A 117762-nucleotide genomic window follows, 5' to 3' on the forward strand; every position below is an offset into this window, starting at 1 on the left:
AAGATTAAGGCATTGGTCCACAATTTAACAGTATTTACAAAAATTTTAAATATTTTTTCTAAAAAAAAAAAATCACGGGTATTTTGAAAATTTTGTTGGGATGTAACAAAAAATCTTAACAGATAGAAGACATTGAAAAAAAATTAAAAATTTGATACACTAAATTGGGGGGTTTTAAACTTTATGAAGGACATTGCAAAATGAGAGACAATTCAGGAGGTTATAACTGAAGTTTCCCCAATTTTTTTAATAAAGATTGATCTGGAGATTTGTTGGGACTGACATATCAATATTGTGTAATAATTGTGAGATAAAAAACATGATTTATGAGCTTCTAGCATTACTATTTGTCTAAAGATCTTATGTTTATAGCATTAAAATATGCTGAAAGAATGCATTTCCAACGGGTCAAGTAGAGATGTGTGGAATCAAGATTTGATTTGAAGGATAAGAAATTAGAGAACCTAGCATAATATCAAAAGCACTTTATATAATATAAAAGAGTAAAGAACCTTTGTTCTAGGGGTGCATAATTGAAGCTAAAATTAATGAGAAAGAAAACCCCAACTACACAAATTAATTAAATTCATGATCTAGCAATTCTATATTGCCAAGGCTGTCCTAAGAGAGTAAAGAGGGTACGTTGAAGGTGGATATTATTATTATTATAACTAGGGAAGTAGATTCAAATCTTAAAAAGAGCCTTGCTCAGTGTTTACAAAGTCCCAAATGCTAATTGGGAAGTTATCAGTCCATAGTATCTCTTGATTGACCTGAAGAGCCAGTTTTGCAATATTATGAGCCACGCCATTACCCTCTCAAGGAAAATAACATGTTACATGTTTGTTTCATTAAGCAAGATATCGCATACATTATATATTTATGCCCAGCCTCAAAAATTTGAATGGAAGAATGACATGTATTCCCTCTTGATATTGTCATAGCTGATAGTTGTATGATTTGGTTTTTTTTTTTTTCGTTTCAAAAATATTATATATATATATATATATATATATATATATATATATATATATATATATATATATATTCTTGAACCATACAAATCACCACTAGGGCTGTGCAATTTCACTGAGCGCCACCTATTGACCAAGCGCCACCCGTGACCGCATAGATGACAGATGGGAGGCAGCAAGGTTTTCCCTATTCTGACGTTGTCGGTGCGGTAGGCAAAAGTAAATTTTGTGAAGTCGGTTTTCGACCGACACTGACCCGACATTACCGTGTTTACCGTTTTTCAAAACGACGTTGTTTTGATATGTCAAAATGATGCCGTTTTGAATATTATACCTTATTGATAATTATTCATTACTCAAAATGGCGCCATTTTTATATACTCAAAACAACGATGTTTTGAGTAGCATATATATCAAAAGAAAAAAAAAAATTAAAGAAAAAAACACGTTTTGAGTAGCATATATATGCATTGTTTCCCACTTTCCCTACGCCTCTCAGCCACTCTCTGTCCCTCTCACCCTCACTCTCACTCGCACTCGCACAACCCATTGAAGGTCGCACTCGGGGTCCACAGAAACAACTGCTTTCTCTCAACCTATTACTACCTATGGCACGGTCGTTTGCTACCAACGAAAACGAGTATGTTACGAGAATGAAGTTTATGCGGAACATTTATTAATATTATGATATATTAAAATATACGGTAGAATATTTTATTGTATTTATTTTTATTTGATATTGTCTCTATTTTATTTCATGTAAGAGTCATGATGACGCAGCCATAGTTTATATTCTAATAAGAGCTAATGACTCAACCCCAGAAAATATTGCAATAGTTTGTCTATTTAAAGGTCATTATGTTATGAATAAAGCAAATAAGAAATTATTACAAAAAAAAAAAAAAGTTTGAAGATATTATGAGAAGTTTAATATTTAACTCTAATAGTTGTTTTGGGAGGTTTAGAGTCCCTCGAATTACCCTAAATTTAGGAGGCCCAGGATTGTTACGAGCGATAGGTTTTGATAGGGTTTGATTGTTACGGGCTTTGATACCAAGTTGGTTGAATTTTTGAGTTTTTGCTTATAGGTTCCTCGAATTACCCTAAATCAGAAGTAAAAACTCAAAACAAAAACAAACAAAACAAAAAATCCATATAAGCAGCAGCAGAGGAGCACGACATCGTAGACATTGATAGAAAGACACGCTTTGGCTGATGGAGATGATCATATCTAAATTTGAAAGAAATATATCTAGATCTAGATCCACAAACTAGATCTAAAACACACCCGCCAAAAACGGAGACTCGAATAGACCATAGAGAAAATACCGAGTACTGCCACCAGAAAAGGGGATGAGAGAAGATCGAGATCTAGATCTTCCTTTCTCTATGATTTCTTCTTTGATGTTGCCTAGAAGAAGAGAGAGAAAGAGAGTTCTAGAGAGAGGGCAGAGCCTCTCTCAAGTCTTACATGTTTCTTGAGCATGTGAGAAACACTTTTTTTTTTTTTTTTAACTAATGCTATGAAAAAAGCATATGAGAAACATATACAATTATAAAAACATGTGTTAGCTTCTCACATGTTAAGGATCACATAATACTTTAAGAGAATGAATTAAAAATAAATAAAATAAAAAAATAAAAAATTGAGGAAAGTCTACATACCCCCTCCCCCCCTCAAATTACCACTCAATTCACAATGTCTCCCCCCCAAACTTTCAATTGCGACAATGCCCCTCAAAACTAGCGAAAATTGTCATTGTGCCTCCTAATGACAAAAATACTCTTAATAAAATTTAAATTTAAATTTAGAAACAAAAAAAAACTTAAACTAAAACTTTAAAAAAAGTATAAAAAATAAAGAGAGAGAAAAAGGGATGGAAGTTTTTAAAAAAAAAAAAAAAAAAAAATTGATTTTGTTAAAGATTTTTTTTTTTTTTTTTTTCGAATTTATAGGAGTAAAAAGTCTTATGACAAAAATGTAGGTCGTTTTTATCTTTTTGCTAGCCCTATGGGGACATTGTCTATTTTTTGGTAGTTTGGAAGCACATTGTCTCAATTGAGAATTTTGGGGGAATATTATCAATTTGATAGTAATTTGAAGAATGAACACGGACTTTTCCAAAAAATTTCCTACAACTAATTTGTCCAAAAGTAAATGTAAGATCTCATGCCCTAGGCCTAGGAAAGTCCATAAACAAGACCAAAGTAATGGGCTTAGACTGTGCAAGTTTAATTGGTTGGTCTAAATTAGCTTAGAAAAAGGAAACAACGGCCCATTTGAAGAATGTTGGGTTTACAAATAAATTTTACAAAAAAAACTTTTATAACATGATATGACACAATATGGTTGGAAATTAGATAAATTTAACTTTTGAGAAACTCAATCATATTGTAAAATTTTTTTTGTAAAATTTTTTTGTAAGCCTAACATTTTCTAGGGCCCATTAATGAGATAATTACAAATTTTTAGTGGTTTGAATGGTTTGATACTATGGGCATGAGTACTTCTTTGTAGTGACTTTATTAAATGAAATTTTTAAGGAAAATCTTCAAAATTAAACCCTAGCTTCTTAAACATGAACAAGTTTATTCCATTATTCTAGGTATCATTAATGTTGTTGTACTCTTCTATCTAGGGTTGCTCTTTGCTGAAGCAATTTTATGCTACAAGGGTCTCTTTTCTCTTCGAGATCTTCAATGGACATGGCTTGTCTTCCATCAGGGAAGGTTTCGGTGGGTTTTTTTGGCGGTGAGTCTAGGAAGGGAGTTAAAGGGCGATCTGGTTCTGTGGAAGAAGGGGCAGGGGCTCCCTGTAGGAATACCCAAGTTTGGATGGTGGACGACATAGTGAACAATAAAACAGAGCGAACGAGGATACCTAAAAGTAATAATCGTATCATATCGATGTGGATGCAGACATTGTCAATAACCACATACGCATTTGTGTTTATAGGTCCAAATTTGTGTTTGTGTGTCATGTTCAGATAATCAATCATAATCTGAGCCATGTAATTAAAGAGTTCAAGTCTTTCAATCTAGCTAATTTTGTTTGGACAAATTTCCCCCAACTTACTTCCAAGTGACAAGTGTCATCTCTCAAATATTTTATTTAATATTTTTAACTGTCATTTCTACTATACTAGAAACATAAATATTAATTTTTTAGAAACCCAAAAATGTTGAATGACACTTGTTACTTATTGAAATAGATTGGAGAAAATTTCTTCCAAACTGGTTTAGAAAAAATTTGTATCCATTTTGTTTTAGACAAATTTACGAGCCGTGTCAAAAATTATTACCTATAAATGTTAAACATAAGTATAAAACTTGATCATTTAATAAAACAGATTAAATATTTAAGCTATAATCCACTAATTTTATATAAAATTCAAGCGTGACTGTAAAACATTATTATTATTATTTTTTTTTTTACCTTAATTTTTTTGTTTTTTTTTTGCCTCAATTTTTTTTTTCTTGTGATTTGGGGGACCAGGGCCACCCCGGTCCGTCATTGCTTGAGTGTATGGCCCTCCTATTATGTTGTCTCTTCAATGAGTCTTTTTTTTTTTTTTTGTTTTTTTTAACGAGTGTAGTCTAGATCAGTCGATACACTGCTCAAGGTCTACGACCAATGTCCATCAACGGGCCCACTTAAAAGACTTGGGCATCCTTAAATTACAGGGCATCTACCCCACGCCCAACAAGCCACGCGCATTGCTGGGTGTAGCCTGTAGATACACTGCTCAAGGCCTACGACTAATGTCCATCAACGGGCCCACTTAAAAGACTTGGGCATCCTTAAATTACAGGGCATCTACCCCACGCCCAACAAGCCACGCGCATTGCTGGGTGTAGCCTGTAGATACACTGCTCAAGGCCTACGACTAATGTCCATCAACGGGCCCACTTAAAAGACTTGGGCATCCTTAAATTACAGGGCATCTACCCCACGCCCAACAAGCCACGCGCATAGCACGCGACCTACATAACAAGAAGACTTCAGTCTTGGAGTTTTTAACAAGTCAATGATAATTATGTTTTTTTTTAATATTCGTTTTTTTAAAATTAAAATTTTTGCTTTTTAAAAAATTAAATTTTTTGTTTTTTGTTTTTTTGTTTTATTTTTTTCGAATTTATAGGAGTATTTTTGTCATATTAAGAAATTTATAAGGGCATTTTTTTTATTTTTTTGCTAACCTTTGATGGACATTGACAATGTTTTAATAATTTAGGGAACATTGTCACAATTAAAATTTTAGGGGGACGTTATCAATTAGATGATAATTTGAGAGGATACGTGGACTTTCCTCTATTTTAAAATTCACATCATTCAATTCTCCAAACCCCAAATTAAATATTCACGCCCAACAGAACAAATAGAGTTTAATCTTTCTTTTACAAAAACACTCATGCCGCAAAGTTAGTGATGAAAAAATGGTTACGGTTAATGGTTATTGGCTAAAATCGTTAATCATAACCGTCTAGGCGATTAATAATATAAGTGTATATGTCTATTGTTCTATAATATTATATCTACAATCTAATGAAGCTAGCTATGATTTGATTTGGCAAGATTTTATGGGAAAGGAATTGACACAACAAAGGCCACTTACTACAACAAAGTGCTTGCTCCAAATTAGACCACGACGTGCCTCAGAAAGTTAATGCTAAGTCCAAATTTTTCGAAGGTCTCCTACTCAAATGAGAAATATTGTAAATTTTCCTTTTATTCATCTTCTCTCGTGCTTCATTCCTAAGCCACTACATTTAGTGAAGACATGGTGGCCATCATGAGATCGGGGACGGGATTGGTGACATATTTCATTAATAATCAACCTTGAGATCAATGTTGTTTTAAGGGTCGGAGAATGTTAGAAATCTTATATTTTATTTCCTTAATTAGTATTAGTATTAGTATATTCTATTTTATTTCCATAATAGGCTATTTGTTTAATAGGCTAAACCCTAGATTTTCTTACCTAAGTGCGTCATGCTTTATCCTATGAAGTCAATGTGGATGTCGTATGGCAATTCATGGAAGAATACACATAATTTGCCCCAAGGCAATTGGAGGTTGATCCCTTTCAAACTGATTAATTGGAGGTTCGATTCCTTCAAAGCAATCAATTTATCCCTTTTTCATTTTATTTTTTAATTTTTAATCAATAAAAAACCTTGATTTCCTATCAACTTGTTGATCGAGATGCTTTGTCTTTATGTTTTAATAAAAGTGCCAATTTTTTTTTTTTTTTTTTTATAAAAAAAAAAAGGGCATGCCTTGTTACTTGACCATTACGTTCAAAAGAGCTCTCTTTGATTGTCTCACATCTCACTGATGGGAACATTTTGATTAGAGAAATGATAAAGGCACAAATTTTTAGTACAATTTTGGTCCAGCTTTTCTCTTATGTGGTTATTTAAAAAAAAAAACAAAATAAAAAATAAAATTCTTAAGCAATAACATTCTATGTGGTCCTTTTTAAAAAAAAAATGGTCTTTTTCTTCATAATAATCACCATTTTTTTATATAAAAAAAAAAAAAGACCATTTTTATGAAGAAAAATACCTATTTTTTATTTTTTATTTTTTAAAATACCAAATAAAAAAAGGACCACATATGATATTATTGCTTCAGAATTTTTATTTTTTTTAAATAAAAAATAAGAGAAAAGTTTGGTCAAAGTTATGCCAAAAAGTTGTGTATTTATCATGTCTCTTTTTATTATGTCAAGAAAAATAATTAACATTATGGTCTTTCAAAAACCGACTCCTCTATGATTCACGCAAACCTAATCCTATGGTCTTTCAAAAATCAAACTAATAAATCATCAATTGATGGTACAGCTCAAAACCTACCTAATTGGAAATTCAAATCCCTAAAACTACGCTAGTTTCTTAAAATCAATATCATTTCTTTCACCTCTCACTCACATGCCACTTAAGCCAATCTAAAATTTAAAATTTAAAAGTGTTGATGCAGAAAATCAACCGGTGACTATTCATGTTTAGTCGTCGATTTGAGATCTTTGCAAGATAACCAAAGTCGGAGTGACGCGCCGAGAAGGGGAGAGGGCAATGATGATGACACCTCTAATGTTTAAGGCCATAAAATACACCTTATATAGATGTTGTCTTGGTCTTATTGGATGTCTTGGTAAGGCAAAAATATTAGTAATTTATTTGGTTGATTGATGATCCCTTGATCACGTTGGGAGTAACATTCTCTATTCACCGTCTTTATCAATATCCTTACCTTTGGTGAAATAACCTAATTTTAGGTTCCTCCCTTGTAACCTTTTCCCGTATTTGTTTAGAAAAAAAAAAAGACCTAATTTTAGGTGACTCCTGTTGGGTGGACGCTCATTTCCTTCTTTAGGAGAGTGATTTGTGGTTCACAGTCATGGGAATTTTGTTGCCTCAAGTCAAGTACCTATTGGGCTTGCCAACCCTATGTGGCCCAAAAATTCGGCTTGGGTTGTATGGATATTGGGCTGCTTGTTTATCTAGCCTGTGGGGAATATAAGCCTCCATTTCAGTAGTCCTCCCTTCTCTTGAGTTATTTATGTAGGCAATCAAAATTAAGTTAAAAGACAAAATTGTGGGCTTTCATTTGGAATAGGATCCTCTCTAGTCCAAAAATATTCAGTTTATGGTTAGGATTTCTTCTTAGAAATTATAAAAGCCACAAATGAGACACCTGTCCCACAAACAAAAAATAATAATAAAATATTATTTAATATTAAAAAATATATAAAATAAAATAATCGAAGGGCCAAACAAAACCCTTTTTTTTTTTTTTTTTTTTATTAGATTTGGCCCTTGGGGGTGGCCAGACCACCCCCACTAGGCCTAGGGGTGGCTTTAGCCACCCTAGACTGGCTGTCTGGGGTGGTTGAAGCCACCGGACCATCCCCAAGGGCTAAACAAATTTTTTTTAAAAAAAAAAAAAAAAAAAATTATAGATTTGGCCCTTGCGGGTGGTTCAGCCACCCCCAATGGGGTGGCCAACCACCCTTTTTTATTATTATTTTATTTTATATTTTTTTAAATATAAAATATTATTTATTATTATTATTATTTTATTAGTGGGACATATGTACCATTTGTGGCTCTAAGATTTCTAAAAAGAAATCCTAACCATGAATTGGATATTTTCCAATCCAAAATGGACCAGAGACGATCCTATTCCCTTTCATTACAATTAAATAGAATAGCCTCCATTCTAATAAGCATTAGGGTACATTTGATATTCACCGTCTTTAAGTTTTCTAATCATTCCTACTTGGTGTTTTAACCAAAGTTTAACACCTATAAGGAATTTTTCTACTTAAGCGTCTCTAGCAATAAAACATAATTGCACTCTTTTATTTTATGTTATTTTTTTAGGGTTAAATATATTTGACCCTATGTGGTTTAACAACTTTATTTTTTGCCTTTTAGGTTTTAGTTTTTATCACAGGTGGTACCTTGGTTATTAATAAAGACAAAGATGGTACCTCCATCTAACTTCCGTCCATAATTTGATGAAAATCCACGTCAGCGCCCCTAAAAACTCGACACGTATTCATATACCTAATTAAAAATAAAAAATTAATTAATTAATTAAAAACATTAAAAAAAAAAGGAAATTTTTTATTGGAAAAGGGGTGGCCGGCTACCTTGGCTGTTTTTCGGGTGGTCGAAAAAATTGGCTCAACCCATTATACACCCAAAATACCCGAAATTGCTATTCGTATTTCTTAATTTGGTGACAATACATATACTTTCATTGAAATTGTATCAAAATTACTAAAATACCCAAAAAAATAATAATAATAATAATTTAAAAAAATTTTAAGATTTTTTTTTTTTTTTTTTTTTTTTTACAAAAAAAAAACACTTGAAAGAAATTCTTTGGTGGCTGGCCACCCAAGGCAGAACCAAAGGGTGGTCGCACCAGTCCCGGATCCCCTCGTGGTGGAGAAATAATTTGTCTAAATAAATATGTAGTTGTTAACTCTGTAAAATTGTATCCCACTCTAAATCCTTTCCATCACAAATGGCATAGAGAACTGCAATTTAATTTTGTCTCTCCAAGATGCAACCATAACCAAAAGTAATTCATTTTATGCATACAAAACTGCTTCATTTGTCTCGTTACTTTCGTATGTGAAGTTTAGATTAAAAGGCGTATATAATTCTATAGAAATCCAATGACACCTATGGTTGCTAGGTGGCCGGCTGCCCGCCCATAAAATGTTTTGTATGTAATTTTTTTTTAATTAGGTTTGTATTAAAAAAAAAACTAAGTTAATGGGTTTTTGTGGAAACTGTAACACCCCACCCCACCCTCGCAAAAGTACGTTTAATTGCGGATGATCATTACGGCTTTAAAACATGTTGTTGTCATTAAGGGGGTAAGTATACATATAAGCACATCTCTATCTCTATACCAAGGCGATGTGGGACGCCACAGAAACCCCATTCTATTCATCAAGGAATTATTATTCTTTTTAATTTTTTAGAGAAATATGTATTTTTCTTTGTAAGAAAATAGCTATTTTCATATATGGGAATAGTTATTCTTAATAATGGTGTACAACCAAACAAAATAATAGTTATTTTATATGAACACTCAATTCCAGACGTTTATTCCATGTACCAATCATGCCCTAAATGACTATGTCAATCCACAAAAAAATAAATAATTAAATAAATACAACACAAACCATTTACGTACTATTTTTTTTTTCTTCTTTAAATTCTTAGATAAATCTCCACTCCTAGAATCATCCAAAAGAAAAAAAGGAAAATTTGGTGCCTTGACATATGCACTTTTGAATATGTGATTGGTAGCGAAAGCTACCACCTTTAGGGTAAAACTTGTAAAAAAAAAATGAAATTCCTAGTCAGCATCTAATTATAATAACAAATAGGTTACAATATACATGGCTACCATACACCATGAATCAAGAGCACTAGAGGTATACGACAAGGATCTTGGTTTGGCCCTCCTCCAATATGAGAGAAAAAGAGAGAGCTTTGAGTAGAAAGCAAGCAAAACAAAAGGCCCCAAAAAAACCCTGCTTTCGTTTTTTCAAGCACCAAGCAAGCATATATGCCGAGTGCATGCAAAAATATATAATTAGGCAAAAGATGATAATCTGCACAGGAGGTGAACAACTTCCCATAAAACACACCTTCTCTTGCACCTTTTTCCATCTTTTTTTGTGTTACTATTCGATTATATCTCTCTAAGCAAAGTGACTGTATGCCAAAGTTGAGCTGCTAAAGAATAAATCTTTATGGCCACTTGTCCCCCATGCCCTTGCTTTTCTTGCTACTTCTAGGGCTCCATCTCCTACACTGCCTAGCTTGGCCTCTCTCTCTCTCTCTCTCTCTCTCTCTCTCTCTGTATATATATATATAAATACACAACCCCTTTGTGCTGCCTTGGGGCCTTTGAGTGCTTGTTGTGGGATCATAGGAAGTCATGGAAAGAAGCTGCAGATCAGGCTACAACATGATGAGAGTTTGCTTTTTACTACTTCTCTATATAACTATTGCAGCCTGCATTTTCTTCACTCATTGTGGTAAGCCTCTTATGTGTGCATGGTTACTTAGAGTAAAGAGATATATAGAATTATTCCCACTACATATTTCAACATCTTTTTTACAATTTATTTAATTATAGAATTCACTCGTCCTACTACAAAACTACTTTAGACTACTCAAAATTTAGGCAATTTTACTTGCTGGGAAAAGAGTATCTCATCAGCTGAATAATTCAAGACACAATTTCCACGTCATCAGAAACTATATGATTTTTTCGATGTGTGAAGTAAAGGTTACAAACAACCTTTCCTTTGCTTAAGTAGGAAGGAAGTATAGAAAACCATATGTTTAATCCAGCAGAGCCATGACAGAATAGGTAGCTGCAGAATTGAAACAACTTCTGTTGTTGTAGATAATATATGGATTATGCCTCTTCCCCCTCTCTCTTAGCCCTTTTCCCTTTGTATTCATCAGAATAAAATAAATAAATAAATAAATAAATAAGGATATGGGTTATGCAGCTACTGTATACTTGTAAATATATATTTTAAATTGTGCATTACAAGTTTATGATAATTGTAAAAATGAAGCACATATATGATCACATTTGTCACATGATCAGTTGACAAAACTCTCAATTTTTTCTAAGCAGAAGCAAGAAGATCAGTGCAACAATCCAGACTTCCAAGACATCCCAGAAGTACTTCAATCATCAAAACCACAAAGAAGTTGAAAGTTAGAAGAAAGTTGGGCATTCTTGACCCATTGCTGAATTCTTTAAGCACCCAAACCTACAGTTTGAGTTCACCATTTTCTTTGCCACCATTTGAGTCCCTAGGTCCAATGCCCATGCCTGAAAATGCTCCTCCTTCTCCATATTGCCTTTATCCACCCAATACCCCACAACCTCCTTCTACAGCCATTCCAGGCCCTGTAGGATACACACCCTCATCACCATTCTATCTCCCACCAGCTCTTCCAATCTCACCTCCAAGCCCAACCACCACCATTCCAGGCCCACCTACAACTCTTCCTGGCCCACCAGAAGTTGTACCTAGTCCCTTTGTATACATTCCAACCCCACCCGGGTCCACGTTCAGCCCACCTTACTATGAGCCCAGCCCGCCAAGCTACGTCCCAAGCCCGCCTTCGTATGTTCCATCTCCTAGTACTGGGTTTGTTCCAAGCCCACCTTCGTATGTTCCGTCTCCTACTATTTTTGTTCCGAGCCCACCAGTGTTTGAACCGCCAGTGGTGTTTCCGCCACCGACCGGGCCGCCACCTCCAAACAAGGCCCCGAACACAGCCCTTTGGTGTGTGGCTAAGCCATCAGTGCCTGACCCAATCATTCAGGAAGCAATGGACTATGCTTGTTGGTCTGGAGCTGATTGCGCTTCAATTCAGCCCGATGGGTCCTGCTTTCACCCCAACACTTTGTTTGCACACGCTTCATTCGCTTTCAATAGCTACTGGCAGAGGACCAGAGTGGCCGGTGGCACGTGCGAGTTCGGTGGGACAGCCATGCTCGTCACAGTTGATCCAAGTGAGTTTACTTCAAAGTCTTATCATTTCTAAAAAAAAAAAAAAAAAAAGTTCAATTCATTTTATTAATTAGAGCGTGTTTGGTATTCCGATTTCAGAAACTAAAAATATTATTTTAAATTAAATCTGTTGTTTTTAAAAAAATTACGATAAAAATTAGCGTTTTCAAAGTACAGCTAAAAAAATATTTTTTAAAACGCACAATTTTCCTTTAAAATTGTCCAATGGTTAATGTATTTTATCTCATACTGTATTTCATAAAACTAATCCTACTTATTTCTGTGGACAGGCTATGATGGATGCCACTTTGACTACTACTAATACTTTTCAAGATAGAAGAGATGGCAGGAAGACAGATCTGTCCTTCTTTTTTTTTTCTTTTTTTTTTTTCAATTTTCTGTCTGTACCAATTTTTGTTCACAATAATTAGTATGTTATGCATATTACAAACTCAAAGGGAACTCAACATAAATTTTGTAACTACTCCCCAAGTTATAAGATATTGATAGATGGGTATCATTTGAATTCATGGTTTTGAAATGTGGGTCTCCCTCTTATTCTACACCTTTGTATACATGATGGATGCTGATTGTCATGTGTGGCAACATCGGAGACATATGAATAACTTATATAGATTCATCCATTACTTATTTTTATTTAGGGTTAAATACTAAATACTCCTAGAGTTTTGTTTCTTTATTTTTTCTCTCTTAGGGTTTGATTTTTATCACAGGAGGTAGGCCTGTAAATGAGCTGAAAATCCGAGCTTTGGCAAATTCGGACCGGCTCATTTAGACAAGCAGCGAAACGAGCCGATCTCAAGCTCGAGTTGAGCTTGAAACCCCAGGCTCAAGATCGACTCGTTGACGATTTTGACACACTCGAAATCGTACTCGGGATTGCAAAAGGGAATTTTCGGGCAGAGTCGAGCCCTCGATTAGCTCGACTCAGCTCGAGCTTGAGTTAGAGACATAAGTTTTAAAAGAGTGAAATCGAGCCCGAGCCCGAGCTCGGTTAGAAAGCCTTTCGAGCCTCAAATGGGTAGCTCGGCCCGATTAAAGCTCGTTAACATTAATAGTTAATAATAGTATTCTAACACATTTACAATTCAACAATGTTTCAAGTTTATTCCAAATGCCAATTACAAATAAAGTAAGATTCACTAGATCAAGTTATATCCAAGACAAATGTAAAAGGACAAATATTACCAATGTAAAATTCAGGACAAATATAACTTACAAATTAGAATTGCAGAAATTATAAACACCTAAAATTACATGCTTAGACAAGTATATTAGGGCCTTACAAATCAAGCAACTTCAAATTGAAGAAAACAAATTAATTTACAAATAAAAGAATTACAAATCAAATTGAAGAAATTATAAATGATTGAAATGAGTCAAATGACCAAAAGCCAAAATTCATCTAAAGAGACTACTCTTCATCCTGGCCACCAACTATTCACACCAGTCCACTGTCCACACTGCATTCAATGAAGAAAAGAAATGTGTTAAATGTTTTTAACTCCCTTGCAAGATGTCAAGTGAGTTTTATCACTTAAGATTGAGTAATTAGCAAGTATTCAAAAATCAGATGAGTAAATGCACATAAAATTAAACATTACAAAATGAGGATATCAGGAAATAGGATATGTGTAATGTGTTCCACTTGCCAGTTGACACTGACCAGTCTGATCGTAACCCACACCCATACTGCAATCCATGTAAAAAAAAAAAAGGTGTTAGCCATTTGTAACTCTCTTGCAAAATAATTAGAGAGCTTCAGAAATAAAACAAAATTGGTAAGGACTTTCTATAGCCAAACAGCCTAAACTCACATATAACAAAGATCAACATGTACATCAAATTATAGTAATTAGTAAAACATGCAGAGAAGTGAAGTGTGATGTACATGAAAGCAATAGATGGTATAATAGAATAATAGAATAATAGATTATGTACTCAAATTGTCAAATGTGCAAAACTCAAAATAATAGAATCATGTTAATCAACCAAAACTACTAATTATATACAACATATAAAGTATAAAGAAAAACAGTTGGGTAAAAAAAAAACAAATAATCTCAACAGATAGCAGCAGCATAAAACAAATTAGAAATTGAGTCACAAGCCACAAACATATAGCAGTAGCATAAACTAGTGTATCACAACTAATCTCAACAGATAGCAACCACACAAGCATAAGCATAATTGCATAAATCAGTGTATGATGTGTATCACAAGTAATCTCAAATCAGTAGCATAAAGAAATAAATATGATATTTATAAGCACCGTTTTTAGAGATTTTCAGGTATATAAAATGCAGAAACTTAAAAATACCAAACTAGTAACTAGCATATGAAAATATGTGGTAGCTTTTAATGAAGTTTCTTAAAAGCGGAGACAAGGACCCAAGGAATGAATATGTATTGCAAACACAAACAAACCAAAAATATTGTTAGCAAATTTTTACTCCCTTGCATTTAGTTAGTCAAAGACGCAAAAAGTCTTTGACATTAATAAACGAGTCAAAGGAGGTTCAAATAATCAAATTTTTGCTGCAAAATGAAAACAATTAAATGAACAAGGAAGAAAGTTATTACCTCAACAAGCTCAAATGATCAAGAGAGTTTCCAACAAAAGTACAATATAGCACTTAAACATTTTAAAATAAAACATAGTTATCAAAATACAGACTTAATAAGCAAAGGGAGACTAAATCCAAAAATGAAGTATTCAAATTACAGACTTAAACAAGGAAATGACTGAAATAGATTGTAATACTAATACACTCCCTGTCTGAAATTCTGCATCACATCACATTCAGGTAGTTGTAGTTGTAGTTGTAGTTGTAGGCAACTCCACTACAACCAATTTCTACAAAAACAAACACAAATTTAATATGGCTAGTTCATACATAAATAAAATTTAGTAAAACACTAAATAGTCTAAATACAATTTAACATAGCAAGTTTTTTTAAAAACCTCAAGGCTCAAGCAATTTCCAAAAGTCAATTGGGATTGTAGCTTGCAAATTCGATAGACCTTCCTTCCTGAAATTAAGAAATTAGCAACATTAGTTTACCAAATTTTCAAACAGCCAAAACATAATAAATGGAATAAATAAAAAATACTTGCCAAAATTGAAATAGTTAGGAACTAGGGTTCAGGAGAAAAACATAACTTAAATGCAAAAGAAACTAAGAAAGGCTCTTTAGATTCTTAGAACTTTTTCTCTTGTTAACAAGAAGCCAGAGCAAACAAGTTCAAACAACTTATTCAACTGAACAACCCGAGTAACTTGCATACATCATAGGTCCATACTCGAGTATAAAAGGGGGATGGGGGGAATTTGGGAATGAATAAAAAAATAAACCTATGATGACAGAAAGCCCAGTACTCAATTGCCATTTCTATCACAGTCAGATCAAGAGACATCATGTTTGTCTCTGCCGTCGGTATGAGCTAGGGCTTGGAGAAGATAACTTGCCAGAAGACAACAACCAAAATGTCACACAACAATTGAATGAACAGAATTACAAAAATAAACAATTGAAAGAACACAAAACAAATGGGGATTTGGTGTCGAGAATGGACGGTATAGGAGAAAAATTAGTATCCGCTTCTAGTTCGAGATGGCAGCGAGTCACACGATATCTGAAGAGAGTTTCTCTTACAAAACTAGTACGACTACTTAGAACGCCATTGGATGAATATCAGATGATCCATCAACGGCTCGATTGAGAATCTGAAAGGAACGGGTTGTTGGGAGGGGGTTGAGAAGGATTGAATGCGTGCATTCAACTCCCCAATGATGATGGGAGATGCATTGAATGCTCACAGCAGGCTGCATTCAATGGATCATCTCTCTTTCGCCATCACCCTAGTAAACCTAATCTAGCCCTCAAACCAATCTGTCAAACGAGTCTCTGGTAGTGGTAACTGAAAAGACTGGAATGAAAAGAGAGATAAAGAGCGACAAGGGTGAGTGAGAGTGACAAGGGTAAGGAGTTCGTGGTTTGACTGGTTTCTGGTTTGGTTTACAAACATTTGGTTCCAATCCCAGAATCCCAGCCGTTAGATTTGTGAAAATATCAAAAAATTTAATAAATGAACTGCTGGATTTGGAGAGAGAATTAGTTAAATCGATTTGGGTGTGCCACGTGTCGAAACTTTTAGTTTACCAAAACATTATTCACATGCGGCCGTTTGTAATTGAATATGGTGTGCTTATTTAATAAAGTTTGTGGATTCTATAAATTTTTTCAAGATTTAATTTCACTTGTTAGATCAAATCACTCAGGGCATGCTTACGGAGCTTGCGATACACCATATAATTACCACGCGATTTAATTGATTACAGCTGTCTTCCATTAAACCTATCCAACGACCAATATTTCATCAATAAATTTGGAGGGCTGAGATGGCTCGTGGTCATACCGAGACGACTGTTACACTGTCAGTCTCGATGACCGTGCATTCATGTGAGCTTACAGCCATTGATGAATTCCTCTGAGTGCAAGATTGATTTTAAGTCGTTCGATCATCTCAACCGGGGGAAGCTTACGAAAATTAGGATACACCAAATAAATCCTACGCGAGAAAATGGTCAACAACTGGCGTCCACTACATGCATCCAACTGCTTAGATGAAATAAAAAAAAATTGGACGGCTGTCGTCCATTGCGTGCAAACCAAGAGTCTTGACGCGTTGTCAGACTCATAGACAGTGCGTGCGTGCATCTGTGCATGCGTGCGTGGGGTAGATTTCAGAGACTGAGTGTATTGTCCGCGTGTGTGTGTTGGTGAAACCGGTTCCATACGTTATCCAATAAATAATCTTGACCATTTATTTTGATCTTTATTTTATCATTCAATCAAGGACGTTGGATTAGTGGGCTCACAGTGTCATGTGCAACACCATATAACTCTTACGTTCGTAATGAATTACAGCTGTATTCCATTTACTAAATCCAACGGCTCGGATTCAATCTAATTAAATCGGACGGCTATGATTAAATGTCTAAAATTTCAAAAATTCAAATAATCAGAATAATCTAGTATAGGTAATTTCAAGTGAGCTCGCCTCTTTAGTTATCCAATAAATGATCTAAACCGTTAAAATTAAATACAAATTTGTATCAATTAAATCTCAACCGTTTAATTAACTAAAGTACTAAAGAAAGTTGAAACCGTGTGTGCATAGTAGTGTAGTACTACATAGTTATTATTATGAATATGATAATAATTATTATATATTATTATTATATAATAATATATAATAATAAGTATTATTATTTTAATAATAATTAATTAATTACTATTATTAATATTATTAATACTAAACGGTTGAGATTATTATTATTATTTTTTTTTTTAACTAATTAATTGGACATTGGACATTAAACCTATAAATAATAACATAGTCTAGACTCTATACAATGTTAGTTATACACTTATACTATACCCTTAAATCTTAATTAATTAATTGTACACACATTGAAGATTTGAACCTATGAATATGATTATTATTATTATTATTATTATTATTATTATTATCAATAATAACATAGTCTATACTCTATACAATGTTAGTTATATACTTATATTATACCCTTTATCTTAATTAATTAATTGTACACACATTAATTGAACCTATTATTATTATTAATAATAACATAGTCTATACTCTATACAATGTTAGTTATATACTTATATTATACCCTTGATCTTAATTAATTAATTGTACACACATTAATTGAACCTATTATTATTATTATTATTTTTAACTAATTAATTAGACATTGGACATTAAACCTATCAATAATAACATAGTCTATACTCTATACAATGTTAGTTATATATCTTTTTTTTTTTTTTTTTTTTTTTTTTGAAGTGAGATTTCATTAAAAAATCAACTGTTTTTGTCCTTCCTTACAATCTCATCCATGCAAACAGGAAAATCACTACTCCAACTACAAGAAACTAAAGTATGCAAAGCCATCTTGGCCAACAAATGTGCTGCTCCATTTGCAGTTCTTCGTACATGCCTCACTTGCCAATTGCCACCCTGCATAGGCTGCATTAGCGAAAGCTTGATATCATTTATGATCGGTCCGTATGTCCCTCTACATGGCTCAGTTTGGTTTATTGCAACCACCAACTCTAATGCATCTCCCTCCAAAAGACCATGTCGGAATCCTAAGGAGAGCCCAAACTCAGTGGTTGTACGTGCCACTAGTGCTTTCGCCAACGAAGGATCAGTAATAGAGGTTTTGGGTTCGTAGTGCATTGCAATAGGCTCACCAGAAGAATCCCGGATAATGACCCCTATCCCGATAATGTCTTGCTCTTTAGCAACAACCACATCCCAATTAATCTTTACCAGCCCTTGAGGGGGTTTCCGCCAGATGTCTGTTTGCCCCGAAATATTCCTGGCCCTAGGGTTTGCATGTCGGTGAGCGGCATCATCAAAAGCCACCACCTGCTCTTTTGCAATATGCACCATTGTTTTCGGGGCTTGAAAAACTCCCTAAAAAATGAACTTATTCCGCCACAACCATATTCCTCTAGCAACTGTGACCATGAGATGTCTTTCTTCTTCCCCCAGCCCGTGGCCAATCTTAAACAAGAGTTCCGTGAAGTCTCCATCCAAACATGCACTTTTCTGAAGTTTTCCATGGCATTCTGCCCATACGTCCTGGGCAGATGGGCATGACCAAATAATATGGCCTATCGTTTCCGGTTCTGCTAGGCATAGAGGATTCGGGACCACCCTCCTCTGAAAAAGCTTTTCCTTTGTTGGTAGAATATCATTACATGCTTTCCAGAGAAAGAATTTTACCAATCAGGAACCTTTAAGTGCCCAAATTTTCTTCCATAACTCATGAGTGAAATGGTTGTCCGAACTACTAGCTTCTCCTGCCTCCATTTCTCCATAGCTAGATGATAAGCACTCCGAACAGTGAAGGTGCCATTTTTTGTATGCTCCCAGTGAGTAAGTCCGCTCCTCTATAGGGGCAAACCCCCAAATTTAAAATCATTCGGGCCTCCTCCTCCGTGAAAATTTCTTTTACAAGAGTTGAGTTCCACCAGTTAGTATCAATATCTATAAGCTTCGAAACTCTAGCTTGACTGTCCAAGATGTTAACCGGTGACCTTGCTGGGTGGGATCTAGGACTTGGCAGCCATGGATCCTCCCAAATTTTGATCCTTGTTCCATCACCTACTCTCCAAACCAGACCTTCTTATAACAGTTTTTTCAAACTCCAAATACTACGCCAGGCATATGAGGGATTTCTGCCAATTCCCGCTTCTAGGAAAGTGCCATTAGGAAAATATTTCTCCCTCATGACTTTTGCCACTAGTTTCTCTGGATTCTGAATCAAACACCACCCTTGCTTTGCTAACATTGCTAAGTTAAAAAGTTCTAGATCTCGGAACCTCAAACCTCCTTTGTCTTTTGCTCTCCCCATCTTTTTCCAACTCATCCACGCCATACGCCCTTGATTTTCTTTGTGACCCCACCAAAACCTGGCCATCATCGAAGTGATGTCATGACATAGTTTCTTAGGGAGAAGGAAAACACTCATGGTGTAAGTAGGTATCGCTTGGATAATCGCTTTCAACATAACTTCTTTCTTGGCTTTGGTCAAAAAATTTTCTGTCCATCCGTTTATTCTCTCCCAGATTTTCCCTTGGATACCTGTAAAAGTACTCACCCTAGAGTGGCCAACGAGGGGAGGAAGACCAAGATACTTCTCATAGCTGGTGGAAGAACTTACCCCTGCTGTAGAGAGTATGAATTCCTGTTTCTGGCTTTGTGTTCCGGCTAAAGAATATGGAAGTCTTTTCCCGATTCAGTTTTTGTCCCGAAGCCTTCTCGTAAAAGCCTAGAATCTCTTGTATATGAGTCCATTCATCCACATTTGCCTTGCAGAATAACAAGCTGTCATCTGCAAAGAAAAAGTAGTTGATTCTTATTCCACCCCAGACTATCGGGAGGCCGGTAATCTTATGTTCCTGTTCCACCTTTTCCAACATATGACTGAGGCCTTCTGCACACAAGATAAATAAATACGGGGATAATGAATCACCCTGTCTGATTCCCCTGGATGGTACAATTCTCCTATGAGGTTGTCCATTGATCAAAATGGAATAGGAGACTGATTTTACACAACGCATTAACAAGTTGACCCATCGATTGCCAAAGCCCATCTTCCTCATTATTGCCTCCAAAAAATCCCATTACACTCTATCGTAGGCTTTGCTTATATCCAGTTTCAAAGCCATATACCCATGTCGGCCTTGCATCTATGCATCCATCGTATGTAACGCCTCAAAGGTCACCAAAACATTGTCAGAGATAAGCCTTCCAGGTACAAAAGCACTCTGCGTAGGGGAGATAATATGCACTAACACCTGCTTCAATCTGTTAGCTAAAACTATAGCAATTAATTTATAAATTACATTGCAGGGACTTATAGGCTGGTAATCAGTGATCCTAGTCGGATTTTTCTTTTTTGGAATAAGAACAATGTTTGTCACATTAATAGAATCGTCAAAACAATCAAGATTCAAAAAATCCAACACTACTCTACATACCTCCACCTGTACCATCGTCCATGATGCTTGGTAAAAACACGCAGAAAACCCATCCGGACCAGGGGATTTAAGGGGGTGCATTTGTCCAAAGGTTGTCTCCACCTCTGCTTCGGTAAAGTGTTTCAACAAAGCAACATTCATTTCATCGGTCACCCGTGCATCCATTCCCTCCAAACATTTCTCGACCCCTTCTACCTCACCCGCCGTAAACAAGTTTTGGTAAAACTTGATAAATGCAGTGCCAAGATCATTCTATTTCGATACTCTCCCCTCTTCATCTGTGATTTTTTTGATTGTATTAATTTTCCGTTGGTGGGACACCCAAGCGTGGAAAAAAGAAGTGTTCTGATCTCCTTTTCTAAACCAGTTTTGCTTCCCCCTTTGCTTCCACTTCATATCCTCCTGCTCCAAAATATACTCTACGTCTCCCTAAAGTCTTTTGATAGCTTCAGCATTGTCAGGTCCTTCATTCCTCTGTAATAATTCCAACTCCTTTGTCTTCTCTTTGAGAACCTTTTCAATTTGGCCAAACTTTCCCTTGCTCCACTGTTTCAGTCGTGTTTGGCACATTGCTAATTTTTCCTAGGCTACCTCAGCTGCCGTTGACCCACCAGCTTCAGCATTCCACGCCCCTTGCACAACAGTGTTGTAGTCATCATCAAGAAGCCAACTTGCTTCAAACTTGAAACTTCTCGGCAAAAATTGACATGCTTCCTTCTCGTTGCAGGCCATGACCATGAGAAATAGTATACTTATACTATACCCTTAGATCTTAATTAATTAATTGTACACACATTAATTGAACCTATGAATATGATTATTATTATTATTATTATTATTATTATTAACTAATTAATTGGACATTGGACATTAAACCTATCAATAATAACATAGTTTATACTCTATAAAATGTTAGTTATATACTTATACTATACCCTTAGATCTTAATTAATTAATTGTACACACATTAATTGAACCTATGAATATGATTATTATTATTATTATTATTAACTAATTAATTGGATATTGGACATTAAACCTATAAATAATAACATAGTCTACACTCTATATAATGTTAGTTATCTACTTATACTATACCCTTAATCTTAATTAATTAATTGTACACACATTAATTAAACCTATGAATATGATTATTATTATTATTATTTTTAACTAATTAATTGGACATTGGACATTAAATCTTTAAATAATAACATAGTCTATACTCTATACAATGTTAGTTATATACTTATATTATACCCTTGATCTTAATTAATTAATTGTATACACATTAATTAAACCTATGAATATGATTATTATTATTATTATTAACTAATTAATTGGACATTGGATATTAAACCTATAAATAATAACATAGTCTATCCTCTATACAATGTTAGTTATATACTTATACTATACCCTTAAATCTTAATTAATTAATTGTACACACATTGAACCTATGAATATGATTATTATTATTATTATTATTATTTTTTTAACTTATGAATTAGACATTGGATATTAAACCTATAAATAATAACATAGTCCATATAATGTTAGTTACACTATAGCCTTAGATCTTAATTAGTTAATTGTATACACATTGAAGTTATGATTATTATTGATTAATAACATGATTAATTTTTTTTTTAGTTACATTGTCGTGTGGGTTGGGTCGGGTCGGATGATAAAACTGGTCGAGCTCATGATCCCTTAACGAGCTCGGGCGATTATAGAGTTAAACGATTCGAGCTCACGATCCCTAAACGAGCTCGGGCGAGCCTGTCGATCTCGACTTAAACGAGTCGAACTCACGAGCCCCCATCGAGCTTAATTGAGCGAGTTGAGTATGTGTCACTAGCTAATCGAGTGAATTTCAATAGTAACGAGCAAGCTTGTACAGTGTCGAGCTCGAGTTCGGGTCGAACTTAGTCGAGCGGGTAGTGAGCGATCTGTCGAGTGTGTCGGCTCATTTACAGGCCTAACATGAGGTCCCTGTAGTTTTGATAATAGACCAAATTAGTTCTTTTGTCATTTGATCGTTAGTGGACTTAACGGAAGTCCACGTGAATCAATCAAATGTTGACACGTGACACTTACTTAATTTAAAAAAAAAAAAATTGGGGGTGGCCGAGCCTAAGGGGTGGTTTTGGCCACCCCCAATTTTTTTCCTTTTTATTTTTAAAAAAAATTAATTAGGTGTCATGTGTCAACATTTAATTGGTCCACGTGGACTTCCATTAAGTCAACTAACGGAAGAACTAATTTGGTCTATTATCAAAATCACAGGGACCTCCTGTGATAAAAATCAAACCCTAGGAAAAAAAAAAAAAAAAAAAAAAGAAACGAAACCCCAGGGAAGTATTTGATATTTAACCATTTTATTTATTTGGGAAGAAAGTTGTAGCACAAGGATGGTGATGCAAATGGTGGCCTCTAACCAACGAGGACCACTGTGACGAGTGAAAAGAAGCCCACTCGTTTTCTTACCAGCAAAAATGAGTGGTACCAACACCAAAAATAAACCGGCGAAAGAAAATGCCAAAGCTTTGTGCAACATAAAAACTCAACTTCTGTGCAACAGAAAATAAAACTTGCATAAAGGTTTTGTGATTGTAAAAATAATCCAAAACAAAGAAAAATAAATTACAAGGAAAAAGAAACAAAAGAACTAACCCAGAATCTAACAACTTTAGAAGAGGGAGCACATCCCGTGAATCAAGGGCCAAAACATGCATAATCAACATTTTTAACTTCTCAGATTTACTACACAATAAATCTAGATTTTTTAGATTTGTCCATTTAACATTTTTTGACACGTTTGTATAAAAGGAGGAAAATAGGAGAAGATGATTCAAACTAGTGACCTCCGCTTCATGAGGCATGATCTCCAACCAATTAAGTTACCCTTTGAGGACAGGTCTAGCATCCTATGAGGATAGGTCTAGCATCCTATTTATAGTTTACAATATGAATTTGTAGTTTTAAAATAAGAATACATCACTTTTTTTGCAACTTTGTTGATGGTAATAATAGTAGCGGTATATGGATTATGCGAATCGTCATGTTTATTTTTGGAATGACCTTACATGCAAACACGTGAATAATGCTAAAAGTCACTCTTGTGTCACTCAAAAAATGATGTTACTTCTAAAATTACCATTGGCATTGTAATTGATTTTTATTGAATTTTGATTAAATAATAATTTTAAAAGTTACATCATTCTTATAGTGATACAAAAGGAACACAATAGTGACTTATATAATTACTCAAAACACAGCCAAATTAAATATGTTTTTTTTAATAACGAGAAGATATAATAGCTGGTTTTTTACTTTTAAAGAGAAAAAAAGAAATAGCTGATTTTTTATTTGAATGGGAAGAGATGCCCACTTTTGATGTATATTTTATTACAATTTCACCATCCAAAGTATTATTTCTTTATTGACTTAAAAAGAAAAAGTATTATTTCTTTATTGACTTAAAAAGAAAAAGTATTATTTCTTTATTTACAACCTTCCGATATCATTATCAGACCAGTCCAAAACCAAAGATGGCGGATCCTACGTTGGACCCACGCGTACACGTGCAGGGTGTATCATTTGCGCAGCCTCAAAAATCAAATAACGATAAGCCCGCTTCAGCCAGGTCCGGATGCGGACACTTCCTTCCCTCCATATTTAATTGGCAGCTTTCTTCTTTCTTTTCCTCACCACCAACCAACCAACAAAGAAACCAAAACCCTAACGTTGACCAGCAATGGAGGAGGACGGGTTCGCCGCCACCAAGCTCTTCAACCGTGGCTACTCCTACACCTACGATGACGTCATCTTCCTCCCTCACTACATCGACTTCTCCACTGACGACGTCTCCCTCTCCACACGCCTCACGCGCCGGGTTCCTCTCCTCTCCCCAGTCCTCTCTTCCCCTATGGACACCGTCACCGAGGGCGCCATGGCCGCCGCCATGGCGTCCCTTGGTGGCCTCGGTATCGTCCACTCCAACCTCTCCGCTGCCGACCAGGCGTCCGTCGTCCGCTCCGTCAAGTCCCGCCGCGTCCCCATCCTCTCCGGCCCTACCTTCCGCGCCCCCTCCGACCGTATCCACTCGCTCGACGACTTCGACTCCTGCCCCTACGTGCTCGTCACCCAGAGCGGCTCTGCGTCCTCCCAGCTCCTCGGCTACGTCTCCAGATCCGACTGGCTCCAGCTCGACGACCACAAGAAGGACGCCCCGATCGACGGCTTCATGAACGGCTCGAACGACTTGGTGGTGCCGTGGGACTCTAGTCTGACCCAGATGGACTCCTACTTTCAGGAGAAGAAAGAGAGCGACCTTGCGGTGCTGGTGAAGGAGGAGGAAGCGGTGGACGTGGTGACTAGGGAGGATGTGGAGCGGGTGAAGGCGTGCCCGAGGTTGGGGGCGGGGACGGTGGGGCCTGACGGAGCGTGGAAAGTCGGGGCGGCGATGGGGACGAGGGAGAGCGACAAGGAGAGGCTGGAACATTTGGTGAAGGCCGGCGTGGATGTCGTGGTGTTGGACAGCTCTCAAGGGAACTCCATATATCAGATTGAGATGATAAAGTATATCAAAAAGGTTTATCCGGACCTCGATGTGGTGGGTGGGAATGTGGTCACGGTGGCGCAGGCCCAGAATTTGATTCAGGCTGGTGTTGACGGATTGCGGGTCGGGATGGGGTCCGGCTCCATTTGTACTACGCAGGAGGTTTGCGCGGTCGGGCGTGGGCAGGTATACCACTTTTCAGCTTTTCTAATTGTGGGGTTATTTAGATTGTGCGTTTTGTTTGGTTTACTTAAATGGCATGATAGCAGATTGATGCTTGGTGTTAATGTGATTGATCGAGCTTTGAATTAGCTCAAGTTGTGTTTTAGAATATCATGATGCTGTTGTGGCTGAGAAATTGCTTGGATTAGATGCTGAGATGAAACTTACTACTAGTTGAAGCCTTGAAGATAAAAGGCAACCATTTGAAATCGAGATAGACTCACTCAAAGAATTCTTTTCAGGTTGAATATGTTGTGTTTGTTTTAGCAAGGATACTGACCTGTGGCAATTTCTGAAAGGCAGTCCAATACAGTAATAACCTGCATAGTGACTTTTAATGCATGAGTGGGTGTGCATATGCATAAATGGATTGCTTCCAAAGCATTTCTATGTCAATTGAGCTGCACTAAGTGGCTGTGGCAGCAATGAAAATAGCTTTTCTAGTAGTCCTTTACTTAGTAATGTAATTACTAGCAACAGCCCCTCCTTTTTGGGGTACCTTTCTCTGTTTTGCCACTAGATCCTCTAAGCTATTATATAGAATACTAGAAACAAATGTTGGGTTTCCTTCTGGTATTCACAAACTTATATACAAGTAAACTGGCAAAATTAGCTATTGTGTTGTTGTAGTCAGTATTTTACCACTAATTAATACCACTGAAAAAGCTTAACACCATAGCTTAGCCATTTTATCTTTTTACGATACTTGCTTCAGCATTTACTCAATAATTGTATTTTCTGTCTTACTACTGCTTTTCAGGCGACTGCTGTTTATAAGGTTGCCTGTATTGCTTCACAAAATGATGTGCCTGTCATTGCTGATGGTGGCATTTCAAATTCTGGACACATTGTCAAGGCTTTGGTCCTGGGAGCATCTACTGTAATGATGGGAGGCTTCTTAGCTGGTAGCACTGAGACTCCTGGGGCTTATGAGTATCAGGTATGACTTTTCTATGACATGTCCCTATATGTTACTTTTCAATTCTTGGATTGCCATTAAGCAGTCACCCTTTTTTTTCCCCTGCAAATTGTGTATCACTGGGAATATTTGGACATTATAGGTTAGGATTGTCCCTAAGAAAGTACGTGTTCTAATCATTTGCTATTTGTTTAGTTATATCATATTAATAACTAAAAAGGAAAAGTATATTAAGCAGTCACCCTTTTTTTTCCCCTGAATTGTGTATCACTGGGACTATTTGGACATTATAGGTTAGGATTATCCCTAAGAAAGTACGTATTATTTTTTTTGATAAGGAAAAAGAAAAAAAAAATAATCATTTGCTATTTGTTTAGTTATATCATATTAATAACTAAAAAAGAAAAGTATACTTTTTGTCCTCCAACATACGTTTCTTTTTTCAACCTTATTACATCAATTGCAACAATTTTATCCTTCAATTTTATCTGTGCTTCCAGATTGCTCACATAGTTATTGATGTGAGTATTGCTGGCGTGGTAACTATATGTCAATTAAAAATCATTAAATTCTTTTCATTTTATTTCCAATTAAAGATAAATTTCCATTTTCAGGAGAAAAAAATTGTCTTTCTCTCTCTTTACATGTACACCTTCCCAGCCCAGCTGAACCTAGCAAAGGCCAGTAATCTTTTTTTTAGGAGGAGAAGACCATGAAAATGAAAATGCGATAATCCCATGCACCTTCACTGTCACCTTCCAAATGAAATTTCTGCGCTAAATCCAAAATGAGAATTTAGCAAACTGCCTTATTTTCTTTCATTAAAAAAAGAAAAAAAATGAACAGCCCCACCCACCCAAATATAGAGTACAACAACTCCCTCCTACTAAGTTCATTCTCCACTCTGCTCTCTTTGACAGCGATGTCAGTTCTATCTGATCAAACATGAGTAATCTTATCATTAAACTTGTCACATAACATAAGCATGACTTCAGACCCAAACACATGGGTATGATCCGACCAGATCCGTATTTCTCCCTCCTCATGCCTAAATGTCTTCACAGGGTTTCTTATTAACCTCCTTTGATATGCGAGATCTAGATTTGAGGTCTACCGGTGGGGTGCAATCGCCCCAATTTGGCACCATCACCATATAATGGTGCCAAGATGGCTGGGTTCATAGTCATATCAAGCCAACTATGCCTGAGAATTGTAAGGTATTATCAAAAAACTCTTTGGTTAGTTGAATAATGAATGTGGTGAGGATTCCATCAAAACCAGGTAAGAAGGAAGGGAGTGGGTTGATGTTATTGTTCAATAGGTTGGGAAGAGGATGGAGGGAGCTAGAAAGAGGACATAATAGTTTTCTGTTAACAACAAAGTTTTATCTTTAATTAAATGCAAACAAAATAAATTTAAGAATTTTTCTGTGTGGATATGGCATGTTGTACATGGTTGCATATCATTGATTTGGTACATATTGCTCTATTAGCTTTAATTTGAATGGAATGATCAAACTGAAATATTGTTAAACTTTGAATAGCAACATTGCTGCAATTGGAATATAGGGACCAAATAGAAACATTAACAAAAGTTGGAGGACAAAAAGTGGACTTTAGCCTAATAATAATTAAGCCACTTCCTTCTTCTGCTCCAAGATAAATTGAGGTTTAGATCAGACTTTGGTATTCTAGCAGCTCATATCATACCCTTTATTATCTACAATTATCTTACTAAAGCAACACGGGCATTTTAATTGGTCAAAGAGGCTATAGAAATTGCTTAGTAGCTGGTGAAGAATCTTCCCAGAAGATATGTGCATTGGAATTTCTTATAGCTATTTCATAGCTGGATTATCTAGGGGTGCTTAAACTTCTAATCCATCTTTTTTACTAACGTAATACCCTATTAAATGAGCACTAAAAGGGTTGCGGCCATGCAAGAGTAAGCTTACAATCTGTCATTGTGTTGGTTACTAATCTACATTGATTGTCATCTATAATGAAGCTTACATAATTAGAGTTTACTTCTATTCTTCGCGTTTATCTATGGGCTTTTCTAAATTACCATTCTTGGAAGAAGGCTGGACTTTGGATGGATGTGTTTTAAAGCTAAGTCACTAGAGTATTTTGTGCGTGAGTACCATCTATTGTTTGATAAGTAATTGAGATATCGTTAGAAAGCACAAAAAACGCAACTAAGGTACACAAAAAGTATACAAGAGATGCACCTAGCTAGAAAGAGACAAAAAGGTTATAAAAAAAAAAATCATAAAAACTAAGCAAATTAAGATACTCTAAGACAACTGTCCAGTAGTAAGGAGTTTTGAAAAAGGACTTTAGTTTTACCATCGTCCTCTTGTGGTCTTCAAAACTTCTATGATTTCCTTCCCTTCAAAAACATCATAAAAGGCAAGGCAGAACCATTTTTCACACTACTGCACTTTAAGGATTGACACAAACCCCTCTCCAACAAGTGAGAAGGCCTGCCACTTGTCTAGGCATAACCCAAGCTAATCCAATATGACTGCACTAACAGTTTCACAATCACAATGGAGTAGAAGGTGATTCACAGACTCCCTACTCTTCTTACACATAGAACACCAATAAACCACAATGACATGACACTTCCTTAGGTTATGCATGGTGAAGATTTTCCACCAGCAACATGTTGTTCACTATTCCTTGATCTTTGCAACTTATTATTTTATTGCTTCATGAATCCCCCCCCCCCCCTCCCTCTCTCTCTCTCTCACAAAGGCCGCTTAAGTCAATATTTCAGTGGTAATGAATATTTAATTTTGCTATACCAGAATGGTCGCCGGGTCAAAAAGTATCGAGGTATGGGCTCCCTAGAAGCTATGACTAAAGGGAGTGATGCAAGATATTTGGGTGATACAGCTAAGTTAAAAATTGCTCAGGGGGTTGTTGGAGCAGTTTCAGATAAAGGTTCTGTTCTAAAGTTTGTACCTTACACATTGCAAGCAGTCAAGCAAGGGTTTCAAGATCTTGGTGCTTCATCTATGCAGACTGCTCACGACCTCTTAAGACAAGGGGTATTAAGGCTAGAGGTATGGCTTGGCATTTTGTATTTGTATTTTTTTTCTATGGCCGTGAGCATGATCTGGTATTCTTCTATTGCATTATACATCAAGAAGTATTTTGAGGTAGTCTTATTATCAATTGTTCTGGTTAGAACTTTTTCTTCTGTTAAAAGCAATTATAATCATCCTAATTAGTCTCTCGCGGGTGACTTTCACGCAAATATGAAGGCTAAAGTTATATCTTCAGAAAGAAAAACTACAGCTGCGTATCATTCCAAAATCCTACTACATAATGCAACTTGAATATCATATATAATCATAAAAGAGGGTTTGCTATCGTGCAAATCTACCAAGAAACTTTGATCTTAATTTGTGTTATTGGATAATTCCTTGTTCCTTCAATATTAAACTCTTTTCCTTGTCAAATCAGTTGAAATGGGTTTTTGAGATGACTATTTGCACTTACTCTTCTGTTAAAATTTAAAGTTATATCTCTCATTTCACAGTGATTGGCAAGATTAATTTGTGGACAAAACTTGCATCTTTTTTCCTTTTCATGTCTTGTTCAAGAAACCTTGGGCAGCTTTTATATATTAAAAAGAATCAAGGGGGAAAATGAAAGAATTCTTGGCAAGGGTCTCAGTAAGCCAGATCAAAGTGCTTAAGTTGACTGGAACGTGCAGAAACTTGGTAGGTAATGTACAAAAAATTCTTTTGTAGTCTGTGATTTGAAGAATGATGGGTAACTGCAGCCAAGGCTCCAATTGTCTGGTCTTCTTCTCTTCTGAAGTATTAGGGGTATTCTTAGACCAATATATCACCCACATTTTCTTGTCCGAGTGGAATCTTTGACGTAAACGGAGGGGTTTGGCAGGTCTGCAGTGGTACTCTTTCCATACCTATGGGCAAGTCCTTGTAAAAAAAAAAAAAAAAAAATTTACTAGAATCCCGAAAATTGAAGTCTTTTTTTTCCTACATTGGTTCTAAGAATAAAATACAATTAATGACAACTTCCCTTCGGCATTGGCTTGTTTTAGCAATTCTGCCGGTGTGATGATGACTTGAGAACCTATATGTTTTTGATGTTTGATTTCATGGCCTGACTTTGGTCTTTTATTTGGTTTGTGCAGGTCCGAACAGGAGCAGCTCAAATTGAAGGCAGTGTCCATGGCCTCGTTTCCTATGAGAAGAAACCATTTTGATATTAAAATCCCTACTACCGATGTTCCGATTTTTCCTGCAGTTTCAGGTTTGTTATTCATGGGGCCCAAAGATGAACTTTCGCCGTCTCAGATGGCTGCAAAAGTCGGTCCTCACCAACGAAGAGCTCTTTGAAGTATGGGTTGTCAAAGATGACAGGGTCGATGGTCTGAGGTCCCTCTAGGCCATAACGCTCCGTTTCACCGCTCAAGAGACCCTTTTCAGTTGTTTTTTTGTGCAATCTACGACAATATTTCAGAGGTACCCAGATGAATGTTTTCGTGTTTTTTTTTTTTTTTTTTTTTTTTTAGTTTTTGGTTTCGACGAATCTGAATCTGTATGTGGAGGCCATTTGTTGGCCGCCCTGCGGAGAGACAGAGCATGATGAGAGCGGTTGTTCTCAGTGATGAGGCCCAACTTTTATCTTGGGTGCAGGTAACAACGTTGGCGATTTACTTCAGTATGATTGAGTTAAATGGTTTTTTAACTTGTGTCTTGCATCTAATTAAAAAAAGAACAAAGTTTTCCTCCAATTTCGTCCAACCTAATCTCTAAAGTTGACACGTCTTTAAACATGTACTTCTCGCATTTTTTTTTAGTACCCTAATGTTCACAAACCACCGTCAACTTCTTCCTTCATCTAAAATTTATTCTCTCCCTCACATCTCCACCTCTCCCTCCCCAACCTTTATTTTCTCTCTCTCTCTCTCGTCTACACATCTCCTTACCCTCCCGCACCGAGTTGAAGCTGTCTTTCCAACCCAAGAAATCACTGCCACGAGCTACATTTTACTGTTTAAAATATCATTTCTTTATATATAGCTTATTACAAAGAAGAAACAATACTAAACATGAACTCTAACTACTCTAAGCCATTTAACACGTTCTCTTGAGGAGTCTTGGGCTGATAAGAATTTAGAGCAAAGTAGTTCTTCTTGACCTCTGTTTACTTGAGTTGGAACAGATGAGAACATAGGAGTTCGTGTGGAACTCCTCAGCTCCCCCAAAGGTTTACAAGAGCCTCTGCCATACTCACCCGTTATATATCATGAAAGAAAACACAGCAAAATAAAAGGAAATTCTTAGATGATGGTTTCCAATGACGCTTTCTTTGATTTATAAACCAATTGTTAATTTGCTTTTGAAATTAATTACTATTATTCTCAGATCGATGTAATAGGATCCAAGGACATGTCCCAAACTCTATTTTTCTTTTTTCATCTTTTTTCTTTGGCTCTTTTGCCAAGAAACTTGGTGGCAATTTCCTTATACTTTGTCCTAGTTTGAAGGAAAACTTTGTCCTTAAAAAAAATATGTGCATATTGAATGAAAAAAAAAAAAACAAACAAACAAACAATGATATTTCTACAGGGCGTTACAGTGTTGCTAAAGGTATTATTTCTTGTAGTGCAATGATATAAACAAAAACAAAAAATCGAAACTTATAAAAAAATAAAAAATAAAAAAAAAAAATCAAAATTTATATTAAAAAAATTAATAATTCGAACTTATCAATGACTTTTCATGTTGTCATTTATAAGTTTCATATCAACGTTTTATATTAGCGATGATATGCCGTCTCAATTTCTTAGATATTAGTGACGACTTTTGTCATTGTTAATAAGAATTATCAATGACGACTACATGGGTCATGGGTCATTGCTAATGTGTATTATCGACGAGATAATCGCGACAACAAAAGTTAATTGTTTATAATCATTAGCGACGACCTAAAGACTTTTAGCAACAACTTTTAGTTATCGCTAAAGACCCTTTTTTTTTTTTTTTTTTTTGGGTGGTAGTGAGGTCAAGTGAGTTTGGTTTATTATCATCCTTTTCTTAGTTAAATTAAAATATTTCAATATCATTTTGCTTTCTATATTAGTTAAAAGATTGTCATATATGTATCTATAACCTGTAACCTTGTAGCTTTGACTATGATTTTCTCTGAACTTTTACTCTATGATGTAAGAGCTTTATACCATGATCATTTATCAATTAATGCGACTTAAATGATTTCCCCTTAAAACTTAAAAATTAAAAAAAAAATTAAAAAAAAAAGAAAAAGAATTAGATATTATTCTTTCAAAATTTTGAATTTACTTTCTTTTATTTGAATTCATAAACTATGAAAATTTCACCGAAACTTTGAGAGAATTTACAAAGAATTATTATTCTTGTGTCATCCTCTAAGTTTCAGGTTAAGTTCTTGGATAATTTTTTTTTTAATAATTATGTTTGGATAGTTTCTCTTGCTTTGTCTAGCCATCTTACTGCCCATTAACTTAAAGAAAAGTAGTCTAAGAGATTACTTTCAGAAGAGGAGAAAAAGTCAGTTAATCGAAAACTGTCAAGTGTGTGGTCTCGGGTAAATATACGTGATATACAAAAGGTCAGATCTAGAAATATGTTATTCATTTCCTCTTCAAATTAAAGTATTGTAGTTTTTTCTTTTATGCTAATGATTATTAATAGCCTTGTAGAGTAGAAGAAGAACACTAATAAACTTGGAACCCAACAAAACTTATTTTGGTTTTGAAAGTAATCTCCTAAGGTCGACCTGTTGTGGATATAATTTACTGGATTAAAAAGTATTTTATCATTTGCCAAAGTAAATAAGGGAATTAGAAAATAAGAAAAGAGTAAAAATTTATAATGGATAATCAATGACTTATTTGTGGAAATGATAATAGGATTAAAACCAGAAAGAATAACAAAATAAGCAACATAAGGCAGCTGAAAATTTATCATTCATCCGTCCAATTAAAAATAATAATAATAATAATAACGAATCAGTTTTGGCTAGAATGCTAACTATTAATGGAACACCAATAAAACATATAGCAAAATGAATAAGTTACACCCAGCGTTTCATTTTCCTGTCGAAGATGCCTGATCCGTAAGTTGAAATGAACATGTCAACAAGAAGGGGGAACTGCATCAATGCGAACAAAGTGACTGGAACACTAGCCAAACAAATAACAGGAATGGCAAACCACGATTGTCCACGTAACATAAGTAGAAGAGCGGCACAGAAGGCTATCATCATGGATACAATAGAAAAGAAAAGAGTGGAAAGTCCTATTATCATTTTTGTAGGTAAGGATTTGAGGAAATCTTCCTCTGCATAGCGCGTTGTTAGGATACCCAAGAACATTAATACTGAAGTTGCAGAGGAAAAGAGTGATAGGGAATCAGATACTATAAAGAGCATAAACACATTTTCATTTAAGAAGATTGGGAAGCCTGTGTTTTGGTCGTTACCGCCTGGAACAGTAAAGGCTGCAGCAAACATAATGGTGGCAATGAGAGCACCTACCACTGTACAAGAAGTTGCTGTATCTTTCATCCATTGCTCTCCCTCTTTCATCAGATTCTTGTGATTCTTTGTAAACAATTCTCGGGGCTTCAATTTATCCTTGTTTAAAGCTTCTGTAACCTTCGGAAAAACAATGCTCTCCACCTCCTGCATTTGTTAGTCAAACTCTTAGAAAAAAGGGCTACCAAAAGAAACATAAAATCACATATCAGTGAAAGAGTGATGTTGCATGCCTCACTTCAAAAACAATTTTATTTGATGAAGATACTTCCATCCATTTTAATGTAGCAATTCCAATTACTGTTTACATCCCCAGAACATCTCAAATTATGTAGTTGTCGTTGACTTTTTTTGAACCTAGCTTTTTCCCACAAGCAAACCCTACCCCTAGCAATATCATAATCAAATTAAGGTTCAAAAAATTTATGCTATCCAAACAGCTAAACAAATAAACCTTACATTTTAATGTTATTTAGTATTCTGCTATATAACTATCATACAACTAGGATGATATGGGAGTAAAAATCAACAATTGATTTTTTTTTATTTTTTTTTTTTCTTTCAATTGTTGATCCAATGGCTAATCTTCATTGCCACATCATCAAATTGTATACCACTCGTATAGCAGTCTACTATATAGCATTACTCATTTTTCTAATTGAGACGTGAGAAGATTTCAATTTCTCATCTTGTGGTTCACAATGTAAAACTTTTTCGAGTAATTCTATTTAGTAGATTCTTATACAAATGTCATAAAACTGGATGATGTAGCAGTAAAAATAAGCCATTTGATTAGTAATTTTTTTTAAAAAAAAAAATTTACAAATGTTGATCCAATGACTGATTTTTATTGCCACGTCATCCAGTTCGATAACAATTGTACAAAAGTCTACTAAATACATTACTCAACTTTTCCACCAAATGCATTTGCAATATATATATATATATATATATTGTGAGTAGTGCTATTTAGTAGACTGTTATATATTACTACCATACAACTTAATCATGTGACTGTGAAAATCAACCATTAAATTAACACTTGCAAAAATAAATCTAAGGACTGACTTTCACTGCTACCACGTCATCTTAGTTGTATAGTAGTCTACTAAGGGCTTGTTTGGAACGTTAGAGGGGTACAAAAGTGCTTTAAACACTTAAAAAGTCCATTTAAAGAAAAAAGTATTCACTTGGTAAAAAAATTAAAAGCGCTTTTAAGGGTCTAAAAAGCCTAAAAATTGCCAAAACACACTTTTGGTAAACGCTTAAAAATAAAGCTTTTGTCAAAAAGCACTTTTTGACTTAAAAGTTTTATTTCTCAAACGCAATCACCAACAAGTTCTAAATAACATTACTCAATATATATATATATATACACGCTTCCCCCATTTTCTCTCTCCACTTTTAACTACTCTCCGTTCTCCCTTATCAGCCAATGCTTTAAAGGGCTCATACAAGATGTTTCAAAGTAAAATGTTCCCTACAGTGAATCATTGTATCACATTGAGTGAATATAATATTGAGGACAATAGTTTACTATCTTTTTAATTGAAAAATAAATATTTAAAAAAAGTAGAGAGTAAAATAAATAATTTGTTGAATTTTGTATTGAAAGTATAATAGTTAAAACAATCATTACGACTAGAGATGTTCTAAATATCTAGTATTTGGAATATTATAGCTAGCTAGCAAGGAATGCTGGCATAGCAAAGAAATATAAAGCAAAAGAGATGACCTTAAACCATTGTAGCTCTCGTTGCATCTGCAATGCTGCACCTGGGATACGATTAAGCTGGGTGGAATCTGCTGACATCCCCGCCATATGTAATATATTGAAGTAGGAGTCATCATTAGCATATACCATCGCGTTCTTCACCTGAAGCCTGTATATAAGGCTAAAGATTTTAGCTTGACGATGTAAAACTGCACTCTGAAATATGTTTCTGCCGTTCCAATCGCTGCTCCACACCAGATCTGGATTTCCTCTAACAATCTCATAAACAAACTCAAAAATCCCTTCCTTGATTGCTCGGAAGATGGCTGAATAAACGCCACTAACTCTCCTTCTCTCTTCGTCGTTTGAAATTGATATCTCTTCGCACATGTTGCGCAGGAGTTCATGCGACTGGACATGGGCCAACTTCATTTCATATAAATGCATCACACCTTTGCAAATATTTAGTCCAAATACGAAAAAAAAAAAACAAAACAAAACGAAAAGTTCAAAAAAATTAATTGAAAAATGAGATTAATTAATTGAGTAGATGCAATATATATATATATATATATATATACCAAAGAGGTTAAGGAGAGTTGACGACACTATTTGTTGCAATACAGCTAGCACTGCAAAGTAAAAACGACACTCAACAACATTAGAAAATTATTGCTAAAAATAGAGTAAATTATTTATAATTAATAAGAGAAATACTTCTTTGCATCTTGACGTTCATCTCGTGTACATCTATATTGAATTAGCATGTTCCATCCAACCTAAATTAAAAAGAAAAAAAATACTAATAGTAGATGGAGCATGCCAACTCAACGAAAATGTAAACGAGATAGACGTCAGAATGCCAAAAAAAACACATTTCTCAATTAATAAACTATATGTTTTACAGTTTGTGAATATTCTCATCACTAAATCTACAAGCTAGTCAACATAATAATGTACAATATGATTAGGTTCCTTCTCTATAAGAGCACCACTGGACAAATCTTATTGTTGTTGCTGGCACAAACAAATAATGAAGCATTTGGTAGGCAGAATGGAATAGCTATTTATATTCTCTAGTTCGGTGAAAACATATATGCTTTTACAGGAATTAAACAAAATTACTAAATACCCACATTTTTTTTATTAAAAGAAAAAAGAAAAAAAAACAAAAACAAAGGCTCTATTTGTTTAAGAAGGTGAAACTTTGTTGGCCATCGATGGTGAACTCCGGCAGCCAGAGGGAGGATTCCAGCAAATTCCAACGAAATTTGGTGGCCGATTCAAAAAATATATATATATATATATATTGTTGGTTTTTTTAAAAAAAATATATTGTCTCTTCTTAAAGTATTAGCTATTCCTCTTATTATTTTTTTAGAGGAATGACTATTCCTTAATTTAAAGAATAGTCGATCATTCTCATGGAAGTAGCTATTTTGAGATTAAAAATCTTACCAAACTATAAAATAGCTATTCTATTTGGTGGATTTAATCCTCATAACAAACATACCTTAAAAGTCTTTACTAGATTACTGTTTTCTATGTTAAGAGGGTGTCATGGGTTTTATTATTTTATCATAAGAGAAGAAAAAAAAAATGAAGTTGCCAGAATTATGATCCAGAGTTACAAGCCAAACCTTAGGGAGAGAAATTTTGGGTAAAAACATACCTGATCCCATAGTTTTTACTTGATTGCTTTGTCGTTTTTCTACTTGTTGAATGTTCAAACGAATTTCTTTGGTGGCACGAGCTGATTCAATGTGTATATCTTTCAACAGAAAATGTTAATGAAGTAAGAATTGGATAGTAAAAGAATCATTAGCAAATCTCGCATGAGCAATTCCTAGGCTATGTTGCAATGTTACCAAATACTAAAAACGTGGCATGCAAATACGACCAAGACATTCTTTTGGCAGGGGACGCGAAATGTTACTTTTTAAACATGGGAAGCCAAAACAGAAAAAGAGTATACTTCGGAGAGTTAAGTATATATGTGCATAATCGTAGAACATTGTAATGAAAAGAGAAAAGAGATCTAGTGATACTTACAAGAGTAGATCCATCGTTTCCAAAACACAAGCCGACTTCCACTCGGAAATGCGTAAGGCATAGAAGCCAAGGCATACAAAGGGGAGACATCCTCTTTGTCTAAAGCAAGAGCCAAAGGCCGATAACGCTGGATTAAATGTAGAGCAATATCTGTTGTATTGCACCAGCGTACATACGGACAAAAAAAACAATCAAACATGTGCAGAGAGGAAATTATCTTGCTAAGATTTCATATCGTCGGAAATAACGGCCATTAATTAATGGATAACACTTTTTTTTTAAGCAAAAAAGTAGGCCAAATCATAGTAGCAGTTACTCGCTAGGAGCCGAACAATAGGGACTTAAACTGTAGGAACCGCAAGCGCTTTCTCAAGTCCGACTAAGTCATAGCATGACCTAGCCCCATGAGGGCATCAGTAAGACCGAAGACGGTTAATACTAATAGGATTGAGGATTCTCATTTTAGGAGTCTAACCACTTTGAAAATTTTCTTAAGGCCATGAATCACCATCGACTATAATTAATAGATTGTACTTAAAAGGGAGAACTTCACTTAACCCTCCTGAATTGTCGCATCTTTTGCAATTACTCTCTTAAACTTCAAAAACCCTCAATTTAATCTATTAATCTTTCATTTTTTTTTGTCAATTTTACCCTTTCGTTAGGATTTTCTATTAAATCCTATCAAAATTCCCCTTAAAAAAAATTAAAAAATTAAAAATTAAAAAAAAAAATCAAAGATTCAAGTATGAGTATTTTAATTTTAAAATTTTATTAAATCGTGACTGGCCTAAATCCTTGCAATTTTTTTTTTTCCCTTTTTGTCTTAGAAAATAAAAAAATTATTTTGAAAATTTATACCCCTCCGATAGGATTTAACGAAAAATCTGAAGTTGTACGTTAATTAGTTTCTTACCTAACATCCGAGTATATATAGCCTGCGTGCAAAGCGTAGCTCCGCTGATGCCTTTCTCAGGCATTAGATCCTCCAACGGCGTGAGAGAATAGAGATATCGAGCCAAATCTTTATACCCGAATTCAACGGCCATAACAACAGGAAGGATTCCTCTGAAGTTCCCAATGCTCACCAAGTGTTTGTTCTTTCTGAGCATAAACTCTGCCATCCGGCGGTTTCCTGCACTTGTTGTCTCGACCAGAGCCGTGCATCCGTCTTTGTCTCGTATTTCCAAGTTTTCTTCCGACATTCGCTCCACCATCTCCTCCACTATATGCACATGCCCTGCAGAGACTGCAATGTGAAGCGCTGTCTTCCCCATAAATGTGATCTTTTCACTCAATGCATTGGGGTGGAGCTTGAGGAACTCCTTTGCACTCTTCCAATCTCCACTTTGCACAGCCTTGATTAAGGCTATATAATCAACATTCCCTGCCATCTTTTTCTTCGTGAAAATTCGACCAAATCAAATGAGATTGAGGATGATGTTTCCATCTCTTCATTTTAGTCGAAATGGAATTTCCTGACACTTTTAAACCCTCCTTCATAAAATTAAAACCTAGGCTAAATTCTTTAATAAGAATCAAAACTTAGAAAGTAAAATCCATCAACCAAAAATCTTCCCAATAAATATCAACATTTTTTTCTTAAAATTCTTCGAAACTATGTGAAAAAGAGACTTACCTGCCCAAGTAAGTGGAGATTAGGGCCGGCTCAATGTATTTGGAGGCTTTAGGCGAAATTTTGAAATTGGACCTTATTTTTTTTAATATTTAAATATTAATTAAATAATATTTATTTTTATAATATTATTATATTTTTATAATATTATTATTATTTTCATTCTCATTGTTGATTCATGACTTTTAAGTTTAACTTTTAACTAGTTGCCCAAAAAAATTGATGTGGCATATTTGTTTCTTTGGGTTAATTGGTCTTATTTTACAATGGACTTATTATATTGTGGCCTTATTTTAGAGGCATTAAATTTTTATGGGAAAAAATTTTGGGCCTTATTTAAAAAAAAAAAAAAAAAAAATTAGGCCTTAAGTTAAAAAAAAATTAAAATAAAATAAAATTAGGCCTTATTAAAAAAAAATTTGGGCCTTATTAAAAAAAATTTTGAGCCTTACTAACTGGGGGCCCTAGGCGACCGTCTCAGTGGCCTAGCCATTGAGCTGGCCCTGGTGGAGACAGTCTAAAATTTGTGGGGAAAATACATTTTACCCCCCTTAAACTATTCACCAATTTGCACTTTGACCTCCAATGTTTAAAAAGTGACATTTGACCCCCCTCCCAAACTTCCAAATTGTTGCAATTCGACCATTCTGAATTTTTTTTCCCAAAATGCCCTCATCCCAAGTTAAAAATAAATAAATAAATTAAATTAAATTAAAAAATTAAAATTAAAATTAAGGGGTGGCTGGCCACCCTTTAATTTTTTTAATTTTTTTAAAACTTGCAATGGGGGAATTTTGAGAAAGAAAAAGTCAGAATGATCGAATTGAAACAATTTGGAAGTTTAGGGGGGTCAAGTGTCACTTTTTAAATATTGAAGGTCAAAGTGTAAATGGGTGGATAATTCAGGGGGTAAAATATATTTTTCCTAAAATTTATTTAGACGGGTGAAAAGTTTCTTATAGACAATGATTTTGGGAATTGGGGATTAGGTGAGAACTTTCTTTTTTTTTTTTTAAGGATTTTCTTGGGAGCTATAGCTAGCAGCTACATTTTTTGATAGCCATTTACATTTCTTTATTGACTGGCTTGTAGTGGTCTTGCAGTTTTTAATCTCCTTAATCCATTTAAAATTAATGTTCAAGCACATGCATTATTCAAAGAGAGAAAGAGAGAGAGACCTGTATCAGTATTTTTGGGCACGTTATACTTTTCAGCCAAAGTATTCCAAGCGATTTTCGCGGAATTAATCTCCTTAATCTCACAAACTGTGTCCGGTCCGCAGGAATTCTGAATGAGCTGTACAGCCATTAAATTCTTGTTGCTCCAGTCCTTAAAAGCAGCTTCATCATCTTCTTGCTTAGGAGGTTCAATGGTGGATTCAATAATGTTCCAAAGATCTTGAGCCATGAGATAGGATTTTATCCCAACACACCAATCTCCATAATTATCTTTCTCAAGAACAGTTGATGCAGCCTTTATTTCCATGTTTAATCTGTCATTATATCCAAAAGGGGTTAGGAGCATAGTACAATAGAATAGAAGCTAGATCGGTTATGCATGGTAATAGTAAGAATTCCCTCATGGACCTCTTTTTTTATTTTTTACTGGAGATGTACTACAGTTTTACCTACAGCACATAAGTGTATATATATATATATATATATATATAGAGAGAGAGAGAGAGAGAGAGAGAGCATCAAACAACATATTCTGCTATTAAAAAAGAGTAAAGTTTGAGAGCATCACTTTTTCTTAAAAAAGTGACGTAAGATAGTAAAAAAGTAATTTTCCATTTAACATTACTCTTTTACATTACCATGTTGCCATCCCACATCACTTTTTCTCGATGAATTCCGGAAAAAGTAACACTCCCAAGCATTACTCATTAAAAACAATGTGTTTTCTTATCTGCTAAAGACACGTCACTTTTAAAAATTGTTTTATAAGAAATTTTCCACAAGACCAATTTGTAAGAACTTTCTGTCCTTAAAATATGTTCTAGCAAAAAAAAAAAAAAAAATGAAAATCTTTTAGATGAGAAATGGTAGACTTTCAATTATTTTACAACTCTCGACACATGTTAGCATGTGTTTAGAGAGCATTAAAGGGTGTTAAATGCTGACATATATATGTCAAAAAGTTGTTTGTACGAAGCATTACTCTTTTTAGATATGTCGAGTCGTATCTCAAAGAGCAACGATATTTAGTACTATTATACAACTGTCATACAACTGGGATGATATGACAATGTAAATCAGCATTTGGATCAACAAAGGCTTGTAAAAAAAATTAAAGAGGTAATTTTCGGTACCATGCTGTCTACTAAATAAAAATGTTATCCAATCAAGAGAGAACTTTTTTTTTTTTTTTTTTTTTTTAAAGCAAATAAGGATAGGGTACATGACTAAAAAACCGAAAAGGGGTAAGGCTCTCCAACAACAAACCCAAAACAGCAATACAATGCAGAAAATACGAACAAATAGGAAATGGGCCAAAAATTGGCCCGGTCCTCTGGATCTTGGTCAACAGACCAAGAAATGGCATCATCAAAGTGATGTTTTAAGCAAGCCAAAGATCTGACTAGCTTTGAAGCAACAACACCCTCCAAAAGGAAGCTGTTGAAGGAGAGGCACCGAATTCCCATCTGGATCTGCTGTAGGGGGAGAACTGATCTCCGGTTGATGAAGCAATCTCCACAAAAATATCAAACAAGAGTAGCTCGAAGAGATAAATACCCAGAAAAACACAACAAACATAAATACAAGACACAAAGCAAAGCAAAGAACAAGAAAGAAAGCAAAAACCCCTCAGCATCAGCGGCAATGGAACAAAATACCACCAAACACCGGTAGGGGTGGAGGTATGCGGGCGAAGGGCAGAGCGGAGGAGCCACGCTCCGGAGCGTGTGTACCATGCGTCCGCGAGTAAGATCTACTCTCGGGCGCGTGTGGCTCACGCTCCGGCGAGTGTTGGCCGAACGGAGGTGCAGATGGTTGCGTTGGGAAGCTGAGAGGCTGTAGAGCATGGTGGGGAGGCACGTGTGATGGAGGAGCGACCTGATGTTGAAAGATCGGGTTTTAAAAAAACCAAATCTAGAAACACCAGTTTGGGGGCTGCGGAGGCTTATGGATGGCAGGTGGAGGCTGGGCTCGGCCGATCTGTGGCGGAGATGGAACTGTGATGAACGGTGATGGTGGAGTGATGGGAGCTGCTGTGAAGGTGAAAAAAAGACTGGAAACAAAAGACAGAACAAAAGGGGAAAACAAGAGAAAAAGAGAAGAAAATGAAGGAGAACAAGGGTGGAAGGGAGGAGGAAGGGAGAAAATTCCATCCCTCCTCCCTCAGGCAGCCACACAAGGTGGAAGGTGAACCTCACAAGGAGGTGGAAAGCTTCTTTTAGAGAGAAGGAGGAGCTTCTCTCTAAAAGAAGGAGAATATTATGTTTTAACTTTTTGTGTGTTTTAAGAGAGAACTTCTTTGAGTATACATAAATAAATGTTTGAAGATGATGATTAAAAGTATATCATTACTCACTGTCTTTGGATGGAAGAGCTCTCCTTACTCTTCTTGTCTTCACTCTTCACCCAATGGAGGAACAAGGCTTGGCAGAACCACAAAACTTCTTATATATTTCCTTCTTCCTCTTTAAACTCAGATTCAAAGGCGAAAAGAAAATAAATACAGAAAAAGGGAAAATAAAGGGGAGGTATTATGCTTGCCTCTCGGAGCAAGAATCACTTTCTCTTTTTTTCTTTTACTTTTACAACCTCAAACAACTTAAGGTTGACAGTTATTATGCAAACAAAAAATTTGATCAAAAACTAAAAACAAAAGACAAATAATGACTTACAATTACAAGGTTGGACAAGCTGTCTTCCAAAACTGCAGGTTGTAAGTAGATGAACTTGTTAAAGAAGAAAAGCTATATTCCTTCACTCTCTTTCTTCCTCTTATCATTCTCCAAAAACAGTGACACTTGATACTTTTCTTTGTTGAATATTGACCGTTCATCTCCATTTATCCATGAGTTTTTTTTTCTTTTTCTTTTTTTTCTTGAACTATCTATGAATTTACTTTTTATTTAAGCTAGCATTATTTATTTATTTATTTTTTCTATTTTAGCTATGTGGAAGCAGAGCCGAAGTATTGGGGGGTGAAGTGCATGGCTGGAGGTAGGAGTTCTGCGAATTGTATGTAAACCAAGAGGGAGAGTATGAAAAATAAAGGCTTACTTCACAAAAGCTCGTGTTTTGAAAGTACTTCTAAAGTTTAAAAATTCTCAATTAAAACTATCGAACTTTTAATTTCTTTTAATTTATCCCTTTCATTAGAATTTTTTGTTAAATATTATGAAAATACTCTTTTTTATTAAATAAAAAATTGGTAAGATTAAGCGTTTATTTTTTATAACGAAACATCTTTACAATTTTTTTACTGTTTTAAAAAATTAAAAATAAATAAAAATAAAAATAAAAAAAGCATGAGTATTTTAAGAATTTTGACAAAATTTAACAAAAAAAACTTAACGGAAGAGAGTAACCGAAAGAAATTAAGAGTTCAATACCTTAGTTGAGAGTTTTTAGGAGAATTTTGTAAAGTTTTCCCTAAGAGAAAAGACGTCGCAATACTTTTTCTTTCCTTTTCTTTTATCCCACACTATCCGCTACGTCAGATTCCAAAGAGAAATCAGGGGATCAAAAAGTAACATGATTCAAACAATATATACTCAAATAATGTTAGATCAGCATGATTGCATATTTAATTTTTTGAAATCAAAATCTCAATGCTGCCCGAAAGAGCCCCATTAAGGAAAAAAGTAGGCCCTTCTGTGTCCTCAATACTATGTTCTTCATGAACATTCTTTTCATATGCTGGCAATGTTTTTAGGCTCCAATTGTTGCATATGCTCGAACATAACGAATTACGTCCCCAACAAGTATTCTAACATGAACTTTTACAATACATTAAGAACAATGGGTTCTTCAATTATTGCATTTACGGCATTGATCATCTCATCTGAAGTGAATCCATCATCCTTCCTGTAAAATGTGTGAAGCACTCTGATCATATTCCAAAACAAATCCTTGCAAGCTCTTGGAACCACACTGCCCTTTTCCTGCAAAACTAGTTTCAGCAGTTCTCTCCTCTTGCTAGCAATAAAACTCTTCATCTCCTTAATCACCTCTTCCTCAGTATTGATGCCATCACCATGAATTATGCACAATGACACAGCATTCAGTTTCCCTTCATCAGACTCCCTCTGCAACATAGTTAAAAGAGATTACTAACTCTAAAACAAACCATATCGAAAGAGATATTACTAACATTTTTCCTTTTTTTTATTCTCTTTCTCTTTTATGTGGAGTATACGCGTGTGAGTATAGAAAGGTTAAGGTGTGAGTGATTAATATAACATAATTAGGCCTAAACCCCAAAAGTATAAGTTTTTTGATTGAGTGATATTCAAATATGTAATATTATGGTCTTACTTGAAGGCTCCCCAATGTGTCAATCTCTCTCAAAGTGGTATGAGAGTCAATGGTGGTATAAGGTATGGTGGACAAATAGTTGTCCCTTTGCCGTTGAAGCGGAGATGGTGCACATATACAGATGGTAGGTATCTTTCATAATTGGAGCAAGGACAAAGTTGCATGGTACAGATAAAGCTCACATGGCCCACACAAGTGATCCTGAAGATGACCCATAAGACTGATAAAACCTTTGTTTGAAGAAGAATGTAGTGATATAGTGATAGACTCACACATGCGGGTAATTAGAAGGGAGATGATGTGCATGCTTGGATGGTAGGTCCCTTTAGTTGTTGGAACAAAGGTGCATTGCATGGATAAAGCTCACATAGCCCTCACAAGTGATCCTAGAAACGACTACCATAAGATTAATAATCGTTCGAGGTCGAGTGTAGTGATGCAGTGATGAAATCACACGTCAGATGAAGATTGTTGAGTATACGTGTGTAAATGTAAAAAAGTTAAGTTGCACATTGGATAGATGTCACAATGAAAGTGGTTAATATAGCATACTTGGGTCTATTATGAACACTGCTGAATGGGTCAATCTCCCTAACATTTTACATGGTGAAGGAGAGGTTCTTGTACCTTAAAGCTGTGTATATCATTCAGAAGACGCCCGCAAGTGCTCATAAGCTCAAATAGATGATGGATTTCTGGAGCTCGAACAACCTCTTCCGAAAGCTTAGGTCCAATAAAATAAAGGGCTGGGAGGACAATAGGTCCTAAGGCAAATGTTATGTACCCATTTGTCATATACTCGTCCATTGTTGGCACTGACTTGTCCCTCAACCACTCAGCTTCCTTCAACATAGACTTGAGTAAATTCAACCACTGCATTGAAAGCATGAAACACATCATATCTGTTCGAATGAATAAATAAATCCAAAACGAGAAACCTCTTCAAGAATTTTCTTTTTTTCTTTTTTCAGATGCCATCTAAACTCACATTTCAGGAAAGTCTCCGTAAGAGATGAAAATGAACCAATTCCAACACTATTCCTCATACATAACCTCTATTTCTAAGGCTAATAATTAAATCAGTCTTCAGAACTCTTTAGGTTACTTTAAAGTGACAACTTGAAGTTAAGTAATTGTACCAGTTAGAGCCTTAGGGGAGATCAGTAACACTATTAGAAAAGAGAATAGCAATAATAATATGAAAAAAGAGAACAGTTCATCTCACAATGTCAATTACGTCACTTATCACGCTACGCCCTTGCCATGTTAATGCTTTGTCTCCAATCTCACAGATTGTACTGTGAAGTGCTGAAAATATAATTTCAACTTTCTCAGAACAACAATCAGTGCTGACATTTACATCCCACCTGTGGTCAGTTCCCATAGCACCATCAGTTTCATAATGGAAAGACAAATGACAGAGTGATGAGGGATTCAACAAAAGCAGAAAAGGAATGAGAAAATAGGGAAACATACTTCTCAACCAGGTGTATGAGGTTTACCAATTCCTCTTCAGAACCTCCAACGTCAAAGAAATCATCAACCACTGTTGTGAGCACCCCACTTTTGGCCCATGATATTCGGGCATCAGAAAGTTCAGCGGGAGCAAGAGTTGCCACAGCAGAGAAGTAACAGTAGGCCAGCTTCTGCCTAGCAAACTTTAGCTTGTCTAATCTGTTCTCTGTAACCCACCTGCTTACATGAAAATGAAAATATACAAACACAAGATAATATTCAGCTTCCTTTCATAAATTAAACCAAAAAGCTACCTCAATGACTCACAATCACATTAATTTTTCTTGATATCGTGTTTAAGTAGCAACCACTAGCAACAGGAGCCTGGTAAAACCAGTGATTCCAGCCTAAAATGATTTTTAAGAGGAAAAAAAAACCACTGAAAGTTGCTTCCAGTACAGTATGCAAAAGAAAGGCTAAAGTTGCTTCTAGGTTATTATGCCAACTTATCATGTTGCATGTGCCAACATTGAGCCTGCTATAATTGAAAATTCCAAGAAATGCCAGTAACAAAATCATGGCAGTTGAAAGTAGATAAAGATATGCACCTTGCAAGATGACCGAGTTCTTCGCGATGGATTGATTGGCAAATGTTGAAGTCTTCCACTGCCAGTTTCAAGAAATCTTCGTTGCCAATATTTAAAGAACTGACATAAGAAGAGTAAAAAGGATAAAGCAGTAGTTCAAACTAATAATGGCCAATTCCTTGCCACAGCTAAAATCTTCATAGAGAGAAAAGAATATGCAAAAAAAAAAAAAAAAAAAAAACCACCGTAGTTTTACCAATACGAAGTTTTTAAAATCCTTGTATTATTTTTGTTGTAATGCTCAATGGCTCTCCTGTTTGATAACCGTTCCAGATTTGCATGGTAGGGAAACTTTAGAGCATTGTCCACCTGAAATGATCAAAGGTCGCAGTTTTCTGGGAGTTGCCTTGGATTATTAAAATGAACACCACTTTTCGTGGTAACTAAAAACGAACATCACTAAATCAGTGAAAGGTGTTTTATGGCAGGAGAACCTCTTGGACAAGATATTTGTTCAGTCGATCTGTGTGAATCGATCCATTTGATAATTCTTGTCTCAGGAAATGTCTTGTCAAGAAATTTTGTTTCTCCATAATTGATTCATCAGGATGTATGATGATTTCTGAAGCCCTAAATAATTCCAAGACAGCACCAGTGTCATTCAAATATCCTCCAAGGGTGCTGGAGAAATGATCCTCCAGTGAAAAGTGGGTAAATGGATCTACAGAACAAGATAAGGAGTTAGTTAAACCTTTCCTGACCAATCAAAATCCTGTAGGCCATCTCTCCTAAATCACCAAGTACCTGAAGAAACATCATATCCATTAACGCGTAACATCCGAAAGGCCATTGCACAGGTGGCAGTATCTAAAAATACTTCTTCCTTTCCCTGAAGCCAGTATCTGTTTGATGGCGAATGTCATGGTTCCAATAAATGTTAACTATATGCAATCCACAAATTCAAACCAATGTCTGTATTACAAAATTAATTACAGAGAGTAGGATGAATGAATTATTCTTCAAAGTTACTAGCTAACACACCATATTTGGTGCATTCATCAGAAAAGGACACTACCTGTACGTTTCATCCAATACACTTTTAATCTCCTCTCTGAAATGACGATCAATTCCCAACCTTTCAAGACTATCAATCATAAAAAGACGCACATATATATCTAGTGGATAAACCGTAGGAACTGGAAGAAAAAAAACAAAAAAAAAACCATTTGGGAATAACCAATTTAACTGTCAGAGAATTCAGAAACGTAACTCAAACTACATAGCAAACTATAGACAACTTTGGAGGGAGGAACCTGCATTTCCAAACTTCTCTAGGAGTGAACAGAGGTACTCAAGGCAACCAGAATTCTTATGGTGAGTAAAAGCAGCTGCTGTGGTGGCCGGCGAATTAAACAGTGATCCATTCTCTCTTTGATATTTCATGACCATTTCCCAGTTCTGTGACTTCCCCAGTCCCTCTGAAACATATGCTAAGTAGGTCCTCCTTCCTTCTGAGTTGCTTCCATAGCCTCTAGAATTAGATATGGGATGGTTCAGTCAGAGAAAATTAGGGAAATCATTCAGAAACTAAAACATTCGTTTCTCTTTCTACTGCTATTCTACAGCATTAAGAAGAGTGTATTTCATATATGAACGGTCTTATTGTTCCACCCTTGATTCAAAGTAAAATATAACTGTTTCAACAAACCAAGCGAACTAGGCCAACCAAGTTTGAGCAAGGTGACTCAATTTTTTGTGGCCAGTACTCAATTTTATGGCCCCAATAGCTTTACATCCCAAGTCTGAGAGGAAAGAACTTACAACATGCCCATTTTTGTCAGGGTCATATACAAACACAAGCATAAAAAAGTAGAAAATAAAAAAATAAAGTTGAACAAAAACAAAAACTGAATAATAACTGTACCTTTTAAGCTCCAACTCTCCCTTGTGAACCAAAGCTTGTAAATTCGTTGCTCCTAGAGGGATATTCAAATCCAAATTTTTGGCATACTCGATCATAGCAGGAAATATTATCTCGAATCCAATAGGAGATAGTTGCTTCTCATCGGTAGCTGCAGCTATATTTGACTCGATAAAGAAGAGGCCTGCAAAAAGAGGAATATCCAGCTATTGGAAATAATGGAGGAGACTTAACAAGAAGAACATCAGAAATACCATTATTCATTTGTTCTTCACCAACACCCCATTGCTTTAGCGCAACGATACATGTTAAGGTAGATAAGAGGGCGTCTTTAACTAAGAAGGGATCACGATTAGGAAGACCCCACGAGCCATCACAAAGTTGATTATCCAATAACCAATTTACACACTGAGGGAAAAAAGGGGCCTGCAGGGAATTTGGAGAAGGGACCATCGCTACCCAGGCAGTGTCATATGAGGAAAGAGAAAGTTCGACCTTGTTGAACATTTTCTTAATTCTTTGTTTAGTCTCCTCAAAGCACTGTATGAATAAAAAAGTAACATTTTTATAAATAAAGTTAACCGAAAATGCCAGAATACAAAGGAAATGATTTTAACTGAATGCAGGACCATCATACCAATGCTGAACTCTTGGCTTTTGTTTCTACATTTGAACCAGGAACCACAGAAGCTGCTTGAGAACACAATATCCCACCAGAAACTGAAAATGGCATATAAAACGATAGAAAGACAATTGAACTCAGTCAAACTACATCTGTAATATATGTAGTAAGAGAATTCTATAGTGAATCAAATTTTCTACATCTTAAAGTCCCACTATTTTGAGGTCGGTTGCAATCACTATTTTTCTATTTGATTTTCTTATGGAGAAATTTGTTGGAGCAATTTCCTCCAATTCAGTCTATTAATTGACATTTGTCTTTAAAGCATGTGATTCTCACGTGCATTTTAATAGAATTAACATATCACATATCCCATGCATTTTAATAATGCATGTGAGAACAGATGTTAATTTCATCTAATCCAGTTTAGAGGAATTGTCATTCTATTATTGAGGGCAATATTTTCTAATAAAATAATAGGTCATCCATCAAATAGTTTCATCTTAGTCAATGTTCTCTACATCCAACCTCTAGTCTTTGTAGCTCCTTCCAGTTAATCATATTTTTTCCTATATCTGATATAGGTGCAGGTATCAGACCATCTTATATGACTCTTTGTCCACCTCCAAAATTGATGCCAACTTTCTGATCATTTCTTATCCTATCTTCCTTTTATGATTATCATCCATCTTGATATCTTAATGTCAACAAACACCCATCTTGATGGGATGAATCAAGAATACAGAAGTTTTAGGAGGATTGATATCTTGGAGAGTCTTTTAGCGAACCCATAATATAGCATGTTGAGACACACAACCCAAAAGCTTAAGCCTATGGGTCACACTTTTTACATCTTTCCAATGTGGGACTCTATCCTTTTTTACACTCACACATTATACTCAACAAGAAGGATATATGATGCAAGGTGACCAATACAATGAGATAGGAAATCCATGACATAAAAAAACTCTTGCTAATTATACGAAATCAAATTACCAAATTAAGACCATTTTCTCAGTTTTTTCTTCAGGTTTTCATTAATTTACTCTTGATTTACATTCTTACTCCATCTATTTAAACTGATTTTCCCAAAACTGCCTTTTCTACAGCATTTCCAAAGTAAAAGAAACAGATTTTGCCCATCGAGGTCCACCAAATATAGAGGTAACACTTCTTTTGCCTACATCTATATTCCTTCCATGTCTAGATCAACATGGAACACAGATTTCCTTTTACTAATAACAATTTTCATTTTTTCTTTCTAAAAAAAAAAAAAAACTCCTCCAACTTGAAACTCATGCAAGGCCTCAAAGGACTGGCATGTCACATTTTTTTTGTTCTACAAGTTGCTGGAAATTTCCCGAGGAATAATCCCACACCGCCTATGCGGCCTATAGACAAGAACTTGGGCATGTTTATAGAACAAATTTTATGAGATCATAGGCTCATGAATTTCTTCACAAACAACTTATAAGCTAAAACGAAAAAAAGTAGGCCAACTATTTAATATTGGACTTCGCCACTGCAAACCGCTTCCTAGAGCTTGCTACGTACACTTGATTACCTTATTAAATTTAAAAGCCAAAGCAAATTCTAAAATTGGAAGAAATCAATGACAATGATTTAAACAGATAACAACGATTCAACATAAAAACAAGTCCAAGAAATATCGAATGAACTTTAAAGCCAAGAACCCACAAAAAATTCATTTAGATAGCAATTATTCAACATAAAAACAAGAAACCCAGTTGAAGAAAGTTTTGCAAGGTCCTAAGAACAAGGAACCAACAAAAGTCCAGAGACACAGACACAGACACAGACAGAAATGGAACCTGCAGTAGAGGAAGTGAAACACCAAGGTCTGTTGGAAAGGGAGAAAGACATGGTTGTGCCAAAACCAGGAAAAAGTTTGGTACTACTACTTCCAATACTTTCTGTCAAAAAGCCAGGGACAGGGAGTGAGAGAGAGTTTGAAAATGGGAGTGGCACTTCAGATTTTATATAAGTTTTTTTTTTTGTCCTTTTTTTAAAAAAACCAAAAAAAAAAAAAAAAAAAAAAAGGAGGAAAAGACAAGGAGTATTCAGAGTAGGGTAGTGAAGCACGCCCGGTGTACAGCAACAGTGATGCACGCCAGGCCAAAAACAAATTTTTATTATTATTTTATTTTTTTAATTTTAATTTTTTTAAAAAACAAATTTTGCCAGACGTGCATCACTGTTGATTCACGCTGGGCGTGCAGTATATCACTATCCTTCAGAGTAACTCTACTTAGGCATGTTTAGATGTTCTTTGGATAAGCTTAAAAATGTGTTTTAACTTTTAAAAAGTTCATTTAAAGAAAAAAGTAATCGTTTAGTAAAAAAAATTAAAAACGCTTTTAAGGGTATAAAAAGCATACAAATGGTCAAAACGCACTTAACAAAAGCTTAAAAATAAAGCATTTTTTAACTTAAAAGTCATATTTGTCAAACACAATCTCGAACCATGCTCTTAAACATAACTATAGTAAAATTGACTATTTTACTTGAAAATGTTCATAGTAGCATTTATTTATTATGAATCGTATCGAAGAAGCCTAGATGAAAATAACTACAATTTTTTGATAGAGTCCGAGTAAGATTTATATCTAAAATTTTTATTGCAAAATTCAAATTCATACCTTAAATTTTAAAAAATTTCTTAGCTTTTATAAATAACTAAACAATTAAATTTATTTTTCACGTTTTTGCGGTATAATTGTTTTATTCATGTTGGGCCACATGCCATGTATGAAAGCTACCTCAAAAAGTTGCACAGTTAACGCCAAAGAATGCGACAAAAAAAGGCATAAATACAGAGAGTTTTTACAGTCAAATGTGAGAAGACGAGGAATAATTTGTACGAGTGTGTATTCCTTAACCACCATCGATAAAACTCAAATTATTAATCTTTAATTCATCAATTTTTTTTAAAAAAAAAAATCTTTTGCATATGTTAAATTACTATTTTTTAAAAAAACTTAAATTGATAGGAATAAGTAAATTTAATTATTTAATCAATACTTTAACACTCCCTCACGTGTGGGATCGAACTTCCTTTTAATAGATTAGGTCCAACACGTAAAATATTTAATTGAAATGGGGGATGACGGAGTCAAGGTTCGATCTCAAAACTTTTGATTCTAATACCATGTTGAAATATATATAAAATATAAAATACTAAAATATGAAAGAGAAAGAAAAGAGTGCGGAAGCGGAGAGAGACGTATGGGCTATATCTTGTATACTCACTGTATCAAATAATATTACATAACTCTCTATTTATAGAAAGACAATGAGTAGTGATCAAGAAACCTTAAAGTAGACCTAAGCTAATTAAGGAAAAAAATAAACATTACAAATAAATATAATAACGGAGAATAATATTCTAACATAAAGTGAAATAACTTATTAAACCTAATTTAGAAAATATAAAATATACCAACAGCATCTACAAGGTTTTCTTGAAAATATTCCGTTTCTACTTGCCTTACAAATACCGAATCATAACTTGGAGTTGGCAGGCTGATGTCTTTCTGTCTTATTCAAAATATAAATAGTAGTTTTTGATTCATTTTGTCCTTTTTTTTTTTTGGTCTTTTTTTAATGAGAAACTTCATTTAATGAACTCTCTAAACTTTTATTATTTTTGTAATTACCCTCTCGACGCTTAAAAACTCTTAATTTAGCATATTAATCTTCAAATTTTTTGCAATGTCATCCTTCCATTAAGTTTTTTCGTAAAATCCTAACAAAGAGATGTCAAAATTATCAAAATACTCTCCATTGTTTTTTGAAAAGAAAAAAACAGAATTTTGCAAAAATTCAAGCGTGGGTAAAGATTTTTTGGGAATTTGTAGAACTACCCACACTTCAATCTTCATATTTTTTTATATTAAAAAAAAAAAAAAAAAAAAGGAATAATTTGGGATTTTTGACCGAACTTAACAGAAAAACCTAACAAATAAATGACATTACAAAAAATTAAAAGTTCGATACATTAAATTTAGAGTTTTTAAATATTGGGAGGTAATTACAAAAGATAATAGAAGTTTGAGATGATTAAGTGAAATTTTTCTTATTTTTTAGTAACTTTTAGATAGTCTATAAGTATTGATGTACTCGGATTAGGGACAATTGGTTGAATGAGAAATTGTTTTCCAGTAATTTTTGTGAGTTGTGCTTACTCTTGTGGTGATTTATAGATTAATTGTATTATCTCATAACATAACACAAGTTTGCATCCAATTGTTAAGTTTTTATTATTTGGTTGAAAGCTAAAGCCGGCATTCATCCAAAGATTCCAAATAACTCAACGTCTCAACCCACTAATCAAATACCATCCAATGACAACAAAAAAAAAACACACCAATAGCTCCAAGCTAATCCCAACCTCCCGCTTCAAATCCAAACATTTGGTCGTCCATTAGTGGCGGAGTGAGGATTTTGGGTTTCATAAAAGAAAGATAAAAAAATATAGATATATAACCAACAAAATAATTAAACAATTCAATAAAATTGAAATTATATATTTCATAATGTTAGAGCATATGTGGGTTTGTCCCATATTGCTCAAGTGTGGAGAGGGTTTGTCTATTGGCTTATATAAATAAGCCTCCTCTTAGGTATACAAAACAAAACTCAATAAAAACAAGATGTAGCCTATATGGCTTTGATGTGTGGATGTTGACTATATGTCAAACCACCTTAATTTACATGTCTTTCTCTTTTTCCTTTCTTTATTATTATTTTTGAATTTTTATTATTTCTGTATTATGTGTTTGTATATGGTATTAGAGCTAATATACTAACAACAATTGTTAGATTCTAGATTTCATTTTTTCTATGTTTCTTATCTTTGTTTCGGATTGTTTTCACAATCAAAAAACTCATTTATTTGTACTATTTCATTTTGCTTGCACATATGCATAAACTATTGCAAAGAGGCATTTTCTTTGCCGGATTACGTTGGGTGTTGCTACCACTCGTTTTCGTGTGTCAGAAAACAAGTAGGCTTATTTCCATTCGTCACAGTGGTCCTCGTTAGTCAGAGGCCACCATTTGCATCACCATCGTTGCACTGCTAGTCTCTTCCCAACCTTCCTCAGACCATATTCTGGAAATCTAATACCATAATCAGTTCTTCAAGGTACATATTGAAAGATTTGTGGAAGATCTGTCACCATCAGCCACTACACGCGCCTCTCAGAGACATTGCCAGATTTTTTACTCCCTTCCATGCGCCGATGATAACTCTCAACACGCCCATGCGTCTCCACATAGTGCTTATCACCTCGGAAATATCGCTAATCTATATATCAGGGACCGACTAGTCTAGATCCACCGAGCTCGGCCTCATCAGCCCAACAAGCTGCAAGCACCAGCCATTGTCGCTGCCACCAGCTGCCATTCTCTTGCGATTTTTCCGGCTAACAAAAAGACAAAAACAAAAGGCAAAGAAAAAGAGTAGAGAAAAGATGAAACCAAGAAAAAAAAAAAAAAAAAAAAAAGATCCCGAAGAGGCATGTTTGCCCCAAGTGACCCATTTAGTTGGCCCATTCCGGCCAAAAGTTGTCAATGTTCAAGTTCCAGTCAAAGTAATTGATGCCAGCCAAAAGTTGTTGAAGTTTAAATTCCAACCATAGAAGCCAATGCTGGCCAAAAGTAACCAAAGTCAAAATTCTAGCCAAAAGTTGCCTGTGTTAACATCTCGGCCATAGTAGTCGAAGTTTAAATTCAAGAGCAGCTGATGTTTTCAAATCCAGCGCCATCAATTATAACCACTAGATGTTCAAGATCAACGATTGTTAACGGACCATTCATCTTGCAGGGGTATGTTATGTGGGTTTATCCCACATTGCTTTAAGTGTAGAGAGGGTTTGTCTATTGGCTTATATAAATAAGCCTTATCTTATGTTCAAAACTCAATAAAAACAAGATGTAACCTATAAGTCTTTAATGTGTGGATGTAGGCTACATGCTGAACCATCTTAATCTATGTGTCTTTTTCTCTTTTCTTTCTTTATTATTATTTTCGTATTATGTGTTTCTCTACATACAAGATTAAAGGATCTACTTGTAGATTCACTAAATTTATCTCAACACAAGCTTATGTAGGATTCAGCTATTGCTCAATAGCATAATTAATTTTCATAATCTCGTGGAAGTACTACAATTATATATTGAATAATGCTACATTTACTCACTCATTTACAAAATTTTTCCACTCTCATAAATGAGTTTTAAAACTACTATTGAATTTGAGATAAATCTTTATGAAATTTTGATCCTTAAAAGCCACCTTAAAAAATTGTATATAATCCTTCCAAAAAAAAAAAAAAATTGTATATAAAAAAATAATAATAAATGTAGCATTTCAGCGCTCCTCTTATATATTTTTCCTTAGATAATCTTTCGAATACAAGCTTTTTTGCGTAATCATTGTTGTCTCTTCATTTCATGTCACACTTTGTGGCATATTGCAACGCACCTAATCCTTAGGTACTAGTGCATTGTGATTAGACTGGACAACAATTATATGATTTTGAAACTTGCATTTGGATATTTATAATTTCAAAGAAGTTAGTAGATTTTTAAATTATGAAATTTATGTACTTTTTCTTACGTTAGAACACTTGAAAAAAATGTTAAAAATGTAACATGCTATAGTTAAAAATTGTGACATGTAACATGTAACGTGTCACAATTTTAATAGATGATATTTTTCAAACGTTTTGACTTGTTTTTTTTTTTTTTTTTTTTTACCTTGCAGCTATACTACAAGGAGACACCTTGCAATGGCTAAAGCAATGAGAAAAATTAGAAAAAGGTATATATTTGTTTAAAACATATAGAGTCATAGACGTACCTTACAAATTTGTTTGTATACTTTTTCAAAGGTTGTGATTGGCTACTAGCTCTAATACCAATTACAAAAGAATACTCAAATAATACACTTCAAATTCCCCACACTATATTATTTTTGAAACAAACACTTGATCCCCACAAAAAAATTGTTTTACTTTTTATGTAAATAAAATTTATTTACTTTACCTTCGAATAAAGTAAAGTACATTATTGCTCGGTTGTAGGGAAGGAAAAGGAAAGAATGAGATTTAAATTAGTAACCCCATTTTATGGGGCGTGGCCTCCAGTCAATTGGGCTACCATTTAAGAACATTTTTTTTTTTTTTTAACAAAAATTCGTCAACCAAACTTCTCACATATCTTATCCAATCATTTCATCTGGTTGATAAGATTGTGTATTCTATGTTTTCTAGGATAAGACTTTGATTGTCTTCTATATAATTAAGTGCTTCTATGTCATATATGATATATCAAATAATACCACAAATCAACATTTTTTCTTGTGGCCATATCTAGGGTTTTTTTTTTTTTTTTTAATTAAAAAAAAAAAAAACACTTGAACTTCCACACATTTGAAGAAGACTTCTTAAAGTTTAAAAAATATCAATTTCACCATTCGAACTTATAATTTGATGCAATCTACCTCCTTTAAAAAAAAAAAAAAAAAAAAAAAAAAAAAACTTGAACTTCCACACATTTTAAGAAGACTTCTTAAAGTTTAAAAAATTTCAATTTCACCATTCGAACTTCTAATTTGATGCAATCTACCTCCTTCTGTTAGGGTTTGACGTTAAATAGACGTTAAAAATGGATGAAATGTCAACCCTGAAACTTTTTGAGGATATCTTGGTATTTTTCATAGCATCAAATTAGAAGTTCGAAGAAAAATTCAGAATTTTTGAACTTTGAGAGTAAAAAAATTGAAACAAACCCAGTTGGATCTGGGTTTACGGGTAAGATCAAGTGGGTCTCCCATTCGGACCCTAAATTTGCACCAAAACGTTAACTGGATAGTTGATATGGGTATATATATATATATATATATATATATCCATGGAAAAAGGGTAAGGTAGTCCTCAAAAATTCGTTTTCTTTTATGCTCAAAGTCATGCAGCTGATTCCCGCGCGCCTGATAAAAGCATTATCTTTTTCTTCACTACCAAGCACCGCCACTCTTCAAGAAATTGCTTCTTCTCAGCCCAAAGGTGCGTTGTGTGTGTGTGTGGGGTTGGTCATTTTTCCATGATTGCTTTGCCTCTGTGTGTATTTAAACGTTTGGGTTTCTGGGTCTGTCTAAATTTGCACTTTAAATGGATGTAAAGCCACAACTTTGATTATTAAACATGTTTCTGCAATGTTGGGATCAAATGGGTTATTGGAAAATGGAAAATGTTGATGAAGTTATCCTTTTTCGTCCATTATATAATTGGTTACAAAAGTCCTTCTGTATAATAACAACCAGTTCTCTGTTTTTTTTTTTTTTATATGAGCCCGACGATTTGACTGAAGCCTGTATAGCATAAAAATTTTAAGATGAAAATTAAAGGAAGGAGGGAGGCTGAGAGTCAAGGCAAGTTGCTTTCGAGTAAAAGTTGACAATTTTGCCACATATAATCAAATATCAAACAACAACAGATATGGATTGAGGACACTCTTTGAAAAATGATTCTTGCAACTAGTTATGCACTATGGATAATGAATATATCAATTTTTGATTAATTTATTTTAAATTATAATGTTACAGCGGTTGTGGTGTTTTATCCATTTTTCTAATGGTGTCTTTGACGATGATGGGTTTGTACCGTTGGAGCTTCAGATGCTATCTTAAAGATGATTAAACAGTTCAATTCCCATGATACAGTGAAACTTGTGCTCTTTTTGTTTTATTTTTCTCTCTTTTTTTGGGGTTCCTTTTTGGGTTCTCATAATGTTTTAAATTTAAGCTATGTTCTTTTTGAGAGACTTTGTGGGTGAGCATTCTTGGCCTTTTAACACAAACGTCTTGTTGGTGGCATGATTTCTGTTTCCCTGTGTTGTCTATGGTCTAAGCACTAAAATGAGGTGATTCCTAACCCTTTTGTTACAGTGTCATTGCATTCTTTTTGATGTGTCTAACTTGAGCATAGCAAAGGGTTACATGGGAAACTCTAACTTGGAATTGTTAGTATCATTTAGGTATAAAATCTTCTTATAATGGTTTGATTTGGTAGGTGTTGCAAAGGTGGTATTAAAGAAGGGGAAGACACAACTCTTTAAGAATGGTAGTCCAATGGTGTATAGTGGAGCAGTTGATAGAATAATTGGTAGACCACCACCCCGGACTGGAGATATTGTACTGGTAGCTGATGGGACAGAGAAACCAATTGGGTGGGGATTGTATAATTCAGTCTCCATGTTCTCTGTTCGGCTTATGCAGCTTGAAGAGGAAGCAACAAGGTATTTTCTTAGAAAGGGGTTTCCAGTTCAGTTATATTTCCTTCACAAGGATGTTAAGCTGTTAATCTATATGATATAGAGATCCTTCATTTGCATTCAACATGGAGAACTTGCTTGAAGCAAGAATTGATGCGGCTAGACAATTACGTGTGAGTTTGGGGCTTCCCTCAGCCAATACAAATGCATATCGTCTTGTAAATAGTGAAGGAGACAGGTATGAACTTTATTTAAATATTTATCGGTGTCCTTTATTTGTTGAATAACATCTTCCATACTTGTAATATTTTATTGTTTGTTTTGAGTCTGAGATAAGGGTTGTTTACATTTTTTCCCCCTATGCTATTCATTAATTCATACATGCACGCATGAATGCTAACATTTAGCAAATTATAGTCCTAATTTCCTTTCAACAAAACAAGGCTTTGGGTTTGGCTTCTCCAGAAGGTGAATGCATTGGTTAGTTGACTTATAGATGTATTGAGATTTGAAAAGAATTTATATACTTAAACCCAAATGCAAACGCATACGCATACACTCCTACCTACACATACAATTTATAGAGTTTATTGTTAAATCAGTATAATGTCTATGTGCATGGCTCTAATGGAATTATCAGATCTGTGTCCAAAATATGTCCTGCATCTAGAGCGGAATAGTCCTCCAACATTTTATAAGGAAGGAAAGGAAAAAGAAAAAAGTTGAAGATAGTGAGAAAAAAGAAATGTAGCATATTCTATGGAGCTATAGGTTTTTGGTGCAGTTGTATTTTTAGGACTGATCCTTTATTTTCGTTCCTCCTATATCACATAGAATTGTCTATGGACGTGCTAGTACACTTACTGAATGTCAGTGCTTTATCTCAGATTGTCCGGATTAATTGTTGACGTTTTTGGAGATTTAGCTGTAATAGCATCATCAGCTGCTTGGGTTGAGAAGTACAAACAAGAAATTGAGGGCTCCATCAGTAGAATTGATGAAATTAATCATATAAAATGGAGACCATCTGTCGAAATTTTGAAGGAAGAAGGAATCAATTTGTCAGATTTGAAGGAGATGTATCCATCTGCTTGTCCTGGAACAACAAAGGTAGAAAATCCTTTGAAACATTATATATTTCTCATTTCAAATTGTTCTCTTTTGCAAGCTCCTCAATCCATGGCGATCAAGAAGAAACTGATAAAAGATGAGATTGAAGGTCCATGGTACACCCCACACCCTGCATTCCCCCCAAATCACACTCCCTCCCGGGTCACCAAGGAAATTTTAGATTGTTTCTTAGAAGACATCAGCATGATAATATTATTTCATGATGTGCATAGAACTCCAAAGGATAACAAACCCCTCCCCCCCCCCCCCCCCCCCCCCCCCCCCTCCCAAAAAAAAAAAAAAACCAAGCCTCCACCTTTTCCCCAGAATCCCATCCTTCTTGTTTTTATCAACTGTTGAGATTGCAACCAGTCACCTACTATTGACGTGTGCCTTTTGAATTGTAAAGGTTGTTTGAAACCTTGCTGCACATGTTTCTGGAGAGAAAACTACCAATTTGTTGGAGCATGATCCTTGCAAATCTTGGCCAATTAAAATATTTTGTGGATACTACAATTTATTTATTATTATTTCTTTTTTGTAATTGGTTTCGAAATCTGAAATAACTAACTTAACTTAGAAACTAGCTCAACCCATTGTTCCATTTGTTTCTACCCTTAGAAATCCAAGATTTTGTTTGTGTATAGTCATGATTTTGTTGGCATTTATGCTTGGGTCATTTTTTTTTCTGAAGACCATCTGTTTGAAGAATTTTTCTTTCAGGGTATCTTAAGATTTTTGAAATGAAACAAAGGAATAATAATTCTTCTATACCTGAATAAGAAATGCTCCTAAGCCAATCTACAGCTGGCTTCACGTTCGGGCAAGTTGTATATTATTAACACCTGTTTCCCCAATCTAAGTTGGCATAGAACCTTGGAATTGGCTTCTGGCTGCATCTGCTTGTCTTGTGCCTTTTATGCTTTATAAAATCTGTTGAATGTCAGCATCTTTTGCCAACTTGTAATTTTGTTATGTAGGTTATGGAAAATGGGATTTTTTATGCAATTTCACTGGATGGCCAGAAGACAGGATTTTATGCTGATCAGCGTGAAAACCGTCAGTTCATATCAACTATGTCAAACAGTAAAAAAGTTCTTGATATTTGCTGCTACAGTGGTGGTTTTACTTTAAATGCAGCACGAGGGGGTGCTGCGAGTGTCACTGGTATAATTTTATTGCTGACTTAGTCATTTTTCTTTGTCAATTCTTGCTAGATATTGTTATTATGGGGTTTCTCTCACCATCTCATGCAAAAATGTCCCTAAATTTAGATTTGGACTTCTTGAAGGCATAATTTGACTAATTAGCTGAGATTTTTTTTTTTATTTGAATTTGATCCTTTTTTATTTTGGCCAAAATCTTTTGTAATTGAACTTCATAAATTTTTGGCATTATGCAATAAAATTTGACAAATTGAGAGCAAAAATTAATTAAAAATGCAAAGGTCTAAATGTAAAAGAGCCATTAGAGGTTGTGCATATGCATTTTTGAGAAGTTAAAAGAGCCATTAGAGGTTGTGAAATGTTCTTGCAAACAACTTTTTGGAAATTTTCATACTTGATGTTGTCGCATCTTTGCTATTGTTACACATGTAATACATGATTTTGCCCATCATATTGTAGGGGCTTTTTGTACAAGTTGTAAGTATTCGTAGCATTTATTTTAGAAGGAAAACTCATGACACGAGACTTTCATTATTGTTTAACCTTCTCTGTATTTATTCTTGAGAGCACATCTAGACCAGGATAGTTTATGTTGTTCTGGATTCTATTTCAGGTAGACATCTTAAGATCGCATGCATCTTTAAAGCTAAAGAAGTTTACTAAATATATCTGTACTCTCTTAGGTATTGATACATCGTTGCCAGCTCTGGAGCTAGCTAAAGAAAATATTGTTCTTAACAACATGGATCCAGAAAGAATATCATTTCTCAAAGAAGATGCAATAGAATTTATGAAGGCTGCTCTTTCTAGAAATGAATCATGGGACTTAGTCATTCTTGATCCTCCGAAACTAGCACCACGAAGAAAGGTATTGTGACATGCATTTTAAGTGTTTTTACAATACAAAATAAAGTGTGGATTTACTAATTTCAGAAACAGAACCAAGATTTTAACCTGATTTGGGTTTGTTGGATGTAAGGGACTCACTTTATTAGGTTGTTTGTGGGCTTGAAAGATTGGGAACAACTTGAGGTTTTAGTTGTGGTAGGACATCCTTAACCCATTTGGGTTGAGACTAAATATGTACACCCCAAAAAGTTAGTCTCACATTGAGAAGATGAGTTACACACATGGAGTGGGTGGATTATAAAGACGTTTATGGATGCTAAGTCCCACATTGGTTCCTTACTAGGTGAGACTGGACTTTATAATTTTGTGGTAGGATACTGTTAATGTGGGATAGGAGGGTGGTGAAAAAATTTGAGTGTGTGTGTGTGTGTGTTGGGGAGGGGGGCATATTATGTGCCATATTCTTTTAGAAATGTCAATGACAACTTTGAGTGGGCATTCGCCGATGTTTATAATTCTAATGCCAACAATGACAGGGGGGTGCTTTGGGGTGAACTGGCTTTGGTTGCTTAGGGGTTGTTTGTTAAACAACACCCCCCTCCCCCCCTTGCCAAACACTATTCATTTCATTCCCAAAAAAAAATAACATTAAAACCTTCTCACTTTTATATCACATCATTCACTTCTTATATCACATCATTTACTTTTTACTACTATTCAAATAAAAAAATCACTACAAAACAAAATTTTTCCACTTTTCACTTTTCTATACCAATCATTATTTTCTTTTTTATTGTGAATAGTGCCGTGGAAAAGCCATGTTGTTTGCCAAACACTACCTTAGTTGTTGGAATGTTCCATTGTTTATCGGGGGTGATTTTAACATCATCTGATTCCCAAGCAAGAGATCTAGCAACTCTCGTTCGCCCCCAGCTATGTTTGAGTTCTCTGAGTTAATTTTTTAGCAAAGCCATATGGACATCCCTCTTGTTGGTGGTAGTTTCATGTGGTTTGGTAACTGTGATTCTTCGTTGTGGTCAAGAATTGACAGGTTTCTTCTCTCTCCTGACTGGGAGGCCCACTTTTTTTATGTCTCTCAGTGTAGGCTCCCTAGAGTATTATTGGATCATCTTCCTTTATTGCTTGATTGCGTTGATTTTGTTACAAGCAGATGTTATTTTAAGTTTGAGAGTATGTGGCTTAATTTGTGGAGAGGGTGAATCAATGGTGGTTGTCTTATAGCTATCAAGGATCCCCTAGTTTTGTCTTGTCTTGAAAGCTAAAAGCCTTGAAACTTGATTTGAAAAATGGAATGAGGAGGTGTTTGGCATTGTCGAGAAGAAGAAAAATGATTTTTTGGTTGAACTGCATGACCTTGATTCTATTGTAGAAGATAGTCCTTTAAGATGAGGAAAATGCAAGAAAGGTATAGGTTACTAGTGAATTGGAAAGGACTACTCTTTTGGAAGAAATTAGTTAGAGATAGAAATCTAGGGCCCTTTTGTTGGGGAAGGGAGACAAGAATACAAAACTTTTCCATCACATGCAAATTCAAATAGAAAAAAACAACACCGTGGATTCCCCAGTGGTTAACGACACCGTCTCTTCGGATTCTACTAAAATAAGTGAGCATATTCTGCAGTTTTACACTCGTCTTTATTTAGAATAATTCAATTGGTGGCCTAAACCGGATGGTCTCACTTTAACACTATTGATGCGGAGGAGGCCACTTGGTTGGAAATAGCCTTTGAGGAGAGTGACATCTTTGCGGTGGTGAAAGCTCGAAACAGCGACAAGGCCCCAGGCCCTAATAGTTTCTCTTTGGCTTTCTTCCAGTCTTGTTAGGAGATTCCTAAAGAAGATGTCATGAACGTCTTGCATGAGTTCTATGATCGGGGTAACTTTGAAAGGAGCCTCAATTTCTCATTTATTACTCTTATTTCCTAGAAAGCTGGGGTGGTGGATATCAAATATTTTTCACCCAATTAGTCTTGTGAGCAATGTTTACAAAATTATCTCTAAAGTCCTAGCTAACTCGTTAACAGTAGTGTTGGAGAAGGTCATCTCCAGGTGTCAGAATGTTTTTATAGGGGAAGATAGATTTTAGGGTTAGTCATTATTGCTAATGAATGTCTCGATAGCAAAATTAGATCAGGGATCCTTGGTGTGCTTTGCAAATTGGGTCTAGAAAAGGCTTACGATCATGTTAATTGAGACTTCCTATTGTACTTGTTGAGGAGATGTTCTGGGGAGAGATGGCGAGATTGGATAGCTCATTGCATCTCTATAGTGTGCTTCTTTCTTTAAAAGTTCCCGTAGCCTGAGTCAAGGGATCCTTTATCCCCGTTGATGTTTGTTGTCATCATGGAGACAGTGAGTAGAATTTTGTCCACCATTGTTGATAGGCAGCTCTTATCAGGCTTTTTAGTGGGATCAAGGAGTAATGATGTGGTCAATTTGTCTCATCTCCTTTTTGGGATGACACTTCGATTTTTTGTGAGGCTCATTCCAAGCATCTCCGTAATTAACCTGGCCAAATAAAAGTTAGTCCCCGTTGGTGTCGTGGATGATGTTGGAGGCTTGGCCAGTATCCTTGGTTGGAGGGTGTCTTCTCTACCCGTGAAGTATTTGTGACTTCCTTTAGGGACTCCGTTTAAGGCAAAATCTATCTAGAATGGTATTATTGAAAAGATGGAACGGCGTTTGGCAAGTTAGAGGAGGCTTTATCTGTCGAAGGGTGGTAGGATCATATTGATTAAAAGTACTCTCTCCAATCTGCCTACTTATTTTATGTCCCTTTTCCTAATCCCATTTGGAATTGCTAATCGAATCAATAAAATTCAAAGGGATTTCTTGTGGGGACGAGTCAGTGATGAGTTTACATTCCATCTAATCAATTGGTCTAAAATTTGTATTCCACTGTCTTCAGGAGGTTTGGGAGTTAGGAACCTGATCTTGTCCAATTGAGCCCTGTTGAGGAAATGGCTTTGGTGTTGCGCCACAGAAAGGGAGACATTGTGGAGAGTGGTGGTTGAAGCTAAGTACGAGAGCTTGTGGTGAGGGTGGTGCTCCAATGCAGTGCATGGGTGGTGTTGTGGAGAAACATTAGGAGGTGTTGGGACGATTTGAGGTGGGAGACGGGTCTAGGATCCGGTTTTGGTATGATGTGTGGGTTGGAAATAGGACTTTGAAGGAAGCCTTTCCGGCGTTGCTTACTATTGCTAGCTTTAAGGAGGCCTCAGTTGTAGATCACGTGCAGTTTTTGAATGATACCAGTCAGTGGAACACTTCATCATAGTCGTGCATGATTGGGAGATGTAGTCACCTCATTTTTCATCCTCTTGTACTCTAGTGGGTTGAAAGGAGGCGAGGATAGGATTTGTTGGTCGCCCTCCAAAAGGCAGATATTCGAGGTTAGATCTTTTTATCATGTGCTTTGTCCCCTCGCTAGCTATCTTTTCTGTAGGAAGAGCACTTGGATAAGTAAGGCATCTTCGAGGGTGGTTTTCTTTGTTTGGACAGCAGCATTAGGGAGAATTTTAACCTTTGATAATCTAAGAAAAAGGCAAGTTATAGTAATTGACTAGTGCATGTGTAAGAAGAGTGGGGAATCCTTTGATCATCTTCTGCTCCATTCTAAACTAGCTAAAGACGTGCACTTTGATTTTCATCTTTTTGGGATAGAGGGGGTAGTGCCCCCTAATGGGTGGTGGATTTATTGGCCAGTTTGGTAGTCTCCGCAATTTAGAAGCCTAGAGGATAGCTCTCCTTTGTGTAATATGGTGCATCTAGAGAAAATGTGACTCCTAAAACTTTGAAGATTTTGTGAGAACATTGGTATAGTTAAAAGATATTATGTTCAAAACCTTTTATGGGTGGATGATTGCTACAAGGATTTCTGGGTTTTCTAATTTTCTGAAATTGTTGGATTTGTGTTCTTTCTCCCCCCCTAAGTGGGTGTCCTTTCTTGTATACTCTCAATGTACCTGAGCAGCTGAGTTGAGCTGTGTCCATTTGCACTTTCTAATAAGATTGATGTACTTAATAAAAAAATATCTTACTTGTTTGGTTTGATGCTTTGTAATCGCATGCAAAACCTTTTGACCTTGTTTACAAACTGCAGTTTGCTTCTCTATGCATATGTCAGCTTTTTCTCTATTTCTTGTGAATTTCTATGCTGCTTATCGGGTCATTATTCAATTTAGGTTTTACAAAGTGCATTAGGCATGTACAGAACTTTAAACTCATTAGCAATGCGATTAACAAGGAGAGGTGGACTTCTCATGACATGTTCGTGTTCAGGAGCTATGACCCAAAGTGGGATGTTCTTGTCTACTCTTCAGGCAAGTAATTCTTTCTCTACTGTGTTGTTACCTGATTGAAAATGTTGATGTGTTATTAACTTTTCAGTTTCTTCTTTACTTATCAAAAAAAAACTTTTCAGTATCATCTTCATATAACTAAGAATGATTTGCTATAATCTGTACTATAGATGAGCCTTCTGTCATTCTTTTTCTCTCATTGATGTTATTTTACTTTTTGAGAAAAATTTACTTTCTATTATAACATTGTCAGAAGCCATTGTGCCAAAAGTCAGGAACTTGATCAGAATGAAATGGCTTCTAAGTAATGCTATTTAGTATACTGCGACTGTCATACAATTAGGACGATGCGACATTGAAAATTAACCCTTGAATCAACATTTACAAAAAAAAAAAAAATTTAAGGATTGATTTCTACTATCGTGTCGTCTCAATTGTATGACAGAAATATATCAGCAGTCTATTAAATAATATTACTCAATGGCTTTGTAACCCCTCTTGATACGGTGCGTAGTCTATTTCTTCTTCTCAATATGTGATTCTATTCCTTTCATTTTATTGGAACGAGGTGAATAGATGAATCCCTTTTTACTGTAACATATGTGATAAAATTGATACTTCTATCCATAATTTTTGGCCACAGATAAGAAGTTTGATGGCAAACAGATGGTCACTCCTACTCTTTCATTGGAAGAAATTAACAGGAGTCTCTAATTAACTTTGACAAACATCTTTTTTCTTGGTGATCAGGGTGCTGCAACAATGGCAGGAAGGAAGATTACTGTTGTACGACAGGCCGGAGCAGCATGTGATCATCCTATTGACCCATCCTACCCAGAAGGTGCATATCTTTCCAATGTCTTCCTAAGAGTACTGTGAGTGGCCATCCGAATGAATGGACAAAAACACAAGCCCTTTTTGTTTTTGGCAACTAAGCTTACTGGAAAGCCATCATGCAGTGAAATGGAACAGGTACCAACTTGTGTTAAAACACTTCTTTTAGAATTAATGAAAAGTAGATTTATCATGCTCACAGAAGAAATTTCAAAGGCTCAAAATGCTTTTCATATCTATAGTAAAAGTTTCCAATCAAATCATAGAATATGGTGCAGGGCTCTCAGCTTCTCTTTATATAGTTGCTCCTGCTTATAGGTGCAGATATAAAGAAATGTGTTAAAATACTATTTACAAATGCCATGTTAAAATACTATTAACATGGCTCCAGCCGCCAAAAATCCGAATGCAGAAGAACAATTTCTCGAGTTTCTTCTTTCACTTGGACCACAACCACAAAGGATCTGCCACACCAAAAATCTATAGCATACACGATAGTTGGACTATAGTAAGAGGACTTCAGAGCACTACACTATAAATATACGGTACCACCACGTTTTTTTGGTGAATGGTGACAATTTGTATTTGTTTATCTTGTTTGAGTCATGTTGAAGTCTAAATATAAAAGCCAACCTATTTAATTACTTTTAACTCGCTAAGTGTTAGATTTTCGGATTGTGGCAAAAATTGTCAAACCCTAATTCAAAGCGATCCATATTCATTTCACATAAATGTTCCATCACGCGTATTTCCATGTGCATTACAAACCAATTCGGGCCAACCCTACCCTCACATACAGGCGCCATCGTTCTTCTATAGCGGCTCAGTGCAGTTATGCTAATGCAATGCAATGCAATGCTTTTCTTTTCTTTTTTTTTTTTTTTGAAATGAAAAAGTTCACTTGTTAGTCGTGAGCCAATGAATAAGACAGACATCTAAATATTTATGTTAAAGAATTTATGTAACCGTTTGAAAAATAAAATTTAGATATGTTAATCAAATGCATTAAACGGCACAATACACACCTCAAAATGAAAGAACATTGAACAAATACACCAGAGAAATCATGTAGGTACAAATAAAAACAAAATTAAAATAATAAAAAATCATTTGTAGTACGAAACATAACGAGAGATACAGCTTGTTCACGGTTGCATCGTTTCTATTTAGAACATTTATCAACAATATCACTACAAGGATGAACACATAAAATTACATCATATAAAAATTATCCACTGTGAAATGCTCAAGACAAGCTATCAACAGAGGTCCAGAAACTTCCTTCCTTAGCGCCCCCCTGGATTTCTGTTCCATGACAAGTATGAAGGATCTCCAAGTCTCCTGCAAATACACAGATTCAAAGAACCAGGGACAGATTAGTTACAAGACATAATTGTCTAAACTTTTAATTCCTAGTAACCCTTTTGCCAAGGAATTCCCTATGATATTACATGTTCTGCACGACAATATTTAATGCGCCCGGTATATGAATTTTTCTGTAAGACTAACTGCATGGTAATGCTGGAGGGACATCAATCAAGCTGATAAACAAGAATCTCTCTTGCAACAAAGAATGGACGCTAAAAATAGCCCATGCCTAGTTCTTCTTACCACCCCTAGAATTAACTGAACATACACTCCACCATGGTCACAAAATACTGTTGGAAAAAGATGATCTCAGTAACATCATATTAAAAAAATCAATCGTGTTACAGTTTTAATGCCGTCTGTCCAACACCAACATCTAGGTTTAACTTCAAAAAAAAGTTTTACTTTATAAATTATAACTTTTCCTGACTTCTATTTTTAAAATTAGAAGACATACTCCATTAACATCGGTGGGTCTAAATTCTTGATTACAAAAATGCAAGGGGAAGGGTTTTAAAGAAAAATAAATCTAAACTGAGAAGTAAAAGAAAGAAAGCTTATCTACCTACATTTAGCTCACCCATTAAATAATGTAATAACTGCACACGTGTGCCTAACAGCTAATTTGGGCCACATAAGTTCATGATCAAAATTCCATGCCCAAATGCATTTGCAATTGAATGGAAATGAGGCCAAAAGTTCACTTTCTATTTCACCACTTAACCAATTTACACCTGTGCAGGAACCTGCATACTACGACAATAAGGTATGAAACACAGATGGACCCTAGCATGTTTCCCCACAGACCAGACGGATACATGTACAACAAATCAGGCTGCAAAAAAGGAAAGCTCACAAGAAGCCACCAGTTGACAGCGGCACTCTTATAGAGCCCAACATATTAAGAACAGGTTGAGTATGTGATTAAGAAATTTACCTTGGCTTAACAAGATATACTACAGTGAAACTCAAAGCCAAAAAGAAGCTCAATCCGCCAACAGTGAGATAAGCAATGCCAAGAAAGTCATTCCTTCCGCCAAGCCAACTAGTGGTAGAAAGTACAAGCTTCTTTTTGCCATTAAAACTGTATGTATTATAGTTGTTCTCCAATATCACTTGTATTGTCTCATTTTCCTCAAGATCCACCTCTATCCTCCCATACAACTTTCTAAAAGTTGGCAGAGCGGCAGTTCGCATCCATACAATGAGATCCTCCTGCTTGCTCAACTGTTACACAAAATATATCTGACCAGGTTAGCCACTCGTCTCATTTACTGAAGCAACTTTACTTAAGACTTAAGAATGTCACATATAACAGTGGGAGAGGGGGGAGAGGGGAGCTAAAGGTAATCTATGAATTGGAATTTGTTTGTAAAATGATCTCAATAAATTTGCAGTGAGTGCTCAAACACAGGTATTATTTTGAAGGCAGGGAAAACGACTTGGCCTGGAGAGCAGTCCCCTGATAGATTGTGTGGCCATCAAGAATGCAAACAGTAAAAGAGTATTTGACAACATGTAGATTCCTATACATAAAACTTTTTTTTTTTTGTGGGCTACACAATTTCCATATATAAACTCGAGATAATATTCCTCATATCATTGTTTACTTGGAATTATATTCATTTTAACTTTGTTCTTTTTCCTTTTTTATAATTTTTAGCTACATTAAACTTTAGGAGCTCAGATGTTTTGGTTGTTCAAGAAATTCTCTAGTCAAGACACAGCATACTGGGTGACATATATAAACTCGAGATAATATTCCTCATATCATTGTTTACTTGGAATTATATTCATCTTAACTTTGTTCTTTTTCCTTTTTAGAATTTTTAGCTATATTAAACTTTAAGAGCTCAGATGTTTTGGTTGTTCAAGAAATTCTCTAGTCAAGACCCGGCATAATGGGGTGACATCCCCTTCAGTGTTATTTTAAACAACTGTTTATCAAAACAATCTTTTTTTTATAAGTAAAGGAAAACTTCTATCAAAACAATCTAGCATGACGCCTCTTGTGTATATTCTGGGTCCCTGGTGACGCTCCTTTTGGAGTTGTATTTCAACAAACCACCTTTCAAAAAAATATTCTATGCTGCTAGATGCAGGAAGGCATTTTCTCTTATAACGAACATAAATGCTCCAATTGATTTAGAAAGTCTATTATTGTGCACGAACATTATCATAGTTATACTTTAATTCTACCAGATGAGAAGTCGTGAAATGCTTACTGGTATGGAGTCATTAAGTGATGCGCCACCTTTAAGAGTTCCATTCTGAAAGTTCTTAGGATAGACATCTTTGCCAAACTTGTGCTCCCTATCACTCTTCCATGAGATATCCTTCTTGTTTACAGTCAATGGCAGGTTGTTGCGGGAGAATTTATAAGTATCATTGAACAAACTCCAAGCTATAAGACCACAAGGAACAATTGGAACAATTGCTGACCCATTTGACAAATTATCTTCTGGCTTACAAGAGCTTATAGCATCAGAATTCCCATCTTTCAACTGTGCATCATTTCGGCTCTTCACATACCTGTACAAAGTCATGGTGACACTTGATGAAGCCTCCATTCATTATGGAAAAAAAAAAGGTGAAAAGTAAAGGCCAAGTATAAAAGATACTGGAAAAGATGTTAAACAAAGATTGAGGATATCTAAAAGTAATTGCAAGATATGAGATCAATATAGCACACACAAGTACCCTCATTCCTGAAGCTAACATATAGTGCACTAAAATGCAAGTCACTTTCCTTATTCTGAAATCAACAAAGTATCATCTTTTGTGCTTCAGGCATCATGCTAGTTATCTAAATATGACCAGTGGTTCAAATTTTCCCCAAGTATGCAAACATTGGCTAACTTTGTATTTTAGAAGAAAAAAAGACGAATAAATGAGACCGTGGACAGGTAGAAGGCATGTGTAATTGTCCATAACAGTAAACTATTGTAAAAGCAATGAAAAGAACAGTGTGGCTCTCTGTGTTTGTATCCAGCACATCATCTGGAAATTGTTATAAATCTAATCGCTTCAACTGACTTTAAACACACAAACAAGTAGTTGATAAGATACACATTCTCATAACCCAGTTGTAGTTCGATGCTACTTCTCATGCATAAATGAATGGAAACAGTTTCTTGTAGTACAAACCGCAGCCATTACTACCTACCAAAAGAGCTGCCACAGTATTTTGTTTTAAAATGGTAAGAAAACCATCAGTAATAAATTTTGTTGTCAGTGCATCCCCAGATGCGGAAATCCTTTAATAGATCATTATGTGAGGCAAAAAAGGGTTTTAAAAAGGTTCGGCCAGCACCCATGTCATCTTTATTTAATGAATAACCATGTTCTATGGTCTACTGGTAATTTTCTGCAGCTTAGATGGACCAACGTTTCATGGCCACACATAAATTTGGCTAATATAATTTCAATAAATAGTTTCTTGCGTTAGTCATATTAAACATATTTGGAAGATATGGCAAAGGCAGCAGATGAGTACCTGCGATGATTCTGGTAGAAATTGTCAAGCTGATAGTACACATATATTGGCTGCTTCATTCGCTTTTTTACCTTCCAGATAAACAATAAAAAAGAAGATAAGTCCATCCATTTGGTAAACTTAGGAATTAAATCATTACCCCACATTTCTATCACCTTAGAACCAGAATATATATAAGAAAACGATACTGCTAGAGATGTTACAGTAGCTTCCAATATCCCACATAATGTTACCACCACAGCTGCTGAAGAACTAATTATAGCTGTGGCAATGATAGGGATAAGATATTCATTATGATCAGATTATGTAATATTAAGATTTTAGGTTATTAGGATTAGAGTTTATTTGAATTTGAATATTAGTACTTTAGGTGATATCTACAGACCATTTTGTTGTTAATGAGAATCAGAAAAAGAATTAGTCAAATTGTGATATTCTCCTAACCTGAGTGGAGTATTGTGGTGTTCTTTTACCCTAAGTGAAGAATTATGGTCTCTCTTACCCAAAAGGAGCTACTTATGATTGATAAAGTATTCGTCTAAGGTAGCAATGTGAGGATAGACATACACATAAAGGGGAGATTGTTAAATATATACGTAACTAGAGAAAAAGGTACACTTAGAATGATGTTACAAGCGTGAATGGTTAATATACTATAATTGAGTTCAAAACCATAAGCTGCTTTTGGGTTAAGTTGTGTCTGAATATATTATACTATAGTATCACTAGAAAACTCCCCAATGTGTTAATCTCTTAACAAACAACAATAACATAAATGAGAATTTGTCCAGAGGAAACTTACTGTTATACTTCGGTCACATGTGTTATTTTCAGAGGTCTGTATGTATTTGACCTTATCAGTTCTATTGGCCGGTGGTATGCAATCTGTTTCATACTGGTCAACAATTTCAACAACCTGATAGAAGACAAATCCCAAATTAACTATTTGTGGAACTACAAATAAATTACAACACATTGGATCATGTTTAAACATACATCTCGGGAAGCAAACAAGGAAGCAACTCCAATTGGTATGAAGATAATGCTAATAAGCAAGAATGCCGAAATAACCTGCACAGAGAGAGAGAGAGAGATCTATTAATTATTTTTTCCTTGCAAACTGATAACATTAGGGAGATATTAAAAACAAGCAATTATAGGGCTTACCCATCTTGGTGTCAGAATTGGCTTGCATGCCGGAAGTTCCTGCTGAGTAAACTTAGAATCTGAAAATTTTGTGAAAGGGCAATCACTTTTAGTCCATTAAAATCCCATGAAGTTTAATAGGATTTGCAAACCAGTTGCTTAAGAATAAATCAGCAGAGCTACTAAAGAAGTGTCAACATATAAAGCCAATTCATGTTGTATAGGATCATGGAAGTGTACAAGGAAAACAGTGGAAAAGCTTCACTACATATTCAAACACACACCACACATAAAAGGGCTCACACACAAACAAAAGACTTCACAAACACAAAACCCCCAATGAATTTGGCTATGCATACATAGATATACTACTTCCCACATAACACTAACTAAGACTAGAATTTCCAATTCTATCACAGCTTCTAACTCTATCACAAAGCACTGGATGGATAAACAAGAAAGCAAATTCAAAATAAAACACAATTTATCAGGGAAGATGGTGTAGTCCAAGCCAAATTCTTAGTCTTCTAACTTATCCGTGTCATCATGACATGGCTGTCACCTTGGCACTACATCAAATATACTTGCCTTCATTCATTAGGTCAAGTGTGTATCTAGGCGTGATGTCCATTTATTTCCTAAAATCTTAGGACATATGACACAGAACATTGCCAGAACGCTACAGAAACCTGACCAAACTCAAACCTGTATTGAGTTCTAAAAACATGCCTGAAACTTGACCAGAACTCTACCACGTGAATCTCATTACTCTTAGTAAGGGCACCAAGGGTGAGTACACCCAATTAAGCCATCCAGTTGTCATCCTTACTCAAAGTTTCATTTGTTTGACTTAGCCTTCAAAACTGAGCCCCTCATGGCCATAGTTTGAAGGCATCTACTGAAACCTATAAGGAGCTTAAAGGATTGGCATAACATTGGCAACCACATTTAATCATAAACAGGCTGACAATTTTATTCTTTCGAAGAGTAGATGCAAGGATCTAGTAACAAAAACCTAAATTTTTATATGTGGTACATCGACAAATAAATGAAACATCAAAATTTTGAGCATGAAAACAGTTTTTATTATAAGTAATCAAATTTCATTAAAAAAAAAAAAAAAAAGGAGGGCAACCCAAGTACACAGGATATATACAATAGAAATACCTAACCAGAAAAAGAACAAAAGGCAAGAAAATTGTGAAACCCAAAAAGAAGAAAGTAATCAAGGGCAGTCACTCAGTGGTAGAGAGTATTAAAGAAAAAAGCCCTTAATTCCACCACCTTTCTCTCGCAATCTTCAAAGCTACAATCATTACTTTCTCTCCAGATTCACCACATTATATAGGACGGCATCATCTTCCACAATGCTGCACTATGAGAATTACTAAACTGACCGCTCCACCAAGCAAAAGAGATCTACCGCTCATTTAGGCCTGCCCCAGGCTAACCCAAAATCCCATAAGGCACTAGCAACCTCACAATGGAGGAAAAGGTGATCAACGGATTCTCCACTCTTCTTACACATACAACACCAATTTACTACTATGATACGTCGCTTCCTTAGATTATCCGTAGTAAAGATCTTCCTTAGCACAGCCAACCAAGCAAAGAATGCCACTTTCAAAGGAACCTTATTCCGCCGAATACACTTTCAAGGGAAAGGAGGCCTTTCACGGGTAGATAGGACATTATAGAATGATCCTACATATGGTGGGTTATCTAGCAGTAAATTGTTCCTGAGTTTATTATTATCCATCCTCTACTCTACAGTAAGGTCATTAACACAAAGTCAACTACATGTTAGGATACAAAAGCGAGCTAATAACTATAAAGCCAACATAACCGTCATTAAAAAGTCAAAAGGCATATCAAGTATAATTGAAATATAAGTACAAAATTAAAGATAATTCCAAAAGAAAATATTAACCGAGAACTATCCGTAGTAAAGATCTTCCTTAGCACAGCCAACCAAGCAAAGAATGCCACTTTCAAAGGAACCTTATTCCGCCAAATACACTTTCAAGGGAAAAGAGGGCTATCACGGGTAGATAGGACATTATAGAATGATCCTACATATGGTGGGTTATCTAGCAGTAAATTGTTCCTGAGTTTATTATTATCCATCCTCTACTCTACACTAAGGTCATTAACACAAAGTCAACTACATGTTAGGATACAAAAGCGAGCTAATAACTATAAAGCCAACATAACCGTCATTAAAAAGTCAAAAGGCATATCAAGTATAATTGAAATATAAGTACAAAATTAAAGATAATTCCAAAAGAAAATATTAACCGAGAACTATCCGTAGTAAAGATCTTCCTTAGCACAGCCAACCAAGCAAAGAATGCCACTTTCAAAGGAACCTTATTCCGCCAAATACACTTTCAAGGGAAAAGAGGGCTATCACGGGTAGATAGGACATTATAGAATGATCCTACATATGGTGGGTTATCTAGCAGTAAATTGTTCCTGAGTTTATTATTATCCATCCTCTACTCTACACTAAGGTCATTAACACAAAGTCAACTACATGTTAGAATACAAAAGCGAACTAATAACTATAAAGCCAACATAATCGTTATTAAAAACTCAAAAGGCATATCAAGTATAATTGAAATATAAGTACAAAATTAAAGATAATTCCAAAAGAAAATATTAACCGAGAACTGATATTTATGTTCCATACCAGAATATTGTTAATTTAACAAACCAAAGCACACCAAACTCTCAGATGCACACAAAGTCAAACCGAGCGCATTAACACAATCAGACTTATCACATAGAACGTAAAAACCCATGAAGCACAAAAATCAAAAAGTCATAAAGATTTAAAGACTAACCCAAAAAAGTTTCATCTGGGTACCTCCGAATTATTCTCAACAAAAATATTAGTGAATTTTTGGAACTATAGATTACATAGAAAGAAACACTTAATCAAAAAGCAGCCGAGAAAAAACGATGAATCATATGAACAAAATTGTGAGTGAGTACGTATGGAACGAACTCAAAACCCCCCAGAAAAAAGCCCCAAAAACGAAAGCTTTTGAGAGGAAATTACACTTGGGTCGCTTGGAAATTCTCCTGGGAGCTGAAGAATCCGCCGATCCAGCGCCTCCTGAACTCGACGCCGCTGTATTCGAACTCATCATAGACAAGACTCTGTTTTTCTCCAAAATAATAAAAGATTCGAACAAGAAAGACCCAACAAAGCTCAGAAAGAGAGTAAGTTAGGATCAAAGCCTTGAGATTTCAGACAGAGAGAAAGAGAGAGAAGGGTTAATGGTTCTTCTTCTTCTTGTTGTCGTTGTAGTTGTTGTTGCGAGGTGGGAGGTTTTTAGCTTTTGCAATTGTTTGACTTTTTGGGGAATCAAAGACTGATTTTTCTTAATTCTTAGTCTCCCTCTCTGCCTCTAGAGAGTAGAGAGAGAGAGAGAGAGAGACCCAATCTGTGGTCAAAACAATACAGAGGGGAGACGCGTCTGGATTATCGACTCAGTAATAACTAATAAGCATTGTAATTTCCTTTTGGTTTTTATATGACAGTGAAAGGAAGACAGAGAGAAAAGAGAAAGAGAGTGAATTCACACCTTTTACAACTTTCCTGTACAAAACCGGATTTGATTTTGATCTCCTATTTCTGCCAAGTTTGTTTTCTTTCTTTTTTTTTTTTTTTATTTTACTTTTCTACTCGTGGTAACTCTTAAAAGGGAAAGATAAATATTAGGGATATCAAATCTTTTATTAAAGAGATGCGTACTAAAATGACGTGAAGTTTTTTTTTTTAAAGAGAATTAAAACAATTAATCAAAAGAAATGCTACCGGTACCGATAAAAGCTCTACATCATTTATCCAAGTAATTCTTCAAGTCTCTGTTGTGTCACTCTTGTCTTCTTCTAAGAATGGGGTAGCTTTTAAAATCACTATTGAGCTTGTGATCGATCATTATTCGATTTTGATCAAATTGTAATTTAAAAAATCACCTCATTTTTTGAGTGATATGAGAGGAACTTCTAAAATTATTCCTCTTAATATAACTTTTAGGGCTTGTTTATGTGTGCGATTTTTTGTATTGTTTTTTAAATTGTGAACATCCAGAAAAAAAAAGGTTTTTTGAAATATGTTTGGATGGTTTAGAAAATAGAAAATAAAATTGAAAAAACATGTTTGGGTGATGGTGTTTTTGATGGTTTTTCTTTGCGGAAATCAAGGCATGATTTTTCCCAACTTTTTTTTTTTTTTTTTTAACACCACTTTACTCAATTCAACTCAAAATTTTTCAACCCAACTAATAAAAATTATTAATAAAAAATTAAAAAAATTATATATATAGGTGTGGTGACCAGAGCACCCCTAAGAGTCTAGGGGTGGCCGAGCCATCCCCATTAGTTTTGGAGGTGGATCGGCCACCCCTCTTAAGGGTGGTTCAAAACCACCCCAAAATTTTTGTTCTTTTCTTTATTGTTTTTATTTTTTGTAATTTTATTTTATATTATTTAAACCATCCAAATATAGTTTCAACTCGTTTTTTCCTCAATATTCACAATTTTGAGTTGAGTTGGAAAAAATCACACACCCAAGTAATTTGAAATTTTAATTTCAATTTGTCTCATTTATCGAAACCATGTATTAATTTGGATAGAAAATATGTTAAGTGCATTTCCTGTGGGACAAAGATTCTCTATTTCAAATAAAAAAGAGAAAATCTATTTGATATATGGGATCTATGAAATGGTCACTTAAATATGCATTAGCCCTAATACTTTTTCCCCTAATTAAATACTTGAGTACCGATCTTTACAACCTCGTTAACTCTTTCTCGGATCCAAATCCCCTCGAATCCTTAGTTTCTCAAATTCTTAGATCTGACCATTCATTATATCTAAGGGTTAAAACAAATGCCACTATTATTTAAGGAAACAAAATAACTCATTATATTCCTAAAATAAAAAAGCAATGCATAAATAGTCTTCTTCTTTTTTTAAGTGATTTATTTATTTTGTTTCCTTCTCAAAACATACAAAAAAAAAAAAAAACAACGTACAACTCATTTCCCTCCTAAAACAAAAACAACTTGGCGCTTCTTCTTCCTCGCGTCAAAGTGAAAGAAAATCTTATCTTTTTTAACTTCTTCCGAAAACTTTGAAAAAAAAAATAATAATAATAATAAGGATTTTGATCTCATATATTTGGCTTCTAGAAGAAAAAAAAAATTGCAGCTTTTGATCTCATATGTTGTGCATAAGAAATTCTGAAGAAAAAAAAAATGGAAAGGAGTATTAAGTAATCCTCTTCTTGGAAAGAGTATTACATACATATGTTTTGAGAGCATTCTCAAGAACGCCCAATCTTTTCTGGAGAAGAAATTCTGTAATATATATATATATATATATATATATATATAAAAACGAGTATTACACAATCCTCTTCTTAAAAAAGCTGAATATATGTACATTTGCTAGTATATATATATATATATACATTCTCAAGTGTCGTCCAACTTCAGATGTAGCAAGTTCATGTGTTATAACTCATCTCCTACAAGGAGATTTAAAATGGCTCACACGTCACATATATTATATATTATATTATATTAATAGAATTTTTATTAAATTAAAATTTTTTGGTAATTAAATATATAGATAACTACTTAAGGTGAAAAGTTATTTCATTTCACCAAATGTTGTATCCCTTGATGGAAGGAAGCATTGTTTGATTATGGATAAGGTTTTTGGTCTATCTATAAATAAGCATGTGATTCTCCATCAGTCATAACATGAACATGAGAAACAGATAAACCAAAAACTCATATCTATCACTCTCCAATATATTGTGAGGGTTCTAGAATTACAAATTGAGGGTTCTAAGATTGTATACTCAATAAACGTTCAAGTTTGAATTTATAGATTATTCAATCCAAGTACTTAAGCAACAATGACTAGAGGTTAGTGATTTTATTTTATGTTTATATGACAATATTTACCCAAATTCTTACATTAGTGATATTAGAGCCAGGTTATGTGCCATGTTGTTTAGTATAAATTTGTTGATTGTTTCTTGAGTGATTGAACATTTATGTCTTCACTGTTTTGAAATTTTTTATTTTTTATTTTTGGGTTTCAAGTTTTATAATGGGTATGGTTTGGCTGGATCTTCTGGAATTTATTGTTTAATAATATTTTTGTGGTTTTAAAGATTAATGTTATGGGGGTATGATTGTGTAAAACACAATATTTTTTGACCAATTTTGAAATATTTGTAACAAAATTTTTGGCCATGTATTTTCTTCAAAAGGATCGATGATTTCCTTTTGATTGATTTTTTTGGAATACCAATATGTTTCTTAATTCATAAATCAAAAGATTTTATGATTAAGAACCAAAATCACGTTTTAAAATCGGGTTTCAATGAGAAAATTTGATGAAAAAAATGAGGAAACCCATTTTCAGACTATTTATGAGAAAATAAGACTATTTGTGGACATTTAATGGTTTCTCTCATTTAATGAAAAATTTAAAAACCACATTGAAGGTTTTTAATAGTCTAAAAACCACACGAGGAAGCCTTCAATGTGGTGTTACAAATTAATCATTAGATTTGTGAACTTATATGTACCTCACATAAGTTAATGGTGAACCCCACAAATCTAATGATTGATTTATCGAATTTGTAAGAGAATATGAGAAAAATATTAGAAAATTATTAATACCAATAATTTTTTTGTTATTTAGTAGACAATTATATAATTGGAATGACATTACTGTTAAATCATAACATATTCCAACTTTCACGGTCACATAATTAGTCCTTAATATTTTTTATAAGTAATAATTTAAAAGTTACTATTACATAATTAAATTATATAATAATCTATTAAATAATATTATTACAGAAAAAGAAAAAGAAAAAAATAAAAGAAAGAAAGTGGTGGGTATTAACTTTATTTGTCACGTTCTAAATACTTTTCGTTGGCTAAATTCCATACTTTTCTAAAACTCAATTATCAATTTCTATTATTAGAAGGAAACTAAGAAAAGCATGTTCTAGAATCTAGATTGGTTGTGTCAAATTTGTACGCCAGATGGGGGCACGCGGCACGCCATTACGTGCTTGGTCCCCAATCCGACCTGGACACGCAAACCGCAACGACACAGAAATTTGTTTGTTTTTCTATATATTAAAACACACGTCGCACAAGCAGGTTTCGCTCTGGTACAGTTCATGTGACTTTTATAATATATTTTTGTAAAATTCGTTGAGTTGTATAATTGCAATAAAGTAGTTTTTAATATATAAAAATAAAAAAAATGCATTTAAAGAGATGTGTTTTTTTTTTTTTTTTTTTCTATTAAAACACACGTTGCAGTCACATGTCTTGTTCTTGGACATTCATGTGTGTTACACTCTCCGCGGGTTAGGATTAGGTCCGTTAATTAATGCCTAGGAGGCTCAAGAAACATGGAAACGAATTATTTTCAGTCTATTTTGGACCGGAGAGTGTTCAGTTAAAGGTTAGGATTTCCTTACAGAAATTTTGAGACTACAAATAAGACACATGTCGCATTAATAAAATAATATTTAAAGTTTTTTAAAAAATTAAATAATAAAATAATAAAAAATTATGGGGTGGCCATGGCCATTGGGACTTGGGAGGTGGTTCGGTCACCCCAAGGACCAAAAAAAAAAAAAAAAATTCCCCAAGGAGTGGCCGGCCCTTGGGGTTGGTTTCGGCCATCCCAAATCGGCCCTTGGGGGTGGTTCGGCCACCAATAAGGCAATTTTTTTTTTATTTGGTCATTGGAGGTGGTCGAAGTCATCCCATGGCTCATGGGGTGGCTGAACTCCTAGAGAAATTATTATTATTATTATTATTTTCATTTGGCCCTTCTGGGTGGCCAAACCACTCCTAAGAGTCATAAGTGGCTGAAGCGACCTCAGGAGTGGCCGGCCACCCCTAGGGCAAAAATGGGGTGGTCAGTCACCCAATAATTTTTTATTATTTAATTTTTTTTTAAAAAAAATTAAATATTATTTTATTAATGAAACATGTGTCCCATTTATAATCCTAAAATTTTTAAGAATAAATCCTAGTCCTTAACTTGAGATGATTTGTTTCCAAGAAACATAAGGAGACTCATAGCATTAAATGCGAAAAAGTAAGGTCAACATCAAAATCAAGGGCGGAACTTTGATTTTTTTTTTTTTGTGCGAAGCCCAACTAGCACTTATAAATAAATAAGTAGATACAAAAAATAATAGAATAAAAATTAAGCTAAATCATCTAGTTATTTAGGGGAGGTGAAAAAGCCATCATTCTTGAGGCCATCATATAGAAAATAATATTTTTATAAGAATTTTCAAAAGTTTTGAGGTTGGCAAAGACCTATTAACCACTAAGGTAGGTTCTTTTAGACAAAATTTACTACAAACTGGTTAGTAATTAATTCATACAAACTCATGAATTAACATGAGTTTATATGAAAAGTACATGTGTGTCTCTTAACATGTGAGAAACACATGTTTTTCTTAATGACATATACTTCTCACATATTTTTTTAATAATTATAAGACACATATCACTTTATTATATGAATTTGTATGAATTTACTACAAATCAATTTATAGCAAATTTCTATTCGGCTTGCCCAGATAAAAATCTTAAAGATCAATACAAATAAGACAAACTTAATGTCATAAATAAATGAAACATGGCTCAAATGTCATAGTGGTGCACAAGGCACTTACTAAAATTCCACTTAAAGAAAATATAAAGCATGAAATGCATAATGATTCTGTTTTTTTTTTTTTTTTTTTTTTTTTTAATTTTTTATTATTATTATTTTTTAACTTATAGCTTACTCATTCCGAGCGCATAGCACACTGGCTTCATAATCTAGAGGAGAAAAATAAAAATGAGTGAAAGCTAAGAAATTAACACTTTCTCTCAATCAATTAAAAACAGCTAGTTATTTACTTGGATGTTAAAAAATTTACAAATTAAAGTATTTACTTTGAACTGAAAATTTATTTTTTGAACTTAATTATAAAACTTTTCTTGTCTCTTTTATCATGGCTTTGCATACAATTATGCCTTGCATGCATGTGATTATGTGGGCCAATCTTTGGGATGGAATCGGATTCTCTCCAGTACATTTAATAAAAAAAACAATGCTACAGGTCTCACTAAATAGAAAATAATAAAATATTATTTATCGTTTTATATATATATATATAATTGTTTTTTTTTTAATTTTTTAATTTTTTTAGCTTTGGCCCTTGGGGGTGGCCGAACCACCCCCGAGGGTCACCGTTTGGCTTGAGCCACCCCAAACCGAAGTTCACATTCATATGACTAACCAAAACAAAGTTCAGCCCAAGTTTGCAAAATAGCAAACCAGATATATATACTCTCTTAAAACTAATTCGATTGGCTATAAGACAAGACATAATTAACCCTTAATTAGTAGAAAAAGTCAATCTATCATAATATTAAATGCTTTCCAATTTGGTTTTTGTTGAATTTGTTAAAGTAGCATATTTGTAATATCTCGAAATTTAACCCCTAGAGTAAAATACTAAAAGTAATTTCAATGTCAAGGATAAATAGGTTTTGCATATGGAGACGGGTGGATGGACTTAATTTAGATGATGATGAGAATGACTAGTTAAAAATATGGCAGTTAAAGAAAGAGAAGCCACATGGTTTGCGCGCCAATAATTCAATAGGAGGCAATAAAGGAAACTATTTTAAGGAATTATAGAATAATAAGAAAGAAATATTTTTAAAATAGTTTCATGATTTTTGAAAGTGCAAATGTCAAAGCTGAAATTCCAGTCAAACAACAAAACCACATAATTTTGAGAGAATTTTAAGGTATCAGACAATTTTGGATTGTTATGATTTTTAGATATGTTGTAGATTTTTTTTTTTTAAAAAAAAATTTCATATCATTTGGAGTTAAATGGACATGAATTTTCTCTAAACCAGTTTGGAGGAAATATCCTCAATGCCATTTAAAATAATACAAAGTGTCCATAAACATTTAAAAGACACATTAAATTTAGTCTAAGTTAGTAAAGTGTTATTAGTGACGTTAAGAATTTAATGTGCCTTTTAAATGTTTATATATACTTGACACTATTTTAAATGGATTAGAAAATATTTCCTCAAGATTAGTTTATATCCGAGTTAAATTGAAAGAAATGATGATTTTTCTAAACTTGAAAGGTCAAGCTGTAAAAAAACTCGAATTTATCAAATTATTTGAATAAGTTAAAATGGCATTAAGCCACAATTTTTGGATATATTGTAGCCCAAAAGATTAGGTGGATTGAGGTTTTTGGTGCCTAGCAACGTGGCTCGAATATGGGACGACAAATCCCACATGCAAAGAGGTTGGTCCCTATTTTTCTCACAGCTGTGAGAACAAGCTCTCATGCAGGATAGCTTGTGTGAGAGAGGGCAACAAACTGCCAGGTGAGGGAGAGAAGAAAAGAGAAAGGAAAGAAAGAGAAGGAAGAAGAAAAAGGAGGAGAATGGATTCTCTCAAGGTAATTTTTCTACCTCAAATTATTTTGTGAATTTTCTATGAGTTGATTTATGAGTGTTTCAATGTGGGTTTAAAATTTTAGAATTTGAGAATTTGATCTTGTGGGTTTACTTTAGAGGTCTCTGTTGATTGGGCATTTTCCTTGATGATTTCTGAGTTTCTTGAGGATAGATATTATTTGATCAATTCTTTTGGGTAATGAATCTGATTTAATTTTGATGCTGATTTTGAGGATAAGGGATGAATTTTGTTGTTGGCTTAGAAATTTCTGAATGAGGTGCCCTAAAAAAACTACTATTGTGAATTTCATAGACGAGATTAAAGTTGAATATAATTAATCGAAGTTTGACTTAGGGTCCGTTTGAGATTGCGGTTTTAATAAGTGTGATTTTAAAAATTGTGTTTTTTAAATCGCTACATTTTAAAATTGTAAAGGCGTTTGGTAAAACAGGTTAAAAAGTATTTTTTTTTATCAAATATTTGTTATGTGAAATCGTGATTTTGGTTTAAATTCGCGTTTTTTTAAATAAGCACCCCCTAACCTGCTTATAGAAGTCGCATATATATATTTTCTATTTTAGAATAAGTACTTTTTAAATCGCAATGCTAAACGCCTTACGTTTTGGACCCACCCTTAATATTATAGGATGGACAAAAAGCGTATTTGGATAAAGAATATTACTCGAATATCGGATAAATAGAAAATGGGCAAATGCACATGAACAAATTTTATTGTGGGTCATGATAATATTCAGATATGGTAGTTACAGTTGGTAATTTTCTTATACCCTTTTAATTAGGACAAAAAAAAAAAACTTCTCTCTTTTTCATTATTTTATTTTATAATTTTTGCTCCAACTACCACAAAATAATGGCAATCAATGAAATTTTGAACACCAAAAGACAAAAGTCATAAGTATAATATAGAAATTCAAGACAAAATTCACAAGCCAGCATTGAATTAAGTGACAAAATTGGGACTTGGGACAACGTGGGAGGTTCTGATGAAAGGTCACCAAAAACCAATAAACAAAACAACACCAACAAGCTGAAGTAGGTTCTGACGTGTGATTTTGCTTTTTCCTTGAACGGATAAGGATTGAAGGCAAATAGGTGTTTAAATTATTGGATTTGATACGGGTAGTTTTTTTTTTTTCTTTTTTCAAAGGGTGTAGATTTAATTTTAAGTTTTTTTATGAAAATGAGAGAGTGTACGAAGATAAATTTGAACCTACTGTACATATATGTGTTCCGAAGGAATAACTCAATCAGTTGAAGACTACGCTTTATAAAAATGATGTTATTCTTTTAAATTGCTCTCTTTCTTTTCGTCATCTTATGCGAACATGTCTAAAAAAAAAAAAAAAAAAGTTACAGTCCTAAACAAATGAGATCCCTAAAATTATAATAGGTAATATTTTTCAAGCCCCGTTCATGCAAAAAAGATTAGGATCATATACAATTTTTTAAAAATTGTAAATTCTTAAATTATAAAATTTAAGACGTTTTTAAGCATCAAAACGCTTAAAAAATATTAATTATTAAAAATGTGGCATGCTATTAAGTAGTTAGAAAAAATTTCCTTTACGAAATGCTTATTTTTCACATTTACAAAGACACTTTTAATTATATAGTTAAAAGATAATTTTTGGTTTAAAGCTATTTTACAATATAGAGAATAAGGATACGATGAAAATATATTCAATTCTCAAATATAACATGTCATATTTTTAATAAATATTATTTTTTTAAGTATTTTAATGCCTAAAAATAATTTAAATTCTTTAATTTATCAAGAATTTACAATGTTTTTTAATAGTGCTGCTTCGTACGAAACGGCATTTTAGAAGGTACAATTTCCATCCGATTATTCCGATCCATATTTCCAAAGAAAGCTTAAAGAACAGTACTGAGAGAGCGAGAGAGTGGACTCTCCCAGTGGTTTTTGTGCTCTGATTGCCGGTGACGGAGGGAAACAATCGAGAAAGAAATGGCGACGTTGAAAGCAGCGCACATAAGCATAAGGGCCGGCGGATTCACCAATCTTATGTCGCGGCCCCGGCGCTCGGTTTCCGTGCGCGCATCCGATCGTCTCCTCACTCGCCAGGCACGCCACTACTCCCCTCCCCTCCCCTTTCTCTGAATCTGTATATCCGTTGTTGCATTTCTGTGTCGGAAGTTGAAACCTCTTAGCAGCACTTTACTCTCTGATTATATCCTTTTACTCGTCTTATTCGTGTTATGATAATCGGTATTGTTTCCAAATCAAAGTTCAAATTTTCAGATACAGAGTATAATGAGGGATTTTTGATGGCAGATAAGCACGGAGGCGGAGGCTGTTGCTTCTCGGCTTCATAAATCGGGACTGTTGCGGACCCAGGGGCTTATTGGAGGGAAATGGGTTGATGCATATGACAGGAAGACTATCAAGGTCTCCCAAAAAGACAGCCTTTTTGGGCATTCTTGTTTTTTTCTCTGGTTTGCTACATCACAACTATTTCATGTCATGGCAGGTTTACAATCCAGCAACTGGTGCAGTTATAGCAGATGTGCCATGCATGGGTGGGAAGGAGACAAACGATGCAATATCTTCAGCATATGAAGCATTTTATTGTATGGAACTTATACTGATTTAAACTGATTATGTTATATTCTGGGCTGTGGCATATCTTGTTAATCAAAACAAAACCATTGGTGCTTGTATGCTTAGCATATACCACGCCTTTTTGTAGCCTCAGCGATTCTCGGTCCAATCATTTCTCACTGACTTGGAAATAACCATCGTTAATGCAACCTATGTATAGACCTAAAGGTTGGTTTCGGATGAATATAAGATGTCTGACAGAACTACTCATATATAATAAACGAAAAAAGAAAATAGTATGGATTGGCTGTTGGTCTACCAAGTTGTGGTGAACTTGCTACAGAAAGACTAAAATATAGTAACTCAAGAAGGTGGTAAGACCCTTGCAGAGTTCCCCAACGGCATAGAGCTTGGGAAATGGAGAAAAATTAAGAAAAATGAAAAAAAAGGGTGAGAACATTACGAGTGTTAGGTTACACGAGTATCAGGTTTCCGATGAAACTGCAAGTCTATATATTCTTTCCTGCTTGGGTGTAGTAAAGTAGAATGTAGGTTTTAGTTAAGATTAATGTTACACACACTCCCACTTCCTTATACCCATAGGTGCCTTTTAAAACCTCCATTGGATTAAAATCCAATAAAGATCTATCACAAATCCAATGTTGGTTTAGAAGACACCTATAAGTGTGGGAAAGTGGGAGTGTGTGTAGCATTACTCTTTAGAGTTAAAACTACGGTCCAAGACTGGATTTGATAAATGATAGGGTAGACTTTGGCTTTAACTGAATCACATGCCACTGACATTGGACTGATTAAGTTCTTAGCGGCAGAGCAATGGGATAGATGTATACAAATATATTTCGAATAAAGTAGAACAGCATCTTTTTATTTTCTGTCAGTATTCTTTTATTTCTACTTATTTTTCATAGATGGTTGTTAAGTTAATCAACAATTTGGTCTTTTTATAGTCAAAACAACAAAAATCTATGTACCCATTTAGGGTCCCAATACTTGATAGACTGGTATCAAACCAATGAATTCGTTCAGTTGATACTTGAAATGCTAGGAGTAATGGGATCACTCCATTAATACATTGATATGGAAAAATAAGGATGAATAGAACATATAGTAGGGTGAACATAAATAATACTTAGAATAAAAACTGAAACTTTTCTCCATCGTCCTTGTTTCCTGAATCATAATTGTTTGGAAACCTTTCCTTGCATCCTTTTATTTGTAGATTTTGATATTGGTGGTGAGAGTCATGTGATTTGGATGCCAATAATATTAGAATTAGAGGCATAAAGTGAATGCTATTTTGGTATATGTAAGAGTTGTTATTGCCTCAAATGGATTTATATTGTATAACATAATAATGACAACTTGTCCTCCCTCTCTCTCTCTCTCTCTCTCTCTATCCCTCTGTGTGTGTGTACACTCGCGCGCGCTTGTGCACGTGCACAAGCGTGTTATATGTTGCGTGTAACTTCTTATGTATAAATGTAACAAACTGATGCTGCTATTGGTATTCTTGATTATAATGGGATGTAAAATATATTCTTGAAATTATTTTTACTAATATAACATATCTACACTATGACTGTGTAGCTTGGAGCAAACTTACTGCTGCTGCAAGGAGCAGATATCTTAGGAAATGGTACATTTGCTACCTTGTGAATCTTGTCTATCTGGTTTTATAGAAACTTCAAATCATCTGTTCAACTCCTTAAACAAATCCTCTCCAAAAATGCTGGCCAAGAAACTTTATACTCTTAACAAATTTTCATATTAGTCTTTACCACATGAACTTCAAGGTACGATCTACTAATTGCCCACAGAGAAGAGCTTGGACAACTTATAACCTTAGAGCAAGGAAAACCTCTAAAAGAAGCCCTGGGTGAGGTATCTCAATCAAAATTTTGCCTTAAGCTATTGAGCATTGGTTTTTGGCTTTATATTTTCTTGTTTTCATCATGAACTATTTTTATTTTTGGGTTGCAAAAGTCATCAATTATTTGCAACATGTTATGTGATAGACTCAATTTACAGGTTAGCTATGGGGCTGGTTTTATTGAGTTCTCTGCGGAAGAAGCCAAACGTGTATATGGTGATATAATTCCATCACCTCTTGCTGATCGCCGGTTGTTTGTTTTAAAGCAGGTGATCTTATTCATTTTTTTGATGTTTTGAGTTCTATATTATTAACCTTTATAAGATAAATATTTTGCCTAGTAGTTGAACCTGGTTATATATATAAGATGTCTTGTCCTTGCATGAGTCATTACCATGTTAAGGAACATTATTTATTTTCAAGAAAGGCGAAACTGAAGTTCCTTTATGACTAAACTAATATAGAATAAGCACCGTAAAGATCAAAGGAATCGAAATTGACCGATAGCCAGAGGGGCACAATCTTCTCCAAGGGGTGATATAGAGGCTGGTTCGGTGAGTGAAGTGGAGGCCAAGGTCATCCAGATTCTCAAAGATGAGGAGATAACTTTATCCTCATTGGACTCAAGGACGTTGCAAAAGAGGACCCTCATCCAGTAGGTATAATCAAATAAGTAGCATGATATTTTGTGCAAGAACTAGCTCTGACTTTGGGCCTAGGTTGGGACTGACGGGGCTTGAACCTGCAGCTTCTGCCTTGACAGGGCGGTGCTCTGACCGATTGAACTACAATCCTAGGAAAATTAGGTGTACAACCTTCATAACAAGGCCTGCTAAAATGTTATGTGATTCAAATCTAATGCAAGAGCTATTCTACCTATAATTGATTGGTAATCTGGTGTCAATAATGTAACTAGATTTGGTGGTAATTCTAGCAACTATTTTTTTCTTTTCTCCCTCGTGTTGGCACGTGCCAACATTTTCTTCTTCTTTGATTCTTCTGTGTCTCTTCCTTGGGGTTAGAGTGCTTGTTGTTTTGGTGGAGTTTATTGATGATGGGCTATGTGAGTTGGTTTTATGTTGAGGCTAAAGCATTTGAGCTTTTGGTGGCTGAACGGGGGATATGTTCTTGGAGGAGGAGCCCACTCCATTGAACTTCTGTCCATCAGTTACAATTAACAAAAAAGCAGGGACTTTGCTTTTGACCGGGGTTTTGCAGAAAGTGAAAGAGATCCGCCATTCTATGGGGCTTTTGTGCAAGGGATTTGAAGAGGAGCTTCTGGCCTTGTTTGCGGCCATTGAAGTGAGTCATTTTGAGCAGGTTTGAGGCTCTTGTTTGAATTTAGGAAGAAAAGGTAATAGAGAACTACGGAGGTTATCCTATATCATTAATTGTGATGCAAATAGTGGTAGCACTAGCCATGGTAGGGGCAAGGGGAGGGCTGCAAGTGGTTTTTTATGAAGCCCAAGTTGCTGTCTTAGAATGTGAGAGGGTTGAATGAGGGTGACAAGTGATTGAGAGTCATAAATCTCCTTAGGCAGTGGAAGACGTACATTATTTGTACGCAAGAAACAAAATTGGAGCGCATTTCTAGTAGTGTTGTGCGAAGCTTGCGAGGACGTCAGCGTGTGGATTGGTGCTCTCAACTGCTAGAGGGGCCTCTAGTGGAATCTTTCTTATGTGGGATAGGAGGGTTGTGGAGAAGACTAAAGAGTGCGTGGGGGAGTTTTCTATTGTTAGTTCATTTAGAGATGTAGAAGATGGCTTTGTTTGGGCTTTTGCAGGGGTTTATGGGCCTAGTTTTGATAGCTTTAGAAGGTCTTTATGAGAGGAGTTGATTGGCTTGATTAGTTGGTGGAATATGCCTTGGTGGTGATTTCAACGTCACCTGTTATTCTAGTGAAAGATTGGGTGAAGCTCATTCTTATCCTGCTATCATGGAGTTTTTTGATTTTATTTTTGAACAGGGCCTCATGGATCTTCCGCTTGTATGGGGGTCTTTTACGTGGTCTAATAATCAAAATTCTCCCTCTTGGTCAAGAATTGATAGGTTTCTTGTTTCTCCGGAATGGGAAGCTAAGTATCTCGATCTGTTCCAGAAAAGGATGCATAGATTGTGCTCAGATGATTTTCCCATTCTCCTTGGTTGTGGTGGTAGTTAGGGGTGCAAAAGACCGTTTAAGTTTGAGAATATGTAAGGCTGAAGGTTTCGTGGATAGAGTGTGGCAGTGGTGGGGTCGTCTTATCAATTTCAAGGCTCTCCCAGCTTCATTTTGGCTCAAAAGCTTAGGGCCTTGAAACTGATTTTAAAATTTGGAATGAGTAGGTGTTTGGTACCGTTGAGTTGCATAAAAAAGCTTTACTGGAAGAATTGTGCGTTCTTGATGGTTTGGAGGAAGAGAGCTTTAGTTGCTGAAGAGAAGCTGAGGAAAAGCTTAGTTATCAATGAGTTGGAAAAAACTACTTTATTGGAGGAGATAAGTTGGAGACAAAAGTCAAGGGTTCTTTGGCTAAATGAGAGTGATGAATACACATATTTTTTTCATCGGGTGGCCTACTCAAATAGGAGGGACAAACTCCATCAAATCGTTGTCAGTAAATGACTTAGTTTCTTTTGGCCAACATGTTATCTTGTTTAGTTCTATGAGAGTATGCTTTTAGAACAACCCAACTGGTGGCCCAAGCTGGATGGCCTTGCTTTTGACTCTATAGATGCAGAAGAGGCCTCTTAGTTAGAGCATTCTTTTGAGGAGAGTGAGTTCTTAGAGGTGGTGAAAGTTCTGAATAGTGATAATGCTTCAAGTCTTGATGATTTTTCTATGGTTTTCTTCTAAGTTTGCTAGGATGTGCACAAGCCAAACATTGGGGGTGTTCCATGATTTTCATGCTAGTAGTAAGTTTGAAAAAAGACTCAATGTCACGTTCATCGCTTTCATTCCAAAGAAATTTGGGGCTATTAATCTTAAGGACTTCTGGCCTATTAGTCTTGGGAATGGAGTTTATAAGATTATTGCTAAAGTCCTTGCCAATAGGTTGAGAAGGGTCATGGAGAAGATTATTTCAAAGCCCCATAATGCCTTTGTTAAAGGTAAGCAAATCCTTGACTATGTGCTCATAGCAAATGAGTGTCTGGATAGTAGGATTAGATCTGGTGAACCAGGGGTGCTTTGTATGCTGGATATTGAGAAGGCATACGATCATGTCAATTGAGAGTTTTTAGTGTATTTGTTGAGGAGGTGTGGATTCAGAGAGAAATGACACTCTTGCTTAGCGCATTGTATCTCTTCAATGCGCTTCTTTGTTTTGGTGAATGGCAATCCCTTCGGTTTCTTCAATAGCTCCTGTGCTTGAGACAAGGAGACCTTTTGTTTCCTTTTCTGTTTGTTATTGTCATGGAGACCTTATGTAAAATACTTTCTGCAATTGTTGATGGGGGTTTTCTCTCAGGTTTTTCTATGGGGTCTAGGCACTTTGTTGCGGTTAATATATCACATGTTGTTTGCGGACCACACATTGATTTTTTGTGGGGCTACACCTAATCATCTTCTCTATTTGTTGGATTTATTCTTATGTCTTGAAGTTGTCTTCAATTTGAAGGTTAATCTGGCCAAGTTAGAGTTGGTTCCTATGGTTAATGTTGATAATGTGGATGGGTTGGCTGGCATTTTGGGTTGTAGGGTTTCTTCTTTGGCTCTAAAGTATTTTGGTCTTCTTTTGGAGGCCTCTTGCAAGACCAAGTCTATATGAGACGGTGGTGTTGAAAAGATAAATTGTTGGTTTGCTAGTTGGAAAAGATGTCTTTGTCTAAGGGTAGCATGGTTACCCTTATAAAGAATATCTTTTCTAATTTAGCTACGTACTTCATATCTCTTTTCCCCCTTCTTGTTGATGTTGCAAACTGCATAGAGAACTTCCATCTAGATTTCTCATGGGGTGGGATAGGTAAAGAGTTCAAATTTCACCTAGTTAGCTCATCTAAGATTTGCTCTTTGATTTCTGAGGAAGGGTTAGGGTTTTGGAACTTGAGGATGTTCAATCATGCTCTTTTAGGGAAATGACTATGGCAGAATGTGCCCGAGAGAGAGGCATGGCGGAGAGTTGTTGTGGATTCTAAATTTGGCAGTTCGTGGGGTGGGGGTGTTCTGTTGAACCCCTTGGGCCGTATGGGGTGGGGTTATCAGGAGGGATGGAGGATGTTTTGTGTCGTGTCTTTGCTCGTGAACCCAACAGGATGTGGTTGTCTAACTCGACTTCTGCTGTGAGTCTCGTCATACTAGATTTGAGCTGGGAGATGGCTCCAAGATTAGACTCTGGCATGATGTGTGGTGTGGGAGAAGGTCCTTAAGGAAGCTTTTCCAGATTTATATAGTATTGCTTGTTTGAAGAATGCTTTTGTAGTAGTTCATTTGGAGCTTTCTAGTGGTTCCCTTTAGTGGAAGGTAAGCTTTATTAGAGTGGCTCACAATTAGGTGGTGGATGTCTTTGCTTCGTTTTTCAATTTGTTGTTTTCCTATAAAATGAGATGAGAAGGTGAAGACAAGCTTTGGTGGGCCTCATAAAAAAAAAAAAGGTGTTTGCTGTTAGCTTCTTCTACAGTATCTTTGTCTGTAATGATGGCATTCCTTTTTCTTGGAAGAGTATTTGATGGACCATGGTTCCTTTTCGATGAATAATAATTTCTTGAAGAAGAAGAAAAGTTCGCATATGTGAAAAGTATACAAGAGATGCAACCATCCTAATGGGGTCGAAAATCTAAAAAGTTAACAAGATCTACAAGACTAGAGGAAGAAAAATTAGGAACAAAGGATTCAACCCAATCTAAAAGAGAACTCAAGGAAGATTTTAGTTACAACACATTAGACTCGCGGTCTTCGAAAAGACATCAAATTCTTTTTCTCCAAATGCTCCACATTAGTAAAGTAGGGATGACTTTCCATATGGCCTCTTTGGATTGTCTCCTCCTTTGCGTCTTCCAACAATGAAGTAGCTCTAGAATATTGCTAGGCATGACCCACAAGACTCCAAATAAGGTGCCATGTCTCGCAAGTAAACTCACAATGAATGAGAAGGTGGTTTACGGTCTCCTCGCTCTTATTACAAAGATAACCCCAATTGACAAGGGTAAGACCCCGCCTCCGAAGGTTATCAATTGTTAGAATTTTTCCAAAAGTTGTTGTCTAAGTGAAGAAAGCAATATTAGGTGGAGTCTTCACCTTTCAAATGCTCTTCCATGGAAAAAGGGAAGCCTCTCTAGACTGTAGAGTATAGTAGTAGCTCTTCACTCCATGCCTATGATTATGAGCTGTGACCACAACATTTTGTCTCTCTCTTGGGTGGGTTCTCGATATGTATAATAGATTGAGGAATGCAACAAGGGAATAAAGCTCCCAATCCTTGACCACCGTAAGAAAAGTTGGGTTCCAATGGACATAAGTGCCCGAAGAGTCCATGTAATCCAACACTGATGCCTCTTTGTCCTGAGCTATAGAATAGACTTATGGGAATAGAGATTCGAGAGTCACTTCTCCGCACCACATATCCTGCTATAAACGAAGGCGAGATCCATCCCCTACACTGTAGGAGAGAAAGTTTGAGGAACTCCCTAAGCCATTTCTAATATTCCTCCAATGACCCACCCCATATGGCGCTCGAGTTTTCTTAGAACACCAACCCCCTCTTTGGATCCCATACTTCTCCACAGTCACTGGTCTCCATAAAGAATTTTCTTCTTGAGCAAATCTTCAAAGCTACTTACCCAGTAAAGCTTTATTAAACAACATGAGCTAGTGTCCCTGTTTTCCATCTAATTGATCGCGTGTTTTCATCTATTGTCTCTGTTTTCTGTCTAGTTAAATCAGCAGTTGTTCCAAAAAGAGTACTCTGCTGGGAAATTGTTCATTTAATCAGTAATATTCTAATACTCCTCATGTTGGGGCTCAGACTCCCCTCAATAAGTGGAATCTAATTTGTGAAATATTTAACTAAAATAAGAGATAAATTGTGGAGTCACGATTCGAATCCAGGGCCATTACCACGATATCAAGTTGATTTAACACTCGATGATGAAAAGATAAGATAAGAGAGAAGATGGAAGAGAGTGGCAGTGAGAGGGAGGGGACCTAGAATTAGCATTCTCATGTAACTAACGTATTATTTATATTTGTTTAGGATGGATACAGTTATATAAGTACCCTCAACATGATAATGACCAATAAGATATAAAATTCCAATACAACCCAACAACATCTAAGACCTCTTAGAATAGTAAGGATTTCTAGTATGAAAAGGATTACCCTCCTTCACCAGCCTTGAAAGCATGAACATGATATCATGTTAAAATCTTTATAAATCCCTTGCATATTGACGAGAGAGCAATTACCAGCATTCACCCACCTCTTTTGTATTAGTATCCTTTTTCTGAGCTGTGTACTTTGATTTGCGTTCTACCAGTCCCATTACCTTTGATGGACGGTTTTGACCAATATTTTTGATGCAGATTTATTGATTTTACCCGATATTCTAATGCCAATTGTTATCTTAGATGTCTTATTCAAGGCTATTTGATATATGTGCTCTTGTAAATTTTATTTTGCAGCCTGTAGGTGTTGTTGGTGCAATTACGCCCTGGAACTTTCCCTTGGCTATGATTACTCGGAAGGTTTGCTAAAGTTAGGATTAATATAGTCTGATATCCTCTGGTGCATATTTTTTATAGTGCTTAGAGGAGCAGATGGCTTTTTTTATGAATGTATATCATTTTCAAAATCACTTGCTTTGTCTCTCACTTGTTTCAGGTTGGTCCTGCACTTGCATGTGGTTGTACGGTAGTCATAAAACCCTCTGAAATTACACCTCTCACAGCTTTAGCAGCAGCTGAGCTCTCTCTTCAGGCTGGAATACCACCGGTAATTATTTATCATGTGTGTTGTGCACGACAGACACATAAGCACATATACTTTTTTAGGGTATGATATAAGTTTGCCATCTCTTTGGGCCTTCTAAGTTGAAACCAAGATGATAAGTATATATGTGTCTACTAGGCTGCAACTCTGGGTTGCTTTATGTTCCTATGATTAATGGTTTTCAGGTGTTACTTTAAAAGTGAACCTCTAAAATGCTTTCCCAACATGAACATATACATATTCAGAAAAGATATGGTTCCAGTGCTAACAAATTTACATCATGAACTAATTAATCAAAACCATAGGTTAAACTCTGGTTGCAGAGGCATTGGCCCTAGCTCAGTTGAAGTTGAACTTGTTTCGGAATTTCCCAGGCTGATCCAAATCCCAAGCTTGAAATTTCAAAATTAACTTGCTCAATGACTGGATGGGGTTTGTGTTGGGCTAAATTGCCTAATTTGTTGCCATAGTTTCTAGAGCATTTCTTAGCCTTTATTTCTTTTTTCCTTGACCATCCCGATAACATATTTATTGCGTCATTTGTTTCTTATGGTTATTGATTTTTTATTGTTTAGGGCGTTGTCAACGTGGTTATGGGAAATGCTTCTGATATAGGAGATTCTTTACTTGCCAGTACACAGGTTTTTTTTTACCTTTAATATATACCCCAATCTTCTCTCAATCTGATATCATGATGCAATGTCCACAGAGATAATTGGATATACAAATGTGCAACATTAGGTGCTCTTGTTTTATTCAACTTATCCAGGTAAGAAAGATCACATTCACGGGCTCAACAGCAGTTGGAAAGAAGTTGATGGCAGGTGCCGCTGGGACTGTTAAAAAGGTATGCATAGGATATGAAACGAGTGCATGTGCTAAAAGATTGAATGGTCTGGGAATCACCTTGTGGCTAATTGACTTCTTGACCTTTCTAGGTATCTCTGGAACTTGGTGGCAATGCACCCTGCATAGTTTTTGATGATGCAGACCTGGATGTGGCAGTAAAAGGAGCTGTAAGTCGTAGAGATTTTATATGTATACTTGTTGTAGTGATGTTGGTTCCATGATAGGTATAACATGAGATCGTATGCATTTGGAGTGACTATAAAACTTTGACATCATTTTATATCTGCATTTGACTTTGACATCATTAAGAGAGTTGTTGCTCTAGTCAATTGGAGTTGTATTGGTAAGGCTAATGGTGAATCAGTGGATCATTTACTCTTACATTGCATTGATGTAAGGCAGTTATGAGCTTGATATTTACATGTCTTGGTGTTCATTGGGTTATGCCAGGGAAGGTTATTTAGATATAAATCTATTGAGGGATGTTTGATCGTCATTCATAAGTTCTGTTTGGAATTCTGTGGTGGTCAGTATAATGTGGACCATATGGAAAGAAAACAAGCAGTCCTTCAATTTATTGGAGTTAGCATAAATGACCTCAAGTCTATTTTTCTTCAATCTTTGTATGATCGGATGGCTGCCTGTGGCAGTGTCCATTTTTCTTCATTCTTGCACTTTGTTGATTGTCTGAACCTTTATATGCAAATTTTAGGAGAAACTCTTGTAGTTTACTTGATTTTTTTTTTCCTCTTTTCTAATAAACTCTCTTTATTACTTATCAAAACAAAAATTTAATCTAGGGTATAAAATACTGTTTGTTGAATGGGCATTCTGTTTAATACACGAAAGGCTAAGAGTTTTCCCATTGAAATTGTGTAATTTATTAACATTTGTGTATGTGCGTGTGTGTTTATATATATCTTTACTTTTCTTTTTCTATTTAAATCGATTTTGGGCTTTTTACAGCATGAACAACTAGCATTGCAATGAACATTACATGACTTGGCAACCATTTTACTTGTGTTAACTCATTGATTAGTTAGAGGGTAGTATGGAACTATACACTTAGTAGTGTTGCTGATACGTTATAGGTTTGCCATGTTGACAACATAAGAGCCGATAAGGACATGTGGGATGCTTTTAGCTGGGATGGAATTTAGTGCAGTACTAGAAATGCTTCTTGAGCATCTTCACACTAAACATATAGCTGGGATGGACTTGAGTGCAATATTACAAATACTTGTAGCTGACACTGCAGTCAATATGACATTGTAGCCAGTATCATGATACCTTAATCTATGCGACATTGTTGGCCTGTAGCCTATTACTTCCCTCTCTATGACTGATAGGTCCCAATATAGATTGTGATAAGGAATGGAAATGGAAATGGAAGTCGATAAAATATGCTTCACTTCAGGCGGTCCTTTAAGATGATCTTCAAATCTCTACTAATCTCTTAAGAGAAGTGCTAGGCTTACAAATAAATTTTGCATAAAAACTTTTACAAACTGATGTAGCACAATATGATTAGGTTTTTCAAAATTTGAACTTATTTTATATCCAATCATGTTGCCACAGTTTGTAAAAATTTTTCTGTAAAATTTGTTTGTAAGCCCAGCATTCCTCATATCTTAATAGTTTATTTTATTTAGATTTGTCTTTATTTCCATGTAAGAGTCTTGATGACTCAGTCTTAGTTTATATTCCAATAAGAGCTGCTGAGTTAGCCCTAGAATATCTAATGAATCCTTTATTTAAAGAAGTGATGCTATGAATAAAGGCATGAAAAGAATTAATCCCAAACCTTGTGTTTGAAAGGTCTAGGTTCCCTTAGAACCCTTAGGTTTGTAACAACTTGTTACCAAAGCCAACAATGGATTCACCATCTTTCAATTTGGATCAAAGGCTTGATTGTTTAGAGGCAAAATTGACTAAATTGAATTCTGCAATGGATGGTGAGATCTGAGAGTTAATTGCTGCCCTTCTCTCCAAGATGGACAATCTAATTGTTTCTCAATCTTCACTACCATCAGAGCCACAAATCCCACCCCTTTCTGTCATCGCCGAAACCCCCAAAATCACAAACCTACCCAATCCACCACCACCGAAATTCTTACAAAAAGTCACACCGTCACTGCCGGCAACCTAGACACACAACACCCAATCAGAAAAACACCCTTTCAATCCCGAAATACCACACAAATCACAACTTGAAGTGAATTATTCTCGGCCCTTTTCACGCACAACCTTCAACCACCAAACATGTGTTCCATTTGAACCCATAATACACAGGCCGTTCAACAAGAAGGCGCTATGGGTGGCCACTTTTCTGCGAAAGCAACAATCCAAGAACAACGAGCCACCAATTGCAACCCAGCAATTCGAATCGGCTATGCTCTATCCAGGTGGAGAAGCCATGGATGTGGTTGATCCCCAAACACTACCATGAGCCCGGATCAAGCCTTCCCATTGCTATCATGTGCCACCTTTTGAGCGGCCAAAAAGAAAACGCCTTAAATTTTTGGATCCATTTGCAGGGAAGGAGTTGGAGGAGTTGGAAGAAGTTGCCGTTACCTGCACTAGCATTCCCAAACTCGCTGCCTTGGAGGAAGAGTTTCCGCCACAAGCGCTCAATGCTTCGGTAGAGAGTAAAAAGGTGTTTGATTGCATTAATTCAATTTTCCACTTTTGCCCTTGAAGACAAGAGGCCACTCAAAGATCATGGATGCCAATATTGTCCCTACAAGAGATGGTGCGATGGATGCTTGATGAAGTATAGAAGAGATAGGATTCGCATAGGGTATGAGGTGGCAGGAAAGGCAATTGGAATATACCACAATACTGTTACGTGACTTGGAGTGGAATTTTGTTACTTTGACTTTGACAGAACAAGGATGCTTTGAAGAAAATCAACTAGACCTTGGGGACAAGGTCTATTTTAAGAGGGGAGGAATGTTACGGTCCTTTAAGATGGTCTTCAAATCTCTTCTAATCTCTTAATAGTTTATTTTATTCAGATTTATCTTTATTTCTATATTAGTCTTTATTTTCATGTAAGAGTCTTGATAACTTAACCCTAGTTTATATTTCAATAAGAGCTGTTGACTCAGTCCTAGAATATGTAATGAATCCTCTATTTAAAGAGGTAATACTAGGAATAAAGGCACGAAAAAAATTAATTCCAAACCTTGTGTTTGAAAGGTCTAGGTTCCTTTAGAATCTAAGGTCTAGATTCCCTTAGAACCCTTAGGTTTGTAACACTAGGTCAGCCCATGTTGTAAGTTGCTTGTCGCCCCTGCCTGCACAAATAACTCCTTTGTTCTCCCATGAAACAGAGGGCATATATTGGGTTTGTGTTCGGCTTCTGCACTCTTTGGGTTCTATTATTCATCCTCCCTTTGAAAAGAACCTTGCCCTCAAGGTTCATGCAGTTGCTGCTCCGACTCTCATTCGCTGGTCACTTTGACCACCCACGGATGGTTCTCGATGAAAAAGACATGAGGTGTGCGGAATTTATACCCCAATGAATATCATTTGTTCATCCTCTTCCCATGAAAACTTCTTTACCGGAGGAATGGGTGGTGGACAAGGGGTTGGTGATGCTGTTGCCACACTATCTTGTATGAGAATTGTTCTTTGCACGTTCGGCTCATTCAGTCGATTTTGGTGCTCCAATCTTTCATCCCTCATTCGGGACATTTCAATGGGGACTTGGGTCAAAACATCCTCACTGCTGTGTTCCATTTAGGGCTTTCTGTAGCCAGCCCACCACCCGATTTGCCAGCCTTTCAAATTCTTGGTGGTACACCTGAAAAGTACCATATTGCTTGATTTGGGATAATGCTTCATCGATGTCCTCATATTCCATTGGTCCTAACTGAGCCAACAGTTCTTTTTTGAAGACATCCCAAGTTAGAACTTAGAACCATCCTTTTCTCCTTATGCACACATTGTAACCACTGGAGCCATTGGTTGACCTCCCCCTCTAGATGGGAGGATACCTTGGTGACTCTTTTGTTGGGTGGGGTGCCCTGATATTCAAAGAATTGGACAACCTGGTTTAACCATTTACTTAGGTCATCTGTTGTGTGCTGTGGAAAATCCTTTTTGACGGTATGAGGGGCTATGGACAGCCGCCCCGAGTCTTCACACTCATGGTGGACCCTTGACGAGATTACCTTCTCGTAAGAGTTGGTAAAGGATCGTCCGGAATGCCCTTGTGAGGTTGTGAGGAGTTTGGTGATCTCCTTTCCTTGTTAGTAGTCATGCTTTGATACCATGTGATCGCTCCCAGTACAGATAGTGACAAGGAATGGAAATGGATGTAGATAAAATAAGTTCCACATCGATGGAGTAAGCCTCATACAACTTGACTTTTAAAGTTCTACTCTCTCCAATCTCCATGACTCCTATTTAAACGTGTATGCATCTACAACCACTATTAATACGATTATCACATCTATGACATGTCCACAGTTACAGTACTACACGTAACAAAGCCACATACACCATTTACATTCTGTTAACACTCGATCTTGAATGCATGAGCTCCAGCCATGATGCCCGTGCACTACCAATGCCTCTTCCAAGTACTTTGGTTGGAACCTGTTGCAGGTTGCCCCTACCTTCGAAATAAATCCTTTGTTCTCCCCCCTGTTCCATGTATGCGAAACATTTATCTTGGGTTCTATTAGTGACATTGGTAGTTTGGCTTCTCGATTGTGTAACTCCTATTTTGTCCGTGTGGAACATTGTCATGTTGCCTTGGGATGGATTTTCTGTTTTAGATTTGAGTTGGATATATGTTACAGTTCATAGTATGTGTCAAGTTTCGTGGAATATTATTTTGAGAAGCTTTGTATTACATGTCTTTCAATTACTCTTGTTAATTTATTGCTAAGAAAATGATTTATAACATTTCCTATTTGGCAACCTCCTTACTATTTAATATGCGAAATATTTCATCCCATGAAACTTGCATTTTCCCTACCCCATTATGTATGTCACTTACTGGCATTAGCTTTTGTTTTTTTTTTCCCCCTATTATTTTATAGATTTAGCTGGTGGCCCCTAGAATGGAGTTTTGATTGCTAGCAGTTCCTTTCCCATATTGTTTGGAGTATAGATGCTTTGTCGATCTTTTCTTTGGAGACTTAATTGTTTAATAACTGAAGCGAGACATGCTTGTTTATTTTGGGTCCCTATTATTGAGATGGGTTGTATTTGATATTTTGTGGTAGCTTGGATCTCATTTGGAGACACAATGTTACTCGTAATTAATATAGACATCTCTAATTTTATAGCTAATAATTTTTTTTAATGTTACTCGTAATTAATATAGACATCTCTAATTTTATAGCTAATAATAATTTTTTTTATTTTTTTATGTTTTTTTATAAAAAAAGCGTAGTGGGGCACAACCCTAGTACATAGGCCTATAATTCTTGTAAATATTCATGGAGTTTTGACTTATTTTGGGAACATTTGAGGAGTGTAACATTGTACTTGTGGATTGATCATTTTCCTTGATGGAAAGACATTATTTTTGAGAAATTTTTTATAGGTTTCTAGTCAATCGTGGTTTCCTCATGCACTAAAACCTAGCGGGTTTGGGTGTGACATGTTTGCATACTGATTGATTAGCTTATATGGCTTTCCTAATATTAATGTTCAATCTGAATGAAGTTGTACTTGAATTTATTTATGCGAGTTTCACATGAATTTAAGGAAATAGTGTCATATTGTCATGATGCAATTGGGGCCATCAATGAAATTGTGTTTATGCAATCTTAGCTGCTTCTAGGTACCCTACAATAGGAGTTTGGCTGTGCCAAGAAGCTTGAACATAAATGACATTCCAGTGTGTGGTTTACACACCTCAATGTGATTCTTTGCTTTCTGTTTTCCTTCAAGAAATGGGCATCATTTCTTAATAAAAAAAGAGCATTCTTGACATATATGAATGGGGAAAATCTTTTTGAATGGCTTAATCACCGCAGTTAATTAAATACTAATTAAATACTCTGTAGTAATTTTCTAAAGGGTGTTCTTTTTGCTAATGTTATTTCCGTTGCTTTGTGTCTTCTGAAATTTTTTGTTGTAGCTTCTGGTCAGTAGTTAGTACCTCTGTAGTATTGCAAGCTTTTGGTGATTGTTAAAAATTCTTTCTCTGTTTCCTTTAAAAAATGATAGGTAGATGATATCACTATTCTGTTATATGGTATTTATCATTTACTTTAACATTCTTTGTTCAAGAATATTTTTGTTTTAGTGGTTTCAGTTACTGAAGAATTGCAATTCATTATTGCAGCTTGCAGCAAAGTTCCGTAATAGTGGACAGACATGCGTTTGTGCAAATAGAGTTATTGTGCAAGAAGGTATAGCTGGAAACATTGTTTTCATAGATTTATTCGTCTGGTTGATACTAATTTCTATTCGGTTTATATTGGTCTGCTCGTAGATTGTTGAAATTAGATAAACTGAATGAAACTCTCAGTGTTTGTGGAGACCCTAATACTATGTATGGGTGTATGCATGAATCAATATTGTAAGCTTTGGTGCTATGTTCACACTAAGAAACTGTTGCACTTTAGTCACAATTATATGACTATATAATGAAGTTGCCATATCCTGCGTGTAGTAAAGTCCTTAGCACAGGTGACACCAATTTGCATAATAATTGTGATTTGGGCAAACGTTGAACTGCTAGTATTTGGAGATGCCCAATTAGTAAGCTTAAAACCAACCAATGTGGGATCATTTTTTAACACTGCCTCTTAGATGCTAGTACAACAAAAATAGACAAAATCCAACAGAACCAAATGAATTCAAACAGAACCCCGAAAACCACATTAATATAACGGACCCTACCAGCCCAACGGAACCAAAGAAAAACATAACCAAAGGTGCCAAACGCATGGAGTCTAAGAACAAACAAACGATTAAACTGAGCTGTGATAACAAGTTAATACATTCAACCTATAAGTTTAAGGTAGGAGTTGGGGAGGCCCAACTGGTACCTAAACCCACAACTAAGCTCAAATGATACAATGTGAGATCGTTCTTCAACAACCTCCTCCCTTCATCCCTATATATATTAATACGTACGTGTGTGTGTGTGTGTGTGTGTACCACCAGAAGTCCCCTGCTTGAGTTGACTCCACAATCGGAAATCTGGGATCTTCTTCCTTCCCAAATGCAAACTCTGAGGTAGATGTCCCAACTGCCTCCTGTCCCTTCAGCACAAGCACCTCAAATTTATCAGATGAGCCCTTGAACAACAATGGCAAGGCTGGAAAATTCCTTGGTCCCACAAGTGCCTCCGCAAACGACATATTCTCCCCCACGTAGTCTCAGCGCCAGCCTTGTCTGACCCGCACCGGGTGCTATGACTACTGGAATGGAGCCCATATGACACCTACCATGTCAGGATTGGAAGAACTGCATAACCACTCGTAGCTCCGCGGTGAAGGATTTCCAGCCCTTACCATCTCTCCCTTCTGGCACTAGGAAGAAGCCCCTCTGTCTACCCTCCCCCATACTCAGCTACCACCAAGAACCGCCCAAGCTTATGTACATTGCTAGGCAAGGAGAGCTGGGAAGTCAACTCTGGAATGTCTTCAAAATTCCTTTGTCCCCTTTAGAACCACTGCCTTGATGGAGGTTAACAGCCAATAAATATTGACTTTGCCCAAGCATAAAGATCGGACAATACCCCTGCTCCTCTAAAAAATCCTACACACTGGAGACCTTCCCTCCCACCACCAACTCAAACAATTTGGATTCAATATGACACCACCTTGACAACCCCATATAAGAAGAGAAATGCTGGAACACGCTAGCACGTGCCGAGAGAGAGCAATATGGTTTTGCTTCCTATGCTTTAAGTATGGTGATTTTGTCATTTTCACCCTACTGTATTCCTGCTATTTAGTTTCACAGATAGTATAAGACTTGTGAACTCCCATATGATGGAAGAGTTATAGTTTCAGATGTGGCTGTAATTTTGTTTTATTATCAATAAAATGCACTCATATCAATTGCTGGTTCAATTTTCTTCTTTTTCCAGCTGCATGCAAATGTTATGTTCTGATTCATCAATATTTAAAATACTTTTCACTACATGGTCTTAACTGTTTCATTTGTCTGGATTCTTATAACATTTGCTGGTATTCTCCTTCCAAATATACTGTTTATTTTCCTTTGCAGATTTAATAGCTTTGCTTTGCAGGTATCTACGAGAAATTTGCAAATGCTTTTTCAAAAGCTGTCCAAAATCTCCAAGTTGGGGATGGCTTTACCGAGGGTGTGGCCCAGGTAGCATTTGTAATTGTATTCTGTGTCAGATTTCTGTTATGGTTACCTTCTGGGCACCCCCCTCAACACCCCACCCCCCCCCCCTCCCCCCCCCCCCCCCTTGTCATTTGTGAAGCTACTCTATACTTCATGCTTTCGTTACAGTCATGAAATGATAAAAATGATATTGTCCCATTGGTTTGTGACATTTGATATCGAACTCTTTTATTTTGCGTATCATGTGACACATTTGTATAGAAATGTAGTTTTTGATGGCAATACTCTTAATTGTTTTTTTCCTCTTTTGTCCCCAATGAGATGTAACTAAAGGATTAGATTTCAACTTAACTTTTCATTTCCTCACAGGGTCCTCTAATCAATGAAGCTGCAGTGCAAAAGGTATGATTGCTTTCAATTTTTCCAGTTTCCAATAAGCATTATATTGTGATCTTGCTGTCGCTTATATGAATTTCTCTATTACTTGGACCTTTTGGTTTTGCCTTACAGGTTGAATCGTTTCTTCATGATGCAATCTCAAAGGTTTGTCCTCTCAGCTATGCTGTTGAATTTAGTAATTTCTGAGTAGGAGGATGTCACATCTTATTGGTGTTATAAGATTAACTTTACATCATTGAGTACCTACCATAGAATTTAAGTGTCTATTTATGAAAGAAGGATGCTTACTTGGAAACTAGTGTGACATGGTGGCAAGTGGAATGACCTTTAGATGATGTTGGTTCTGTAACTCGGGCCAATAATGGGTTAGGCGCTTGTTCATCCTTTGGAAGAAAAAAGTGCCACATGTTAGTGTTTTATGTTCTCCCTTATTCCCAACATGCTATGGTGCCCTGGGGTGGGTAGGAGAAATAGGAAGTCGATGATTAGAGGGAAAAAGAACCTTATACATGGAAGATATCATTGTTCATCTTTGATGTTTGGCACATGACCAAATGCAGTATTGAGCTTGTAATCAAGGAAGTGTCAGAATCAGAACCATTTGGAACAGTGCTTGACTTTTACAATGCAGCTGCCAAATCAAAATCACTGATAACTGATTAGAAGACCTTTTGCTAAATCATTTGGAACAGGGTCCTCTAATCAGAATCTTTTCTTTTTTCTTTTTCCATCGCTTTGCATTGATAACTGAATAGTGTAAACAAAAGTGTAAAAGTCAGTGCCAAATTGAAGGCGGGTGTAACAAACATTTGTTGACTTCATATAATACTTTGGTTTTCCTTTTTGCTCAGTATGCAATGTTAAATGTATGGGATATAATTCAGGAAAAACATGCAATTGCATAGACTTTTCTTTCTTAAACAATTAATGTAGTATGCATCTCATTAATTACTATTTTATTTGAAGGGAGCAAAAGTCCTACTCGGGGGTAAAAGACATAGTCTTGGAATGACTTTTTATGAGCCTACAGTTGTCAGTGATGTCAATGGTGAGATGCTTCTATCAAGGTAAATGCTTATTTTCAAAACTCCACATGTTAATCGTTGTTATACTTTCACGTTCTTTATCATAGGTGAGAGGCTTGTAGTTATTCTTGTGCATGTATATTCAAAAGAAGCAATTTTTTTATACTGTGCCCTTTACAATAGCGGTGTCATTGTGTTTATTATACGAGGGTCATTTCTTTTAACTGTCATGGATAAGTTTCTAGAGGCAAGTAAACAAATAATGTGTGAACTTGATCATGATCTGCTAATTGTGTCAGAATTCCAAACCCTTACCAAATCTGAATGTTGTATAGATAATATGACGTGGCCTGTGTAACCTGTTTGATATATGAAATAAAGTTCAATTCACATGGCTCACCGATTAATTTGACAGGAAATTGACCCAATGATATCATTAATTATTGTCTCAAAACATTTTGTTTGGAATATTGGACCACTTAATCCTCCCTTTTCAAATGCAGCTCAATTATGGGTTTGGCACGTTATCTCAAGTATGAGCTATTCAGTACGTGTGAGATGGGCCAACCTAATTCAGACTCAAACAAGATTAGGAATTTAGGTCAAAACCAAACCTGCTAACTTCATTTGGCTTTGAGTCATGTTCATGGATTGTGTACTTGACTAATGGCTACTGCACACCAGAATCTGAAGTTTTATGGTCATAAATAGAGTTTCTCTCATTGAGGAATGTTATCCTTGAGTATGCATGCATTGATTTATAAGTGTACTTGACTTAGCAAGCTGGATGTTATTGCCCATGTTTTACAAATATCCTTTTTTTTTTTTCCTGTCTGGTTGACATTTCTCTATTGTGTTAATTTAATTTGCTTGTTAACAATCTTCTATTAGCATGTAAAGATAACAAAATTGTGCTTGAAAGTAAATTCTAAGAGTCAGTTCTTGTGGAATCGAAGCATTTGTACATGCCAAGCATTAGATCACGATGATCAGTAATCTAGTATTTTTTATTAGGGAAAAATAAAACAAATAATTTTTTACTCTCGGTGTACTAGGGTTGCGCCCCTCTGCGCTTTTGATTCATAAATTTTTACTTATCAAAAAAAATAAAACAAATAGTTTTTGTTTTCTGGGGTTTCTTAAAGAATATTGTGTATGTAATTATTTTTGTATCAATTGAGAATAATTGACCAATGTGACTCTGGCATGTATATCACATCTTTCGGTGCACTCATTACTTTGTTTCAAAGGAGCTTTGCTGGAGATCTTTTTGCTGATATGTTTTTAGTTAACAGAGTAGCTCAAGTTTTTTGTATATCAGCATCTCTCTTGAATGTTTTTGAACATGTATTATCATTAGAATCTATTTACATTTTGCTTTTAGTGTTGTTTTATTCCTTCATGCTTGTAGAGCGTAGATTGTTTCACCTGTGACTTATATGGCAATTGGTTTCCACTCGAAGTCTATATTGCTCGTATCGTAGTGGACACTTCTGAGTCTCCAAAATTTTGATCTGGTTGTGTGCTTAAAAGTATTAATCTTTAACTACATGTATTTTGCTTGTTAGTTTTTATGCACTTAAGCATTTTATCTTCTATCAGAGAAGAAGTATTTGGACCTGTGGCACCACTATTGCGGTTCAAAACTGAGGATGAAGCTATCCACCTTGCTAATGACACCAATGCAGGTTCTTTTCTGGACATGATATATATTTTAATACCTCGAATTGAAAACGTACAAAAAATCCTGCTCTCTCTGTGTCTCTCTCCTGATTCATAAGAATTCCATTTTCACTGTAGGTCTAGTAAAGTTAATCCATTTTGATTCAAAATTTTGTAATTTTGTCACTATCCCAATTTTATGGTTGGCTGTTTTTCTGCTTACTTTTGGTAGGTTTAGCTGCTTACGTATTTACAAACAACATTCAACGTTCATGGCGTGTGTCTGAAGCTCTTGAATATGGACTTGTTGGTGTCAATGAAGGCGTAATTTCAACAGAGGTTGGTCTCTTCCTGCACCCACCAACAAATTAAAAAATAATTGTAGATAGCTAGTCACCTGTATGTTTCAATGCAGGTGGCTCCATTTGGAGGTGTTAAGCAGTCTGGTCTTGGACGGGAAGGTTCCAAATATGGGCTGGACGAATATCTAGAAGTAAGAATAATACTCATTTTTTGGTCCTTTTAATGCAATCTTTGTCTTTCTTATTTTTGGTCCTTCTTTGTTTTAGCGTCAGCATTTGTGCTCGCATGCGTGTACTATTCAATAATACTCATTGACTCAATAAGCAGCTACTTATCACATAATTTTCTAATTGACTCTCTGATTAGGAAAACTTTTTATTTTTTGATTTAAAGCAAAAAACATATTGATGTGTTTACATATGCCTTCTGTCTCTTTTATATTCCAATAAATAGTTACACATGGCTGCTTTTGGCATAAATTTTTAAGATACAACTTCCAATTTTTAAGAAATTACAAACAACTGCCTCTTTGGAAACTCTGACCCAGGACGAGAGAGAGAGAGAGATTTTACTAAAAAAATGAATAGAAAAATAAAAATTTAGGAAACGAGAGCAAGCTGATTGTAGTTATGCGCTAGAGAGACGAGAGTGAATGGATTGTAATTAATGGGAGAGGGTTTATATATTCAGATGGGTTAAGTGATATTTAGGTCAATTTTATCCATTTCTATTATATATAACGTCTACTTTGGACAGTGGGGGAATGGGGCACATTGCAACATTTCGTTACAATTAGGGGGTCAATCACCCAAATTGAATGTTTGGTCAGACCTTATAACAAAGGTGTTAGTTTGGATGGTTTGCCCTTATAATTAAAACATCTATTGTTAATGCATCTTGTATTACCTAGTTTTGGAACAGCCCTTTGAAAATAACACCAAAATGGAGCGATTGCTTGTTATTTTTCCTTGGTTTTCACCCTATTGAAGTTGTTCTTGAATTATCTACTCATTCACTATATTATATATTGGCTCAAAAGTTTGGTCGTCTCCTATACAGTAATATGCTTATACCTGTTTGCTTTCATTTTGAGGCATCTTTCCATATGATGGTTGCAGATGAAATATGTGTGCTTGGGGAACATGAACAGCAATTAATGTGGAAGGTCTACGCTTGGACTGTTGCCAAGCTGTGCCAAGCTGTCAGCACATGTTTAACCTGCTTCCGCCTTCTTTCAAACTGGTACTGGTAAATCTTTACACAAATGTATCTAAATAAGTGTAGACTTGCCAAGGCTTAGTTGAGTTGAGTTGAGTCGAGTCGAGTCGAGTTGTATCTTGGTAGTCCTATATTGTTAGGGCCGTTTTTGCTTAAGGTAGGTTGATGATGTTACCTTCTCAAACTTACAAGTGAATTCTATTGATAAAATGGTTCCTTGCTGCTCATGCAACCGCGTTTTGTCAAAATAAACGTGTGCTGTGTGGTTTTATGAATCCTGTGATTGTACCTGTTGCTTCATCGTGTTGCACCAAAACTGGAGTTCCATTTTCTGATTTGGCTCCATGTTTGAAGCAAATTGGAGTCTCTTAGTAAGGTACCTTAAATTAACTAGAAGCTATGGCCGTTCTCTAGGTATTTCTTTTGAGTTGTGTGCTGTGCTGATTAGATGTTTTGTATTATTGATTAGTGGTGTAAACTGTATCCTGTGTGCTGCACACTGTTTCTTCTCAATGGATTTATTTTTTATTTTTTATTTTATTTTTAAATTTAAAAAAACACAAGAAACTAAAAAACTATGGGCAAGTTGTCGTGGGGTTGGGTCGGGATTAGTTCAAGAATTGAAACCACTGGTTGGAGTGTTGGCAGCTGGCTTGGAGCCTCTAAATTCACTTCTAGTTCTTATTCAAAGGTGGAGTTTAGGTTATGTTTTGTTTCGACATAAAATGGATTTAGCATTTTCAAATATTTGACTAGAGAGAAACATTAGTCATTCAAAAACATTTTTCAATTAACCGTAAAACGAAACAAGTTCTTCAAAAAATGATTTATGTTTTTTTATCAGCCCATTGCCCTACCCCCAAACCCCCTTTGCCACCCTCAGATAACAAAACGCCCTGAACTCCTTACAGTCTTTTCATCACAATATGGTTATGTTTTAAGGCCTTCAAATGCACTTTCACTCTCTTGTCCCTATTATGTACCCCACAATAAACCTACCAATCAATGCCAACCCTAAAGACAAGGCGGAAGAAGAGACAGGAATAAACTCCCGCGCCGGACTTAGAAGTTGAAGCAGGTACTCTTCAATAGAATTGACTCCCACGCTGGACTTAGAAGTTGAAGTGGGTACTCTTCAATAGAATTGACACTTTGCTTGTGCACTCTTTCTATTGTTCTTTAGAGGGTAATTTGGGTTAAGCCGCGTGAAAATTGAAGGACTATTTGCGTTTTGGTGACAAAGTGGAGACCCTTTGAGTACCTCAAAAGGTAAAATCACCATGAAGCAGCCAAACCTAGAAAGTCGATCCCTAAAAAAAACTGAAGTACATAACGAAGTAAACTTACAAACCCCCTTGTAACCTATTTAAGCTTCTTACTTGCCTCCCTACTTCCTTACCATACCACACCAAGACTTCAAGCTGTTGAAGGTTTAGTATGGTGTGTGGTTTGAAATACAAAGTTCAAAAGTGGAAAAGCAATGGAAGCTCTCAATAATAGCTCTCTTTGCACACAAATGTGAAGGTAGGCAACCTCTCAAAAGGTTCTCAAGGCTTAGATTTCGCAATTAATACAATGAACATTCTTATCTGTTTATAGGATTGAGAAACCCTCTACTTCTAAGTGTAAAAAAGCTTTAGCTTTAAGCAAGAATTCATGCGGTGTGAGGACGTGTGAATTTTTGTTTAGACACTCCCTAAGGCTTGTTGACTTCAGTGTGACACCTCAGCAAAATTGGGACGACTTGCTGACGGTCTTCTTGATGATACTCTTGGGCATTTTGCACGAGTACTGTCAAGACGGTCTTCTTGTGATTTATCTAATGGTGCTCTCGGGAGTCCCCTTTTTCAAGCAGTGTCGGATGTCTATCTGGCGGTCCTATTGAGGGTCCTCTTGGGTAGGTTCTTGATGTCTTTAATCACGATTCACATTTGGACGATATTTGACGGTCTTGCTACAGTAGTACAAAAACTTCAAATCTAAGCTTAACTTTTACACCAAAACATTTTGGTGATAAATGGTTTACAACCCGCGTTTTGATCACTGAAATGAGCCAATATCTAAAACCTAATAATTTTGGCATATCACATCGTGTTATATGCCCTTATATACACTAACAAAATGGTTTAGTAGAGAGAAAACACTGCCATATTGTTGAAAATGATCCCTCTTTATTGTCTCAATCTTCAGTTCCTCACATGTTCTAGGATGAGGCTTTTAAAACTGCTTGTTATTTAATAAATTTCCTACTCACACTTGTTCTCAAATTTAAATCTACTCATGAAATTTTATTTCGCACCATACTAGGTTATTCTTTCTTTAAAACATCTGGTGTGATTGTTGGCCATTTTTTTACTCATACAATTCTCACAAAATAGATTTTCGTTCAGTCACTTGTGTTTTCTTGTGCTACAGTCTTTCTCATTGTGGTTACAAATGCTACCATATTCCTTTGAGAAATGTATATTTCATGGTATGTTGTATTTGCCGAAGGATTTTTTCCTTTTGCATCACCGCTCACAAGTTCTAGTGAGGTGACACAATTCCTTTTGTAACGCCCCGATTTATTAACAAGTCGCAACTGAAAAATATTTCGATTTTTCATGTGACGCTACCACATAAAATAACATCATAACTCTCACAAACGAGATAATCATGTACAATTTTTTTTACACCACAAACTCATCTCAAATAAATATACCAGAGCTCCTAGATAAACTTCAACTTACATAAATATTAACACTATTATTACAAACTTAATTTACATAATGATTGTTCTCGAAAGGTGCCACAAGCGGCACAGAAAAAATACCAGAAACTGACTATTGTAAGTCAACCCTTAAAAGATTGAGGCTTCTAATTAGCCTTAAGCACAAAAGTTAAGGCACGCATACGAGTCTTCATCTTCTTCCTCTCTTGCAACAGTTGTAAAATTTCACGATTTTACAAGTTGATGTGTGAGTTCACGACTCGGTAAGTTTAGCATACTGTCCATTTTATAACATAAGCCACCCCTTATTTTATTTTATTTTTTTAAATACCTCTAACCAATATTTATAATAACAACTAATAGTACGCAGAATTTTCTAAATAAAGTTAGCCACCAAAATGTAGTTGTTAAAATAACCACTTGCATAGAGAAATTTGTACGTATATGTAAAACCTCAAAAACTTATATTTTCTTTCAAATTTTCTTTATACTATACTATATATATAAAAACCTCTACATTCCATAATACGGAGAATTAAAACAACAATTCATAACATGAAAATGAATGCAACAGTTAAAACGTAACAATAGATATCGTATCTCATCATTTACATAAATTACATGATCATGCATCATTTTTTCACATACTCATGCTTTAACATACTCTCACTTGATCGCTGAAGTTTGTTAGGCGTATTTTCCCCTCAACCATTGGGTTGCTACAATTTATCCATCTTATAGCTTTGAGGGGCAAAGTGTATAATTCCACTTAACCGTCGGGCTGTTATGCAATTTTATTTTGGGTATTTTTGAGATTAATCCTTGAGTTAATGCTAAAAAACAAATAACACCTTAAATTTTTATTTTTATGTTTTTATTTATTTATTTATTTTTTCCAGTTTTAACAGCGTAAGTTTATCAATGGACTCTTATATTACATTTCCGAACAATTAGTAACGTCCTTGCATCCAAGGCGGTACGCATCGTTTTGTGAAGTTTCGGACTACATGTCGACATACATCATTTAATCATATCCTACGTTTCATACCAAAATGACCCGTTTTGTTATGTTACCGAGGCGCCCCTTATTTTGTCGAGATGGAGAAAATTAGAGTGAATAGTGAATATGAGGAGGAAAATTAGAAATCTAGGTTCACTGCAGGTATTCTGGTGGCATTAGGATAGCTCGAATCACATCAGCATGGTCATTAGGATTTCATCGTAACTCTAGTGACAACTTAAAGGTTTATCATGGACTAGGTGACAGAGCTCTCGTAGTCTTTTGGAATAGCTAGCGTTAGGATGTCAAGGTGGCGATCCAGGCAACGATGCTCTTGGGAGTCCACTGGAACAACCAGTGTTAACATGCCAAGGTGATGGCCCTTGTGACGGTCATTGGTGATTGTGACGTCCTATGTTGCCTAGGTGTGGAAGATATGATGTGTTTATATGAAAAACACTTTCATTAAATAGTATGAGGCCTGTTGGGGGTAAACCCAATAATAAAACCGTGCGGGCTTAGCCCAAAACGGACAATATCATATCATTTAGGTGTGGGTGTTATAAAAGGCCTGTTAGAGTAGATGCCTTAAAAAAAAAAAAAAAAAAAAGATGTAGTAGAAATATGAAGTTGCTGGAGCCACATCAAGGAGCATAAAGATGGCAGTGTACAATAGGTGTTTGTGTGTGTAGTAGTTCTCAATGAGTAAGGTTAAATTGGAATTAGGGTTCGGACATGAAGGACACTATTCGGACATGAAGAAGACAATATGCATCATTGGAGAATCATGTCTCAAGATGAAGGACTCCTATCCAGACATGGAAGGCAATTAGGTTAAGAGAACCCTAATCGCGTATGGACATGCATTTAACTTGTTAAGATGCTTCCTCTCAGAAACACAGTTTTATGCCTTTTAAAAAGCTAGTTTTGTTTGTCTTTAGAATATCTCACAAAAAATTTCGGAACTTCATAGAGGTAGTTGAGAGATTGGTACCAAGTCCTTGTTGTGTTGATACACAAGGGTCTTGGGGTTTGTGCCAAGAGTAGTGATCATGTGTTAAAGGCTCTTTGTAATGCCCCGTGAAAATCAATTAACTAGTAATTGACTCCATGGTTCATCTCCCAGCCTATATCCCTTACGGGACAAGACTAAGGGATCTTAACCTCTCCTAAATGAGAGAATACATTAGAAGACATTAAACTACAGGAATAGAAAGCAATAACTATAAGCCACAAGTATAATCACCAAAGTAAAGATAAAATCATCATAACATAAATAGATCTCCTGAATGTACTGGTCGAAGACCAATCATCAAAATAAACATATTACAAACCATAAAGATAATTGTCTTGCAATAAAGTAATAAGATCAACGCATAATTTTAAGTAATGCCAAGGAGATGACAATCTCTTTCGTATCCGCCCGTGTGGTTCCTCCATCATCTTACATGGACTTCAACCATATTGGATCCAAATCTTCAAAAACGATTCTAATCAAATCCTGAGCAATCACCCAAGTCCGGTCCGTAGGCATGCTCTTTTAAGCTAGCTAAACCGCACAATTTGTAAATCATGAGAGAAAAATAAGAAGGGGGTAAGTCCAAGGACTTAGTGTGAGTTAATGCACATAATACCCATACCATTTTAGTAATGAACTCCGTTTAGTAAAGAATGCAACATTTTAGGTATGACAGGCCATGAATGCAATACATATATAATACATGCTATAATTATGAGTAACAATGATAGTTCAATAGTATGGTTTACCCTAGATATTATCAATTCTCAGCAGGGTTGACACTGTTCCGAAGGACCTGTAATACAATGCTGGTGCCCTGACCATTGTACGTTATCGTCCATAACACTAGTAGCCCGACCGAGTCTGACCTCGGGTGACCCACACTACTAATGATGTATGTCATATAGTGACAGCCCGTTAAGGCTATGCCGATCACAAAACAACCGTTGGATCCAAGGCTCATATATCAACACACACTTTTAACCATAAAGTTAACATGTATAGTAAGCCCATGACCGTTATCCCGCACGTATCGGTGTACCATGTCATACAATATAATTAATCTTGTTCGTATTTTACATGCATGTTTTTACAAGTCTTAATGTCATTATCTTGTTAAATAGCACATTTTCACAAATGATAGAGTTCATGTGTAGCAAAGTGTATATTGTGAGAGTTGTAAATATACATGTTTTGGTACACAAAATAGTCATGCATTGCGGAAAAATAAATGGTGAGCATTATGTGAGCTAAAACTCACCTGGATCGTGTAAATTCTCTAAGTATCCCTCCAAAAGATCCATGTTTTCCAAATCTGTGGAAAACACCATTAGTTCTAAGTTCAACTAAAACGAACCTAGAACATGAAAACATGCGATATCGGACGACTGGCCAAAGTGGCGTTCCCTAGAATGCTTTGGGTCGTACGTTCGGGCTCTTGGCTGTACGTTCGCCCAAAAGGTTTAGGTAGAACCTCATTTGTTCCAAACGTCCTCCTATCCTCCCAAACTGGTTCTAAAGTTGCAAAAAAGAATTTCTAGAACCTCATATCTCATAATGATACCTCCATGCATAAGAAAATCCGTTCAATAAAGGTGAAACGTTAAACTAACTTAAATAAAGATTAAAGAGAAGCAACTTAACTAGAAGCTCAAAACTACTAACTAAGCTATCTATGAAATGTACAGCATAACAACTAAGTAAGGAACAATCAAAGTTTAGAAGATTTCCGCCTTGAAGCAAAACCTCCAAGAATCACCTCTCATTCTTGAGAACTCTCAACTCACCAAAAACACTCAAGCAACAACTCTAGGTGGGCAACATAGGCTAAATGGGGGGTAAGGGTCGTGTAGGGGTGGGGTATTTATAGGTGGGATAAAGTTGTGAGTGCTGCAGAGTTGTTTTGAAAAGCAGCGTACATATGGTATTATTGGGGCGTACATCCGCGTACTGTTTACACAGCAGACCAAATGCTGCATCGTACGTACGGGCATTAACCAGTGGTCAACCAAAAGTCAGCGTATGTCCGAGTGGTCCCCCATGTGTACGTTTGCGTACTATTTGCAGGCATACGTGGGTGGTCCCTCGTACGTACGTATGGTCAGAAAGTTTGAATTCCCCAAAATGCCCTTCCAGCTGTTCGTAGTGACCGAAAACCCAAATTAACACTCTAACTAAGTTATTTAAGCTTAGTTAATTATTTGGGTCACTACACTCTTAGAGTGAAGATCAATTGAAGTCTACTTGTAGGTATCGATAAGGAGACCACTCTTAGAAGATTGGCCAACAAGGAAGTTGGAGCAGAGACACGTGAGGAGCCTGGCATCATACGTACATATTGTTTAAGTGAAATACAAGGGGTTATAAGTTTAATTTGCATGGATTTATTTCTTCTAATAGTAGAGTGATATCCCAAGTTCGATTGCCCCTGATATGTTTTTCCTTGGTGCAAGGTTTTTTTCTTCGTCAGATGTTTATTGCTTTGGTGACTTGATGTTATTCATTGCGTTTTAATTTGATATTTTTATAATTGTTATGTTTGTATTTGTTTCATTGTGATTGGGGTCATTACTCTTAATGAAAAAGAGTTGATTTTAACTTTTGTCTTCTTACAATGTTTGGATACATGTATTGTTCACGGGACAAGTGTTAGTATTCACCGAAATCCTAATTGTTGATTTTTAATTCCGTTTTTTCATCCCATCTCTCTCGGGCATTTATGTAACTCATATTTAATTAATCTAAAAGGGTATTTTATGTAATTAATCACCATTTTAATATTATTTGATGTGATTGATTTTTTTGAGCGTTACCTTTGCGAATACAGTGCAAAAAATTCTTTTATCCAAATCCCTGTTTAATCTTTTATAAACCAATGTTTTTTATTGTGCACCAAACAAGGAATTGCGCGCTTCCAAGATAATTTTCAGGGTGATAAGAGTCAAACAGAAGCATCAGTGTTTTAGTTAAAAACATTTCATGTCATAATCAAAATCTTTTACGTCGAATTTCAGTTGAGTAGCAACAATTTCATATCAAAATTGTAGTTATTACTAATTAATGGTATTAGTCTTAACCATTAGATGATCACACTTATAATTATTGATTATTATAGAAGAAATGATGCATTTTTTAGCAACCATGGTAACTGTCTGAATAGTTACCAAACATGAAAACTTAATGTATTATCTAATTGATTTAATCTTATAGAGAGAGATTGTAGAAGAATTTTTTTAATTATGCTTTTAAAAAAAATAATAATAAATAAAATTAAGTGGGCTATTTATAAAGAAATGATGCATTTTTAAGCAACCATGGTGATTAATTGTCTGAATAGTCATCAAAGATGTAAACTTCTTGTATGATCCATTAATTGATTTAATCTTACAGTTTCGATCAAAAATGGTTACACACATGCGTATGAGCGGAACTAGGATTTGAGGTGTGAGGGGACGGAATGGTTTTTTTTTTTTGGGAGATTGATGGACTTATATAAATACAAATTAAAGCATAGATACACATAATCTCTTTATATGTGTGTGTTTATATAAAATAAAAGCATGAAAGTCTTACATCGAATCTTATGGCATCACAAATACACAGTAATATAAATAACTAACAAAATAGCTTAAAAAAAAGAAAAAAAAAAAAACCTTAGGTAGCAAAAGGAACTAAACACAATTTATAGGGTCCAAGAAAAACAGTACCTTTGAGTGTGAACTCTTTTTCCTAATAATCCCCATAAGCCCCAAATAACAAGAAGAGAAATGGTAAGAGTCGAATCAAACAATGGTGCAATCATAAATGATTAAACCATCTAATTTGTGACAAATATTAATTGTAAACCTAAATGACGACTGGCCGAAACGCAAGGACAACTGCGGCAGGTGGCGTTTGGACCCGGACGGAGCTGGAGAACCTGGTGGTGGGGCGCGCGACGATTGGCATTAATAATTGTTTGTTTTTTTTTTTTTTCAAAGCTTATTAACTCATTCCTTAATAAATTAACCATTTCCAAATTATAACATTGAACATTTTAGATAGCTTTTTAAGAATCAACTCAATAACTTGCTGACATGTGTTAGCATGCCCATATGATCTGTCATTAAATTTTTTTTAATACTCTCCAATCATATGCTAAGATGTGTAAACAAGTAGTAAAATAATTGTAGGTCGGGACCAAATTGTTTTTTTTTGGCGCGGAGACTATACTTACGGTCAACCTTTGTTGCATGGAAGCTAGCTGGGCCAAGAGTTATCTTCAAAGTGTGACATTGACGCTTAAAGCCTCTTATATTATATATTGAGAAAAAGAAAAGAAAAAACAAAAAAGATTAATTAAATACACGTAGGTCTGATCATACTGTC

The 117762-nt window shown here is 35.4% G+C and overlaps 8 protein-coding genes across 12 annotated transcripts; 4 read left to right on the plus strand and 4 right to left on the minus strand.

Annotated features, from left to right (window-relative positions):
- Positions 1–10417: 10417 nt before the first annotated feature.
- Positions 10418–12408, plus strand: LOC132176491 (Carbohydrate-binding X8 domain superfamily protein). Its single transcript, XM_059588719.2, has 3 exons — positions 10418–10549; positions 11164–12054; positions 12343–12408. Exons 1-3 carry the CDS (start codon positions 10450–10452, stop codon positions 12372–12374), a joined length of 1023 nt encoding a protein of 340 aa, XP_059444702.2. The 5' UTR covers positions 10418–10449; the 3' UTR covers positions 12375–12408.
- A 5558-nt stretch (positions 12409–17966) lies between these two features.
- On the minus strand, positions 17967–18560 carry LOC148587076 (uncharacterized). Its single transcript, XM_088514478.1, has one exon. The coding sequence runs from the start codon at positions 18558–18560 to the stop codon at positions 17967–17969; it is 594 nt and encodes a 197-aa protein (XP_088370604.1).
- Positions 18561–24301: 5741 nt separating this feature from the next.
- Positions 24302–31091, plus strand: LOC132175868 (Aldolase-type TIM barrel family protein). The gene is made up of 4 exons (XM_059587945.2): positions 24302–25406; positions 26203–26382; positions 29174–29431; positions 30535–31091. The coding sequence occupies exons 1-4, from the start codon at positions 24417–24419 to the stop codon at positions 30604–30606; spliced, it is 1500 nt and encodes a 499-aa protein (XP_059443928.1). The 5' UTR covers positions 24302–24416; the 3' UTR covers positions 30607–31091.
- Positions 31092–33461: 2370 nt separating this feature from the next.
- Positions 33462–40810, minus strand: LOC132174010 (uncharacterized). The gene is made up of 7 exons (XM_088514586.1): positions 40504–40810; positions 38606–39076; positions 37690–37839; positions 37310–37408; positions 36219–36269; positions 35659–36089; positions 33462–34070 (listed from the first exon to the last, which is right to left on the minus strand). The coding sequence occupies exons 1-7, from the start codon at positions 40808–40810 to the stop codon at positions 33462–33464; spliced, it is 2118 nt and encodes a 705-aa protein (XP_088370712.1).
- Positions 40811–44048: 3238 nt separating this feature from the next.
- GA2 (Terpenoid cyclases/Protein prenyltransferases superfamily protein) lies at positions 44049–51340 on the minus strand. The gene is made up of 14 exons (XM_059588731.2): positions 51232–51340; positions 49415–49497; positions 49032–49317; positions 48781–48961; positions 48170–48387; positions 47932–48052; positions 47661–47758; positions 47351–47577; positions 47113–47225; positions 46878–46976; positions 46291–46506; positions 46040–46181; positions 45442–45687; positions 44049–44585 (listed from the first exon to the last, which is right to left on the minus strand). The coding sequence occupies exons 1-14, from the start codon at positions 51281–51283 to the stop codon at positions 44280–44282; spliced, it is 2388 nt and encodes a 795-aa protein (XP_059444714.2). The 5' UTR covers positions 51284–51340; the 3' UTR covers positions 44049–44279.
- Positions 51341–57367: 6027 nt separating this feature from the next.
- Positions 57368–69272, plus strand: LOC132173865 (S-adenosyl-L-methionine-dependent methyltransferases superfamily protein). Of its 3 annotated transcripts, none has more exons than XM_059585516.2 (9): positions 57368–57489; positions 58495–58720; positions 58800–58934; positions 59584–59806; positions 60787–60973; positions 61656–61840; positions 66027–66164; positions 66894–67115; positions 69088–69272. In XM_059585516.2, the coding sequence occupies exons 1-8, from the start codon at positions 57381–57383 to the stop codon at positions 67020–67022; spliced, it is 1332 nt and encodes a 443-aa protein (XP_059441499.2). In that variant the 5' UTR covers positions 57368–57380; the 3' UTR covers positions 67023–67115; positions 69088–69272. The 3 variants fall into 3 exon arrangements, with proteins under 3 accessions (XP_059441499.2, XP_059441498.2, XP_059441500.2); XM_059585515.2 differs by lacking the exon at positions 69088–69272 and adding an exon at positions 67296–67604; XM_059585517.2 differs by lacking the exons at positions 61656–61840; positions 69088–69272 and adding an exon at positions 67296–67604.
- On the minus strand, positions 68047–76479 carry LOC132173866 (ALA-interacting subunit 3). The gene is made up of 8 exons (XM_059585518.2): positions 76052–76479; positions 73009–73067; positions 72838–72912; positions 72644–72757; positions 71842–71912; positions 70571–70877; positions 69283–69572; positions 68047–68318 (listed from the first exon to the last, which is right to left on the minus strand). The coding sequence occupies exons 1-8, from the start codon at positions 76140–76142 to the stop codon at positions 68264–68266; spliced, it is 1062 nt and encodes a 353-aa protein (XP_059441501.2). The 5' UTR covers positions 76143–76479; the 3' UTR covers positions 68047–68263.
- Positions 76480–83404: 6925 nt separating this feature from the next.
- Positions 83405–108966, plus strand: ALDH5F1 (aldehyde dehydrogenase 5F1). 3 transcript variants are annotated; one of them, XM_059585432.2, is made up of 21 exons: positions 83405–83542; positions 85389–85648; positions 85859–85972; positions 86055–86154; positions 87734–87782; positions 87940–88027; positions 88175–88285; positions 94612–94674; positions 94811–94921; positions 95494–95559; positions 95688–95765; positions 95857–95934; positions 102078–102144; positions 103998–104083; positions 104429–104461; positions 104570–104602; positions 105425–105525; positions 107086–107171; positions 107378–107484; positions 107561–107638; positions 108567–108966. In XM_059585432.2, exons 2-21 carry the CDS (start codon positions 85532–85534, stop codon positions 108603–108605), a joined length of 1605 nt encoding a protein of 534 aa, XP_059441415.2. In that variant the 5' UTR covers positions 83405–83542; positions 85389–85531; the 3' UTR covers positions 108606–108966. The 3 variants fall into 3 exon arrangements, with proteins under 3 accessions (XP_059441415.2, XP_059441416.2, XP_059441414.2); XM_059585433.2 differs by lacking the exon at positions 85389–85648; XM_059585431.2 differs by lacking the exon at positions 83405–83542 and having other exon boundaries at positions 85374–85648.
- Positions 108967–117762: the final 8796 nt, after the last annotated feature.

This window comes from Corylus avellana, chromosome 3, assembly GCF_965113065.1.
Source record: "Corylus avellana chromosome 3, dhCorAvel1.hap1.2, whole genome shotgun sequence".
Taxonomy (NCBI): domain Eukaryota; kingdom Viridiplantae; phylum Streptophyta; class Magnoliopsida; order Fagales; family Betulaceae; genus Corylus; species Corylus avellana.

What these genes read in the sequence shown, in the direction of transcription:
- ALDH5F1 (XM_059585432.2), top strand. Translation starts at nt 85,532, where the DNA reads ATGGCGACGTTGAAAGCAGCGCACATAAGCATAAGGGCCGGCGGATTC. An exon ending in AGCATATGAAGCATTTTATT is followed by an intron (nt 86,155 to 87,733) that starts GTATGGAACTTA and finishes ATGACTGTGTAG; the next exon opens with CTTGGAGCAAACTTACTGCT. An exon ending in GGCTGGACGAATATCTAGAA is followed by an intron (nt 107,639 to 108,566) that starts GTAAGAATAATA and finishes TGATGGTTGCAG; the next exon opens with ATGAAATATGTGTGCTTGGG.
- LOC132174010 (XM_088514586.1), bottom strand. Translation starts at nt 40,810, where the DNA reads ATGGAAATAAAGGCTGCATCAACTGTTCTTGAGAAAGATAATTATGGA. An exon ending in AGTAAAAACTATGGGATCAG is followed by an intron (nt 36,270 to 37,309) that starts GTATGTTTTTAC and finishes TTTACTTTGCAG; the next exon opens with TGCTAGCTGTATTGCAACAA. An exon ending in AACTCTCCTTAACCTCTTTG is followed by an intron (nt 36,090 to 36,218) that starts GTATATATATAT and finishes ATATTTGCAAAG; the next exon opens with GTGTGATGCATTTATATGAA.
- LOC148587076 (XM_088514478.1), bottom strand. Translation starts at nt 18,560, where the DNA reads ATGGTGCATATTGCAAAAGAGCAGGTGGTGGCTTTTGATGATGCCGCT.
- LOC132173865 (XM_059585516.2), top strand. Translation starts at nt 57,381, where the DNA reads ATGCTCAAAGTCATGCAGCTGATTCCCGCGCGCCTGATAAAAGCATTA. An exon ending in TGCTTCTTCTCAGCCCAAAG is followed by an intron (nt 57,490 to 58,494) that starts GTGCGTTGTGTG and finishes TTGATTTGGTAG; the next exon opens with GTGTTGCAAAGGTGGTATTA. An exon ending in GGGTGCTGCGAGTGTCACTG is followed by an intron (nt 60,974 to 61,655) that starts GTATAATTTTAT and finishes GTACTCTCTTAG; the next exon opens with GTATTGATACATCGTTGCCA.
- LOC132173866 (XM_059585518.2), bottom strand. Translation starts at nt 76,142, where the DNA reads ATGATGAGTTCGAATACAGCGGCGTCGAGTTCAGGAGGCGCTGGATCG. An exon ending in CCTTGTTTGCTTCCCGAGAT is followed by an intron (nt 72,758 to 72,837) that starts GTATGTTTAAAC and finishes GTCTTCTATCAG; the next exon opens with GTTGTTGAAATTGTTGACCA. An exon ending in CATGTGACCGAAGTATAACA is followed by an intron (nt 71,913 to 72,643) that starts GTAAGTTTCCTC and finishes TTTATCTGGAAG; the next exon opens with GTAAAAAAGCGAATGAAGCA.
- LOC132176491 (XM_059588719.2), top strand. Translation starts at nt 10,450, where the DNA reads ATGGAAAGAAGCTGCAGATCAGGCTACAACATGATGAGAGTTTGCTTT. An exon ending in CATTTTCTTCACTCATTGTG is followed by an intron (nt 10,550 to 11,163) that starts GTAAGCCTCTTA and finishes TTTTCTAAGCAG; the next exon opens with AAGCAAGAAGATCAGTGCAA. An exon ending in GCTCGTCACAGTTGATCCAA is followed by an intron (nt 12,055 to 12,342) that starts GTGAGTTTACTT and finishes TTCTGTGGACAG; the next exon opens with GCTATGATGGATGCCACTTT.
- LOC132175868 (XM_059587945.2), top strand. Translation starts at nt 24,417, where the DNA reads ATGGAGGAGGACGGGTTCGCCGCCACCAAGCTCTTCAACCGTGGCTAC. An exon ending in GCGCGGTCGGGCGTGGGCAG is followed by an intron (nt 25,407 to 26,202) that starts GTATACCACTTT and finishes ACTGCTTTTCAG; the next exon opens with GCGACTGCTGTTTATAAGGT. An exon ending in CTGGGGCTTATGAGTATCAG is followed by an intron (nt 26,383 to 29,173) that starts GTATGACTTTTC and finishes TTGCTATACCAG; the next exon opens with AATGGTCGCCGGGTCAAAAA.
- GA2 (XM_059588731.2), bottom strand. Translation starts at nt 51,283, where the DNA reads ATGTCTTTCTCCCTTTCCAACAGACCTTGGTGTTTCACTTCCTCTACT. An exon ending in AAGCCAAGAGTTCAGCATTG is followed by an intron (nt 49,318 to 49,414) that starts GTATGATGGTCC and finishes TTATTCATACAG; the next exon opens with TGCTTTGAGGAGACTAAACA. An exon ending in ATGATATACACAGCTTTAAG is followed by an intron (nt 44,586 to 45,441) that starts GTACAAGAACCT and finishes ACTATGTTGCAG; the next exon opens with AGGGAGTCTGATGAAGGGAA.